At 49.1% G+C, this 104,256-nt stretch overlaps 3 protein-coding genes across 20 annotated transcripts; 2 read left to right on the top strand and 1 right to left on the bottom strand.

Moving 5' to 3' along the window:
- Positions 1-4,302: 4,302 nt before the first annotated feature.
- YBEY (ybeY metalloendoribonuclease) lies at positions 4,303-11,875 on the bottom strand. 11 transcript variants are annotated; one of them, XR_010321084.1, is made up of 7 exons: positions 11,321-11,614; positions 10,607-10,858; positions 9,084-9,212; positions 8,715-8,783; positions 7,556-7,704; positions 5,198-5,363; positions 4,303-5,086 (listed from the first exon to the last, which is right to left on the bottom strand). XR_010321084.1 is itself a non-coding variant. In XM_010601292.3 (6 exons), exons 2-5 carry the CDS (start codon positions 10,814-10,816, stop codon positions 8,242-8,244), a joined length of 486 nt encoding a protein of 161 aa, XP_010599594.1. In that variant the 5' UTR covers positions 10,817-10,858; positions 11,321-11,615; the 3' UTR covers positions 6,573-7,704; positions 8,198-8,241. The 11 variants fall into 11 exon arrangements, 8 of the variants coding, with proteins under 8 accessions (XP_064135671.1, XP_064135673.1, XP_010599594.1 ...); XR_010321083.1 differs by lacking the exon at positions 4,303-5,086 and having other exon boundaries at positions 5,152-5,366; XR_010321082.1 differs by lacking the exon at positions 4,303-5,086 and having other exon boundaries at positions 5,152-5,363.
- A 70-nt stretch (positions 11,876-11,945) lies between these two features.
- Positions 11,946-52,843, top strand: MCM3AP (minichromosome maintenance complex component 3 associated protein). Of its 4 annotated transcripts, XM_064279594.1 has the most exons (29): positions 11,948-12,084; positions 12,670-13,976; positions 14,189-14,412; positions 17,244-17,322; positions 17,579-17,726; positions 19,247-19,437; positions 21,502-21,641; positions 22,480-22,677; positions 23,403-23,671; positions 25,472-25,634; positions 26,323-26,483; positions 26,836-27,077; positions 27,340-27,536; positions 28,640-28,740; positions 30,375-30,506; positions 30,720-30,833; positions 32,181-32,333; positions 32,678-32,875; positions 33,571-33,639; positions 33,721-33,855; positions 40,926-41,079; positions 41,992-42,250; positions 42,564-42,661; positions 43,287-43,677; positions 44,499-44,756; positions 45,182-45,311; positions 47,927-48,133; positions 51,348-51,492; positions 52,553-52,843. In XM_064279594.1, exons 2-29 carry the CDS (start codon positions 12,752-12,754, stop codon positions 52,709-52,711), a joined length of 5,940 nt encoding a protein of 1,979 aa, XP_064135664.1. In that variant the 5' UTR covers positions 11,948-12,084; positions 12,670-12,751; the 3' UTR covers positions 52,712-52,843. The 4 variants fall into 4 exon arrangements, 3 of the variants coding, with proteins under 3 accessions (XP_064135665.1, XP_064135664.1, XP_064135666.1); XR_010321081.1 differs by lacking the exon at positions 52,553-52,843 and having other exon boundaries at positions 11,947-12,084; positions 47,927-48,194; XM_064279596.1 differs by lacking the exon at positions 12,670-13,976 and having other exon boundaries at positions 11,952-12,084.
- A 3,150-nt stretch (positions 52,844-55,993) lies between these two features.
- Positions 55,994-94,280, top strand: LSS (lanosterol synthase). 5 transcript variants are annotated; one of them, XM_003421941.4, is made up of 22 exons: positions 55,994-56,072; positions 58,036-58,204; positions 63,190-63,328; positions 65,841-65,949; positions 67,181-67,302; positions 67,641-67,737; positions 69,449-69,587; positions 69,983-70,091; positions 70,880-70,998; positions 72,217-72,314; positions 72,571-72,598; positions 73,105-73,161; positions 73,872-73,943; positions 74,297-74,347; positions 74,682-74,831; positions 75,517-75,613; positions 76,337-76,442; positions 88,580-88,645; positions 89,093-89,173; positions 89,813-89,983; positions 91,838-91,916; positions 92,492-94,280. In XM_003421941.4, the coding sequence occupies exons 1-22, from the start codon at positions 56,059-56,061 to the stop codon at positions 92,621-92,623; spliced, it is 2,205 nt and encodes a 734-aa protein (XP_003421989.1). In that variant the 5' UTR covers positions 55,994-56,058; the 3' UTR covers positions 92,624-94,280. The 5 variants fall into 5 exon arrangements, with proteins under 5 accessions (XP_003421989.1, XP_023396781.1, XP_010599595.1 ...); XM_023541013.2 differs by having other exon boundaries at positions 69,410-69,587; XM_010601293.3 differs by lacking the exon at positions 74,682-74,831.
- Positions 94,281-104,256: the final 9,976 nt, after the last annotated feature.

Genomic DNA, 104,256 nt, shown 5'->3' with positions numbered 1-104,256 from the left:
TATTAGTTAACATAGGTCATACTGGAGTAAGGTTGGTCCTAAAACAATATGACTGGTGTTCTTATAAAAAGAGAAGAGAGGCAGAGACACACGGCGAGAAAATTACCATGTGAAGGTGGAGGCAGAGATTGGAGTGATGCATCTACATACCAGACAACATCAAAGATTGCCAGAAACCACCAGAAGAGGCGAGGAAGGATCCCCCCCATGGAGCCATCACGGAGAACATGGCCCTGCTAACACCTTGATTTTGGGCTTCTAGCATCCTGAACTGTGAGAAATTAATTTATGTTGTTTAAAGCTACCTAGTTTGTGGTACTTAGTTACAGCAGCTCCGGAAAACTAATATGGGATGGGGATGATCCCCTTTGTCCCTAGCAGTTAGGGGTATAACCAGAGGAGAGCAAAAGCAGGGGAGAAGGTGCAGACTCCTCTTGCTGGGGCCTATTTGCACTGTGCAAATGGACAATGGCTGTGAGCAAGTTTCATTATTTTACTTTGCCTGAGGTCAGGCCCAGTCTAACTGGTTGAAAAAATCAGAGGACTGAATTTGGTGTCACCACAGCTGCTTCAAAGTGAAGGAGGTAAAAATCCAAGAAAGAACTGCAGAGAGGGAGTCCTGAATGATGCATATAAACTGTTCACATCTCTGGCTGACCCCTGAACTACATATAAACAGTTTTAGAATGAGCAGGGCAGACTCCAACTAGCCCAACTAAGGTTAAAATGGTGAAAAATGATTTCAGCTTCTGTCCTTCTAAGGGGAGACGAAGTCTGGATTTGGTTTTAGTCAAGTTAACAGCCTGCTAAAATGAAAAATCAATACTCTTGAGAGTCTCTAAAGTGTATCACCACAAGATCCAGGATACAATCCCAAGTTACTACACAAATGAAGTAAAAGGAAGCTGTGAACCATGCTTGAGAAAAAAGTGCAATCAATGCTTATAAACTGTGCAGATGTTGGAATAGCAGGCAAAAATGTTAAAGCAGTCATGATAACCATGCTTAAGAATATAAAGGAAAATATGATCATAATGAGTGAAAAAATAGTAAATATCAACAAATAAATAGAAACCATAAAAAAAAAAAATCCCGATCCAAAAAATGCATTTTTTGAAATAAAAATTTCACTGGACGGGCTTCAGAGCAGATTACAGAAGACAGAAAAAGGAGTCAGTGAAGTTGAAGATAGATTAATAGAAATTATCTAATCTGAAAGAGAAAAAAACATTGAAGCAAATGACCAGAGCACTAAGGATTCATGGGACAATATGAAAAGCTCTAACATGTACAATTGGAGTCTCAGAAGGAGAGGAGAGAAACTAGGGCAGATGAAATATTAAGGAGATAATGACTGAGATTTTTCAGAATTTGATGGATACAAAATACAAAGAAGACTACAACTATGTGCATTATAGTAAAAAATACTGAAAACCAAAGGTAAAGAGAAAATCTTGAAAGCAGTCAGAGACAAGTGACACAATACATAAAGGGGGACAACAATATGAATGACCACTGACTTCTCATCAGAAACAATGGAGATCAGAGGACTGGAAAAGCATCTCTGAAGTGGTGAGAGATACAAATCTGTCAACCCATAATTCTATACCCAGCTAAAATATTCTTCAAGAATAAAGATGAAGTAAAGACATTTTTAAATAAATAAAACCTAAAACAATTAATTGTCAGAAGTCTAGTGCTACAAGAAATACTAATGAAAGTTTTTCAGGCCAAAGGGAAATGATACTATTTGGAAAACTGTATTTTTAGAAAAGAATGAAGAGTTTTAAAAAATGGTAAATGTGTGAATGCATATATTAAAAGACAACCCTTTTCTTATCCTAATTAAAAAAAATACATATGATAACTTAAAGACTATAACACTGTATTGTAGAGTTTATAGCATACGCACATGAAATACACATGAGAACCACAGAATCAAAGCTGGGAGGTAAACGATTTGGTTGCAGGGTTCTTGTACTTTATGTGAAATTAAAACTTAAGAGGGCTGTTAAAAGCTAAGAATGTATATTATAATCCCCAGACCAACACTAAAAAAGGTATGTTAACCCAGGAGAGAAATTAAAAGACATTTCTAAAAATTATATTCAAATAAACCAAAGGAAGGCAGGAAAAGAGACATAGAAGAAGAGCAACACCACAATGTTGGGAAAAACAGAAACCAAATAACAAAGTGGTCAACCTAAATTCAACCAAAACAATAACTAAATTAAGTGTAAATGGACTAAATAGTGCAATTAAAAGGCAGAGATTATCTGAATAGATTAAAAAATAGCAAAACCCAGCAATAAAAAAAAAAAAAAAAACAATATGCTGTGTATAAATGAAGCACCTTATTAAATATAAAGACACAGATAGGTCAAAATTAAATGGTTAAGTGTATTACATCCAAAATGTAACATGTATACAATAAGCATAAGAAAGCTGGAGTGGTTATATTAATACCAAAATAGACTGGGAGAAAATATATGCAAAACATATCTGATAAAAGTCTTTATACATTATTCAATATATAAAGAACTCATCTGACTCAATAATAAAAACAACCCAACTTTAAAACTGGGCAAAAAAATTTGTATAGATACTTCATAAAGCAAGATACACAAGTGGCCACTAAGCTAATGAAAAAGTGCTCAGCATGATTAGTCATCAGGAAAGTGTAAAATTAAAGCAACAATGAAATATCTCTTCACACTCACCAGAAAAACTATAAATATAAAGACTGACAGTACTAAATTTTGATGAGGATGTAGAGTAATGCAACTCTCATACCTTGTTGATGGGAGTGTAGAATGGTACAGCCATTTTGAGGAAAGTTCTAGCAGTTTCTTTTAAAATTTAGAATTATCTTATTATCCAACTCTTCCTCTGGTCATTATTTACTGAGGATAAATGAACTCATACCTACAAAAGGACATACGAGAATGTTCATAATAGTCCCAAATCAGAAACAGACCAGATGTCTATCAGCAAGGAGAATGAATGAACTGTGATATGTCCAGACAATAAAAGAGTTCTCAACAAAAACAATAACAACAGGAACAAACACACTGTGGTATAAAAAACAAAACAAAACTAGGTTTTGGCTTTTGTCTCTGGTTTCTGAAAACAGCCTGAGCAATCAAGGGGTTTTATATTTTATAAAATAGACAGGCAACACTCAGATGTACACAAATGTACACAAATGCATTCAAAGCATCCAACTCATCACTTTGGCAACAGGTCTCAGGAAGGGAGGGGGCATGACCCCCCACCCCTATGTTTGTCCCTGTAGCATGTCACGTGGGCTTTGGGGTATAAAAATCAATGAGTGTAGTGTCTGGGGTTTTAGAAGCCTGTGAGCAGCCATTTAAGATACTCCACTGGTCTCACCCCATCTGGAGCAAGGGAGAATGAAGAAAACCAAAAACAAAAGGGAAAGATTAGCCAAAAGGACTAATGGCCACAATTACCACGGCCTCCACTAGACTGAGTCAGTACAACTAGATGGTGCCCAGCTACCACCAGCGACTGCTCTAAAAGGGATCACATTAGAGGGTCTCAGAGCTGGAGAAAAATGTAGAACAAAATTCTAACTCACATACACAAAGACCAGACGTACGGTTCTGACAGAGACTGGCGAAACCCCAAGAGAATGGCCCCTGGACACTGTTTTAGCTCAATAATGAAGTCACTCCTGAGATTCACCCTTCAGCCAAATATTAAATGGGTCCATAAAACAAAACGAGACTAAATGGGCACACCAGCCCAGGGGCAAGGACAAGGACGAGAACGTGGGAGGGGACAGGAAAGCTGGTAATAGAGAACCCAACATTGAGAAGGGGAGAGTGTTGACACGTCGTGGGGTTGGCAACCAGTGTTACAAAACAATATGTCTACTGTTTAATGAGAAACTAGTTTGCTCTGTAAACCTTTGTCTGAAGTACAATTAAGAAAAAAAAAAAGTTGGGCAAGAGACCTCGGTGTCCCCTCAGCCACAGTGCTAGTAGACAGCATGTGTAGCAGAAGCTTTCAGCTGACCTAACTAAGCCTACCTGGCCTGCAGTGGATCAGTGGATCAGCGGGAAGTAGGCCCTCTTTTGTTCCCTCACCTTCGATGCCATGCAGAGGGAGGCATGCGTGGATGAGTTCTCTATCACCACTGGGACAGCTTCCAGAAGTCAGAGGGGACCAACTTCTTAAGGAACTGTCCCTTTGAGTCATCTACGGTGCACAGTAGGGCACGTGCAGAAGTTTCCCATCTCTGCCCAGACACCTTTGGAGCCAGGAGGGACTGTTCGACTGCTGTGTGCTGTCTGCTTCTTTATGGAATCAGGCTGCCACATCTTTTTCCCACAGAGCAGCTGGTAGGTTCAAATCACCAACCTTTTGCTTAGCAGCTGAGCTTTTAAACAGTGCACCACCAGCGCTCCTCAATAAAAGTCACTTTCCATGTGTAACACTGTGGGGTGTCTTGTGTGTTCAGGCTGTATGGGAAGGATATGATACTCATAGCGGAATCACTGCAGTGACTGGTTCACTTTCTCTAATGGCCTTCTGGCTATTTAGAAATTGGGGACAACCTGCAAGTGTCTGGCAAATGCAAAGGCATGGACGAATCCCCTTGGGGAGGTAGTCTGCCTGCATGGTCAGACTGAAAAGCCCAATAATCCCCTGATGCTGAGCCATTTCTGTAGTAGGTCACAGAGTCAACCAAGTGGGTCAGTGCGATGGACTGAATTGTATCACTCAAAAAGATATGCCCAGCTTCTGTCTGGAGGGGAGATGAGAGGGCAGGGGGGTCAGAAGCTGGCCAAATGGACATAAAAATAAAGAGTGGAGTGAAGGAGTGTGCTGTCTCATTGTGGGGAGAGCAACTGGTAGTATACAGCAAGGTGTATACATATTTTTGTATGAGACTGACTTGATTTGTAAACCTTCACTTAAAAAGAACAATAAAAATAATAATAAAAAAAGGTATGCCCCATTTCTAAGCCCTGGTACCTGTGATGTGACCCTGTTTGGAGCAGGGTGCTTGAAGATGTTACCAGTTAGGTTAATGAGTTCACACTGGAGTAGTGGTGTCCTTATAGAAGAGGAGAGACACAGAGAAAGAGACAGAGGAAGCTTGGTTATCCAGCGCTGCTATAACATAAATACAAGTGAGTGGCTTTAACAAACAAATTTATTTTCTCACAGTTTAGGAGGCTAGATTCAAGGCTCTAGCTCTAGGGGAAGGCTTTCTGTCTCTGTTGGCTCTGGAGGAAGGTCCTTATCTCTTTTCAGCTTCTGTTCCTTGGCTCCTTAGTGATCTTCATGTGGCTTGGCATCTATCTTCCCCCATCTCTGCTTGATTGTTTATTCTGCTTTTATATGTCAAAAGAGATTGTTTTAACTTACACCCTATACTGACACTGTCTCATTAACATAACAAAGAAAATCCACTTCCAAATGGGATTATAACCATAGGTATAGGGGTTAGGACTTACAACACATATTTTTAATAATTTTTATTGAGCTTTAAGTGAACGTTTACGAATCAAGTCAGTCTGTCACATATACGCTTATATACACCTTACTCCATACTCCCACTTACTCTCCCCCTAATGAGTCAGCCCGCTCCCTCCTTCCAGTCTCTCCTTTCATGACAATTTTGCCAGTTTCTAACCCTCTCTACCCTCCTATCTCCCCTCCAGACAGGAGATGCCAACACAGTCTCAAGTGTCCACCTGATACCAGTAGCTCACTCTCCATCAGTATCTCTCTCCTACCCATTGTCCAGTCCCTTCCACGTCTGATGAGTTGTCTTCGGGAATGGTTCCTGTCCTGGGCCAAGAGAAGGTTTGGGGACCATGACCGCCGGGATTCCTCTAGTCTCGGTCAGACCATTAAGTCTGGTCTTTTTATGAGAACTTGGGGTCTGCATCCCACTGATCTCCTGCTCCCTCAGGGGTTCTCTGTTGTGCTCCCTGTCAGGGCAGTCATCGGTTGTGGCTGGGCACCAACTAGTTCTTCTGGTCTCAGGATGATTTAAGTCACTGGTTCATGTGGCCCTTTCTGTCTCTTGGGCTCACAGTTATCGTGTGACCTTGGTTTACAACACATATTTTGAGGGGACACAATTCAATCCATAACAGATGGCCATGTGACACTGCAAGCTAAGGCATGCCTGGAGCTCCCAGAAGCTGGGAGAGTGGCATGGAACAGATTCTCCCTCAGAGGCTCAGAAGGAGTCAACACGGCCGACACTCTGATCTCAGACTCTCAACCTCCAGAACTGAGGCAAGAAATTTCTGTTCTTATAACCACCCAATTTGTGGTATCTTGTTACAGCAGCCCAGGACACTGACACAGTCAAGGTGACCATCATGTGGCCACCATGTGGCTGCCCACTCTCTGGGGAGGGATGGGTTGGTTTGCTGCTTGCTACAAGAAGTGCTGAGCCCTTGGCTGCCATACAATCTGCCATGTGCACAGCCACCATCTGGGTCCACCTCGACACCCTGTGGCTTGCAGCCAGGTAACCTTCACCACCGTGAGACACTCCCACATTTGCTGGGCTGAGTGACAAACTGTCTTGCTCAGATCCACTGTTTATTTTGGCATCATGAGGCTGGGGTTCTTTCCTGACAAAGATTAGCCCAGCAATCCAAAGGCTGAGAAAGACAAAGGCTTTTGGGAAAAGGCCAGGATCCCAGGGGCCACAAGGACCTGAGGAAAACCCCTGGGAGCTGTTAACAAATGCCCTGCCCAAGTGGGTGAGGGAGGATGAGTGGCCCTCCCTTGTTCTACCTGTTAATGACAAAGTCCACAGAGAGGCTTCCCGGGGAGAGGTAGGACTGAAACACCCCCTGGGGTGGCTCCCTGCGGGACAGGGGAGCAGGAGCTGCTTAGCCCTCTGGATGGGCTCATACCCTCGCTGTGCACAGCTGTCTTCAGGCAACAAGTGGGTGAGTCTCACCTGGCTCAGCCACCTGATGCACCTGTGACCCAGTTCAGCCCCAGTGGGGCATCCACACTCATGGGGCCTCAGGGCCTGTCCACTGATCGGGGCTGCCTTCTGACCCCAGTTGCTGCATCATTGGCATTGACCTCACCCCTGGGCCATGCCCCTTGTTGGGACCCGGGCAGAGGGCTGTCCTGAGGGGGACAGACAGACTCTCTTGCTCCAGGACAACTGTCAGGACCCTGTCCATCAGGGTGGGGAGGGAACAGCCTGGATTGGTAGGTCCCCAGTGTCTGTGAGTCGTGACTGATAATAAGGGCCTGAGGCCATCAGGCTGAGCAGGGAGGGCTGCCTACAAGGTGGGAGGGGGAGCTCCTCAGTACCAGACACAGGGCCCAGAGAAGAGGGCGGGGTTTATATGCTCCATGTCCCAGTTCTAAGGGGTTTAGGAATGACTTTATGACAGTGACATTAAATAACCCTCGCATACTTTAATAGTCAGGCTCCACTCGTGCAATTTAGCCCCCACTTGGGCTGGTACCATTGTGGTCCCAGAGGACAGCAGAAGCCCAAAGAGTCCCCTGGTGGACCCAAGAGGGAAGGGCCCACCTCCACCTCGCTGTCCTGCTGGAGCCCCTGGGTCTTAGCCGCCCCTCCTTGCAAGGCCAAGGTCAGAAGAGGCCCCTGCTGAGCGGCTGCAGCCTGGTCCCCATGCGGCAGTTCAGCTCCTTCAGGACCTGCTTCTCCTTCTGGAACATCTGCAAGTGGAACAGGGGCCCTCTGCAGCGGCTTCCGAAGGGGACCCCCTACCGTGTCCTGTGCCCGCCTCCCCCAGGTACCATCCCCTGGGGGGGATCTTGCTCTCTCCCTTCACCTGGCATCCTTGGCTTGGTCCCTGTTATGGACTGATGGTGTTTCCCTCAAAATATTTATGGAACATATATGCCTTTGCACCTGTGGATGTGATCCTGTTTGGGATTAGGATTTTTCTTTTACGATGCTAATGAGGTCATAGCAGAGTGTAGTAGATCTAAACCTAATTCCTTTTGAGTTATAAAAAGACCAGAATAGACAAAAACACACACAGAGGAAGAGGAAGACAGATGGTGGAGACAGTGCATCTATGAGCCTAAGAAGGCCAAGGGTTGTGGGAGCTGCTAGAAGCTGGAATAGACAAGGGAAGACCACCCCCTAAAGCCACGCTGTGAATCTGGACTTCTGGCCTCCTAAATTGTGAGAAAATAAACTTACGTTTTTTAAAGACATCCCCTTGGGGTATTTCTGTTACGGCGGTGCTAGGCGACCAAAGCACCCCTTTCTTGGGAAGCCTGTCCCTGCTGAGTTTCACGGCCACCTGTGCACAGCAGGCAGATCTACCGGCAGGAGAGGGGCATGGGGAGGAGACATGGGGGGAGGCTGGCCTGCCTGGGGTGGGAGAAGGAGTTTCCAGAGGTGGGACCGGATGGGCAGTGCCGTGGAGGCTGATCAGTGGAAAAGGCTGGGTGCCTCTTGAGAAAGGATGTGCTGGCCTAGCCCAGGGCTCAGGGAGTGGGGCAAGATGGGAAATACAGGGCACACTGGGGTCTCAGAGGGCCCGGCCTTGCTGGAGGCAAATTTCTGAGCCTGGTCTTTGGCAGGTGGTTTTCCTGAGATGATCCAGCTGCCTGGTCTGTAGGCGTGGGAGACTGGGGGCATGGGCGATGTGGGGACTGAGAGGGCGGTCAGGGAGGTGACAACAAGGGCCAGGAGGAAGGGGCCCAGTTTGTACCTTCTGCCACTCGGCCTCCGTGTCATGTGTGAAGCCCAGCAGGTGGCACAGCCCGTGGGTGGCTGTCACCTGTCAAAGTAATTTTTCAAAAAGCTTCAGGAAACAGTCTGACGAGAAGACAGCCCTTGAGGAATGACCTCCAGTTGCAAGCAGACCCCACGCCTGGCTTGGTCCCTCCCCTCTATTCATGCGCAACAGGAGCTGGGTGCTGCCTGATTCATCCACCCACTGCTGTGTGTTCTCCCCCACAGCCCTCGCTTTGCACCTAGATCACACGGGTGCACACGGATCCTGGTGTGGTGGCCACGGTGCATGTGGACACATGTTCACCTCACTAACCAGGACAGGCCATGTCAGCATCCCACTTACAGCCAGGATGTCATAGTAGTCTTCGTTTTCTTTATACTCCTGGACGATATACTCCACTCCCAGGATGATGTCTCCCAGGTTATAGTCCTCTGGAAAGTCAGGCTGGGGAATCTCACCTGCTTTCAGATTCTGAATATGAGGAAATACAGACTTGGAGCATACCACATCAATGACATCAGAAACCTGCCCACAGGCTGACAGATTTCATTTTGGAAAACTTCATCTCCTTGGAAGATGACCACAGACAAGCTCTCCTCAGGGCGGATAAGACCTTGCTCCCTGACTGGGCTGAGCTGTGTCCCCACATACTGTCCTCAAAGCAGGGCGTGACAGTGGGGGGTCATGGGGGATAGAATGGCACCCAGACACTGCACGTGACACAAGGCAGCTTAAGATGTTTCCATCTCATCATATGAATCACTTTCCATTTGGTTATCCTTCCCAACGTGGAATCGCGTGGATTCACAACTTCTGCAGAGCTAAAGCAACACATCGACTCAATCAAATATCTGTGTTCTCTCTGCTTGGTATTCTGCCCCCAACAACAGTCTTCATAAAGATAATCCCATTCTGTTGGGAAGACACACTAAGCCAGCCACCCATGGTTGGGTACTTACAGTGTTTGCATTTTTTCTTTCTATTACAGAAAACAACAAGTGAACGTATTCATACATTTATCTTTTTTCAGTTTTTTTGGTGTGATGTTAGTGGCCTAAATAGCATATATAGTAAAACCCACGAAAGCCAGAACCTGTATAAGGTGGAAACCTGTCAGAGTAGAAAAGCTCAAGTATTTTCCACTAATAGAGAGTAATAGAAAAGTGATAAAACTGCGTCCTGTCAGAGACAGAAAACTTGCTAGACCCGGAGAAACAAGGCAGTCCTGTCAAACTCTGTCTCTCACAAGTTTCACTGTATATGTTTTACATGTTCTGGAAACATACTGCCAAACCGCTTTCCAAAAAGGTTGCTTCAACTTACGTGAACAAGAACAACGTGTGAGGCCTTGGCCGAGTCATTTACATAAAGTAGATGGTAACCCGAAAGGGTCATTGTGAGCTGGAATCAAACTTGACAGGCACACAATAACAACAAACTGATAGCTATCACATTTTGTTTGTTGAAAATATTTATCCCAGCCTGTTCTTTATTGTCAGTGTTACTCTGATTTTTCAACCCATACAGAGTTGTTATTTAGTTACCCTTAAAATTGCTGAAACACTTTATCTTTCTTCTCATCTCTTTTTAAGTTTACTGGTAATGCTAAACAACAAACAGGTGGAATCTAATCACCTTTCCTCTTCCTGTCCCCATGGGCTGAACTGTTACCTCTGGGTGTCGGGCATTGATCAATGGGAGTTGATCTCTTCTGTGTATATTTGAAAAATTTCAAAATAAAAAAATCACATCTTTGATACTAAAATTTCCCTGAGTTAAAAAATTTTAAATCAAACTATCATTTTGGCTTAGAAATTTACTCTGGAAGGTAGGCTAGACAAGAAGAGGAGGAAAACATTTTGTACCTCATGATATGGAAAAGAAAGTACATCCGTTGGGACATTTTTCTCTCGGTAGATCCTGTTAAGGTGCTGAATATGCTTGTTGTCCACACAGATGACTCCCAGGTCAAACTTCTGCACACCTAAGACGCCCCTCACCACCTCAATCCTCTTCCGCAGTGGGACCCTCCTAATGGGCACAACTCGCTGCAGGTTTCTAAGTACCAAGCTCATCTCAACAACAACCAGGACCTTGAAAATCCTTCAGAAAGGGACCTGTGGTCAAAATTTAAAAGACCAAATGAATACTTGAAAGTGGTAATAGACTCCGTATAAACACACAGGCACACACCCAAAACCGAACCCACTGCCCTAGAGTGGATTCCGACTCATACAGACCCTAGAGGACACAGTAGAACTGCCCCATAGAGTTTTAAGCTTTAGGGAAGCAGACTGCCACATCTTTCTCCCACAGCTTTGGCTGGTCGGCTGGTAGGTTCGAACCGCCGACCCATCGGTTAGCAGCCGAGCGCTTTAACCACTGCGCCACCAGGGCCCCTGCTATGCACACACACAGATCGCTTGGTAAAATTCATTGGGATTTTAGTAGAATTTGCATTTCACCACAAAAAACAAAACCAAACCCGTTGCCATCGATTCCGACTCACAGCGACCCTCTAGGACAGAGAACTGCCCCCAGGGTTTCTAAGGAGCGCGCGGTGGATTCGAACTGCCGACCTTTCGGGTAGCAGACGTAGCTCTGAACCACTACGCCACCAGGGTCTCCATGTCGCCGTCTCACCGTCAGGAAGATATATAGAAAGATATATAACGGCGTAGGATGGCTGGGGGTGGCTTTGAGGAGAGGCGGAGGAGATGGGGTGGATGCGGGGTGAGCAGGGGTACCAGGAAGGGAGGCGGAGTGCAGGGGGTTCTGCTGCCGGCCGGGACTTCCCGAGGGACGGCTCGGCGCGGGCACCGTGCGAGGCGCGGCGCGTGTTCCGTCCGCATTCTCGGGACAGGGAACCCCGCGCGCTCCTACCGGCGTCTGAAGGCGGCGAGGCGCAGGCCTAACCCCGGCCGCCGGCGCGAGAGAGGGCCGGTCCCCTCCACCGGAAGCCACGGCCGCCGCCCCGGAGAGCGGAACCCGAGCACCGAGGGTCCGGAGCGGAACGGACCGGAACTCACCGGAAGTCCGCCCGCTGCGTTTTCGGTCTGCCGAGCGGACGGAAGCGCTGGCTCCCGAGGCCGCGCTCCCGTCCGCGCCCGCACCCGGTGCCGAGGGTGCTTCGGGCAGCGGCGGCGGGCCTAGGCGCCCCTGCGGCCTGCCGTGAGCGAGGCGCCGGAGGGTCGGGCGGCTCGGAGCCCGGCTTCCGCCCCGCCCTGGTGGCTAACGAGCGGGCTCAGGCGGGAGCGAGCGTTCGCAGCAGACCGCGCAGGTCGGGGCAGCCCGGGTCGGCGCGCGCGGTCTCGGCCTTCGGCGACTTTTCGGGTCGTGTTGGGTGAGATTTCCCGTCCCTCCCCGAGGGCTCCCCACCCAGGGGCCCTTCTCCGTGAGCGCGCTCCGGTCCTTAGATCCGGGGGTAGTCTCCCGGCTAGCAAAACCAAACCAAGCCCCGAATATCTCCGTTCCTGGGAAAAGGATTGAGCGCTCTGATCATTCGGAGAAAAATTAGGAGGAAACACTGAAACACTCCTGTTCTAACGGTGTTACATTGTAATTCTTTGGCTACGGGCGATTGGAAGAAGTCCGGAGAAACTCTGTCTTTAAGTTGAAAAGTGTAATGGCCGTCATGTTGTTATTATCAATGGAGGTTTTTTGTAAATTTACCAAAGCAGTAAAATTTGAATTTTTTTTTTAATCTTAAAGGGTCACGTATTAACCATCCATAACAAAGTTCTTTGTACCCCTCTTCTGCTGTTCAATGAAAGAACCCTCTGCCTCTCGAAAGAAGAATACTTAGCCTTTTCCTTTGTCCTCCTTCTAAATAATGATTCTTAGGGTATGACGTGTGGTTTCTTTTTATTCAACTTAGTCTTCTAGCAGGGCACAGCTGTGGTGGATCATAGGCATTTTTGTCTTTCAGCTTCTTGTGAAGATGAAGTTGAGCTAAGACGACGGATTTAGCACACGGAGGACCTGTTACCTTTCAATACTTGGGTCAGAAGATGAATCCTCCTAACCCTTTCAGTGGGCAGCAGCCTGGTGTGTTTTCATCGCCTTCCAGTAGTACCTTAGGAGCGTTTCACGCGAAGCCGCCATTCCGATTTGGTCAGCCTTCTCTTTTTGGACAAAACAATACATTATCTGGGCCAAGCTCAGGATTTCCACAGGTATCTAACTTTCCAGCATCTTCTGGAGTTAGTCATTCCTCTTCAGTGCAAACATTAGGATTTTCCCAAGCTTCCAATGTTGGACTCTTTTCTGGACTTGAGCACACTTCCACCTTTGTGGCTACCTCTGGGCCATCAAGTTCATCTGTGCCTGGAAATCCGGGATTTAGTTTTAAATCACCCACCAACCTTGGGGTTTTCCCCAGTACTTCTCACTTTGGACCAGAAGCTGGAGAAAGAGCAAGCTCTGGTTTTGGGAAAACAGAATTCAGCTTTAAACCCCTGGAAAATGCAGTGTTCAGACCAATACTGGGGGCTGAATCTGAGCCAGAGAAAACCCAGAGCCAAATTCCTTCTGGATTTTTCACATTTTCACACCCAATTAGTAGTGGACCTGGGGGACTGGCCCCTTTTTCTTTTCCTCAGGTGACAAGTAGCTCATCTACCAATTCAAACTTCACCTTTTCGAAGCCAGTTAATAGTAATAACTCGTCATCTGCCTTTTCCCCTGCTTTGTCAAACCAAAATGTAGAGGAAGAGAAGAAAGCCCCTAAATCACCGTTTGGAAGTTCTAATAGTAGCTTCACTAGCTTCCCTGTATCATCTGCAGGGTGTTTGGGTGACCCCTTCGCAGGAGGCAAAACAGGTGCCAGACAAGGCTGTGAAGAAGCTGTTTCACAGGTGGACCCACTTCCCAGCCTCATGAAAGGACTGAAAAGGAAGGAGGATCAGGACCGCTCCCCAAGGAGACACGACCGGGACACAGTGGAAGACTCGGACCCCCTGTCCCGGGGCGACCACCCTCCGGATAAGCGGCCCGTCCGCCTGAACCGACCCCGGGGAGGCACACTGTTTGATCGGACCTTACAGGATGTCTTGAAGAGCAATAAAGAAATAGGTCGCCTGGGCAACAAAGAACCTAAAAAGGACATCAGCTGTGTCAAGTCTGAGGAAAATGACCACATGGCCGTGCCAGGCGGGACTCAGTCTGTCTTGGCACTTTCCAGGCTTCCTAGTGTGAATAAAGAGGAAGAAATTGAAGGTAGAGATAAAAAAGAAGGTGAGCTCTAAAAACAAAACAGAGTAAACCTTGCTACAGGTTCTCAGTTTCCCTGGGCATTGGCTTGATCTTCCCTGTAAACATTAGGGATCCTGACCTGTCATAGGGATTCTAGTAGGTCTTAAACTCACGAAGCTTCCTTTGCTTTTGCACAGTTGTTGCCCCTGCTTGTTGGCAGCGTTGTGCCTGATGCTGGTCTTCTGATCCCCCAGATTCTCTGAGAGGAACGCCTGTGCGTCAGAGCAAAAGAAGCGAGAGCACAGACAGCCTTGGGGGCTCGTCTCCTGCTGAATTCACGGCCATCCAGTGCAAGAACATCCCTGATTGTCTCAACGACAGAACCATCCTAGAAAACCACTTCAACAAAATCGCCGCGGTGCAGCGCGTGTCTACCAGGCGCAGCAAAAAGCTCGCTGTGGTGTATTTTTCCGATCATGTGAGTACCTTCAACTTGCCACTTGTTACCCTAGATTTGAATTTTGTCATGTTAAAACTTTCTTTTTTCCCCTCCCATCTATCAGTTATTTAAGGAGCCCTGGTGGCGTGGTGCTTAAGTGAGTTGGCTACTAACTAAAAGGTCGGGGTTCAAGCCCACCAGCCACTCCAAGGGAGAAAGATGTGACAGTCTGCCTCTAATAGAGACAACAGCCTTGGAAATTCTATGGGGCAGTTCTGCCTCTGCCCTGTAGGGGCGCTATGAGTCAGAGTCGAGTCGATGGCAGCAGGTTGACAGGGTATCAGTTATTTGCTTGCCAGAACATGGAGAAAGTACCTGAATATCTAACCTTGGAAATCCTGGGATAACTCGCTGCTGTCAAGCTGATTCCAATTCATAGCAACCCTAAAGGACAGAACAGAACTGTGCCACAGGGTTTCCAAGGGGCCCCTGGTAGATTCAAACAGCCAGCCCTTTGGTTAGCAGCCGTGGCTCTTAACCACTACGCCACCAAGGTTTCCTGGGGTAGTACTGTTTATTTAATAATTTGGAGTCATTTGTGAAAAGCTTGGGATCCCTACCATAACTCAGTGTTCTGGAACTGGTGGACAGGCAAATTCATCCAAACCCATTGCCATCGAGTCAGTATGTACCTTTATATCTGTTCTGCTCTCTGAATACTCTCGTGGGAGAACATGAGTTCTGTAGGAGTCTGTAAAGTAGAAAGCATGTTTTTATAACTTTTTTTTATGACGGAAGTATTGCTTGTCAGTGCAGGATAAAACCCAGGAAAGTCCCATGATGGGGGATGGAAGGCACAAAAAGCACCCACTGTTTTACTCTCCAAGGTATTGACTACAAATATTTTAGGTAGTGTCTTTCCACAGATGTGTTGATATTGTGTTTACGTAAATGGGATCATACTGTATAAGCTGAGGTAGCATCTTCAGGTAGCAATAACTCTTTAGTTTTTTCTAAAATTGATAAACAGTCTAGACTAGAATGTGGTTGTTCAATGCACTGTGGTGTTCCATCTTGTTTACTTACTTGCTTGGCCAATTTCCCATTCTGGGACATTTTTGTGCATGTATTTCTGAATACTTCAATCTCCTTTGTTTAAATCCCCAAGAGTGGAATTCTTTTGCCATATTATATGCAGTTTTTGTGCTTTTGGTATTTATTCTTTCCTATTGATTTTTACGTTTCTTTAAAAAAAAAATTAGGGATATTACCCTTTTATCTATTATCAGTTAGAATTTTTTTTTTTTAATTTGATAATTGCCTTTTACTTTTGATCATGGCCTTTTTAAAAATCTTATAGAAGTGGTTTATTTCCTGTTTTTTAAATTTACCAATATTGAAAAATATTTGTGTTTTAGACTGAGAAAATCATTTCCTTCCGAAGTATTCTTAAGATAGTCTTACCATTTTTATGTCCCCCCATACATACACTTAATGTATATGGGATTTATTTTATTGTATGGCCAGAGATAAGAATCCCACTTCACTTCGTCCCACTTACGTTATTCAGAGATCTCAGCATCACTTAGAGAACGGTCCGTCCCTACGTATACCAAGTACACACACGCACACGGCTCAGTTTCTGGAATTTCGTTTGTCATTCTGTGTATTCTAATGTTTGTTCGTGTTATGGGGCGTTCTAGTATTTCGTAATGAATGTAATCCCTCATCTCTTAAAAGGTTTTTTTGGCTGTTGTAATGTTCTTATCCTTCCAGGTGGAACTTAAAACGGTTTTTTTGTTGTTGTTGTTAGACTACTAATGTATGACTACATCATCACTATAAAGAACTCACTGATACAGATAGAGATTATGTTCCCCAGTCGCTCTTTTGTCTCCTGACTCACCGTGGTTACCTAGTATAGGTATACTCGCATGTAGTTGGTTGTATGTGTGTGTGTTTTGTGATAGACGAGATCCTACGTGCATCATTCTGCAGCTTCCTTTTTTGCCTAAGTGTGACTTGGAGATCCTTCCAGCTCTGTGTGTGTAATCAAATGGGAATCATCTCATCAAATGCCAGTGAGGCCGAGTTTATGGAATTTATAACAGTAAGGTAGCTAGGTTCCAAAAAGAAGAGCAAAGACATGCTTGGAGGCAGGTGAGGGAGTGGCGGCCGTACGTGTCCACTGGAGGAAAGGATGGGGCCTTGCTCTGGTAGGAAGGGCAGTATCTTATTCACCATTCTACCAACAAGCTCAGATCAGTCATTTCATTCTTGAATGCTGTCTTAGTCATCTGGTGCTGCTATAACAGAAATACCACAAGTGGATGGCTTTAACAAAGAGAAGTTTATTCTCTTACAGTCTAGTAAGGTAGAAGTCCAAATTCCGGGCGCCAGCTCCGGGGGAAGGCTTTCTCTGTCAGCTCTGGAGGAAGGTCCATGTTGTCAATCTTCCTGTGTTTTGGGAGCTTCTCCGCGCAGGAACCTCAGGTCCAAAGGATGTGCTCTGCTCTCGGCACTGCTTTCTTGGTGGTATGAGGTCCCCCTGTCTCTCTGCTCACTTTTCTCTTTGATATGTCAGAAGAGATTGGCTTAAGATACTGTCTAATCTTGTAGATCTCTTCAATATAACTACCGCTAATTCATCTTATTCCATCATAGTGCTAGGATTTACAACACGCAGGGAAATCAAATCAGATGACAAAATGATGGATACAATACTGGGAATCATGACCTAGTTGACGGGTATTTTTAGGGGACACTGGTCAGTCCATAACAAATGGTCTGTCTGCTCACTTCCTGTGCGTTTTTGTTCATTTCCTTTGGTATTCTAATGTTCTCATTCGTGGTGTGGGGCTATTTTCCAGGCATCTGCAGCCATGGCGAGGAAGAAGGGGAAAGGTCTGCATAAAGACATGGCTATCTTCTGGCATAAGAAGAAAATAAGTGAGTTTTCAGTTGTTCTTCCCACACTGAAGTGCTATGTGTGCAGGCCCTGGGGCCTCTAAACAGCACGCCTCTCCCTACCCCAGGCCACAGGCGAGGTGGCTCCAAGGCCGAACCTTGTTTCTCCGAGTGGCTTCTTTGAGCTCTTTGTGCCCTGCGCAATCACAGGGGTATTACCTTCTCAAAAAAAATTAAAAATCCAGTTAATAAGGTGACCTGTGATATTGTGCACTCTGTCTGACTTCTTTGTCCTCAGGCCCCAATAAGAAGCCCTTTGCCCTCAAGGAGAAGCAGCTAGGTGACAGTGAAGTGAATCCCAGCCCAGAAGATGCATCTTCCCAGCATTCTCCATTGCGCAAGCCCGTGGGCAGGATGGCAACTGGTGGTGGCCTGCTGAGTAAAAGGTGAGGCCCAGCCCTCCCAGTGGTCAAGGGTGTTGTGCTCTGCATGGGATTAGGATCCTTGACTTCCAGTGCCAGTGAATGGGGGGATTCCTGACCGCCAGCATATCCGCAGCCTGGGTAGGACATTGAGCAATGTGCTGACCCGTCGGGGGCTGAGGACCACATGGGCAGAAGCTGAGAATGTGGATTGCTGGTGGAGTGGGTGATATAGAGGGGGTGCAGAAACCACTGCTGTTTGATGCCACTGAGCTGTCCTTTCCGCTGATACCAGGGGTGTGGAGCAGTGGGAGGAGAAGGGACAGCACCTGCCCCACAGCCTGCACGAGAACTGTGATGAGGCTGTGGGACCAGGGCTGATGGGGCTGGTGGTCTCCGAGCCAGAGCATTTGCACAAGTGAGTTTTCTGGCCCTGGACCCTGCTGGCCGCAGAGATGATGGAGAAGCACCGATGTCTGTCTTATTCCATGTTCGTTTCCCGAGGCCCTGGTTACTGAAGGGCCCTCATTAGGGCTGGCCTTTTTTCCCCAGCCTGGTCCTCTCCACAGACTGCACCCTAGGGGCTGCTTCCTCCTTAAAGCTCTCTGCACAAGGGGTACCAGCCGGGTATATGGGGTTATGTGAAGCCTCTGTGCATCTCGCATTGGTGTCATGCAGTTCCGCTTGGGATACAAGTGCGTCAGCAGTGACCAATCATGCTGTAGTAACTGTTTGTCCTAACAACCACACTGGGCAGGCGTTCATCCAGCAGAGCCTGGAATGTTGGTGAGGCCCATGCTCACACACTGACTGGGGGCTGCAGGCACGGCTCTCGGGCCTGGCTGGCTCTGCTGTGGGCTCGCCAAGCTGGCCTCTCCTCAGTATCCCTGTCTGTGGACACTGTCCACAGGGCCCCGCCTGGCCCCTGGGCTTTCTGGCCTGGAGCTGCCTGTTCACAGAGGGCACGACAGGCCTGCTGTTGAATCGTTCTTCATTCCTTTGGCCAGTTTACAGTTTTTCCAACTGTGCATTTTGAGATGAGCAGTTTAGTTCCTGGTTTTCTTTTTCGTTTCGCACTCAGCCAGTCTTCTATCATCCTTGACACTCGGGCCCATGGAATGTGGAAAGCCAGCTGGGAAAGGGGGAAGCTGAGACAGAATGCCCAGTTGTGTCTAGTACATCCTTCTACCCAAGTGAAGCTGTGTGTGGAAACATGTGGGCACAGATGGGGCTAAAGTGCATTTTTCAGGCTGAATTTCATTTCTTTGAGATAAAAATCTATGGTCGTTTTAGTTGGTTAAATGGGTTCATCTCATCTTTGGGAATTATGACACGTTTCAGAATTATAAAACTCACAGTGAACAATATAACTAATATGTTCATACTCACCCCAGCTTTGTCCAAGCTCATCTCATATGGAAGCTTGTGGGTTCTCAGCTCCAGAGGAGAACAGGTGGTGGGAAAGGAGAGCGCGCGGGGAAGTGGTGGGAGGTAAATAACCTGATGGACAGACGTGAGGGCCTTACCGCGCTGTTTCTTTACAGCTCTCCCGTGAAGAAGCCAGGTATCCTAAAGACCCTGCAGTTTGAGGGAGACCCCTTTGATTCTGGCTCCGAGGCCTCCGAGGGCCTTGGGCCCTGTGTGTCCTCCCTCAGTGCTCTGGTGGGCACCGTGGCCGAGACTTCAGAGGAGAAGTACCGCCTACTGGACCAGAGGGACAGGGTCATGCGACAAGGTAACAGCGTCACTGTACCGCCTGCTTAGGACCAGATGTACCTTTGTGCTGTCTCTGATGTCAATGCCCCCCTAGTGAAGTAGTCCCCTGGGGAGCTGTGGGAGCCAGTGGCCTCGTCTCCACAGGGCAGTTCTGTCATCAGGCCGCAGGGCTATGATGTGACAATTGCCTCTCTCTGCCCACTAGTCTTCCTTGGGTGAGTGTAAGCAGGGATACGGTACATGGTACTTCAAATTTCATCTTATTTTTGAAACACAGCCCACACACCAGTTATCTATGGTAAATTATAATTTAAAGGGCATTTTTTTGACATTCAGAAAGCACATGTGAAAAAAATAAAAATTTTCTGTTAAAAGAAATTACCACAAATTCAGAAAGAAATGTCAAGTCATGGGGGAAACTCTGTAACTCCTGTCACAGAGAAAGAGCTGATTTCCCTGGTATGGAAAGAACTCCTGAGAGCCAGCCAGGAAGGACCAAAGCCCAGTAGAAGAATGGGCAATAGATGACTAACCAATAGCAGAATGGGCAGGGTCACTGAGAGGCTGCAGAGAAGGAAGTGTCAGGAACATGTGGGAAAGACGCCTCCCCGACCCCTCCTGGTGAGAAAAGCAGATGTCTCACCTGTGGGGATTCAGAGACCAAGAGGTCAGTAGTGCACTGGGGGGGTGCTGCGGGGAAGCAGCATACAGCCCACAGCTTCCTCACAGGAGAGCAAGGGGCAGATGCACAAACTCAGGAAACTTAGAAAAGCCCAGGCTTTCCACGGCCTTTCACCTCTAAGGATTTGTCCCACAGACACACCTGCACGTGCAAAGCGATTCCTGTACGAGGTTGTTCATGATGGGAAACTATTGGAAACTCCAGGATGTCATTCTGGAGACTGGTTAAGTTGTGCTTATAGCCACACACTGGGATCCTAACTGGCCTTAAATAGAGGATGGGATTTCTTTGTGGGAAAATTATTAAGATTTGCTGTGACGTGAAAAAATCATGGTGCTGAGAGTATGTAGCGATCTGCCATTTGTACAAAAAGGAGAAGAGTGTGCGTGTGTGCGTGCACGTGCACAAGTGTATTACATAAATACGTTTGCTGACGTGGAGGCATCACCATAGGGAGCAGAGCATGGGTGAGGGGTTGCTCCATTCTGGACATTTTCATACCTTTGGAATGTCAAATTCTGCGAATGTATCACCTATTCAAAAAGTAAAAGTGTAGCATCAAAATAAAAAAATACATGCGGTGACTAAAAATAAAAGGAAAAGGGACATGTGTTCTTCTTTGCAAAGTTGTTTTCTCCTTAAATTTCAGCTATAGCATTTTTTTTTTTTTTTAAAACGCTGTAAACATTGGAATAATCCCATTGCTTCCTTGACACCGTAATAAAAGCTGTCCTTATATGTTATATCATTGATGGGACAGTTTTTATATTCCAAATAAAATTATTACTAGGCATTGGAGTTTTTAAAATTAAAAATATTTATATTTCAAGTTGTGAAGTTGCATTGCATTGCATTTAAAAAATACTTTTGTAGCTCTTTAGCTTTTTAAAGTTATACTTCGCGTGTATGTCTTCAATTTGGGGCCCAGTTAACTTGCAGTTGTGTGACGCCTATTACCTTAAAAGAACGATCCAATACAGAGTTTTAGAAATACTGGAGTATTCTGAATATTTGCATTTAACTAATTAGCCCTTTCAGCATGGTGTACTACAGTATCATTGGGATCATTGTAGAGTTTATAAAACACTCTGCTGCTCCCAGCTGTAAGTGGGGGCACCCCCTCCCCATCTGGAGTCTGCTGTGAAGGCCTGGGGCTGTTGGAGAGCCACGTGTGGGGAGGCAGGAGCCTCTGGGGTCTCTGGGAGCCTGATGCCCATCACTCACCATGATGGTTTCTGTTACTCCAAGGCCAGTGTTTTAGGAACATTTCTTTCTTGTCCTTTGTGCTTTGTGTGAGTGACACTGGTTTCTATTTTTGCTTTTCCTTTTATCATATGAAAATGCACTTGGCTGGGTTCTAGTGACTGTGGTAGTCCCTACTCTCTCCTTGACTCCGTCTAGCTCGGGTGAAGAGGACCGACCTGGACAAAGCGAGGACCTTTGTAGGAACATGCCCCGACATGTGTCCTGAGAAGGAGCGATACATGCGGGAGACCAGGAGCCAGCTGAGCGTGTTTGAAGTGATCCCCGGGACAGACCAGGTGGGGCTCCATGGCTACCCAGTCTCCTCCAGGCTGCTGTCTGGGATGTGCACACCAGAGCTGGGGCATGGTGTGCGGGGGCAGGGCTTATTCTCTGCAGGGGCTGTCCACCTTCGCACCTGAGGTGGGTGTTTACCTGTGTCAGAGGGCCGTCTATCTTCATCCTCTTTGTGCAGGGGCAGATGTAGCCCCCGAGTCTCTTTTGGGCGACGGGTCTGGCCCCTCCAGGCTCCTGGTGCTATCATACCTGTGAATCCTCACTGCTGTCTCCATCACGTTTCTGGCCTGGGTGACGTACTCTGGGATTGGAGCATGGCTGAGACCTTCTAGAGCATTCAGAGTCCTTTATCCGTCACCCTGTGCACTTTGGGGCCATGCAGGTGACCTCACTGCACTCCTCTGCCATCTTGATTGCCTTTCATCTGAACTCCTTATCCTGTTAGCCAACAGCGTTTTCTCAGTTTATTTTGTCTCTGAATTTTGAAATGCAGGAATATGTTTCAAAATACCTTCTCGAGTATTGGTCGTTTGTTATGCTCAGGCTCTTGTGAAGCCCTGTCCCTATTTGCTGCCCCCTCTAGCATACCTGCCTCCAGTTCACACACGGACAGCTCTGGCAGGCGTGTGGTGCAGTGTGTGGTTTGTGTACCATCAGCACACATCAATTGAAGGAGCTGTAGCATGTGTTGATGAAGTTGTCGATGGTTGTCTATGATGTGTTATGCCTGGTGTAGGCTGCGGTGGCTAGGAAAAGCATTTTAAGCAAGTGACAGGTGGCTGTGCTGGATGTTGGCCGGGACCATCCCGCGAACTGCCGTCCTCTGCCCTGATCCCCCAGGTTGACCACGCGGCGGCCGTGAAGGAGTACAGCCGGTCCTCGGCCGATCAGGAAGAGCCCCTACCACACGAGCTGCGGCCCTCGGCAGTGCTCAGCAGGACCATGGACTACCTGGTGACCCAGATCATGGACCAGAAGGAGGGCAGCCTGCGCGACTGGTACGACTTCGTGTGGAACCGGACACGGGGCATTCGGAAGGTCAGGAGACACTGGGACGTGTTCAGATTCCAAACTAAAGTTGATGGTTCTTTTCGTTTTACCTGGTGATGTTTCATCTGAGGAGTCCCTGGGTGGCACGAACAGCTAAGCGCTCGATGACTAGCCAAAAGCTTGGAGGTTTGAACCCACCCAGAGGCACCTTGGGAAGCAAGGCTGGCTATCTGCTTCCAAAAAATCAGCCGTTGAAAACCCTATGGAGCAGTTCTACCCTGATACATATGGGGTCACCATGAGTCAGCATCGAGTTGATGGCAACAGTATGTTTCATCTGTAATAAAAAATCCTGTGATTTAAAATCATTATCAAGTCCTGTTAAAATGTGCTTAATGGGTTTTGTTTAAATTGAAATGTGAGAAATTCAGGTATGATTTTTTTAGTAGTTAACTCTCTGCATGGACCATGTGCATGAGTGTACAAGATGTGGGTGTTTATGTGTACAAGGTGCGTGTGCATAGGAGATTCATGTGCGTGTGAGGTGTACCTGTAAATAAGGTGCACGTGTGTGCGTGAATGAGGGGCATGTACGTGTGTACAGAGTGTGCCTGTGTGCATCTGTATGAGGTATGTGTATGAGATGCTTGTGTGTATTGCATATGAGGTTGTGTACACACACAAGGTGCGTGTGCATGAGGTGTGTATGTGTTTGAGCTGCTTGTGTGTGAGGTGTGTGCGCATATGTCACCTTCCCCCTTGCTGGTGGCCAGGACATCACACAGCAGCACCTGTGTGACCCCATGACGGTGTCCCTGATTGAGAAATGCACACGCTTCCACATCCATTGTGCCCACTTCATGTGTGAGGAGCCCATGTCCTCCTTCGATGCCAAGATCAACAATGAGAACATGACCAAGTGCCTCCAGAGTCTGAAGGAGATGTACCAGGACCTGAGGAACAAGGGCGTCTCCTGTGCCAGTGAGGCAGAGTTCCAGGGTTACAACGTGCTGCTCAACCTCAACAAGGGGGACATCCTGAGGTGAGTCTTTCAGGGAAGGCCTGACCTGGAGGTTGAAAGGCGAGGCGTACACAGCAAAATGCTTTCTGAGGTCAGTGTAGCTGAAGGAGCTGAGTTCTCTCCGGTAGCGAATGTCAGATAACAGTAAAGGGTCCCCATGTGGGCCATGGAGGTTGAGGGGGGCTAGATCCCCATGTGGGCCATGGAGATTGGGTCGGGGGAGCCCTGGTTTTTGCTGTGTCAATGAGAGAAGATGGGAAATGGGTTTTTCCCCATGAGCAGAGGAGGTGCATGGCCAAGATGGGCCCAAGCTGTGTCAGTGCTGCTGGGGGCTTGCTGTTCCAGGTGGTTGTGTCACAGGGCTGCGTAACGGGAGGGGAGATTGAGATGCTGAGGACTGGGTGTTTAGACAGGGTGGAGGGCGAGCCCTGGCCTGGCGAGTCAGCTATGAGAAAGATGCGCAGAGCTGGGCCAGTGTGTTGTTGTCATGAGGGACTGGACTTGGCGATGCCAGTGTCTCTTCTCACCCAAGAGACTCTTGTGTTTCATCTTTTTCATTAAATATTTTAAATTAAGAGGGAGCCAGAAACTTCTCTTAGCTTAGTCTCCACCCCTCCAAGAACCTTGTCTCAGAATATCGATGTGTGAACTGATTTTAAGTTTTAAAAGTTAAGCTTGGGGATAAGGTAGTTATCGAAAGTGTATTCCTTTTGTATATGTCCTCCATTCTGAATAAATGAAAGTCAAATCAGGGTTTATTTCTAAAGAAAACAACAAAAGAAAATGACCTGGAATTTCTAAGTTTCCTAGCCTTTGTCTTTATATACAACTGTCTTGAAAAGCAGTCGCGTGGCATTAAAGTCACTGATAACCGATTCCTAATTTGTTTACTTGATTCATCATCTTTTTAAAGAAAACCTTTGTGTATCAGTCTAGCCCGAGAGCGGTGGCTTTGAAGTTAGTAAACTGTAAATACAGCGAGCGGCACAGTTTGCCAGTAAGACTCTTCTTCTCAATATGATGGAAGCCAGATTTTTAAAAATTAGATACATATATATATATATACGTATATATTTTTAACGGTGGTAAAAACGCACGTAACCAAACATTTTCTATTTTGAATATTTTTACATGGACTATTCAGTGGCATTAATTACATCCATCATGCTGTACAACCATCACCACTGCCATTTCCAGATTTTTCCATCACCTTGAACAGAAGCTCAGCGCCCCTAACCAGTAACTCCCCACTCCCCGCTTCCTCTGGGCCCTGGTAACCGCTAACCCACTTTTGCCTCTATGTGTTTGCCTGTTCTAGCTATCTCATGTAAGTGGGGTCGTACAGTATTTGTCCTTGTGTGTCTGATTTTTGCTCAGTGGGATGCTTTTAAGATTCATCCATGTTATTGTACACATCAGGACTTCATTTCTCTTTGTGGCTCAGTAGTACTCCGTCGTATGTACCGCATTTTGTTTACCCATTCGTCTGTCGATGGACGTTTAAGCTATTTCCAACTTGTGGCTGTTGTAAATAGTGCCGTAGTGAGCATTGGTGTACCAGGTGTCTGTTTGAATTTCTGCTTTTGGTTTCTTTGGATATGTACCTGGGATTGGGATTGCCAGGTTATATGGTAATTCCACATTGACCTTTTTGAGGACCCACTGAACTGTTTTCCACAGCAGCTGCACCATTTTGCATTTCCACCAGCAGTGGACGAGGGCACCAGTTTCTCCCAATCCTCAGTGCCTGTTGTTTTCTGTTTTTCTGGTCATGGCCATCCTAGTGCTACTTCAACCCCCTTTTATCTCTTTAATTAACAGAGAAGTGCAGCAGTTCCCCCCTGCTGTTAGGAACTCCTCCGAGGTGAAGTTTGCCGTCCAGGCCTTTGCTGCGCTGAACAGTAATAACTTTGTGAGATTTTTCAAACTGGTCCAGTCTGCATCTTACCTGAGTGCTTGTCTTCTACATTGTTATTTTAACCAGGTGAGTGACGCAGATGTGCATGCAGAATTGGAAGAGAGTAGGCTGTCACCTGACGTGTCGTTAGGTGCTTCTCTGTCCTGGGAACATTGCTGGGTGGACCGGGGCTCCCTCGTGTCACCCTGTAGCCACCCTGCCAGGAGTCACTGACCACTACCAGAAACGGCGGTGTGGAAAGTGCTGTCTTTGTGGTTCAGATAAGGGAAGTCTCCTTAGGAACTTGAGTTCAGCACTGTTGTCTTCCATGAAAACAAAATCCCTACCCTCGACAGTCATGGTGATGTTGAGCAGAATGTTTGGGGTGAGGCTGCTGATGCTGTGTCTGCCTCAGTGAGCATCTCAGCGCCCGCTCTGTGCCCCGGCTTACCTCTGGCTGAGGTTTGCACCTCGTAAACCCTTGTGGGCTTAGCATCCCCGGGGCCGATCTGCAGCTCCCGCCCCCGGCCCTTGTGATCCTAGAGCAGCCCTGCCCATGTGTCACCCCACGTCCCAGAGCACCCTGTCTCCTCGATCCTCCTGGTGCTGCCCCCACAGCTGGGGAGTTAGGACCACCTGGCCTCCTTGCAGGAAGCCCTTGGGGCCCCGGGGGGTGCTTGTGATCGGGAAGAGGCCACCCCCACTGCACATGTCGTTGCTGAGGCAGAGAGCAAGGTGGGATGTGTGCATGGGTCAAATTTGCTTCTCCCTCCAGATCCGCAAAGACGCACTCAGGGCGCTCAACGTGGCCTACACGGTGAGCACACAGCGGTCCACTGCCTTCCCCCTGGACAGCGTGGTGCGCATGCTGCTCTTCCAGGATGGCGACGAGGCGGCCGACTTCCTCAGCTACCACGGCCTGGCAGCTTCTGACGGGTCAGTGCCAGCGGCCCGGGCTCCTCGCTCTCATTCTTCCCTGGGGTGCACCAGCTGCAGGCTCAGCTGGGCAGCATGGACTCTCACTCTCCTGTATTGGGGTTTCTCCAAACCACACAGCCCTCAGGGACCTGCCCCCCGCCTGCTGTCACTGCAGCATACGCAGTGGGTCTGGTGCCCTAGGACCCGAGGCCTCTGCTGCTAGAGCAGCCTAGGCTGCATCCCCATTCCCCCAGCGTGGGTGACAGAGTAATAGGGGCTTCTCCTGGCACTGCTGACGGGCTTGTGTTGAAGATGAGGTATATTCTCATGTGTGTGTGACATGAGTGTGGTTTCCTTGGGACTTGGGCAGCTGTGTCGAGCTGAACCGGTCGATGTTCCTGGAGCCAGAGGGCTTATCCAAGGCCAAGAAGTCGGTGTTCATCAGCCAGAAGCTGACGGTGTCGGTTGGGGAGATTGTGAATGGGGGGCTGCTGCCCCCTGCCCCCTGCCACATACCCGTGTGCAGCTTCAACTCCCAGAACAAGTATGTCGGGGAGAGTCTGGCTATGGAGGCGGCTGCTGGCCCCCAGAGACCCAGCACGGAGGCCACCGGTGAGTGGGGTGTGGGTGGGCGGGGGGCTCGTCGTGAGTCCCCTGGGGCCTCTTGGTCGTTTCAGCATCGGGGGTGGTGAACGTGGCTCAGTGATTGCCCATCCTGCTGAGACTGGGTGTGCTGGCTGGCTCTGAAGGCCCTCCCGCATCCCCCGACACAGTGGATTCCCTCAGAGGGAGGTAGCTTGTGTGGTGGCCTGATGGTTCCGCTGGCTGGGGTTTATCCCTGTGTGCCAGCCCTGCATTTCCGTGTCTCCTCTAGGTGGTGGGAGAGGAGAGGTATGCAACACAGAGCCGGCCGTGTCCCTGCCTGGGCTGCTCCTGCAGCCACTGGCCGCCGCCCCTGTGTCTCTGCCTCAAGTCCCAGCCCCACCCATGGCTGCGGCCCCCAGCCTCTTCCAGCCATCCGTGCAGCCAGAGCTCCTCCCGCCGAGGCTGGCACCCGTCTACTCTGACGCGGTAGGAACCTTCCAGATTCACACTTGCTTACACTGTGGCACCGATGTGCACTGTCTGGTTTGGTTGGAGATTTCTGTGATGGACCTGCGCGTGGTCTCGGGTCTTATCGCATGAGGCGCCCCTCTGATGAGGCTCTAGGAGAGGGGACCTGTGTGAGGTTTTCTAGCTGTTCCCTGTGTCTCTGTTAGTTATTGTCTTCTGGACTCTGGAGTGAGTTGAGGGATTTTAAGGATGTAGCAGCTGATGCCCTTGTTAGGGGTCGATGTTAGCCTGCACTAGCCTCCTTGCCAAGCACTCTTCAGGCGTGTGTTCCCCTCTCCCCAAATGAGGCGAGGCTGCACCAGGACTTACGGAGAGGGAGCGAGGAGGGACCAGGGGTAACCTGCCTGCAGGCTGTCAGCCCATGTCTCACCCTGGAGCCCCCTCCACGTCTGCAGCAGTCACAGCCACGCTCGGGAGGCCCTCGTCTGCGTCCTGAGCCCTCATGGGTCTGATATGACCATTACCTTTGCCGCACCTGGCTGTGTGGAAGAGCCAGTGATCAAGTCGGATGGGTGCATGGGGGCAGGCATGCTGTGGGCGAGATCCCTGGTGTCCGTGTGGCCGCAGGGCTCGACCATGTCTTGTTGGCTGCTCGGCAGGTGCCTCCAGGGTCAGGGTCCCCAGATTGAAGGATGGCCACAGAAGGGGGTGTCAGGTGAGAAGAGTAGATGGGTGGGGCACTGTGGAGCTGAGTGGGGGTCATGGTGAAACCCTACCCCTCAGAGGCAGCCTGGAGGCCAACAGGGGCCTCCTAGCAGCAGCGTGGCCCCTGTGTGGGACTGCATTCTCTGTCCTAGGAGCCCACAGTCAGTGCTCGGTGACCCCTAAGCAGAGTCCGGCGAGGGGACATTTCATTGGAGGGACCCACTTCTCCCTTTGCGCAGCTCTGAAGGCCTTAGTCCTCTAGGTTGTGGGCAGATTGCCTGGTTGTCTGTGGCTCGTGGTTCAGAGATTCTTTGCCAGCCGGAGTTTGGTGTCGCTGGCGGTCCAGTCTGTGTGGAAGGCTAGTCCACATGCCACAGCGCCTGCTTGTGACCCCATGTCTGTCCGCCTGTCTGTAGGACATTGGGCAGGTGGTGGATGAGATCATCCAGGAGGTTCTCCAACGGGACTGTGAAGAGATCGGCGCTATCGGGATGGCGTACACGGTCATGGCCCTGGGGTGAGTGCCGGCCGGGGGAGCCCTCTGTGCCCTCCTGCTCTAAGACTGCCTGCGCCCCTCCCCCATGTCTTCTCTTGTCCAGTGTTCTCTGTCCTCGGGCCACGTGGCCTGCTCCTACAGGGGCCTGGCGGTGCCCTCCCCCCACCGTCTTCTCTAGTCAGGTGTTCCCCATCCTCAGGGGCCAGGGGCCACGTGGCCTGCTCCTACAGGGGCCTGGCGGTGCCCTCCCCGCCACCGTCTTCTCTTGTCAGGTATTCTCCATCCTCAGAGGCCACGTGGTCTGCTCCTACAGGGGCCTGGCGGTGCCTGTGCCCTCCGCTCCCCCATGACTTCTCTTGTCAGGTGTTTTCCATCCTGGGCCATGTGGTCTGCTCCTACAGGGCCTGGCCGTGCCCTCCCCTTCCCCAAGTCCTGTGTGCGGCCTCTTCTCTGGGTGGTGTCGCCTCTGGTGTTCCTTAACCCTCGCTTTCCATTGGCGTGTAGTTTCCGTGTGTGTTTTTTGAGCAGCAGGCAGTGGATTAAAGTTACAAACTTAAAATCGATTTTCTTTAAACTTTAAACAGAACTTAAAAATCTAGTAACGTATAAAAGTGGATCATTCTGTATGAAAATTAAAAGCAGTCGTTTTTATTTGATCTCTGTTTAAGGTTTGGTTGGTTTATAATTTGGTAGATTATATGTTGTGTACCTACTGCATTTTACATGATGATTGAAATTCCTTAGACGCTGCAAATGTGTTTACAAGTTTAATGTGCCTGTTTCTGTTGCGTGCTTCAGACATCTAGCCTTAATAGATTTGATCATCAAAATCTTTCTGAGCTCTCAAGCAACTTTCATAAAGCTAATAAACCTGGTAAATTTAGTATGTCAGGTTTTCCTAAGGGTTCCACATGTCTTGTAAAATTCCCAGTGCACCTAGTGGCACACTGAGATGGGGGTGCTGTTGGACCTGCGTGAATGTGGTCTCAAAGGATCACCTCCTCCAAGGGCAGGAGTCTGTGTGTCCCGAGTTAGATGTGGACTTTCTCTTTTTTTAATAGTTTGTGTAATTTTTTTTGTACGTTAGATGAAGGTTTACAGATCAAACTAGTTTCTCATTAAACAGTAGACACGTTGTTTTATGATGTTGGTTGCCAACCCCACAACATGTCAACACTCCCACCTTCTCGACCTTGGGTTCCCTATTACCAGCTTTCCTGTCCCCTCCTGCCTTCTTATCCTTGCCACAGGGCTGGTGTGCCCATTTAGTTTTGTTTTGTTTCATGGACCTGTTTAATATGTGGCTGAAGGGTGAACCTCAGGAGTGACTTCATTGCTGATCTATAAGAGGGTCTCGGGGCCATCCTCTCAGAGTTTCTCCAGTCTCTATCAGACCAGTAAGTCTGATTTTTTTTTTTGGTGAGTGAGAATTTTGTTCTACATTTTTCTTGAGCTCTGTCTGGGACCGTCTGTTGTGATCCCTGTCAGAGCACAGACACGGACTTTTCTGATGGAATAAAAATGAACATGACCCATGTGCTCACTTTCTGTGCCTAAAAGCTGGCAGTGCCCTCCTCTGCCACACCGGGCTTCATTGTCTGGCTGCTCAGGGCCTCTTCCCACTGGCTGCTGAGTGGCACTTCTTCTCTGTGCAGCGTGTCCAGTGAGGCTGCAGAGGAGCTGCTGGTAGCCGCCACCGAGGGTATGATGAGGGCTATAGCAGCCGAGGGCGTAAGCGAGGTGCGGGCACGGGCAGAGGAGGAACAGCGGCGGGCAGAGCAGGAGAGGTGAGTACAGGGCAGAGGGAGGTGGGTGGGGACTGAGACGACTGACCCCCCCCACCCATGCCCTCTTGGAGGCCTGTGCCCAGTGGAGCAGGAGGGGTGGGCCTACTGGCTTGGTCACACAGCCCACGCCCCCACTGATGACGTCACCAAGTGTGACGACCTTACTCTTATTCTCAGATGTTACCCTTATGCTTTTCGTCTTTAAACTTCCAGGTTGAAACAGGAGCGAGAGCTGATTTTAACTCAGCTGAGCCAGGGCCTGGCTGCGGAGCTGACGGAGCTAGTGGTGACAGACTGTGTCAGCGAGACTGCAACCCAGGAGCTGAAGTGAGTGACGTGTGGGGTGACTTGTGGGGCCCCATGTGCAGAGCCAGGCTGGCGAGGTGGGGTCACCGAGACGGGGGCTCAGGCTGGCCCCTTCTCCACCGGCCTGGGTGCAGTTCATGGTAGCTGGGCTTTAGCTACACTCAACAAGCAGCATATCTTTTGGATAGCCTGATGGTAAACTGTCACCCGTGTGTATGTGTATGTACGTGTGCATGTGTGTGCAACCCTAAGGAATGGAGGCGGGGGCCACACTCTACCCCCAGCCCTCCATCCCCATCTGACCCTGCAGCAGGTGAAAGAGCCCAGGTGGTGTCCTCCCCACGTCTGGCCACTTACCCTTACTGCTTTCGAGTAGGGAAGGCCCTTTCCCTTTTCACATATTGAAAGTTCTTGGCACCATCTTACTGAAGAACTTGATTTAGTGACATGGACTCTGGTTGCCCTGCCAAGCTTCAGGGGGAAGGAGGCACCAATTGATCAGAACCCCTCCCCATACTTGAGCCCCCCGGTGGGCCTTGAACTGAAGGGCAGGGTGGGGTCCATGCTGGCCAGCATCTCAGCTCTGTGCCAGTGGGTCCCAGAACAGTCTGGAACCGCTGGGTCGGTTAATCAGTGCCACTTCCTGCCCTGTTGGTTGGGAGCCCGCTTCCCTCCCACTGTAGGGAGGAGGCCTTGAGCACAGAGGATGCATCTGTGTCCTCATCCTGGGAAAGGCCATCAGGGGACAGCACAGCCAGAGCTCCTGATGTGCACAGAGTCCTGTCTTCTGCAGGCTGGGAGCTGGGCCTGTGCAGCCCTGTGCAGCCCCAGCCCTCCGCCTTGGCTGTTGGGAGCCCACCCTGCCTGCTGAAGCCACTGGCTTATGGCTCAGCATCCTTGACATCCATTGTCTTCTGGGCTCCCTTGGCTGTCGAGATTTTGTTATAAACCTTCTCCCCGAGGCACTGATTTACCCCAGGGCCCCCACAGGATGACCATAGGCAGCCAGCTCGGGCCTGGCGGGACTTGAGACACTTCAAATTTCAAGTGTCTCATATTGCTAAAGAGAAGGTGGCTCAGTGGTCATTTAAGTATTAAGTTGTCTAACTATTTTATTAAGACAAAGGTGTATTTCTTGACTGTTTTCAGGGCTGTCTTGGGCCTATAATGTAGTACTCTGAACCATTTTGTTCTTTTTTCTCTGTTGTTCCAGTTCTCTAAAATTTAAGTAAAGATGACAATCTGGGAGCTTCCCTTGAAGGGAAGACTCATGTAGTTGCACTTAGATATTAAGATGTGGGCAGCTGTGAGTCCATAAGCTCTTGGTGTCTGGTGTGGTCTTCCTGCACTGACTGCCCTCTTTTCCAGGTGTGCGGTGGAGGCTGACCAGAGGGCCCGGCTGGACCGCTGCTGTGAGGATGTCTGTGCCCACTTGGTGGACTTGTTCTTGGAGGAGGAAATTTTTCAGACAGCAAAGGAGACCCTTCAGGAGCTTCAGTGCTTCTGCAAGTATTTACAGCGGTGAGTCCAGTGTCTCCAGATAAAACCCATGTATTTTTTTTATAGCGGGCAGGTCTTCTACCACATTTAGAGTTCATCAGCCAGCACTTCCTTCAGTCAGCGATGAGGGTAAGACAGCGTTTTACAGTGAATACCTAAAACAGTTGATCATGGACACACATACATACAGGTGCATACACCACACACATGCACACATACCCATGTGTACATACATCACACACACGTGCACGTGTATACACATACATACAGAATTAAACACTTTGCCAGGAAAGCCCATCCTCCCTGTGTTTGCACTTGGCCTGAGCTGACTTCAGGGCACGTGATGTGGGTTGGTGTGTCCCCAGGTGGAGGGATGCTGTTGCAGCCCGGAAGAAGCTAAGGCGCCAGATGCGGGCCTTCCCTGCAGCCCCCTGTGGTGTGGACGCAGCCGACCGGCTGAGGGCACTGGCCCCAAGTGCTGAGTGCCCCATCACTGCAGAGAACCTGGCCCGTGGCCTCCTGAATTTGGGCCATGCGGGCAAGCTGGGTGTCTCCTGTACCAGGTCAGGCCCTCACCTGTGGGCGTCCTGGGTCTCGTGCCCGCAGGTCAGCCCCTCCCAATCCCTTAAGGCTCTCCAGGCTTCCTGCTCCCACTTGGCTTTATGTGAGCATAGGTGACCATGTGTGTTGGGGCCTCCGCAAGCTGTGTGTTTGGGTTGGCCTTCCCTGTGGTCTGGGGACTAGTGCAGATCATTAGGAGCCTGGTTCCTGGCTCAGATGTCACATGCCTTTTTCCCTGGAGCACTCCAGCCCTATCGATAGACATTCGTTTGTGAACCCCCTGTATTTCTCTCAAGCTTCCCTCCTTGTTAGTGAAGCCAGAGGCCTCAGCTGGCCCCCGCCTCACCTCATGTTCTGCTCATCTGGGGTCCCTGCTGGTCCTCTAGAGTCCCTGCTGCTCCTCCAAGGTCCCTGCCGCTCTTCTGGAGTCCCTGTTGCACCCCTGCGGCCCCCGCTGCTCCTCTGGAACCCCCTTCAGAGCCCCCGCCACTCCTCCGGGGCTCCTGCCGCTCCTCTAGGGCCCCTGCCTCTCCTCCGGGGCCCCTGCTGCTGCCTGCGCACCTTATACCCTCTGCTCCCTCAGTGCATCTCATAGGCCCACTGGGCGGCTCTCTGGCTGCTCCCACCCATCCTCGTCTCCCTAACCATCTATGGCCCCTGGGGCAGGCATGACATCACTTTCTCTTGCTCTCTGCAGACTGAGGCAGCTCAGGGACATGGCTGCTCACCGCATGAAAGTCCAGCATTTCCACCAGCAGCTGCTGAGGTGGGTCCCAGCACTCCACTCCGGGGGCAGCTGTCCTCCCTGAGGCTGTGGCCGACTCACTGTGGTGTTCTGTTCCCTCAGGGATGCAGTGTGGGCACCTCTGGACCTGCCGACCCTTGTGGCCGAGCACCTTCCTGGGTGGCGGGAGCACATGTTCTGGAAGCTGGTGCTGGTGCTGCCCGACGGAGAGGAGCTGTCCCCAGGGAGTCCCAGCAGGTCAGGCAGCCGCCAGCAGGTGGGAGTAAGCTGAAGGGTCGGTGGTTCCTTCTCCTGTTTGTGTCCCAGGGCACCTCTGAAGTGTGGTTGTCTGTCTTTAGACTCTATCTAGTTCGTTCATGATTTAAAGTTGATGTTTTAGATTATTTCAGTTTTTATTCTGAACTCAGCGGTAGTCTTTGTCCAAAAGCATTGAAGGGTTGGTGGTCATTTAGGGTTGTGCTCAGATGTATGGACCAGAGGCACCTTCGTTTTTTAGACTCTTGGTTAAGACAGTTTATAGCTTGTCTGTCACAGTTCCGCTTCTTATTCCTATAGGAGAAAGCTTTTGGGATTCTTAAAAAGTAATCCATTTTGGTGTGTTATGTTTTCACCACAATTAAAAAAAAAAAGGTAACCTAGAATATTCACGTGGTATCATTTTCCTGCAACCGGAGAGCTTCCATACTTTTAAAGCAATTAGAGCATAAGTTACTTCTTTAGTTTAGAACAGCATTGCTGACACAGAATTCATACACCGTATGATTCACCTTTTGAAAGTATCTAATTCAGGGATTTGTAGTGCATTCCCAGGGTTGTACAACCCACGCCATAAGCTAATTTTGGAACATTTTCATCCCCCAAAAAGAAACTCCTATCAGGCAGTCCTTTTCCGTTACTCTCTCCCCGGCCCCGAGAAACGCAGTCTACTTTTTCACTCCCTAGTTTTGCCTATCATGGACATTTTATATCAGTGGGATCATGCAGTATTTGTCCTTTTGTGACTGACTTCTTTCACTTAGCATAATGTTTTCAGGGTTTGTCCATGTTGCAGTATGTGTCAGAACTTCATTCTTTTTTATGGCTAGATGACATTCCATTGTATGGATAGACTGGATTTTATTTACCTGTTCGTCAGTTGTGTGGGCATTTGGTTTGTTTTCACTTTTCGGCTATGGTGAGTAACGCTAACTATGTTTTTTATGAACATACAAGTTTTTAAAAAAAATTTTATTGCTCTTTAATTGAAAGTTTACAAATTAAGTCAGCCTCTCACACAAAAACTTACATTCACCTTGCTACATACTCCCAATTGCTCTCCCCCTAATGAGACAGCCCACTCTCTCCTTCCACTCTCTCTTTTCGTGTCCAGTTCGCCAGCTTCTATCCCCCTCCACCCTCTCATCTCCCCTCCAGGCAGGAGATGCCAACATAGTCTAAAGTGACCACCTGATCCAAGAAGCTCGCTCCTCACCTGCATCCCCCTCAAACCCATTTTCCAGTCCAATCCATGTCTGAAGAGTTGGCTTTAGGAATGGTTCCTGTCCTGGGCCAACAGGTCCCTCCAGTCTCAGTCAGACCATCAAGTCTGGTCTTTTTACGAGAATTTGGGGTCTGCATCCCACTGCTCTCCTCCCTCAGGGGTTCTCTGTTGTGTTCCCTTTCAGGACAGTCATCAGTTGTAGCCGGGCACCGTCTAGTTCTTCTGTTCTCAGGATGATGTACTCTGGTTTATGTGGCCCTTTCTGTCTCTTGGAAACCCTGGTGGTGTAGTGGTTAAGTGCTACGGCTGCTAACCAAAGGGTTGGTAGTTCAAATCCACCAGGCGCTCCTTAGAAACTCTTTGGGGCAGTTCTACTCTGTCCTCTAGGGTCGCCATGAGTTGGGATTGACTCGACGGCACTGGGTTTGGCATTTTTTGGTTTTCTGTCTCTTGGGCTTGTAATTACATTGTGTCCTTGGTGTTCTTCATTCTGCTTTGCTCCAGGTGGGTTGAGACCAATTGATGCATCTTAGATGGCCGCTTACTAGCGTTTAAGACCCCAGGCGCCACTCTTCAAAGTGGGATAAAGAATGTGTTCTTAATAGATTTTATTATGCCAGTTGACTTAGGTGTCCCCTGAAACCATGTTCCCCAGACCCCCGCCCCTGCTATCGTGGCCTTCGCAGCATTCAGTTTATTCAGGAAACTTCTTTGCTTTTGGTTTAGTCCAGTTGTGCTGACCTCCCGTGTATTGTGTGTTGTCTTTCCAGTTACCTAAAGTAGTTCTTGTCTACTATCTATTTAGTGAATGCCCCTCTCCCACCCTCCCTCACTCCCTCCTCTCGTAACCACAAAAGAATATTTTCTTCTCAGTTTAAACTATTTCTCAAGTTCTTATAATAGTGGTCTTATACATTTGTCCTTCTGCAACTGACTAATTTCACTCAGCATAATGCCTTCCAGGTTCCTCCATGTTATGAAATGTTTCACAGATTCATCACTGTTCTTTATCGATGCGTAGTATTCCATTGTGTGAACATACCATTATTTACCCATTCATCCGTTGTTGGTCACCTTGATTGCTTCCATCTTTTTGCTGTTGTGAACAGTGCTGCAGTGAACATGGGTGTGCATATACCTGTTCATGTAAAGGCTCTTATTTCTCTAGGATGTATTCCAATGAGTGGGATTACTGGATTGTGTGGTAATTCTGGAAACCCTGGTGGTGTAGCGGTTAAATGCTACGGCTGCTGACCAAAAGGTCAGCAGTTCGAATCTGCCAGGTGCTCCTTGGAAACTCTACGGGGCAGTTCTACTCTGTCCAATAGGGTCACTATGAGTTGGAATCGACTCGACGGCAGTGGGTTTGGTTTGGGTTTTTGGTACGGCAATTCTATTTCTTGCTTTTTAAGGAAGCGCCAAATCGATTTCCAAAGTGGTTGTACCATTTTACATTCCCACCAGCAGTGTAAAAGTGTTCCAGTCTCTCCACAGCCTCTCCAACATTTATTATTTTGTGTTTTTTGGATTAATGCCAGCCTTGTTGGAGTGAGGTGAAATCTCATTATAGTTTTGATTTGTGTTTCCCTAATGGCTGATGATTGTGAGCATTTCCACATGTATCTGTTAGCTGCCTGAATGTCTTCTTTAATGAAGTGTCTATTCATATCTTTTGCGCATTTTTTAATTCGGTTATTTGTCTTTTTGTAGTTGAGTTTTTGCAGTATTATGTGGATTTTAGAGATCAAGCACTGATCAGAAATGTCACAGCTAAAAACTTTTTCCCATTCTGTAGGTAGTCTTTTTACTCTTTTGGCGAAGTCTTTGGATGAGCATAGGTGTTTGATTTTTAGGAGCTCCCAGTTATCTAGTTTTTCTTCTGCATTGTTAGTAATGTTTTATATACCGTTTATGCTATGTATTAGGGCTCCTAACGTTGTCCCTATTTTTTCTTCCATGATCTTTATTGTTTTAGATTTTACAATTAGGTCTTTGATCCATTTTGAGCTCTTTTTGTGTACAGAGTGAGGTATGGGTCTTGTTTCATTTTTTTGTAGATGGATATCCAGTTATGCCAGCACCATTTGTTAAAAAGACTGTCTTTTCCCCATTTAACTATTTTGGGGCCTTTGTCAAATATCAACTGCTCATATGTGGATGGATTTATGTCTGGATTCTCAATTCTGTTCCCTTGTCCATGTATCTGTTGTTGTACCAGTACCAGGCTGTTTTGACTACTGTGGTGGTATAATAGGTTCTAAAGTCAGGTAAAGTAAGGCCTCCCACTTTGTTCTTCTTTTTCAGTAATGCTTTACTTATCCAGGGCTTCTTTCCCTTCCATATGACATTGGTGATTTCTTTCTCCATCTCATTAGAAATGTCTTCAGAATTTGGATTGGAGTTGCGTTAAATCTATAGATCGTTTTTGGTAGAATAGATGAGCACGGTATGTTTTTCCACTTATGTGGGTCTCTCTTGGTTTCTTGCAGAAGTTTATTGTAGTATTTTTTTTTTGTATAAGTCTTTTACATCTCTGGTAAGATTTATTCTTAAGTATTTTATCTTCTTGGGGGCTACTGTAAATGGTATTGATTTGGTGATTTCTTTTTTGATGTTCTTTTTGTTGGTGTAGAGGAATCTGACTGATTTTTGTATGTTTATCTTGTATCCGATACCGTGCTGAACTCTTCTGTTAGTTTCAGTAGTTTCTGGAGGATTCCTTAGGGTTTTCTGTGTATAAGATCATGTCATCTGCAAACAGAGGTACTTTTTACTTCTTTCTTGCCAGTCTGGATTCGTTTTATTTCTGTATCTAGCCTAATTGCTCTGTTTAGGACCTCCAACACAATGTTGAATAAGAGCGGTGATAAAGGGCATCCTTGTCTGGTTCCCGTTCTCAGGAGGAATGCTTTCAGACTTTCTGCACTTAGTATGACGTTGGCTGCTGTCTTTGCATAAATGCCCTTTATTATGTTGAAAAATTTCCTTCCTGTTCTTATTTTGCTGAGAGTTTTTATCATGAATGAGTGTTGAACTTTGTCAAATGCCTTTTCTGTGCCAGTTCATAAGATCATGTGGTTCTTGTCTTTTGTTTTATTTATATGGTGGATTACATTAATGGTTTTTCTAATGCTGAACCATCCCTGGAGATACCCAGTATGAATCCCACTTGGCCATGGTGCATTATATTTTTGATATGTTGTTGAATTCTGTTGGCTAGAATTGTGTTGAGGATTTTTGCGTCTAAATTCATGAGGGCCATAGGTCTGTAATTTTCTGTTTTTGTTGTGTCTTTACCTGGTTTTGATATCAGGGACATGGAAGTTTTTGTGCAGATGTATGTTTTCAGTTCTCTTGGGTATATACCTAGGGGTGGGATTGCTGGCTCATATTGTAACTTTGTGTTTAACTGTTTGAGGAACTTCTGGACTGTTTTCCCCAGTGGCTGCACTACCTTACATTCCCACCAGCCGTGTATGAAGGCTCCAGCTTCTCAGAACACATTACTTTTTTTTTTTAATTAATTTTTATTGAGCTTCAAGTGAACATTTACAAATCAAGTCAGACTGTCACATATAAGTTTATATACACCTTACTCCGTACGCCCACTTGCTCTCCCCGTAATGAGTCAGCCCTTCCAGTCTCTTCTTTTTTTTTTTTTCTATAACTTTTATTAAGCTTCAAGTGAACGTTTACAAATCCAATCAGTCTGTCACATATAAGTTTACATACATCTCACTCCCTACTCCCACTTGCTCTCCCCCTCTCGAGTCAGCCTTTTCAGTCTCTCCTTTCTTGACAATTTTGCCGGCTTCCCTCTCTCTCTACCCTCCCATCCCCCCTCCAGACAAGAGTTGCCAACACAATCTCAAGTGTCCACCTGATATAATTAGCTCATTCTTCATCAGTGTCTCTCTCCTACCCGCTGACCAGTCCCTTTCATTTCTGATGAGTTGTCTTCGGGGATGGCTCCTGTCCTGTGTCAACTGAAGGTCTGGGGAGCATGGCCTCCAGGATTCCTCCAGTCTCAGTCAGACCATTAAGTTTGGTCTTTTTATGAGAATTTGGGGTCTGTATCCCACTGATCTCCTGCTCCCTCAGGGGTCCTCTGCTGTGCTCCCTGTCAGGGCAGTCATCGATTGTGGCCGGACACCAACTAGTTCTTCTGGTCTCAGGATGATGTAGGTCTCTGGTTCATGTGGCCCTTTCTGTCTCTTGGGCTCTTAGTTGTCGTGTGGCCTTGGTGTTCTTCATTTTCCTTTGCTCCAGGTGGGTTGAGACCAATTGATGCATCTTAGATGGCCGCTTGTTAGCATTTAAGACCCCAGATGCCGCATTTCAAAGTGGGATGCAGAATGTTTTCATAATAGAATTATTTTGCCAATTGACTTAGAAGTCCCCTTAAACCATCGTCCCCAAACCCCCGCCCGTGCTCCGCTAACCTTTGAAGCATTCAGTTTATCCTGGAAAATTCTTTGCTTTTGGTCCAGTCCAGTTGAGCTGACCTTCCATATATTGAGTATTGTCCTTCCCTTCACCTAAAGCAGTTCTTATCTACTAATTAATCAGTAAAAAACCCTCTCCCACCCTCCCTCCCTCCCCGCCTTGTAACCACAAAAGTATGTGTTCTTCTCAGTTTATACTATTTCTCAAGATCTTATAATAGTGGTCTTATACAATATTTGTCCTTTTGCCTCTGACTAATTTCACTCAGCATAATGGCTTCCAGGTTCCTCCATGTTATGAAATGTTTCAGAGATTCGTCACTGTTCTTTATCGATGCATAGTATTCCACTGTGTGAATATACCACAATTTATTTAACCATTCATCTGTTGACGGACACCTTGGTTGCTTCCAGCTTTTTGCTATTGTAAACAGAGCTGCAATAAACATGGGTGTGCATATATCTGTTTGTGTGAAGGCTCTTATTTCTCTAGGGTATATTCCGAGGAGTGGGATTTCTGGGTTGTATGGTAGTTCTATTTTTAACTGTTTAAGAAAACGCCAGATAGATTTCCAAAGTGGTTGTACCATTTTACATTCCCACCAGCAGTGTATAAGCGTTCAGAACACATTACTTTTTAAGCGCTCAGCACTGAACCGCGTGCAGGCTAGGGAAATAGGAAGAAAAAGGCAAAGCTCATCTCAGAAGACAGCTGAGCAAGGAGGAGAGTGTGGCACTCTTAAGAGTATTTAAATGATGATTCATTTCTTAAAACAGTTGGCTTCTGATTTGCTAATGAGTTCGTTATGAAATTGAGAACTTTGAGTCTATAAAACGTGTAAGGACCTTTTCCATCCTCAAGATCTTTTCTAAGATTCAGAATCTTGAATTGCATTAGAACAAGCCTGTTCCCAAGTGTCCCTTCTGCCAGCCCCACTGAAGCCCCATGGTTTCCCTGGCTCCACTTTAAAGCCACAGCCCAGGTTGTCCAGTCAACGTCACAGTGCACCATGGTATATCAGCGCGCTGTTATATATCAGTGCACTGTGGTGTATCAGTGCCCCGTGGTATATCAGTGCACTGTGGTGTATCAGTGCCCTGTGGTATATCAGTGCACTGTGGTGTATCAGTGCCCCGTGGTATGTCAGTGCACTGTGGTGTATCAGTGCCCCGTGGTATATCAGTGCACTGTGGTGTATCAGTGCCCCGTGGTATATCAGTGCACTGTGGTGTATCAGTGCCCCGTGGTATGTCAGTGCACTGTGGTATATGAGCCTAGGTCTGTGTGACACCGTCCTTCTTCTCGCTTCTGAAAATCCTCGCAGTTCAGATTTAAAATTGGCTTCCTCTTCAAGTGAAGTGTTATTTTCATTTATTCACAGAACTCTGGCAGATTGGCTAAAGGTTAAGTTCATGGGAGACGGAGGCCCGGCGGATGGTGCAGGTGGTGATGCAGGCGGGATCCAGACACTTGCTCTGGCAAGCACTCTCAGCAGCAGAGGGAGCCAGCCCATGTATGTCAGCGTGTGTGTGAAGGTGAGGGGCCCGTCAGGGTGTGCATGAAGGTGAGGGGCCCATCAGGGAGTGTGGGAAGGTGAGGGGCCCGTTGGCACGTGCCCGAAGGCGAGGGGCACGTTGGCATGTGCTTGAAGGTGAGGGGCCCGTTGGCGTGTGCCTAAAGGTGAGGGGCCTGTTGGTGTGTGCCTGAATGTGAGGGGCTGACCACTGTCATCTACCTGTGTTCTCTCACTCCCAGCATCATGGGAATTGTACAGATGCTGTTATTCTCCCAAGTGGTTTTCTCAGGAATGCAGGGGATGGGGCAGGGGGTGGTGTTCTTGGATAGCAGATGACCTGGGTGTCCGCCTCAGGCTGCTCGGTGTCTCCAGAGGAGACCCTCCAGTCTTCTCCTGGGGTTGCTGCTTGGAAGGAACCTGTCCCTCAGCCTGTACCCTCCACTGGGCCTGACGAAGTCTGGCATCTGAAGAGGCTGCTCACCAGGGTCAGGGTGGCTGCCCAACGTGCAGCTGCCTCTCACGGCTGAGCCTTGCCTTGGCGGCAGTGCCGGCACCGCCTGCCGTCCCAGCCGACTGCACCCACCCAGGGGGCCTTCCTCCACGTCCCAGGCCAGCAACGGCCCGTCTCCTCCCTGCCCTTGAAAGTGTCGGAACCCCTGTCCGCAGCTGGCTTGTCTCTCCTTTTCTGCCGTGGTGGGCTACCCATCTCTGTGCTTGTTGAAATTGTTGAGGTTAAACGAGTACAGTCAAACCCTGTCTTTGCTGGACGCCATGTGATCTGTGGTGCACTGTTTCTTGGGTTGCTTGTGGACTCGGGGCTCGGCCTACTTCAGTCCTTTTCGGCCAGCCTGGATGCCACTGCGGTGCTCTGCCTGCGCTCAGTCTGCTGATGGCACCTGTGATTTGTCCCGATGGTCTTCGTGCTGTCCAGGTGGCTTGTGGCACCCTCAGCGACCGTGCCCTCGATGCCGTGGAGACGCAGAAGGACCTCCTGGGTGCCAGTGGGCTGCTGCTGCTGCTGCCCCCCCGAGTGCAGAGCGAGGACCTGGCTGAGGAAGACGTGTACTGGCTGTCGGCCCTGCTGCAGCTCAAGCAGCTCCTGCAGGCCAAGCCCTTCCAGCCCGCGGTCCCACTGGCCGTGCTTGCACCCAGCCCAGCCGAGGACACTGTTGAGAGCGACGTGGAGGACGGTGTGTGGATGCAGCCTTGCTTATGAGCTGGCGGTAGTAAGTGAGCGGGTGGCGGGGGGGTCTGCTTCCAGGAGGCACCGACAGTCCCTGCAGGCATCATTGCCTTGCGAGCCGGGCACAGGTTGCTGGTGAATGTGGTGCTAATGCTGTGTCCTGGGCTAGTGTCTGCATTTGTACATGCACATGCTTATGCATGTGGTGTGTGTGTGCACACCTGTGTGCGTTATGTGTGGCCATGTGCGCGTGTGTGCACGTGTGCTTGCGTGTGTGCAAACTGCAGGAGGGAGACAGTGAAGCTCATCTGCTTTTCCAGGCCTGATGCTGCAGGATTTGGTGTCGGCCAAGCTGATCTCAGATTACACTGTTATCGAGATTCCAGATTCCATCCGTGACTTACGAGGCACCACTAAGGTACGCCCCCGACTTTCACAGGCACAGCAGATACTCTCAGTTTTTCTCCTTTGCTCTGTCTTGAGTTTAGTATCCGTTACTGTTTGGAGTTTTAGCTTTATGTCTTATCCAGGTAACGTTCAAAAAACAAGCACAGATCAGAATAAAACATAGTTTGTCCATAGTCTTGCCACCTGTAACGAATTGTTTGTGAAATGTCTTTAGTATTTTTGTTTCTATGAATTTAAGATGTGTTTGGCCATATTTCCTATCTGAAGGTCACATCTGTGAACTTTCTAGAGTGACTGTCATTGGGATATGGGCAGATACAGTGTTACCTGAGATTTCTGTTTAAACAAATATGTCTGTGCTGATAATTTCATTGGGAGAGACGTGCATGGGACTTGAGATTAAAGTAACCACAGGGGAGGAGGTGACACTGGGTGGGAGCGTCGGGGGGATGATCACAGGGGCAGGAGGTGACTCTGGGTGGGGGTATCGGGGGGATGACCATGGAGTGGGGGGCTGTGGGTGCTGTGGGTCCCGTGAGCGATGCAAGGTGGGTGCTGGGTGGGTGCTGGCCTGCTGGGAACTTCCTCTGAAAGCTGCCCTGCTGTAAGGCCTGCCCATCCATTCCCCTGCTCAGGTCTCGCAGGCTGTGCAGTGGCTGGTATCTCGCTGCCCCAGTGCCCTGGACCTCTGCTGTCAGCCGCTCACCCAGTACATTGAGGACGGAGTGGCCCGGGAGTTCGGTGGCCGGTTCTTCCATGACCGGCGGGAGCGGCGGCTGGCCGGGCTGGCCTCACAGGAGCCAGGAGCTGTCATTGAGCTCTTCAATAGTGTGCTTTACTTCCTGGCCACCGTGGCCTCCTTCCAGCAGCTCTGTGATCTGTCCTGGCCCATCACGGAGTTTGCTGAGGTGGGAGGCAGCCGGCTGCTGCCCCACCTACACTGGAACAGCCCAGAGCACCTGGCTTGGCTGAAGCAGGCAGTGCTTGCCTTTCAGATCCCTCAGATGGACCTCCCGCCGCCTGGGGGTGTGTGCCTTGGCCAAAGGGAGCCCTGGGAGGGCTGGGGAGAGGGGAGGCTGGCTTGCAGAAACAGTGTTGGCATGTCTCACGCTCTGGTGCGCAGTTTGTGTGTCCATTGCCACGTGGGCCCGGGGGGGTGCCTGCTAGCCCCCACTACCCCCTCTACGCCCACTGCATTGCCCCCTCCCCCTGCTGCACTCTCCATCCCCAGTGCCCAACTGTTGGCGCAGGCAGTCAGGATGAGCCCAGCTGGAGGGTGGGCACTGGTTGGCCCCTCACTACTGACATGCTTAGCTCTAGAGGGGAGGTGGAGGGTTCCGGGAGGGGTGCCAGGCTCATGGGGTATCTGAAACCATAGCTGGTCACTGGGACCAGACAGGCAGACAAGGGAGGCAGGAGCACGGCCGCCAGTTCTGTGTGGCCCGGCCCTCAGTGCTGACTCGGCGTCCATGTCCCCTCTCTTCACAAGGAGCCCTGCTCAGGCCAGGCTATGCCACTTTGCTGTCATGCGGTCTCTGCGCCAAGTTTGGACTCAGACTACACGGGTCATCTGGCCTGGTGTGAGCCCGGAGCAGCTCGGAGGCTGCCCCTTCCTTGGCTAATGCACGCACTGTGTGCTGTTGAGGGATGTGCCCACCAGTGGTCAAGTCATGTGGCCAGGACAACCCCATCAGCCTTGTGGGAGGGGGCACCCCTTGCTGTAGCCCTGAGGCAGAGTGCTGCTACAGCATCAGAGCGGGAACTTTCCCACATGGCTCCTTCTCAGAGCAGCGTGAAGCATGTTCTGGGCAGACGGCCCCTGCGGCTGATATGTGCTCTCTCCCCAGCACCCTGGGCCCCCGTCTGCACCATGGTCCTCCAGTACGCATCGCAGATCTCTAACTCACGCCAGGCGCAGCCTGTTCTGCAGTCCCAGGTGGAGAGCCTGCTCAGCAGGACCTACAGCAGGTGGAGGAGCCGGAACCCTACACCGGGCCAGGCAGCAGGGCCCTCGGTCGCCGAGATCCCATGGGACGACTTCCTTGCCCTGTGCATTGACCACAAGCTGCAAGACTGGGCGCCCCCCCGGCTCCCCATTGCCTCAGGTGGGCAGCTTGCTCCAGGTCATCATCCTTGTTATTGCATGTGCTGTGCCTCCCTCTCATGTCCCCCTACCTGTCCTGATGGTCCTTCTTCAAGCCAGAGATGCACCACTGGTGGGTAAACACTGGGAAGGGCTGACAAGGTCCTGATAGGGTCTTTACTCACTGGGGTCCCGTGCTGATGCAGGGCCGTCCATCCCACGTTGCATAGCCTCCCTAAAGTAGCCCAGCTTGTGGCTTCTTCGGTAGGCAGGACTGTGGGCCATGGGCACTTAAATTTGGCGTGGGCCTGGGAGTCAGGAACTGTGGGGCTCAGGTTAACCAGAGAGCTGGTCTGAGAGGTCGGTGGGTTTAGGCACAGGTCAAGAGATCACCCCTTGCTCTTCTGATGTTTTCCTCTCCTGTTTCCTTTTGTGTTGTTTCTTTAGAAGCACTGAGCGAAGATGGTCAGATATGTGTGTACTTTTTTAAAAACCATTTGAAAAAATACGAAGTCCCTTTGTCATGGGAACGAGCCAGAATCCAGACGCAGAAGGAGATACAGCAGAGCCGGGTTCGGTGAGATCTGTGTGTGCGTGTGTCTGCTGGGACCCAGAGCCAGGGACAGCGAGGTCTGTGTTGTTTGTGTGTGTGTTTGTTGGTCCCCGCAGCTGGGGATAGTGAGATCTGTGTTGCGTGTGCGTGTGTCTGCTGGGCCCAGCAGCCAGGAGACAAACTGTAGTGTCTCCACCATAGCCCATAGAGGAGAGCCCCTACACCTTCACGCTTATTTGTGTCGGTTGCAGCGAGTGTAGCCCACGTGGGCAGGCCCTGCAGGCCCTCAGAAGAGCCTGTCCCTGCGCAGCGGGAGCTGCCCTGGAGCCACTCGTGTCTTCTGTGATGCGATACGACGCCATGCCTGACAGGAGAGCCGGGAGAGAAAGTGACCCATAACCCCGGCTGAGAAATGCTGAGCGGGTGCAGCAGGGCCGCCACAGTGTGCTGAGCTCGCAGGGAGCACGTGCTGGCTGGAGTGCATTTCTTAAAATCCAGGCCCACTCCTCATCTCTGTCGAGCTTGGGGGAGAAAGTCCTTATCTTGAAAAGGCTATCCACTGTAAAACTATCCCAAAACTATGCTTCTTGATAAGACGTTAGAAATACGGCACTCGACCCAGAGCGATACCACCATCAACGCTGCCATCCTCATTGTCCTGTAGACCCTGACTGAGTAGAGCAGGGAGGGTGCGTTGTCGGAGGAGAGCAGAAATCTTGTTTCTGGATAGCACGTTGTTGGTCCGAGATGATCAGCAGTCAGACTGTCAACATTTCACGGTCCAGCAGGCTGATCAGAGAGATCGGCCTGCGGTATAGCAAGTTCCCATCCATGGCCACAGCAAGCCGACCACACAGGGGCATGGAAGACGGGAGGCTGAACCCCTAGTATGTGAGGCCAGGTCTGCATTGAGGGGAGGATACGGAGCTGTAACAACGCCACTCCCAAATGGTGAAGTCAGCTCATTTCCAGCCAGGAAAGCACCCTTCTGGCTTCCCCTGGAACCAAATAAGTTAATTCTAAAATTTTTCAGGATGAGAAGCTGTATGATCACAGAAAAAAAAAATTTTTTTAATAATTGTGCTTTAAGTGAAAGTTTACAAATCAAGTCAGCTTCTCACACAAAAACTCATATACACCTTGCTACACACTCCCAATTACTCTCCCCCTAATGAGGCACCCTACTCTCTCCCTCCACTCTCTTTTCGTGTCCGTTTTGCCAGCTTCTAACCCCCTCCACCCTCTCATCTCCCCTCCAGGCAGGAGATACCAACATAGTCTCAAGTGTCCACCTGATCCAAGACGCTCACTCCTCACCAGCGTCCCTCTCCCACAACCCATTGTCCAGTCCAATCCATGTCTGAAGAGTTGGCTTTGAGAATGGTTCCTGTCCTGGGCCAACAGAAGGTCTGGGGGCCGTGACCACTGGGGTCCTTCCAGTCTCAGACCATTAAGTCTGGTCTTTTTATGAGAATTTGGTGTGTGCATCCCCTGCTCTCCTGCTCCCTCAGGGGTTCTCTGTTGCGTTCCCTGTCAGGGCAGTCATCGGTTGTAGCCTGGCACCATCTAGTTCTTCTGGTCTCGGGATGATGTAGTCTCTGGTTCATGTGGCCCTTTCTGTCCCTTGGGCTTGTAATCGCCTTGTGCCCTTGGTGTTCTTCATTCTCCTTTGATCCAGGTGGGTTGAGACCAAGTGATGCATCTTAGATGGCTGCTTGCTAGCATTTAAGACCCCAGATGCCACTCTTCAAAGTGGGATGTAGAATGTTTTCTTAATAGATTTTATTATGCCAGTTGACTTCGATGTCCCCTGAAATCATGGTCCCCAGACCCCTGCTCCTGCTACGCTGGCCTTCAAAGCATTCAGTTTATTCAGGAAACTTCTTTGCTTTTGGTTTAGTCCAATTGTGCTGACCTCCCCTGTATTGTGTGCTGTCTTTCCCTTCACCTAAAGTAGTTCTTATCTACTATCTAATTAGCGAATGCCCTTGTACCACCCTCCCTCCCCACTCTTGTAACCACAAAAGAATGTTTTCTTCTCAGTTTAAACTATTTCTCAAGTTCCTATAGTAGTTATCACGGAAAACTTTGAGAAGAAAGGAACAAGGACAGTTGGTGCAACCTGGTTTCAAAACATGTAGTAAAGCTATGGGATTTAAAACTGTGTGGCAGTGCAGAAATAGACCACTGGACCAGAATGGAACTGTGTGCGACAGGGTCCATGTCAAGTGGGAAATGAGTGGGAAGGATGGGCTCTTCGTCACTGTGGTGGGTTAATGCATCTGTTAGGAAAAACATCAGATTTCCTCTTCCTGCATTTGCAAACATGACTCCTGGCAGATTTAAGAACAACACTTAAAAGCTGAGCCTTGCCCATGTTTAGAAGCAATGGAGGATCTATTTGTCACTCTGGGTGGGACGGAAGGTTCAGAGTGGACATGCCCTCACGGCAGTGGAAACTTCTGGCAGCGCAGGCATGAAGGCAGGATGTGGTGCCGCGTGGGCGAGGGTCTGCATAGTGCAGGCAGGGGTGGAAGCAGCATCTGAGGCTCTGTGTCGGCAGTGTTGGCACCCACAGATGGTGAGGTAGGGTCCTACTTTACTCTCCTGACTGTAACTCTGAGAACATGCTTTTCCAGCTCGGGGGTCAAGTCTCTCCACCCTCCTGCTAGCCGTTTCCCTGCTCCATTACTCCACATGCACCTGCAGCAGGAAAGGAACACGGCGGCCGGCCGGGAAGGGGGCACCCCCAGTGCGGGGGACTTGATCTGTGGTGCTTCGGCTGGGGAGCACCTGTCCCAGCGCCTGTGCAGCAGCCTGCTCCTGGAGAAGGAGGAGAGCAGGAGGTGAGAGCTGCTCCCTGCAGGGCATGTGCTCTATCTGGTCCATTTCATGCTCCGAGAGACGGTAACTGCTCCAGGGGTCCGGTGACTGCTCCAGGGGTTGGGACAGTCAGGCGGGGAGGGCAGTTGTGCCAGCGAGGGTGGGAGGACAGCCAGGTGGGGAGGGTGGGGCGACGGGGAGGTCGGGGTGACAGGGAGAATGGGGAGGATGGGGTGATGAGGATGAGTTGACAGGGTGATGGGTAGGACAGGGCGATGGGGTGATGGGGCGATGGGGTGATGGGGAGGTCGGGGTGATGGGGTAACGGGGAGGATGGGGCAATGGGGAGGACAGGGAGGTCAGGGCAATGGGGTGATGGGGAGGACAATGAGGTTGGGGTGACGGGGAGGGCAGGTGGGCCAGCGATGGTAATGGTGATGAGATTTTATTTAAAAATGAAGGTGAGTCAGACCCACTTAAAGTAGAAGCTCCCTGAGGACAGAGGTTGTGCCCTGGAGAGCGTGTTTTTGAATGTCTTATTTAAAATCAGTTTAATTTGTGTATGGTCCAAAGTGAGTTTTGTATGTTCTGTGGATCACGCATGTGGTAGGCTCTGCCTCCCTGCCCTGGGCGAGCATGGGGGTTGCTGGTGGAGCACCCACTCTGGGAGCAATGTATCTCCCACCTCCCGCCCTCTGCGTGCACTCCCCCCACCCCTCCGGGCCAGCACCTCCGTCCCTTGTGCTCTCCTCTGGCAGCCTACTCTGTGCTTTACCAGCAAGTGGGGCATCCACAGAGCTCACCCCTGCTACACCTGACAGCCTCCTCCGTGCTTTACCAGCAAGGGGCGGGGGTGGCGTCCACAGAGCTCACCCCTGCCACACCTGACAGCCTTCTCTGTGCTTTACCAGTAAGGGGAAGTATCCACAGAGCTCTCCCCTGCCATACCTGGCAGCCTTGTCTGTGCTTTACCAGCAAGAGAGGTGTCCACAGAGCTTACCCTGCCACACCTGACAGCCTCCTCTGTGCTTTACCAGCAAGCAGGGGGGTGTCCACAGAGCTCACCCCGCCACACCTGGCAGCCTCCTCCATGCTTTACCAGCAAGAGGGGCGTCCACAGAGCTCACCCCTGCCACACCTGACAGCCTTCTTTGTGCTTTACCAGCGGGGGGTGGGGAGTGGGATGTCCACAGAGCTCACCCCTGCCACACCTGACAGCCTTCTCTGTGCTTTACCAGCAAGGTGGGGGGCATCCACAGAGCTCACCCCTGCCAAATATGACAGCCTCCTCTGTGCTTTTCCAGCAAGGGGGGGTGTCCACAGAGCTCACCCCTGCCATATCTGACAGCCTCCTCTGTGCTTTACCAGCAGGGGGTGGAGGGGGTGTCTACAGAGCTCACCCCTGCCACACCTGGCAGCCTTCTCTATGCTTTTCCAGCAAGAGGGGCATCCACAGAGCTCACCCCTGCCACACCTGACAGCCTCTTGGCCCTGAGCTGGGCAGCTGCCATGTGGGTCCAGGTCTCGTCCGCCCCATCCTGGATCCTCTTGGTGCCCAATGTGAGGCCTTGCTCCTTTCCAGCCCCGTGCGCTCTCTGGCTACCACAATGGTTCTGCTCCCCTAACAGTGAGACCCCCGGCCCTGCTGTCGGTGTTCACGTGGAAGTCGTCTCTCTCGCAGCCTCCCAGGTGCCGCCTTCTCCCCATGTCCATTCTCGCAGCCCAACCCCGGAAACCATCAAGTGAACAAGTACCAGACCCTGCTGCGTCCCACATCTGCTCACCTCCTTCTTGTTCCCGACTCCCTGGCTGCCCACTGCCTTCTCCCGGGACCCCTCTGCTGCCTCTTCCCACCCTGACAGCCCGGCTGCCTCCCAGACCACCTCTCTTCTCCATCGGCACCTGCTGCCTGTGATTTTGCCCAGTCTCATGGAGTTTAAATGGTGTCAGTGTCTGATAGTTACAAGCATACGTCTCAGGCCCAGAGTTCCTGAACTCCTGATGAGACTGTCCTGCTGCCTCCGTGAATCTCCACTGGGATGTCTAACAGTCCTCTCAGATTTAACGTGTTCTGGATGAGATCCCTGTTTTCCCCGGCCAGCCCCTCCTGCCCTGAGCTTCTCAGTGACAGCAGTCCTTCCCGCTGCCCAAGCCACGTGCCCCTCCCCCCCAATCCAGTCTTCTGCAGGTCAGGTGAACTCTTTTCAGAGCACACTCAGCCTCGGGCCACTGGTCATGACTCCATGACAGCCAGCCTACTCAGGCCACCGTCTCCTTCCTTCCGACTGCTACCACAGATGTGGCCCTTTTCCTGGCAGAGCCAGTGGGATCCTCTCAGACATGAAGCATCCTCTCTCACCTGGGATCAAAGGCCTGCTCCTTACAAGCTAGCAGGGGCCCCAGACAATCCGTCTCTGTTCCTATCTGACCCCCTGCCACCACATTTCAGCTGCTGCTTCTCTGAATGCACCAGGCCCGTGTGTGGCCAGGCCTCCTCTGCCCTCACGTGGACCTCTGCCCGTGTCCCCGTGCGTGGCCAGGTCTTTTCTGCCCTCACCTGGACCCCTGCCCCATGTCCCTGAGGGTCACCTCACGTCCCTTTCAGGTCTCTGCCCAGCATCCACTGCCCGTGTGGCCTTCCCATCTCCGTCTGTCCTGTTTGTACTGTGTCCCTCAGCACCTCACACTCAGTGGGGTCACAAGAGACAGTGTTGGAGGAATAAATGATGTGTCATGGTTTTTTAAGGTGGATTTTCCTAGGTCTGTAGCATTTAAGTGGTTTGGATCAGATTCCTCGGAAAGATGAGTTCACAGAGGTGGACAGCTTTGAAGTCTGTTAGATAGCAGTGGGTGTTATTTTGAGTTAGTTCTAAACTATAAGCAACAATCCATACATTTGGGTAATCCATAAAGAGATAAGAATTAATCAACGATGCATAGAACCAAAGGAAGCTGAATAGAGAAAACATGAATTATGAGTAATCCCAAGTAACATAAAAGCAGAAGTTTTTTGATCAATGCCACCTTTCTCATTAAATTGGGTTTATAAACTAAAAGGAAGTTATTAAATTTTCTAAAGTACGCTTCCTCTCAGGTAATGTAAGTAACACAGTCCTATCCTCAAGAAGATCAAAGGCTTTGAAAAATTTAAAGTATATACGGGAGAAAAGTGAGTGATAGTTAACGTTTTGCTCTCTGGTGCTTGGGTGGTTCTGAATTTACCATCCTGTGTTTCAGGTTTAAAGATCAACTTCAGCAGTGGTTGTCTGAAGACTTGGAGGCATTTACAGATTCAACTTCCCTTCCCCTCTACCTTCCTCAGACTCTGGTGTCTCTGCCTCAGGCTATCCAAGCAGTGAAAACTACAGCTACAAGCCCACAGGTCAGGAGAGAGCATGCTTAGCATTTGTGTTAGCATTAGAGACGGAGAGAATGGCTGGGGGAAAGAGGAACATCTTGGTTCATTGTATGACATTATGGTGATCACAGGTTATTAGCTTAGACTTTCTCGAGCTTATTCTGTCAGTGCTGTAGAGAGTGAACTAATTCTGAGTTTCTGCTTGTGAAATGAATGAAGCATCAAAGTGAAACATGCTCGAGGGCTGAACAGAATCCTAACCCTGTGCTGAGCGCAGTGAAGGCATTGTTTGTGGAGTGCAGGCTGTCCATCCTCTGGGCCTCCCTTTGGGGACTGACCTTTCCCGTGTGTGATGCCAGGAGGGTCAGCTCAGAGTCAAGGGCCTCACCAAGGCTGTCTGGCTGGGCAGCGCAGGGCTGCTTTTCAGAGCCAGCCCAATTGACGCCATAGCCCAAGGCCTTTCCACCTCCTCATCCTCCCTTCAGGGGTGAAAGGAGCAAAAGCAGTTTTCGTTACAGATCTGTGCTGCTGGACAGGCACAAAGTCAGTCCTGGACTGGCTGTGGGAAGCCCCTCCATCCCTGGGGAGAAAAGCAAACCATAGTGACATACCGTTTCTACTTTTCAAATACTTTAAACATGTTCATACCCTTTGACTCACCAATTCTGCCCCAAAGAAACCAGATATTAACAGAAATGAACAAAATTACAAAATTAATGAAAGTATTCAACATAGCATTAATTATACTGCATAAAAGCAAAAACAAACTAAATATCCAAAAAACTGGGGTCCAATTAAATAATTACAATAGATTCATATGGTAGAAGAGTGTGCAGCTGTGGGGAATCATATCTTATAAGAATGATTGACAGTGGAACTTGTTCATGATGGCTCTGAAGAGAAGTGCCCCATGTGCGGATGCTGCTGGTTCTTGCATGTGCTGGGGCGGCTGGAAGGTACATCGTGGATGCCAAGACGGGTGGGCCCAGTGGTTTGTAATGTGAGCCAGGTCTAGCATCTGCACAGAAAATAGGTCTTGGTTTATTGCTTTCCCAAAACTACTTTTTCTTTTTAACTCAAATAGAACAAAAGGACAGGAGAACAGCTGCAGCCATCTGAGGCGATGGGTGTGTCTCTGACCGAGCGGCTGAAGCACCTGGAAAGGCTTATTCAGAGCTCAAGGGAGGAAGAGGCCGCCTCTGAGCTGCATCTCTCTGTGCTGCTGGACATGGTGGACATCTGAGCACCTGACCTGAGACAGAGGGCCTCTCCAGAGGGGATCCTGCTCGTACCCAAAATAATGTTCCTCTCATATGCTTGATGCCCTGCTGAAATGTGACTCTTAATCATGCAAATAAACCATTTTGATGCTCAGTGAGGTGGCTTGCAATTCTCAGCATGATACGCAATTTCCTCTCTGGAGACATCGTCGCTATTCTGTTTTCGTGATCTCAGACAGTCACCCACCAGCAGGTTGTCATTCATTTCTCTCAGCAAAGCCGCAGTCTCTGAGGTGCCACACGTCAGTGACGCAGAGATGGAGAAGGTGCGGGGACCCCCACCATGCCCGCCTGGTTCACACTGGGAGGGCAACAGAAACCCTGAGCCAACAGTATATGAAGATAGCTGTCGAAGGGTATGCACGGGGTGCGTGCCTGGGTCGGGAGATCTGGCGGAGGAGCCAGCAGGATTTCTGGAGGAGGGAATGCAGGGGTGCAGCCAGGGAGAGTGTGCCCAAGAGGGTGAGAGGGTGTAACCCAGGGTTTCCTAGCACCTGCTGTGTAGAGATGGAGATAACTTTGAGTTATATACAGAGATTTTAATAGGACTTGGTGATGCTGAATATGACCATCAATCTTCATTTGTCACTTGATATCTCCCGCCTGTAATCTCTCCAAGAAAACTATTTCCTATCTTCTCATTCTCTCCAAAGCTCCAATATGCCTAGATTCTTGCTTATCTCCCAGAGAAAACATAAGCACCAAGATGGAAACTTCCTCATCCCACCACCACCACATCCACCAGCCACCCCCTGCTTCCCAGAAACAAACACTACTCTTTTAGGAATTTAGGGACCACCAGTGAATAATTTCATACTTATCAATCAAGGCTTAAATAATGCTATTTTTAATTATAGTTTTAAACATTATTCACTGATTTGCCATAATAGAGGACGATGAGTTAGCTCTCATATACTAGCCTCCCTGCAGCACATAACACCTGCATGTATGTTTCCTCTCCTCCTAGGCTCCTCAACAGCTTACATAATGATGGCTTAAACCCTCATCCTGAGTTTGGTATGACTATAGGAATACAGTTTGTTGCTGAGCCCTCTAATGGTCTATGATATTTCCTTTAGGTATAACTTGATATTTCCTGGAGTTAATAATTGACCTTTTTATTTGCTTAGTTTTCTGTGTTTCTATCACTAACTCTTCCAAAACTCTGTGCTGTAAGTGTAAAGCTCCTTCCACCTTGGTCATGTGCATTAGGTAATGTGTTAGCTCCAGTTTCTCTTGGAGACAACTATCCGAACTCTGTCTTCCTGCCTCAGTCTGGATGTGCTCTTCTCTGGGCCTGCGGCTCTGCTGTCATCCTGGGGATCCCCTTCATCATTACATTATCCATCCTAGGAATCCTTTGGTGTGATGGTTAAGGTTGTATGTCAACTTGGCTGGGCCATGATTCTCAGTGGTTTGGCAGTTATTAATGATGTAGTTTAGCAGTTATGTAATGATGTAATCGTCCTCCATGATGTGATCTGTTGTGACCAGCCAATCAGTTTTAAGGGGAGTTTCCTTGGAGGTGTGGCCTGCATCCAATATATACATGGACTTTCTGGCACAGCTTGCTTTCTTGTTCTGGATTCTGCATCTAATCATCATTTGACCTTAACCTTTCCCCTGAACTCCAACCTCAATTTCAAATGTCTAATGTGCATCTCTGTCCCCAATCTAAATTCAGATTTCTCCCATAAACCTTCCCTGTTTCAGTAAACAGCACCACCATATGCCCAATTGCTAAGGCCAAAAACCCTGGTGTCTTCTCTATCTGGTTCATTGAATAAATTGGACTTGGTAGGGTACAAGCAGAGAGTAACTTTTTTTTTCTCATGACTTCCTGTATAATCATCTGTGGAAATTCTCAGATGGGTTTAATAGTCTTTCCCCTTCTTTTTTAGATACTAAAAAATTTATTTTACACATAAGTTCAATCTAAAACTCAAGCTCTTCTGCAATTGAAGCCTCTCTCCTACCCTAGCTTGGCCACACTCAGAGTCTGAGCCCTTATTCTTACTCCTCATGTTTTCACATGGATGGACTTCTCTGGAGAAAAAACTTCCTGCTCCCAAAAAAGTGGAGGGACTTATCTGGTTGGTGAATTTGGGAGAAAGGATAGGGTAAATGTGCTTGAGCCCCTCTGGGTACCCTTTCTGGGGTCTGTGGGCTGACAGGAGGGTCTTCTCATTGGCATTTGGCCACATGGTACCTTGTAGGGCAGCTCTGTGGCCGGAGGCTGCAGTTGTCCCTCTGGGTCAGGCCTGATTTGGGTGTGGAGCAGTAGCTAGCCCTCTTGCTTGCAGATCTAAGCCGTCTCCTCCATTTGTCTAATGGCTGTGTCTTCACTGGCTTCTGAATTGGGATAGGAAGAGCCATGGGGGTAGGATATGGGTGGGTGCAGAAATGCTCACTTGAGGAGGCAGTTGTAACCAGGTATCAGGACTTATGTGGGGCAGAGGTAGGAACACCGGGGCTTTCTGTGGGTTCTCGGAGAACCGCCTTCTAGCTATAGTCCCTTCCACGTCCGCAACCTTTCCTCCAGTCAGATGCTGTCAGCTCTCTCCTCAGCCCCAAGTTTCCGGGGGTCACCCTGGGGGCTTCTGAGCCCACCTCGGCCACCACCCTCTCACCGGTCAGCTTCCTCTCCTGCCCTCTCTTATTCCCACCGGGGCTTCTCACCTCATAGCCTGGCCTTCCACTCCCTCGCTCACCTCACTCACCCACCCACCTCCAGGACCCGCGCCGCCCGCCCCTCGCCGGACTCTCAAGTGCACTGAGCCCTTCCCTCCACCTGCGCCTCTCTACCCAGAATCTCTCATCCCTCAGACCCTCTTTACAGGGCCCTCCGCGGGGCCCGGGGGATAGCCCTCCAGGCTCATCCAGGGCTCTGGGTGAACTGTAGGCTCGGCTGGTGCAGTTGGGACCCCGCGGAGGGGGCGGATTGGCCCGTGGCAGGTGGGGGCGGGAGCCGGCCCCAAGCGACTAGGCCCCGCCCTCCTCGGCCCCGCCCCTCTGCGGGCCCCCCAGGCCCCGCCCCTCCGCTGCGCTGGGGCGTCAGGCGCTCGATCAGTACGGTGGACCGGCGCGCCCCGGGCCCACCCTCACGGCGTTTTGATTGGCTGCGTGGGCCTCGGCCCATCTCGCTCTACGGCTCGGATGAGGCAGGCGCACTGGCAGAGCGCGCGGGGGGCGGGGCCGGCGCGGCGGGGCGGGGCCGGCGCGGCGGGGCGGGGCCGGCGCGGCGGGGCGGGGCGCGGCGGGCTTGGGGTGTAGTCCGCAAGCGCGGCGGCGGCGATAGCTCTGAGGCATCATGACGGAGGGCACGTGAGTTCCCGCGCCGCACCCGGGACCTTCGGACCCTTGGGACCCCAGGGCCCCGGGTCCCTCGGACCCCCAGACCGCCGGTCCCTGGTCCCAGACTCCGCGGCCCGGCGGCTCCGAGCGCACCGCGCGGAGCCCCGGGCGTCTCTCCTGTGGGCGGGGCCCCTCCGGCCGAGGCGGGGTCCTCGAAAGCGAGGACCCCGGAGTCGCGGGGAGTCTGTCGGCCTCTCACTGCCTGGCGGCGGCCGGCGTGTGCACACAAGGGTGCCCGCGTCTTGCATCTGTACAGGGGCGTCCAGGCGGCTGGGCCAGAGAGGGGCGCTCCCAGCCGGGGGGGGGGTGGGGCGGGGAGGCCGGGGTCCAGGAGGACGTCTTGTACCCCCCGTGAGCTGGGCTGGGACGTGACCCGTTTAGGTCACACCGGCGTCACTGCTGTTGCGAGGGACCAGTTAGAGGCCACCGCAGAGGCTGCAGTGACCAGAGCCCTGGTGTCCGGCGGGGGGCGGGAGAGTGGAGGTGGCGAGGGGGGACAGTCTGTGTGCTCCGAAGTAGGATCGAGGGTGTTCTGAGAGCTGGATATGGGGGCGATGACGAGAGCCCAGCGGGAGTGGGAAGGGAGGAGATGGATACAGAGGTGTCCCCAAGCCGGAAGAGATTTGCTGGGGAGTGAGCCGACAAACGGGCAGTGTCGGACCAGCATTCAAGGTCACCAGCAAAAGATATACTCCACTATGCATAGACTGAGGTTTTATTCACGCAGATATGAGACAGAGCAAGATAGCTTCACCAGTGGGCACTGGTCTCCCCTGGCCAGCAGGATCCCCCAGCATAAGGCCGGTGCACGGCAGATGCGTCCACCACTCTTGTGCCCCAAGACTGGAGAGGCCCGTTTCCTCCCTGCATGGAACACATTGAGGGCACTGGGAGGGAACAGATATAGAAGTAGGGTCGGCCAGGTGCCCTATGGTACCCATGCATAGACAAGAGACAGAAAGTTACTGTGTGCCCAGAACAGAAGGAAAGTTTCTCCAATAAGAAGAAGGAACTGGGGGGGAGGGGGCTGGGAGAGACAATGACCCAATTCCCAGCCTCCTCAGAGAATGCGCTGGGCCCAAGGTCTTTACTTTGGCAGCCTGTACAGGCAAACCTTTCCCCTACCAGGCAGTAGCTAGAGGCAGAAGTGGCTTAGTGAGGGTTTTTGCTTCTAAGATGAAAGAAATAACCATGTACTTGTAAGCTGTCAGGAGTAAAACAGTAAGTAGACAAAGATGGTGATTAAGGGGACCCAGGGGAGCATTCCTGGGGCATGTCCCTGAGCGGCAGAGGGCTGCCACCTGTGGCTCCTGGCTTGGAGTGTGATGTCTCTCCATGGTAACAGGGGAGGCTGGCAACAGGTGTATGGGGCTGTGATCCCAGTGAAACAGGCCAGGTGAAGGTGGAGAGGCATGGGACAGGCTTCCTGGTGGTGCTGAGGACCCACTGGGGTTAGTGGTCATGACTTCACATGACAATTGTTGTGATGGTGGGTTTTCTGTAGGTACCATCTGCACTGGTGCAGGGAGAAGGTTGGCCTGCACACCTCAGTGGCCTCTGATAATCACCTGCTGCCTTGGCCTCTCCTCTACCTTCTCTATCAAGGGCAGGTGGGGCCCTCTCAGGCCTGTCTTCAGGACGTGAAGGTGCTCTTGGGGGGCTGAGTAGAACCCACTACTGGCCAGGAGAGGAGGGCTGGAGCGATGGCAGCAGATTCCCTGAGTCTGGCTGCTCCCAGAACCTGTAGAGAAGTCAGGCACACTCCTTGTGCCTCTGCCCAGGCTGCCCACCGGGAAACCCCCTGCCACATGGTGGGCGTGTGAGCAGGAGGGTGGAGGGCCAGGCCCTGTGATGGCATTCATTCCTGCATCTGGGCTCCAATCTAGTGAAGAACAGGCAGGGTGGTTATTTACCTGAGCACTGTTGTTCCCAGGTGTCTGCGCCGAAGAGGGGGGCCCTATAAAACAGAATCTGCCACTGACCTCAGTCGCTGGCGCCTTAGCAATGAGGAGGGAAGGCAGAGATGGAAATATTTCCGAGGAGATGAAGACCCTGGCCGAGCGCAGACTGGACTGGAAGCCCATTTCTTGGGATTGGACACAGTAAGTGGCTCTACCTGCTTATGGCTGCTTCACATCTGGGAAGTGGCCAGGAGGCTGCCTGCACCCCCTCTCCCCAGCTAGGAGTTCCAGGAGCCAGCAGGGAGCTTTGGAAAGTTAGCTGTGATAGTTATTTATTTATTTTTGTTAAAAATACCTTGTGGAGGCCATAAAAGTGGAAATCAATAACAGAAAAATCAGGGAAAAAAAATCAAATACTTGGAAACTGAACAATACCGTGCTCAGAAAAGACTGGGTTATAGAAGACATTAAGGAGGGAATAAAGAAATTCATAGAATGCAATGAGAATGAAAACGCTTCCTATCAAAACCTCCGGGACACAGCAAAAGCAGTGGTCAGAGGTCAGTTTATGTCGATAAATGCACACATACGTAAAGAAGAAAGAGCCAAAATCAGAGAACTGTTCCTATAACTTGGACAAATAGAAAGCAAGCAACAGAAGAATCCATCAGGCACCAGAAGAAAACAAATAATAAAAATTAGAGTTGAACTAAATGAATTAGAGAACAGAAAAACAATTGAAAGAATTAACAAAGCCAAAAGCTGGTTCTTTGAAAAAATCAACAAAATTGATAAGCCATCGGCCAGACTGACAGAAGAAATATAGGAAAGGAAACAAATAACCCGAATAAGAAACGAGAAGGGCCACATCGCAACAGACCCAACTGAAATTAAAAGAATCATATCAGATTATTACGAAAAATTGTACTCTAACAAATTTGCAAACCTAGAAGAAATGGATGAATTCCTAGAAAAACACTACCTACCTAAACTAACACATTCAGAAGTAGAACAACTAAATAGACCCATAACAAAAAAAGAGATTGAAAAGGTAATCAGAAAACTCCCAACAAAAAAAAGCCCTGGCCCGGACGGCTTCACTGCAGAGTTCTACCAAACTTTCGGAGAAGAGTTAACACCACTACTACAAAAGGTATTTCAAAGCATAGAAAATGATGGAATACTACCTCACTCATTCTATGAAGCTAGCATATCCCTGATACCAAAACCAGGCAAAGACACCACAAAAAGAAAATTACAGACCTATATCCCTCATGAACATAGATGCAAAAATTCTCAACAAAATTCCACGCAATAGACTTGAACAACATATGAAAAAAATAATCCATGACCAAGTGGGATTTATACCAGGTATGTAAGGTTGGTTTAATATTAGAAAAAACATTAATGTAATCCACCATATAAATAAAAGAAAAGACAAAAACCACATGATCTTATCAATTGATGCAGAAAAGGCATTTGTCAAAGTCCAACACCCATTCATGATAAAAACTCTCAGCAAAATAGGAATTGAAGGAAAATTCCTCAACATAATAAAGGGCATCATACAAAGCCAACAGGCAACGTCACTCTAAATGGAGAGAGCCTGAAAGCATTTCCCTTGAGAACAGGAACCAGACAAGGATGCCCTTTATCACCGCTCTTATTCAACATTGTACTAGAGGTCGTAGCCAGAGCAATTAGGCTAGACAAAGAAATAAAGGGCATTCGGATTGGCAAGGAAGAAGTAAAATTATCTCTATTTGCAGATGACATGATCGTATGCACAGAAAACCCTAAGGAATCCTCCAGAAAACTACTGAAACTAATAGAAGAATTCTGCAGAGTCTCAGGTTACAAGGTAAACATACAAAAATCACTTGGATTCCTCTACGTCAACAAAAAGAAGAGGAAATCACCAAATCAATACCATTCACAGTAGCCCCCAAGAAGATAAAATACTTAGGAATAAACCTTGTCAGAGATGTAAAAGACTTATAAAAAGAAAACTACAAACTACTAGTGCAAGCAACTATACCTTGCTCATGGATAGGAAGACAATGTGTTTATTCTACCCAAAGCCATCTATACATATAATGCACTTCCGATCCAAATTCCAATGACATTTTTTAATCTGATGGAGAAACAAATGAACAACTTCATATGGAAGGGAAAGAAGCCCCGGATAAGTAAAGCATTAGTGAAAAAGAAGAACAAAGTGGGAGGCCTCACTCTGCCTGATTTTAGAACATATTATACAGTAGTCAAAACAGCCTGGTACTGGTACAACAACTGGCACATAGACCAATGGAACAGAATTGAGAACCCAGATATAGATCCATCCACATACGAACCCCTGATATTTGACAAAGGCCCAGTGTCAGTTAATTGGGGAAAAGATAGTCTTTTTAACATATGGTGTTGGCATAACTGGATATCCCTTTGCAAAAAAATGAAACAGGACCCGTACCTCACATCATGCACAAAAACTAACTCCAAGTGGATCAAAGACCTAAACAGAAAGACTAAAACGATAAAGATCATAGAAGAAAAAATAGAGACAACGTTAGGAGCCCTAATACAAGGCGTAAACAGAATACAAAACATTACTAAAAATGACGAAGAGAAACCAGATAATTGGGAGCTCCTAAAAATCAAACACCTATGCTCATCTAAAGACTTCACCAAAAGAGTAAAAAGACCATCTACAGATTGGGAAAAAATTTTCAGCTATGACATCTCCGACCAGTGCCTGATCTCTAAAATCTATATGATTCTGTTAAAACTCAACCACAAAAAGACAAACAACCCAATCAAAAAGTGGGCAAAGGAGATGAACACGCACTTCAGTAAAGAAGATATTCAGGCAGCTAACAGATACAGGAGAAAATGCTCTCGATCATTAGCCATTAGAGAAATGCAAATTAAAACTACGATGAGATTCCATCTCACTCCAACAAGGCTGGCATTAATCCAAAAAGCACAAAATAATAAATGGTGGAGAGGCTGCAGAGAGACTGGAACTCTTACACACTGCTGGTGGGAATGTAAAATGGTACAACCGCTTTGGAAATCTATCTGGCGTTTTCTTAAAAAGTTAGAAACAGAACTACCATACAACCCAGAAATCCCACTCCTCGGAATATACCCTAGAGAAATAAGAGCCTTCACACAAACAGATACATGCACACCCATGTTTACTGCAGCTCTGTTTACAACAGCAAAAAGCTGGAAGCAACCAAGGTTTGCATCAACGGATGAATGGTTAAATAAATTGTGGTATATTCACACAATGGAATACTACGCATCAATAAAGAACAGTGACGAATCTGTGAAACATTTCAGAACATGGAGGAACCTGGAAGGCATTATGCTGAGTGAAATTAGTCAGATGCAAAAGGACAAATATTGTATAAGACCACTATTATAAGATCTTGAGAAATAGTGTAAACTGAGAAGAACACATTCTTTTGTGGTTATGAGAAGGGGGAGGGAGGGTGGGAGGGAGTTATTTACTGATTAGTTAGTAGATAAGGCAGCACTGGGTTTTTTTTAGTAGATAAGAACTACTTTAGGTGAAGGGAAGGACAATACTCAATACAGGGAAGGTCAGCACAACTGGACTGGACCAAAAGCAAAGAAGTTTCCGGGATAAACTGAATGCTTTGAAGGTCAGCAGAGCAAGGGTGGGGGTTTGGGGACTATGGCTTAAGGGGACTTCTAAGTCAATTGGCAAAATAAATTCTATTATGAAAACATTCTGCATCCCACTTTGAAGTGCTAACAAGTGGCCATCTAAGATGTATCAATTGGTCTCAGCCCACCTGGGTCAAAGGAGAATGAAGAACACCAAGGTCACACGACAACTAAGAGCCCAAGAGACAGAAAGGGCCACATGAACCAGAGACTTACATCATCCTGAGACCAGAAGAACTAGTTGGTGCCCGGTCACAACCGATGGCTGCCCTGACAGGGAGCACAACAGAGAACCCCTGAGGGAGCAGAACAGTGGGATGCAGACCCCAAATTCTCATAAAAAGACCAGACTTAATGGTCTGACTGAGACTAGAGGAATCCCGGCTGTCATGGTCCCCAAACCTTCTGTTGGCCCAGGACAGGAACCATTCCCGAAGACAACTCATCAGACATGAAAGGGACTGGACAGTGGGTAGGAGAGAGATGCTGATGAAGAGTGAGCTACCTGTATCAGGTGGACACTTGGGACTGTGTTGGCGTCTCCTGTCTGGAGGGGGGATGGGAGGGTAGAGAGGGTTAGAAACTGGCAAAATTGTCAGGAAAGGAGAGACTGGAAGGGCTGACTCATTAGGGGGAGAGTAAGTGGGAGTATGGAGTAAGGTGTATATGAACTTATATGTGACAGACTGACTTGTAAACTTTCACTTAAAGCTCAATAAAAATTATTAAAAAAAAAAAATACCTCGTGGGACCACAAGGCGTTGTGGCTTTTGGCGGTCGCCTTGGGTAATCACGGCCACCTCCCCGGGAGTTGTGGCTTTTGGCCGTCGCCTTGGGTAATCACGGCCGCCTCCCCGGGAACTGAGTCAGAGACAAAGCGTGAGTTGGGTGGTCCCCTTGCTTCAGTGCATTCATCACTAAGGCACAGGTGAGAAAATGCTCTAATTTTGTTTTTAACCTTTTATTTTGAAGTGGTTTTAGATTTGTAGGAGAGTTGCAAAAATGCTCCTAATTTTGCTTTCACTTACGAAAAGAAACTCATGATCCTTTTTTTTTTTTTTTTTGAGAAGATTTTACGCTCTCTTGTAAGAGGCGCAGCTGATCGAAGGGTGTTTGGTGTGAATGAATCTCCCTGCCAAGCCCTGGCCCTGATCACACCCCTTCCCAGGGGAGCCCCTTCTGTCCCTTGAGCCTTTCCGAGAGAGGCCTGAGTCTCAGGCTGGGTGGGCGTCGGTGTCCTACCCCAAGCTCTGAGGACACCTGGTTTGTTTCTTAAATACTTCTTGGAGAGGCTGTGAAGAAATTAGCAAATCATTGAATGGAAAGCAAAACCTCGACAGCATGAAAGTGTTCTTTTTGCTTTGCCGAGGTGGTCCTGGTTTCATCAAAGTGGTTCAGACTTTGAACTGAAACACCTGAAACTTTTGAAGTAATTCTGCTTGCTGTTATAATTTGGTCTCTCAGCTCTTGCTTTTTTTCTCCCTTTGCAGAAGAATTTCTTCAAGGACTTGCCCAAAGCCCACACAGCACAGGAGGGGGCTCTGAATGGGATGATGTTCTATGCGGGGCTGCAGGCTGAGGATGGACACTGGGCGGGTGACTATGGTGGCCCACTCTTCCTTCTGCCAGGTAGGATGGGGCCTCTCTGTTCTGCTGTGAGGGCCTGAGGTTGGGGCCACCCTGTGGCCTCCTTGGCTCCAGGCCTGGCGTGGTCCTGGCTCTTCGGGGAAAACTCAGTAACTCACATGGAAAGGGTTTGGGAAGGTTGCCTGCGCTGGTTGGTATCCTGGGCTGCTGAGACTGTGGCCCTGCCCCAGAAGCCCAGCCCAGTATGGGGGTGATGGGTGCTGGGGAGCTGTGTCAGCAGGGAGAGGGCTCTTGAGCTCCAGCACAGACTGGGAAGAGGTCCCCAGGTGAGCCACAGCCTACACTGAGACTTTGGAGGTGGCAGGGGTGGGCAGAGAGTGAGAGGTCCTTGCAGAGCCAGATGTCACCTTGAAGGGAGTGGCTGCAGGACCCCAGCAGGGCAGGTTCAGATGGCAGTTGCACCAGGGTTGTGGCTTGGCCACAGGCTACTGGAGTGGTTTGGCAGGACAAGGGAATTTTGGACCCTGGGAACATGTCTGGTAAGATGGAGATTCTCTCCAAGTGTTTGTGCAGAAGGACCTTTCCCCGAGACTTGTGATCATACTGGTTCTTTGTCCTGAATTCTTATGAAAACAAAGGTTTGCGCCTGTGGTAAGAATTACAACTTTATAGGAGATTTGAAGTCCTAATACCCTTTCGTTGCTTTTCTTTTCCACAACTTCCTTGCCTGGGTCTGCCAGTTTATTCATCCAGATCGCCTTTGTCGAGACCTAGTTGAGTCCCAGAGTAGAGCCTGCTGGGACTTTGTGTGGGGCTGCATGAGGCCTTAAGGTTAACCTGGGAATGTGGCATGTCAGAGATGCTCCCATAGTGCTACCATGTGCCCAGCCCTGATCCAGGCCTGGAACAGCCCCCATCATATAGACAAGAAGACTGAGACACGTGTGCTCCAGCCACACAACCAGTGGGGGGGCAGCGCTGGCGTCTGAGCTGGACTTGGGCCTGCCACCTCCTGTTCTCAACAGCGGCACGTGTCTTCTACAGGGCCATGAGTCTGGCCTTGGGGACAGGCCAGAGAGCTCTTTCTTCCCTTGTCCCCATCCAGGGCTTATTGTGATGGTTCCCAGGAGTCTTCCTGGCCTCATCAGGAGCCTTGGCTGCCCCACCTGTGGGACAGGGTCACCCAGTGCAACAGTGGGTGCGTGGTGAGCACACTACCATTGGGGATGGCCTCATTCTGTGTAGTGACAGCTGCTGCTCGGGTCAGCTCACAGGCCCTCAGCACTTGACTGCCATTGAGGCCTGCCCTTTCTGGACTCTGGACAGCCTGTCTCGTGGACAGGCTCTGGGTGCGTCAGGAACTGCTGTGAAGGCTGCATGCTCCTCTAGTGAGGCCTGACAGCCCCTGCTGGAAAAGCCCCTGTTTCAATTTGGGAGTGTTTGCAGGGTCATGACTCCGTGTGGACAGCCTCCTGTGGGTGTGGGCCGTCAGCAGCGCGCTCTTGAGCGGTGTTGTGCACACTGACCCTCCCCTGTCATGTGAGGGCTCTGACCACCCAGCCCAGCCCCCATGCACCAACTGTGCCTCAGCTTCCTTGCCTACAAAGTGGGGGTGCTTACAGTACCCACCTCCTAGGGATGGTTGGAGTGGGAGGAGCTGCCTGAGTTAACACGTGTCTGTGGCCGTTGTCATGAGTATGTTCTTGGGGCCCACCCGTGGGGCTCAGTGGCCATTGACCCCCAAGACCTACAGGCCAGCAGGTGGTGCTGCTTCTTGCTCATTGGCAAGAATGCTCTTTAAAGAAGAGCGGGGTCCATCTGGGATGGCATTTCCTGTGAGCCTGTGTGGTGTCTCTGGGCCTGGATGTTCATTCCCAGGGGTGTGTCTGCATCAGGAGCATCCGTTAGGCCCCTGACGTCCTGTGCTGCCTGTGCCAGGGGTGCGGGGCTAGTGGCGAGGGCCTCTGTGTCAGGAAGGGCCAGGGTGGGGCATGGAGGGAATGCTCTTTGTGAAGGATGTTCATTGCCCCCTCCCCATTTGAAAAGGTATATGCTTATTATAAAAAATTTACAAAACAGAAAAACAGAGATGAGCAAGTAAGTGTTAACCCTGGCCCAGAGGTGACCCAGGGGGACCACTGGTGACATTTGGCCGTTTCTTCCCTGGCAGGGGTCAGACCAGGGCCCAAGTCGCCCTTTGTGGGCTACCCACCTAAAACTCCCCAGGGTCCTCAGGGGTGGTTCCCTGAGGCGCTGTGTGAGATTTGGTGTCTCTCTGACCCTAGACTGTCCTGGGTTGCGGTGTGGCTGTTGGGGGCTCTGGGGGAGTGTCACAGGTGGTTTTGTTGCTGCTCCAGGACCAGCTATTAGAGTCTCTGCTGGGTCCGGGAGGAAGTGCCTTGGGGTTGTTTCCGTGGCGGGAGATGCTCACTCAGGGACGAGGGAGATGCTCACTTAGGGACAACCCGCGGTGGGACCTCCTCAGAGGAGAGTGGTCTGGGCTTGGCAGGGCTACACGTCTGCTCCAGCGAGGACAGTCCTTTCTGTCTCATAGGCCTCCTGATCACGTGCCACGTGGCCCACATCCCACTGCCGCCAGGATACAGAGGAGAGATTGTGCGGTACCTGCGGTCAGTGCAACTTCCAGACGGTGGCTGGGGCCTGTAAGTGCACCACACTGTGTCAGCGTGTGCGTCTGGGAGCACAGGCATGTGTGCGTGTGTGTGGGAGTGCGTACATGTGTATGTGTCAAGCTGTGTGGAGTGTGCGCACGTGTGTATGTGTCAGGTGCGTGTGGCAGGTACATATTAAGTGCAGGTATTCGTGTACACACGTGTGCCGGTGTGTGGGACAGGTACGTGTTTGGGTGTACACACATGCACATGTACTTACGTGTGTCTGCATGTGCATATGCACCCAGGTGCACTGTATATGGATACTCACATGTGCGCATGCCTATGTACGTGTGTGTGCATGTGTGCACACTTACATGTAGGTATGTGAGGTGTTCACTGTGCACGCATGTTTGTGCATGTGTGCAGCTATGGGTGCACGTGAGTGCAAGTGTGTGTACGTGCCTGTATGCCTGGCTGCTCTGGTGATGAACTGACCTTGGTTGCATAGCTGCCCTTGGGACTAGATCTGGTAACTCACAGTGGAAGTATTCAGCAGATGCAGCTGACCAGGCTCTGCCTGGGTGGCCTTGGGTCTGCTTAATGGTCCTGGGAGGCATATGATCATGGACAGTGGCTACTCTTGTGTTGTCACATTATGTCAGCATAAGACTTTTAATCAGGGCTTCGATCCGGTTTTTCCTAGTTGAGTCATCGCCAAGTCATAAAACCAGAACAGATGCAAATTTTAAAAATTTGGGTGAACCAAAACTATAACCAGAATGGAAAAAATCACAGGTTGAAGCCCTGCTAAAAACTTAAGTCTCCCTGTTAGAAAACAAGGGCAGCATATGCGTTGCATAGCAACCAAGTCCCCTGCCTATGGGATTTTGAGCAGAGTTGGAAACAGCGGTGCCCCATCCAAGATGGCAGTCGACCTTGGTGTTTTGAATGCATGTTGCTCTCCACAGTCCTGCCAATAACTCGGTCTCCCGCATCAGGCTCCTGAAAGGGCTTACTACGGCTTTTCCTAGTCTCCTGTTCCAGGGCTTCGAACTAATTTTTTCCATTCTGGTTATCATTCCAGTTCACCCAAATTTTGAAAAATTCGAGTCTGTTCTGGTTTCGCTTACTTGGCCATGACTGAGCCGGGGAAGAATCGGTTCAAAACTCTGTTTTCAACATTTCTATTTTTTCCGAGGAAATTTCTCTGAGTACTTTGTTTAGTTCCGTAGAACAATACAAAGTTTCATTTTCCCTACCCACCTCTCTGTGTTTGCAGGCACATTGAGGACAAGTCTACTGTGCTTGGGACGGCCCTCAGCTATGTGTCTTTAAGGATTCTAGGTGTGGGGCCTGACGACCCTGACGTGGTGCGAGCGCGGAACATCCTTCACAAGAAAGGTACGTCCGGCTGTACTGTGCTGGGTCATGGTTCATGTCACTTTGGTACAAAGAGTTTTTTGCACAAGAGGAACGGAAGGGCGCCCTCCAGCTGACACAGTGGGAAAGGCGCAGAGAAGGAGGCTGTCATTGCAGACCTGGTGGGAGTTGTTCTACCTCATTAACAGTTTGTGAACAACCTGAACAGGTGAAGTCTCACAAACAGCATGGCTGCTTGTGTGTGTGGGCCCTGGAACCTTCTCTCTTGGGGGTTAGAGGGCTCACAGCCGGCGAGCACATGGTGTCTGCAGGATTGGTTGCTGGTTAGAGCTGGTGACGTGGTCTCCTCTCTGTCCCAGGTGGTGCGACGCTCATCCCATCCTGGGGCAAGTTCTGGCTGGCTGTGCTGAACGTGTACAGCTGGGAAGGCCTCAACAGCCTGTTCCCAGAGATGTGGTACGTGTGACCCCCATGCCGTTGCCCCCTCAGATGGGAGAGTGACGGAGCATGGTCCTCCTGTCCCTGCTTTCAGGCGGCGATCATGTGCTTGCTCCCGCTCAGCTTCCTGATGCTGCCCAGCCTGTGAGGCCACAGGGGATGAGTGGGCCCTGTGGGTGGGGTGGGGTGGGATGGCAGCCCAGGAGGTCCCACAGGCCAACAAGACAGGTGTTGAGAACAGCGCTGTCAGCTGTGTGCAGGTCAGCTGGGGCCCTGGGGCTGATGGCGGGGCCACGGGGTGCTGTCAGGGGACATGCATGGCTGTGCCTCCCAGTTGTGAGGACCTTCGCGGTGGGTGGAGGCAGAAGGGAGTGTCACAGCCCTCGCAGCATCAGTATCTAGGCATCTGCTGCCATTTGCTCTCTGCCCATCTCTTCTGCTGGAGAATTTTAATCCATATGTCCAACATCCACCTCACCCATGGACACTTTGGAATGTTTTTTTGGTAGCTAAGACTTTTTATTGGTTAAAAATAGAACCTCAGTGCTTTTTATACAAGCAGCAAAGTTCGTGATAATTTCTCATTACCTGGCTTCCGTAACCAGTGTCTTTTGATATGTGAATATCTGATGGGCCCCATGGATGTCTCCCCAGGAGACACCATGTGCGTCCAGGTCTTTCAGCCTCGCACCTGCAGGAGACATCCCTGAACCTCGGCGGGGTGGGGTACCCTGGGAGCCATGAGGGCAGGTTGGGGTCTCCCCTGCGAGCCATGAGGGCAGAGGTGGTCCCCTACTGGGAGCTGCCTGGGGCCTGCTCCTGGGTCAATATATGACTTGTGGGTGGTGGCCAGGGTGGAGGGGCTGGTCAGGAGATGAGACTGAGCCTCTGTACCCCATGGTGGTGACGGGGAGGGCACAGGTGCAGATGCTGAGGTGGCAGAGGGGCAGGCAGAGGTGTCCACCTGGAGGGCCATGCAGGGAAGGATGGGGGAGATGTCTGTGGCTGTCCGAGTGAGGGGTGCTGGGTAGGGAGTTAGATGACTGGCAGGAACAGCCGTGGGAGTACCAGAGGTAGGACAGTGGACTTGGCTGAGCTATCTGAGGAGGGCTGGTTTGAGGCCCAGGGTGGGTGTGCCAGGATGGAGGACCAGAGCCCCCATATACCCTGACCCACAATTGACACCCCTTATCAGGGGAGCGGGTGGGCCCTTGGGAAGCTGAGGGAGCAGCCGAGCCCAGATACAGAGGCCGCAGGGAAGCAGGTGCAGGTCCAGCTGAGCGAGGATGCCAGCGTGGCAATGCCACTATCAGATCCTGTGGGGTTTGGGGCAGCATGGCAGCGGCCATAATGTCAGACTCAGGCTGGGAGGAAGGCACAATAGTCCCCTGTTCTGTATGAACTTCTTGTGGAGTACTGTAGTTCTGGGTTGCCAGAAATGCTGCCCAGTGGTGCAGAGACCCGTGGGCCCCAGCCCCGTGCTGACATGTCTTGTCACCAGACCAGGAGACCACAGACAGGTCTGGCTTTAGGGTCTGAGACTCCAACTGAGCAAGGGCTACTGTGCTGCCCTGGGTCGGCCCTCTGCTCTGTGAGGGTGTGGCTATAAGGTTTTGGGTCCATGCTGGCCTGGGGGAGTGGCTGCACCCAGTCCACATGTTAAGGCCCCAGACATTGTGGTCGTGGGCAGGTGGTGGACTGGACTCCGTGACCGGCCCCTGCCCCCTAGGCTGTTTCCTGAGTGGGCCCCCGCGCACCCCTCCACCATCTGGTGCCACTGTCGGCAAGTCTACCTTCCCATGAGCTACTGCTATGCCACGCGGCTGAGCTGTGCTGCTGAGGACCCGCTGGTGCAGAGCCTGCGGCAGGTAAGCCCCCACCACAGCACAGGGACATGCCCCCCCATGGGGTTCCCTGGGGAGAGCAGTAGGGGTCCCCACGTGAGCTGTGCAGGCCCATCTTGGGGAGGGGGTGGGGCAGTGGCAGAGGGAGAAGATGAATGGAAGGGCTGCATTGGGTCTGGAGCTGAGACAGTCCTCAGAGCAGTACTGGCTCAGGCCGAGCTGGCCTTTTGGCCCTGCCATGGCCATCAGAGGGCCATGGCCAGGTGAGGTGACCCAGGGGCTGGCAGCTGGGGCGTGTCCTTCCCCCAGGGCATGGTTGCACTCAGTGTTGGCACACAGGTCTGTCTGTCTGCCTGCTGTGAGTGCCTGGGTGCAGGCTCTGTGTTCCCGCCCATGGTTCAGGCACCGTGTCCCCACAGGAGCTGTACCCTGAGGACTTCGCCAGCATCGACTGGCCAGCACAGAGGAACCACGTGGCACCTGAGGACATATACACACCGCACAGTTGGCTGCTCAATGCCGTGTTCGGTTGGTGTCCCTGGCTGCATGCCTATCCATGTAGGGTGGATACCGGGGAGATGGAGGGGGACGGGGCAGTCCCTCAGCCCTGTAAGGAGGGATGGGAACCTGGTCATTTTCTTACATCCAGCAAACCGGATGCCTGAGCATGACTCCATGTGAGGGTGTGGGTGTACCTCTGAGGAGCACGGTTGTTGTTTCCAAAGGGAGAGGCCAGGAAAGGCTCTGGCCTGGCAGGGTGGGGCTCTCTGGTCGTTCCAGCCCATCTCCTCACAAGGCCACTGAACTACACGGAGGCAGTGTGGCTGCCCTGCCCCCACTACTCCAGCTGACCCACTCTGGCTGGGGTGTGGGTGGAAGCTCCCTCCTGGTTCGCCCGCTCACCCTGTGCTCTGAGCAGCTCCCCTAGCCGGGCTGTGGTGGAGCTGGGGAATGCTGGCTTGCCAGGCTGACGGCACCTGGCCCAGGCTTGGCTCACAGGGCCCTGTCCACTCACACAGGGAGCTGCCTGCCGAGGCTGACAGCAGCTGCCCAGGGCTTGGCTCACGGTGCCCTGTCATCTCACACCGGGAGCTGGGGTGGTGGGGAACGCTCGGAGCAGCAGACCTGAGTGGGGTGGGGGCCACAATGAGCACACCCTGAGTCAGGTGGGAGGGGAAGGGGGAAGGCGGGAGTGCAGGGACAGAGACAAGGTGGACAGAGGAGGAACTGAGGGAGCCCAGTGCTGCCTAGGGCCAGCCTGTCCTCACACAGCACGGGGTGTGGGTCTGCTGACACGCTCTCCCCTCTGGCCCCAGTGCTGCTCAATCTGTATGAGCGCCACCATAGCACCAGCTTGCGGCAGTGCGCCATCCAGAAGCTGTACGAGCACATCGCCGCCGACGACCGTTTCACTAAGAGCATCAGCATCGGCCCGGTCGGTGCCCCAGCCCGGGCCCCTCCTCCACCGATGGGGTGGGGTATCCCGAGCCTCCCAGGGTACTGTGTGGGGCCCCAGCCTAGCACCATCTAGTGCACCTCACAGTGGTGGTGGAGAGGGACCCTGCGGTGCCCCCTGACCCCACGGCTCTGCCCACATGCCCCCCTCCCTTCACCTCAGCTTCGAGAAGCTAGGTCCCGCCCCATCCCCACCACCAAATCTGGTCTTTTGAGGGTGCTCTGGACACTACCCCTCATGACACTTCTGAGCTCGCTCTGGCCAGCTGGGAGGGCTTGCCTTTTCTCCCGTAACTCCCTCCCCACCACTGCCCCACATAGCCTACTATCTGTTCTACTCTTAGGACTTAGACTCAGGGGGCCTGCAGAGGCTCAGAGGACGCTGCCCAGAGCCTCGTGCCCTGACCCGCTTCTGTGTCCCCTTGACAGGGCCTGAATCATAACTGACCCAATGGGCAGTGTCCCTACGTCCCTAAGCTATGACCAGGAGCCTGCGGGCTTCAGTTTAATGCAACATGAGATGCTTCTGGACTAAAGATGAGCTAGAAATGTGGTTTCCATGGGCCTTGACTGCTGAGCTCTCTCAACAGGGGCCCTGAGCAGGAGGCCTGGGCTCTGGGACATTCCACCCGAGAAGGAAAGGGAGCACTGGCTGGTCCCTGCGTCCCCCGCCATGGCCCTCTGGCCTGGACCGATCTCTTTAATGCATGCCCCGAGGGCTGTGTTCCCTACCCAGAGAATGTCACAGCTCTGCAGTGTGGGACTGTGTTCCCTACTCAGAGCATGTCACAGCTCTGCAGTGTGGGACTGTGTTCCCTACCCAGAGCATGTCACAGCTCTGCAGGCTGGGACTGTGTTCCCTACCCAGAGCATGTCACAGCTCTGCAGGGTGGGACTGTGTTCCCTACCCAGAGCATGTCACAGCTCTGCAGGGTGGGACTGTGTTCCCTACTCAGAGCATGTCACAGCTCTGCAGTGTGGGACTTCTGATCCCTGGCCCTGCCCACCGACCCATGGTCTCCTAGCCTGCTGCCCTATGCTTCCTCACCCGCCTGCACAGACCCCGCACCTGCCGCCCCGTGGTCTCCTGCCGGCCAGCCTGTTGGCCACTCTCCCTGGGGTGGATGTCTGTTGGGCAACCAGGCCTGCGGCATGGGGCCCAGGTGGCCTCGTGTCCAAGCTGACTGCGTGTCTGCAGATCTCCAAGACCGTCAACATGCTGGTGCGGTGGCATGTGGACGGCGCGGCCTCCCCTGCCTTCCAGGAGCATGTGGACAGGATCCCTGACTACCTCTGGTGAGTACCCAGCCTGGATGTGCACTTGCAGGCTATTGGCAGGGACACCATGGCAAGGCTACAGGAGGGCCCCTGTGTCCACTCCCAGGACGGGGGCTGCGGTGCTGTGGGGTCTGGGAAGAGTGCTTGTGACCAGGGGTTCCGGGCTATGGAGCCAGTGAGGCTGTCTTTGCATCAGAGATTTGCCGCCAAGAAGGAACTGAATTGTCAGGGGGCCTGTCCTCCAGCTCTCTGATGCGTCTGCTCTTCCTCACAGGCTGGGTCTCGATGGCATGAAGATGCAGGTAGGCCCCGGACCACTGAGCGGGGGTGAGGGTTGGCGGACGGGGAGCAGCCTGCCCTGGCAGCCCTTTCTGCCCTCTTTATGTTGCATTGCGTTGTCTCAGATTCAGATCCTCCTCCTCTAACAGAGCGTATCCACGTGTAATGAGAGACACGTCTCCCTCAGCGCCCTGCTAGAAAGGACCTCTGGTAGTTAGTGAGGTGCAGGCAGTCCCTGGGCGTGGGCACCACACTCACACGAGCCACTTCTGGATGTTAACTCTCTGTCCTCTTCTCCACCGTTAGTGTGGGCTGAGCTGCTGTACCAAGTGATCCCAGAGTGGCGGCCCACTCCACAGTCCTCATTGCCCCACATGGGGGTCAGAGCTGAGAGCCAGATCTGCCATCTGGCTAGGTCCCCTCTTTCCCCAAGCTGCCGCCCTGCCCAGTAGTACCAGACCCTGTCAGGCAGACTTGGGCGGGGGAGAACATGCTGCCGCCCTGTTACAGTGGCCCTGTTTGCACCCAGGGCACCAACGGCTCACAGGTCTGGGACACCTCGTTTGCCATCCAAGCCTTCCTGGAGGTACGTGCTGCTCTCCGTCAGCCCCTGTGCACAGCCCCACGCTCCCTCCCCTTGCACCCCCCAACACACCCTGCCAGTGTGCCCACCCCGCCCCTTGCTACTCAAGTCCTCTACTCACTGGGTCTCCAGGGCTTGGCAGGGGCAGGGTCCTGATCCGTATGGGTCCTGGGCCCCCCTCACTGGCTTCTGCCGACTCCCACACACACCACTACATCACCCAAGCTTGGTGCTGCCCCAGTGGGCCGAGTGTGGGTGTACAGTGGCACTGAGTCCCAGGGACCCTGGGGTCTTTTGCCCGAGTGGGGGATGGGGAGCTGTAGGTTGTGTGTTGGGTTTGAGATGTTCTCAGCTGTCCTGGAGGGCATACCAAGTCACTGTCAGGTCCAGCCAAGTTGGGGAGGTAAGGCCCGGCTGGGACGTGAGTAGGGGTGTTGGATGCAGGCGGAGGAGGCCAGGGTTGGGGGTCAGGGCGCCCGTTGCTCTGAGCTGATGGTGGTGGGCACTTCAAGTGTGTTCCCAAGTGGAGAGGATGCAGTGAGCATCAGGCCCTTCAGCCCCCAGCCACCTGCCGTTTCCCGCCCACCATGAGAGAAGCACACGGATCCGAGTGTCTGGGATTGCCATCCTTGGGCAGGCCAAAGGAGGGTCTAGGCCCTGCAGAAGACCAGGCGGGTAGGCTGTGGGTGTCAGCTGGCCCTGCTCTCCCCCAGGCTGATGCGCACCACAGACCTGAGTTCGAATCCTGCCTACAGCAAGCACACAGGTTCCTCCGTATCTCACAGGTGAGGCCATCAGTTCCACGCAGTCCTTCCCTGGTCTGTCCCCACCCTTGCCCGCCCCAACCTGGCCCCGTGGCAGCAGCCTGTGTGCTGCCGCTCTGCCTCTCCTCTGTCTCCTCCAGTTGCTTCAGGCCCTGTGTCTTCATGAGCAGCACTTGCTGAGGTTCCCAGGGGCCTGTGTCACCTCTAGCCTGGTCCAGCTCACACCTGGACCTGGTGGGGGTGATCCATTGTGGGGCTGAGTGGCAGCGCCCTCCCCCTGCCCTCGGCCCCTCCCCTTAAGCCTCCCCCCAACCCTGCATCCCCCAGATGGTGGTGGTGACACGTCTTTTTTCCTTTCATGTGATGCTGCCTAGATCCCAGACAATCCCCCTGACTACCAGAAATACTACCGCCAGATGAACAAGGTAGATGTCTGCCCGTCCAAGGTGCCAGTGCACCTTTACCTGCATGTGTGGTCACCCTGATACATGTCTCCCTATGCGCCCGTGGTCCTTGAACACACAGGTTCATGTATCTGTACACACCCATGTGTGCTTGTACCTTTTGGGGAGGTGCAAACACTCGGTAACCATGGAGCCGCAAGCTCAACTGGAGTGGGGACACAGGGAGGCAGAGTGTTGGTGGCCCAGCTTCTCAGGACCAGGCCATGGGGGTCCGTGTGGCCGGGGCCCTGGAGGCATTGCCCGGCTGGTGTGGTGGCCTTAGGTGGCACTTGCTCAGCCTGGGCTCTGCTTCCAGGGTGGCTTCCCCTTCAGCACTCGGGACTGTGGTTGGATTGTCGCCGACTGCACGGCGGAGGGACTGAAGTCAGTGCTCCTCCTGCAGGAGAAGTGTCCCTTTATCACCGAGCACGTGCCCCTCGAGAGGCTATACGATGCCGTGGCTGTGGTGAGGGCACGGCCGGGCGGGAGGACTGCACCTCCGCTCCCCAGCAGGCCCCACAGACCAGCAGCTCAGGGGGTGCGGGCGGGAGGACAGTGTCCCCGCTCCCCAGTAGGCCCCACAGACCGGCGGCTCAGGGGGTGCAGGCGGGAGGACAGCACCTCCGCTCTCCAGCAGTCCCCATAGACCGGTGGCTCAGAGGGGTGCGGGCCTTGAGGGATGAGCTTGTCCTCATGCTTCCTTCCATATGGGTACTGGGAGCCTAGCTATGCCATGGAGGCCCGATGTTGCATGTGGCCCTGGGCAGGTGCAGGTAGCCCCCATTTTCCACCCCGTGTGGAGGTCCGGAATGTGGCCACGCCCACACTGTGGCTCCCAGGGTCCTTCAGAAATTAAGGAAAAGAGCACATCTGTTCTTTTTTGTGCAAAATCCTTTCAACATGTCCCCTTCCACACGTATCTCACACTGGACGCTGCGGTATACTAGCTCATGGATGGCCTCTGCGCGTTACCGCTCATTAAGTGCCCGGTGGTGAAGTTTGCAGCCCACTGTTCTGGGCACCAGGCGCCGTTTAACCTGGGGACACTCCCAGCGCCTGTTCCACCCTCCGTGGCCCTTGGCCTGGCACTGCTGGGAAGCGCTGCCACGTCTCCAAAAGACACTGGGTTCTGACAGCCTCTCTTGGGTTAGTTGCTGAACATGAGAAATCCTGACGGAGGGTTTTCCACCTATGAGACCAAGCGTGGGGGGCGCTTGCTGGAGCTGCTGAACCCCTCGGAGGTCTTTGGTGAGTGTGCAGCCAGTGGGGGGGCACAGCCCTGTGGGGCACGGCGCAAGCCCCACAGTCCTCCCCCCGGCCCCTGTGCTCCTCTTCTAGCCCAGGCCAAGGCTCACAGTAGCCCTGAAATGAGGGTGGCCCCATTCCCTGCTTCTCAAACTCCCTGTGCAGGACCTTGTTCTCTAGAGGGGAAAGCTGAGGTCCGACCCATTCTCAGTGAAGGCTGCACATCTCTGGGGGCCCCCTGCCTAGGGCTGGGTGTCTCAGGTACCCTCACTGAGTCCTGGCGCTGTGCAGAGAGGGGTCGGGAGGTTGTCAGGTCCCGAGTCCTGGCTGGTACTCGTGTGTCTGCGGGCATCCACCCTGTGGACTGCTCTGGTCTGGCGAGGCGGGTTCTTCCCTGGCTATGTTGATGCTGTCTTGCACTCTCCTTCTGATCTGTTTTTATCTCCTCCTCCGGGTGAGGCAGGCAGTCCTGGAGGAGATTGTCCCTGGGTGGTGGGGTGGGGTCTAGTGTAGGTCACGACGCAGCTCCCTGCTGAGTCCCCTCATCCTGTACCCTCCCATAGTCAGGCTGGGGACCAAATCACCGTGCTGGTGCAAGACCCCTCTGCCACTGGTGGCCATGGCCCTGGGGAGGTCACTGGTGACTCGTCCATGTGTCCTGGGGGGCCCTGGGCCGGGCATTGCTCACCATGGGCTTGCAGGGGCTCAGGCGCCTCCCTCTCCCAGGGGACATCATGATCGACTACACGTATGTGGAGTGCACCTCAGCAGTGATGCAGGCACTGAAGCATTTCCACGAGCAGTTCCCAGACCACCGGGTGGCTGAGGTCAGGTGAGGGGCCTTTTCCCTGCGCAGTTCCCGGACCACCGGGCAGGCGAGGTCAGGTGAGGGGCCTTTTCCTTGAGTAGTTCCTGGACCACAGGACAGGCGAGGTCAGGTGAGAGGCTTTTTCCCTGAGCAGTTCTCAGACCACAGGGTGGGCGGAGTCAGGTGAGGGCAGGGTCAGGTGAGTTCCTGGACCACAGGGTGGGCGGGGTCAGGGGAGCCAGGAGCCCTGGCCAACCTTTAGCTGCCCCCTCCTTGAAATTGAGAGCAGGTCTCCTCTGACGTAGGTAATGTGGTAGCCTGTCTCAGAGATTCTGTAGATGAGGCTCGTTTATGCACAGAAGAGGTTTGCGGGGGAGGGGTCACTCAATCCAGTTGTTGGCCCTAAAATCTACCAAATGTGTGTACTGGGGCCTGGAATAACAGCAGTAATAATACAAAAATGAGTTATTTTTCACACCTTAATAATGCTTAAAAAGACATTCCTCCAACTTCACCTATGTTCAAATAAATGGGGGTTTTACAGCAAGTCCTTCTTGAAAACAATACCTGTACAAAGTCCCCGAACGCTGAGTGAAGACTTGATGACTTCTGTCACCAGCATCCGGACAGACAGACATCCTCAGCAGCCGTCTGGGCTCCTCCGCCTCCCCCTGCCCCATGCACATACAGGGATCACCCGAGTCTTCCACTCACCACTTCGTCTGTGACATTTAACCAGCAGTCGTGTGTAGCAGAGATTGACTTTTTCACTGCCACAGGTGTTTGGATGAGAAGGCCCCACTTCTTTATCTACTCCTCTGTTGAGGGATACTGGGGTTTGCTTTCAGGTTGGGGTTATTATGAAGCACCCCTCGGCACATACGTGCACGTTTCTGGGAGACGTGTGCGTGGGCAGAACTGCTGTGTTATGGGGCAGGCTGCTGAGCAGTCTCAGCAGAGAATCTCCCTTATTCTGTTCTGATCATACTGCTTGAGGTTTGGATGCCAAGCCCCGTGTGGACTCAGCTTGGTCATGATATACAGTCCTTTTTATACGTTGCTGGATCCTATCTGAAGAATATTCTGTTTAAGATTTTTCCAATGATAGCAATGAGAGACACTGGTCTGTAATTTTGCCCCCTTAAACTGTCCTTGTTGGGAGCTCCTGTCATGGTTGTGCTGGACCCAAAGTGAGTTGGCAAGTACGTTCTTCAGAGAGGGTATGTCAGGTTAGCGTCATTTCCTCCTTCAGTGCTGGGGAAAATTCCCTGGTGAGTCCAGCTGGACTTAGAGCTTTCCTTAAAGAAAGGTTTTAAATCATGTGGTCGGTTTCTTTCGTAGTTAGTTATAGGACTGTACGGGTTTTCTTTCTTTTTGTGTGATTTTTGGGAGTTTTTCCATTTCAACTGAGTTTTATATTGATTGGCAGAAAGTTTTGCTCAGGTTGGTCTCAAATGCTGCAGACCTGGCACTGACAGCCTCATTTTCCTTCTTGAGGCCAGCAGTTGGGACCCATTTTCTTTTTCTTGGTCATTCTTATTAGTAGCTTAACAATTTTATTAATGTTTTCAAGGAAGCTGCGTTTAAGCTTCGATCCTAACTAGTATGTATTTATTTTATTTTTAAAATGCACTTATTTTGGGTTTTAAGGAACCCTGGTGGCACAGTGGTTAAGCAGTCAGCTAGCTGCCAACCAGAAGTTTGGTGGTTTGAACCCGTCAGCTGTTCTGCGGGAGAAAGATGTGGCAATCTGCTTCTGTAAAGATTTACAGCCTTAGAAATCCTATGGGGCAGTTCTGCTCTGTTCTCTAGGGTCACTATGAGTCGGAATTAACTCGACAGCAACAAGTTAGTTTTTTTTTTGTTTTATTTTAGGTATCATCAATTACCTAGCACCCAGTGCCATCAATTATTGCTCTTTATTATTTTGTTTCTACTTGCTCTTTTTAACTTCTTGAGATGGATATTTAGATAAATGATTTTCATCCTTTTTTCCTTTTTTTAAGTAAGCATTTAAGGCTGTAAATAAGTTTTGACATGTCACTTAGTTAAAAAAATATTTTCTAATGTCTTTCGAGTTCTTCTCTGACCCATGGGTTGTTTAGGAGTATATTGGTTCATTTCCAGAAACATGAGGAGTCTCTTGTGTTTTTGCTGGAAGCCCTATAGATGGACCAGTGGTTTATTTTGTTCTGGTAGGCACGTTGGGCCACCAGGGGTGCTGTTCTTCATTTTTTTGTCAGCCAGGCCTGGCACACAGGACCCCCTGGGGGATGATGGCGACACATATCTAGAATTGTCCACGTCCCCAGCCCCTAAGCTGCTTTGTGGTTTGATTTATGGTCCTCTCTGCTGGGCTTGAGTTGTCCTCAGATGTATATCACAGAATTCGCCTTGTGTGTGTGACTATTTTTTAAACATGTCATCTTTTAAAAAATACTAGTGGCACAGTGGTTAAGAGCTCTACTGCTAACCAAAAGGTCAATGGTTCAAATCCACTAGCTGCTCCTTGGAAACCCTATGGGGCAGTTTTACTCTGTCCTATAGGGTCGCTACGAGTTGGCATCAACTTGACGGCAATGGGTTTACAATAAAGTAAAGCATGTTCTTTAAGGATGCTTGGAAATACAGGAAAGTGCAGAGGAGAAAGTAAGTCTTCCCTAACTGTGCTTCTGCAGTGTCTGTTACCACTGTTAGGGCTCCCCCACATCTCATGATCGTCTGTACACATGTGTACACGTGCCTGTATCTTCGGTGTCGCCGCTCAGTTTGTACCCGGCAAGGTTTCTGGAAGCAGGTGGTAACTTCTTGTTTCAGTCGGAGGTCTTCTCCCATATGACTGTGATAGCTGCACAGTGCGCCATTTTACCTCCTCAAGAGTCTCTTGGTCATTTCTGACTTACATGGTTGTTTTCCAACTTACTACCGCTTTAACATTGACCCGTATCCTCTTCAGTCTTTGCTCATGGCCAGTATTATTCCCTAGAGCCGTTGTGGGCTCTGGGGTCCCCTGGCCTGGGTTGACTCCTCACTCTGCCCCTGACTGGCAGTGTGTTCAGGGCCCAGGCATTCTCACCTTTGCTGTTCCTTCTCCTGCCATTCAGGATACAGCACAGCCTCATGGTCCGGGGCTGGAAGCATTTCAAAGGCCTGCAGACCCGGGAGAGTATGTGCCCTCAAGTATATTAACTGTTGTCCTTAGGTGAAAATTGCTGGTTTGGAAAGTGAACGTGGTAGACTTATCGCTGGTTTCATTTACATTTCTTTGGAGACTGTTGAACTAGATTATTTTTTTCCAGGTATTTATAGATCATACCTGTGTCTTTTTGTATGAAATGTTCAGTCACGTTCTTGCGAATTTCTTTGCTATGAAAATTTCTTTGCTTATATATTTAAGCACAATAAGCCTATTTCTGCATCTTATATGTCAGATATTTTTCAGTTTCTTTGCTCTTTTTATCTGTTTAGGGAGTTTGAACATGTTTTTAATTTTTAAACAACTAAATGTATTAGTCTTTTATTTCTTTTATAAAAAATTTTTAATTTATCTGGAAGGGTTTGAGGTATAGTTTGGGGTTACCGGTTACTCTAACACTTCTACATATATGGAATATTCCGTCTTTACTCCTCTGGCTTGAAATCCTCCCTTATAAGGTACAGGAAAGTTAAAAAATAAGAAACAACCTTCCTGCTTACTTGGCACTCAGCTTCTTCAATTGTTAACATTTTACTGTATTTGCTTTATCATATTTCCTCCTGTACCCGCATATATTTTTTCTTCCTGAACCATCTGAGAGTAAGTTGCAACTTGTTGCACCTTTATCCCTAAATGCTTTAGTATATATTTCTCAAGAACAAAGGTAATCTCTTATGTAAATATAGTATAATAAAGTCAGAATACTAACATCAATAATAATCTGCAGACCTTATTTAAATTTTCCTAGTTATCCCTTCATAACAAATTCTTTTCCTCAAGATCTAATCCAGGATGCTTTTAGTTGTCCTGTCCTCATCTCTTTTAACCTGGAATAATTCTTTAGTTTTTCTTTGTCTTTCATGACCTTGGCATTTTTGAAGAATACAGGCAAGTTATTTTGTTGAGTGTCCTCACTTTGTGTCTTTCTGGTGTTCTTAATGATTAGACTCAGGTTTTGAAATCATGCATTTTTGTCGGGAATATTACAAAAGAGGTATCTCTGGGGGCCTCATCTTAGGAAGCTGTTCAGTTGATTCAGGTGATGACTGCTTGGTTTCTCTACTGTAAAGTTACTGATTTTTCTCTTCGTGGGGAGAAAGTTTTAGACTATGTAAATATCCTGTTTCTCATCACACTTGTACCCATTAGTTTTAGCATCTGATGTGATTCTTGCCTGAATCATCATTCAAACGATGGTTGCAAGATTGTCGTTCCTTCCATATGTATTAATTGGTGTTCTACTGAAAGCTTTCATTTGACCTGTTATTTATTTACTTATATGTTATTATCAGCTCATGGGTTCTTACACATTGATTTTTTGATTTGATCCGATAGCTAGACACTTTGCAAAACTTTGTTTAGTCAAATGAATTGTCTCAAATTTTTTTTGAGTTTCCACTGTAAACAGTCACTTGCAAGTGGAATTTTTTTTCTTTCCAATCAGTAGGCCTGTAGTTTGTTTTTCTTGTCTTACTACATGGCTAAGCCTTCCTGTATTCTGCTTAGCAAATGTGGGAATAGTGGCATCTTCGTCATGCTTCCTGATAAAAAGGGGAACACTTCTAACATTTCTTCATTATAAATGGTATTTGCTGTAGGTTTTTCGCAGTTACCTTTTTTTCAAGTTAAGGAATTTCTTTTCCTGGTTTGCTAAGGTGTTTTTCTCCTCTGTTGTGAATGAATGTTTTAATTTTAGCAAATAAATTTTCTGCCTCTCTATTGAGCTGGTTATCTGTTTGTCTTCTGTACCTATAGATGATTATTGTAGGTTTTTCTAATGTTAAAACCTTTTTGCATTTCTGGAATAAACCTAACTTGGTATAGTTGCCCAGTATTTAATTTCGAATTTTGCATCTATGCCCATGAGTGAGAGGGCCTGAAAATTTTGCTTTCTTCTAGCATCTTGTCTGTTTTGTTGAAAAGGCTATGTTGAGTTCCTAGAATGAACTAGGGAGTGTTCCCTCCTTTCTCTAACCTCTGGAAGAGTTCGTATAAGATTCGAGTGATTGTTCTGGATAATTTGGTGAAGTCGCTTAAAAAGCTCCTAGGCCTAGAGTTTTCTTTTTGGGAAAAGTTTATATTTTTGACTCATCTTTAATATATAGGACTATTTAGGGTTTCTATTTCTTCTTGAGGCAGTTTTGATTAGTTAGCTTTGCTAGGAGATTGTCCATTGTTTAAATTTTCAAAGATATTGATTGCATAAAGTTTTCTTAATTTACTAACTTTTTAACATCCGTGATCTCTGTAGTTATATCACTGTTTTTATTGCTAATTTATTTATACTTTACTCTTTATATTATGTGTCTATCCCTGAGGAATAATATTATTACAAACTTAGAAGCTTAAAACAACAAACGTTTGTTATATCTGTCTCTGTGGGTCAGGAACTGGCATAGCTGAGCTGGTCTTCTACTCAGGGCCATACCAACCTGCAGCTGAGATGTTGGCCAGAACTGGAGTGTCGTCTGAGAGTTGGCTGGGGAAGGACCTGCGTTCAAGATCATGGATATTGTCGGCAGGATTCATTTGTTGCAGTTGTCAGTCTGAGAGGCCTTAGTTCCTTGATGTTGGCCAGAGGCCACCCTGGTTTCTTGCCACATGGGTCTCTCAAAATGGTGGCTTACTTCATCGAATCCAGGGAGAGAGTCGAAAGACTCTGCTAGCAAGAGGGAAGCCACAGCCTCATGTAACATAGTTACAGAAATGGTATCCATTGCGTTTGCCATATTCTGTTGGTTTGAAGTGACATCCCATCACCTTTGCCGGATTCTCTTGGTTAGAAAGAAGTCACAGCCTTGCCCATGCTTCAGGGGGCTAACCTGGGGGTGGCTTATGTGGGAGATTCACATGGCGGGGGCTCACATGGGTGTGAGCACCAGCAGTCAGGCCTCGGGGGGCACCTTAGAGTCTGTTTGTCCCTCTGTTCTCGTCTTTTCAGGAACCAAGTTATTCCTCAGTGGTGCCAGCTACACTACTTTTTTTTTTTAATAATTTGTTTTATTTTTATTGTTGTTGAAAACATACACAGAAGAACATGCATCAACAGTTTTTACATGTACAACTCAGTGATATCGATAACATTTTTGAGTTGTACACCATTCTCACCCTCCTTTTCCAAGTTGTTCCTTCTAAGTTTCCTGTCTAATCATAAGTTTCCTATCTAGCCTTTTGAGTTGATGTTGTCAATATCATTCCATATAGATAGATTTTAAAAGAAGACAGTGTTCTAATCAGACATTCTTTACTATTTAAGCTAAACTATTGTTTGGTTTTAAGAAGGCTTTAGGGGATATTTCTGGTTTAAGTTTCAGATTTAAAGAATATCTCAGGGCACTAGTTTCAGGGTTTCGTTCACCCAGCTTCCATGGGTCCAGAAATGCTGGATTCCATGATAATTTGAAATTCTGTTCTGCATTTTCACCCTTTTGATCAGGATTCTTCTGTATCTTAGTCATCCTAGTGGGAGCGAAATGGCATCTCATTGTGGTTTTGATTTGCATCTCTCTGATGGCTAATGATGTTGAGCATCTTTTCATGTGTTTGGTGGCCATTTGAATGTCTTCTTTGGGGAAATTTCTATTCAAGTTCTTTGCCAATTTTATGATTGGGTTATTTGTCTTTTTGTCATTGCATTGCCAAAGTTTTATATACATTTGGTTTATTAGATTCTTATCAGATATACGGTTTCTGAAGGTAATATTCTCCCATTGGTAGCTTGTCTTTCTTTTTTGGCAAAATCCTTTGATTAACAAAAGTTAACATTTATGAAGTTTCATTTATCTTTTTTTTTTTTTTTTTTGCTGTGTTCTTGTTATTAAATAATCTGTTGTTAAAAGCTAGGCCTGACGGTTTGCCCCTGCATTTTCTTCTAAGAATTTTATGGTTTTAGTTTGCACATTTAGGTCATTAATCCATTTTGAATTGGTTTTTCTGTGTGGTGCGAGGTATGGATCCTGTTTCATTTTTCTCCATGTGGAAATCCAATTTCCTCAGCACCATTTATTGAAGAGATTTTTGTTTACCCATTGAGTGGACTCAGCACCCTTGTCAAAAATCAGTTGACCTAATAGAGGAGTTCAGCAGAGTATCGGGATACAAGATAAACATACAAAAATCAGTTGGATTCCTCTACACCAACAAAAAGAACATCGAAGAGGAAATCACCAAATCAATGCCATTTACAGTAACCCCCAAGAAGATTAAAATACTTAGGAATGAATTTTACCAGAAGTGTAAAAGACTTATACAAAGAAAATTACAGTACACTTCTGCAAAAAACCAAAAGAGACTTACATAAGTGGAAAAACATACTTGCTCATGGATAGGAAGACTTAACATAGTAAAAATGTCTGTTCTACCAAAAGCTATCTATACATACAATGCATTTCTGATCCAAATCCCAATGACATTCTTTAGTGAGATGGAGAAACAAATCACCAATTTCATATGGAAGGGAAAGAGGCCCCGGATAAATAAGGCATTGCTGAAAAAGAAGAACAAAGTGGGAGGCCTTACTTTAGCTGATTTTAGAACCTATTATACCACCATAGCAGTCAAAACAGCCTGGTACTGGTACAACAACAGATACATAGATCAATGGAACAGAATTGAGAATCCAGATATAAATCCATCCACATATGAGCAGTTGATATTTGACAAAGGCCCCAAAATAGTTAAACGGGGAAAAGACAGTCTTTTAAACAAATGGTGCTGGCATAACTGGATATCCATCTGCAAAAAAATGAAACAAGACCCATACCTCACTCCATGCACAAAAACTAACTCAAAATGGATCAAAGACCTAAATACAAAATCTAAAACAATAAAGATCATGGAAGAAAAAATAGGGACAATGTTAGGAGCCCTAATACATGGCATAAACAGTATACAAAACATTATTAAGAATGCAGAAGAAAAACTAGATAACTGGGAGCTCCTAAAAATCAAACACCTATGCTCATCCAAAGACTTCACCAAAAGAGTAGAAAGACTTCCTACAGACTGGGAAAAAGTTTTTAGCTGTGACATTTCTGATCAGCGCTTGATCTCTAAAATCTACATGATACTGCAAAAAAACAAATAACCCAATTAAAAAATGTGCAAAAGATATGAATAGACACTTCACTAAAGAAGACATTCAGGTAGCTAACAGATATATGAGGAAATGTTCACGATCATTAGCCATTAGAGAAATGCAGATCAAAACTACAATGAGATTTCATCTCACTCTGACAAGTAAAGCTGGCATTAATCCAAAAAACACAAAATAGTAAATGTTGGAGAGGCTGTGGAGAGACTGGAACACTTATACACTGCTGGTGGGAATGTAAAATGGTGCAACCACTTTGGAAATCGATTTGGCGCTTCCTTAAAGAGCTAGAAATAGAACTACCATACGATCCAGCAATCCCACTCCTTGGAATATATCCTAGAGAAATAAGAGCCTTTACATGAACAGATATATGCACACCCATGTTTATTGCAGCACTGTTTACAATAGCAAAAAGATGGAAGCAACCAAGGTGCCCATCAACGGATGAATGGATAAATAAATTACGGTATATTCACACAATGGAACACTACGCATCGATAAAGAACAGGGAGGAACCTGTGAAACATTTCATAACATGGAGGAACCTGGAAGGCATTATGCTGAGTGAAGTGAGTCAGTTGCAAAAGGACAAATATTGTATAAGACCACTATTACAAGAACTTGAGAAATAGTTTAAACTGAGAAGAAAACATTCTTTTGTGGTTACGAGAGGGGGGAGGGAGGGAGGGTGGGAGAGGGGCATTCACTAATTAGATAGTAGTTAAGAACTACTTTAGGTGAAGGGAAAGACAGCGCACAATACAGGGGAGGTCAGCACAATCGGACTAAACCAAAAGCAAAGAAGTTTCCTGGATAAACTGAATGCTTGGAAGGCCAGTGTAGCAGGGGCAGGGGTCTGAGGACTGTGGTTTCAGGGGACACCTAAGTCAATTGGCATAATAAAATCTATTAAGAAAACATTCTGCATCCCACTTTGAAGAGTGGCATCTGGGGTTTTAAACGCTAGCAAGCAGCCATCTAAGATACATCGATTGGTCTCAACCCACCTGGATCATAGGAGAATGAAGAACACCAAGGACACAAGGCGATTACAAGCCCAAGGGACAGAAAGGGCCACATGAAACAGAGACTACATCATCCTGAGACCAGAAGATCTAGATGGTGCCTGGCTACAACCGATGACTGCCCTGACAGGGAATACAACAGAGAACCCCTGGGGAAGCAGGAGAGCAGAGGGATGCAGACCCCAAATTCTCATAAGACCAGACTTAATGGTCTGACTGAGACTAGAAGGACCCCGATGGTCATGGCCCCCGGACCTTCTGTTGGCTCAGAACAGGGACCATTCCCGAAGCCAACTCTTCAGACATGGATTGGACTGTACAATGGGTTGGAGAGGGATGCTGGTGGGGAGTGAACTTCTTGGATCAGGTGGACACTTGAGACTATGTTGTTATCTCCTGCCTGGAGGGGAGATAAGAGGGTGGAGGGGGATAGAAGCTGGCGAAATGGACACGAAAAGAGAGAGTGGAGGGAGAGAGTGGGCTGTAATTGGGAGTAATTGGGAGTGTGTAGCAAGGTGTATATGGGTTTTTGTGTGAGAGACTGACTTGATCTGTAAACTTTCACTTAAAGCACAATAAAAATTATTAAAAAAAAAAAAAATCAGTTGACCATAGATGTGTGGGTTTATTTCTGGACTCTATTCCGTTGGCCTATGTGTCTGTCGTTATACCAATACCAGACTGTTTTGATTGCTGTAGCTGTATAATATGTTTTAAAAGTGTGAGTCCTCCTACTTTGTTCTCTTTCAATATTTAACTATTCGAAGCCTCTTGCCATTCAATATAAAGTTGAGAATTATTTTTTCCATTTCTATAAAGAAAGCTATTGAAATTTTGATTAGGCTTGTCTTGAATCTTTTGATCACTGTGTAGTATTGAGATTGCCTTAGGCTAGCTTCTCTAGAAAAACAAAACCAGTAAATTATATAAATATATATATATGTATTTCAAGGAGATGACTCTCATGGTTATAGAGGTTGGAACATCCCAAGTCTGTGGGTCAGGCTTGAGGCTTCTTCTGATTTGGGTAGCCACAGGGGCTGGTGAACCCAAGATTGGCAGGTCAAGACAGCAGGGCTCTTGATCACAGGCTGCAAAGACCTGCAGGCAAGACAGCTGGTAAGCTGCTAGCTCAGATTCCAAGAGCTTGAGGTCAGACGAACAGGAGCCAGCTGCAGGATCCAGAGTGAGCAAAAGCCCACACGCCTTGCCAGAAAGTCCACCTATACTGGATACAGGCCACACCCCCAACAAAATTCCCTTTCAGCCGATTGGCTGCTCACAGCAGATCCCATCATGGTGGTGATCACGTTATATCAGATCTCATCATGGAAGTGATTGCATCATCATACAACTGCCAAACTGCATCATAACTGCCAAACCACTGAGAATCATGGCCCAGCCAAGCTGACACAACCTTAACCATCAGACATCTTAACAATATTAAGTCTTCCAACTCGAGGATGTGCAGCATTTTTTCATTTATTTAAATCTTTAATCTCTTTCAGTAGTGTTTTATAATTTTTGTTGTATAAGTTCTTCACATTCTTGCTTAAATGTATTCCTGGGTATTTTATTCTCTTAGATGCTGTTGTAGTGGAATCATTTCCATTTCAGATTTCTCACTGCTGGTGTGTAGAAATCCAACTGATTTTTGTTTGTTGACTCTGTATCCTGTAACTTTGCTCAATTTCTCTATTAGCTTTAGAAGCTTTCTTGCAGACTCTTTGGAATGTTCTATATATAGGATCATGTCATTTATTTTTTCCAATCTTGATACCTTTTGTTTCTTTTTCTTGTCTTACTGCTCTGGCTAGGGCTTCTAATACAATATTAAATGGAAGTCGTGAGAGTGGGCAGTCTTGTAGTCAATTAAGCATCTTTCTCCATTAAGTATAACATTGCCTGTTGGTTTTTTATATATGTCCCGAATCATATTAGAAACTTCCCTTCTGAACCAATCTTCTTGAGAGTTTTCATCAAGAAAGGGTGTTGGGCATTATCAAATGCTTTTTCTGTACCCACAGAAATGATCATGTGGTTCTTTTCCTTTGTTCCAATATAATGTATCATTACACTACATGACACTGAACGATCTTCTAATGTTGAACACCCCTCCATTCCTGGTATAAATCCCACTTGGTCGTGGTGTATGCCTCTTTTAATATGCTGTTTGATTCTGTTTGCTGGTTTTGAAGATTTTTGCATCTATGTTCATAAGGGATATCGGCTTGTTTTCTTGTGGTGTCTTTGTCTTGTTTTGGTATCAGCATTTTGTTTGCTTCATAGAATGTATTAGCGAGTATTCCTTCCTTCCTTATCTTTTGGAAGAGTTTACACAGGATTGGTGTCCGTTCTTCTCTAAATGTTTGGTAGTATTCCCCGGTGAAGCTACCTGGTCCAGGACTTTTTTTGTTGTTGTTCGGAGGTTTTTGATCACTGATTTAGTCTGTCAGCTAGACTTCTGATGAACCTCCTTTGTCTTCCAAATCTGTCACTTTCTCTCTGATGGATTTTTTTTCTTTCCTTATTTAGTTTATTCTGTATGATTGACTCAAGCCTGTGTCACTGGCATTGTTTTCAATATTGATCCTATCTGTAGCTACTTCTAATGTGGGTTCATCTCCAAAGCCTTATTTCTTCTTCTGTTTCTTTCCTAAACTCTGCCAGTTTGCTTCTCACCTCCTGTAATTGTGTCTTCTTTGAACTCTTGTATCTAGTCTGAACTATTTAGTTTTAATGATTTTTAATGGAGGCCACGCTCATTCTTTTGAGATTATGGTCTGGGTGGAATTGGGAGAAGTACATTGCTGGCATGTTCATGGGCAAATCTGCTGTGTTCCAGGGAGACCCTCGAGCAGGGCCTGGAGTTCTGTCGGCGGACGCAGAGGGCTGATGGCTCCTGGGAAGGGTGAGTGAGCCAGGGATCAAGTGGTTCTGCCTCACATACAGCCTTCAGGTAAGGAATGTACCTGGAAGCAGGTGCCAGCCAGTGAATTTCTGGTTGACAGCTCCTGTGTGAACCTGGGCCCTGACTGAAGCTGCTGCACTTATGCAGCTGGAAGTGGCTCTGCTATGTGTGCTGGATGCCCGGGCTGCCCAACACTGCCCCTGTGGCTCTGGGGTTACCACCTCTTTATTTCTTTCACTCCAGCTGTTCTTATTTGTGTCTGGTTGGTGTTTTCACAGATAGAGCTGACCCTGAGGTCTGGGCTGGGTGGTTCCATTTTCCACTCATAACCTGGGGTTATGAGTGAGTGTGGCTTGCCGAAGGCAGTCACCCCCTCTTACACGGAGGGCACACCAACAAGCTGACAGAATCCTGTTGTAGACGCCCCCTTTTCCCTTGTCTGTCTAGCTCCTGGGGGGTCTGCTTCACGTATGGCACCTGGTTTGGGCTGGAAGCGTTTGCCTGCATGGGGCACATATACCAGGACGGGTAAGTGGTTCTCAGGAGCACCACAAGGTCACTGGGTAGGGAACAGGGAACTCACAGCAGGGCAGTCCAGCACAACTGCTTGCTCCTTTGATGTTGGCTTTGGGGGAGTTTTTACATTTTTAAACAGCAAGCTAAGATCCATATTCCAGAAAACATATGAGCTATGAGGCTAAGAACAGGATGTCTTCCTTGTTCAGGGCCGACAGCCCTATCATCTGCGCTAAAGATGCTGAGCCAAGGGCTTGCTCAGAGGAGAACGCTTTTGGCCATGCCCCCTCCCTATGTCTGCCCAGCTCCCCACCCCCAGGGGACAGGGTCAGAGTCTGGGGGACCCCCGTGCTGGGCCCGCATGCTCTGTGGGTGCACGGGTGGGCCAGCATCCTGGGCGTGCCTAGGTCTTCTCTTCAGCTTTGCTTGCTGTCGACTGACTGTACCCTGTCCCATCAATGGGCATTTGAGTCCAGAGAGTATCTCACTTGGTCTCCGCAACAGCCCTGGGGTGTCACCATCCACACTTCACATCAGGGACCACCCTCACGTGGCAGGGGTGGGCCTGGAGAGCAGGCTGTGGGTGGCCCCATTGGGATGGGACCCTGGGCTTCCCCCTGTGATGTGCCTGTGTCCTCCTCGTCCCTGCAGGGCGGCCTGTGTGGAGATCACTCGGGCCTGTGACTTCCTGCTGTCCAGGCAGATGGAGGACGGCGGCTGGGGTGAGGACTTCGAGTCCTGTGAGCAGCGGCGCTATGTGCAAAGCGCTGGGTCCCAGATCCACTGCACGTGCTGGGCCCTGATGGGGCTGATGGCCGTCAGGTGGGCATGGGGCTGGCCTGGGCGGGGGCTGCAGGGCAGAGGTCCTGGGAGCAGGCCTTGCAGTAAGACTCATCTGTTAGATGTGGGGCACGACAGCAGCCAAGCAAGGAAAGTCTGACAGAGAGCGGGATACAAGACTGTGGGCAGAGGGCCACCTGTCGGGCCTGGCAGTGACTGGCAGCATCAAGCCTCCAAGGCACCGTAGCGCTTAGCACAGGCCCTGCAGCCAGTTCTTCCCGTGCATGCAGCTTGGTGCTACATCACACGTGTGCATGCACACATGCCCGCAGACGTGTGCATGCACACACACATACATGCACAGCAGTACACACAGGTGCGTATGCCCAGATGCATGCACACTGCATGCACATACAGATGCCCACAGACGTGCACACACACACAACACGCATAGCGGTACACACAGGTGTGTCTGCCCAGATGCACACATGGATGCCTGTAGACGTGCACACATGCACAGCAGTACACACAGACGCGTATACCCAGATGCACGCACACCACATGCACACACAGCTGCCTGTAGACGTGCACACACAAACGGTACACACGGATATATATACCCAGATGCACACACACTGCATGCACACAGATGCCTACAGATGTGCATACATGCACACACACACAATGGTACACACAGATGCATATACCCAGATGCACACATACCACATGCACACACAGATGCCCGCAGACATGTGCATATACATACACATGCACAGCAGTACGCACAGAAGCACGCACACCACATGCACACACAGATGCCTGTAGACATGTGCATCCACACACGCATAGCACTACACACAGATGCATCTACCAGATGCATACACACCAAATGGCCACACAGATGCCCGCAGACATGTGCATATACACACACACGCACAGCAGTACGCACAGATGAATACACACCACATGCACAGGTGCTCATAGATGCACATGCATGCATGCACACACCAATGCATAGTGGTGCAGACATATACCTGCAGGCACGTATACAGACAAACCTTTGTATGTAGATACACACGTGCACAGTGGTGCAGACATGTACATGCAGACACATACACAGACACACACCTACACCTTCACGTAGATACGTGCACATGTGCACAGTGGTGCAGATGTACATGCAGACACACGCACACCTTCACATGTAGATACATACATGTACAGTGGTACAGACATGTACGTGCAGACACAGACACGCAGCTTCACATGTAGATACATACACACATGCACAGTGGTGCAGACAGACATGTACATGCAGACACACCTTCACATGTAGATATGTACACACGTACACGGTGCAGACATGTACATAGTGGTACACACATGTACATGCAGACACACACCTTCACATGTAGATATGTACACACAGTGGTGCAGACGTACATGCAGACACATACATTCCTTCACATGTAGATATAGATGTGCACACATGCACAGTGGTACACATAGAAGCACAATGTGCAGACGTGTGCAGACGTGCACACACATGCGTACACCCACATGTTGGCTTACTCCATGTCCCTGCCTGTGCTCCTGTATTGGGTTTGGAGCCATTCAGAGGATCCTCCTCAAACCCTGTCCAGCCCAGGCTAGGTCGGTGTGAGCAGCAGTAGCAGCAGCATCTGATGGGGGCTGCAAGGGTGTGGCTCAGGGACAGCACTCAGTCCCTGGCAGGCAGGACTGTGAGGCTCTGACGTCCTTGAGGCCTGCACTCCAGCTTTCCAGGGGGCAGAAGGGCAGCTCCTTGAGGCAGGGGCTGCAGGGTGGGGCTGGAGGCGACAGCAGAAGGCTTAGCTCCCCACAGCTGAGCTGGGGCCCTGACTCTCTCATCCCCAGGCATCCTGATGTCAAGGCCCTGGAGAGGGGAGTTCGGTGTCTGCTTGGAAAACAGCTCCCCAATGGCGACTGGCCCCAGGTACGCCAGGGCGTCCCAGGGGCGAGAGCCTGTCTGTTCCCTGTGCCTGCCCCCCTGTGTGGGTCTGTCCTCCACAAGGTGTAGGGTGGGCTGTCACTCGGGGCACTTGATGAGCCAACCCTGCCGGCTGCAGTCTGGGCTGGAGCAGCATGTGATGGTGGCCGTCATGGTGTGGAGATGGGAAGGTGGGAGAACCTCTCCAGGACAACCCTTAGGCTCTGCCGCAGCCCCTTGCCCTGTCTTCCTCATGTCCCTGTGCCTGGGAGGCACAAGACGCGGCCTCTAGTGAACTGTAATGTGGGGGTCGTGAGGTTGCTGAGGCCGGCTGCCCTTGCTGCCTCCCGTGGAGGGGCCCAGGGCTAGGGAGGCCAGCAGTTGTGAATTACTGGGGTGTAGGAGGGCAGTGGCCCTGAGAGACCGGTGGTCAGGCTGAGGCTTTGCCTGTAGGGGAGGGCCCGCTGATGGCACTGTGCCCGATGCTGGGCGGGGGACTTCTGCTCCTACCTCACCAGCTTACCCAGCTGGTGGACTGCCGACCCTCTGCCCGGGCTCTGCAAACCTTTGTGTCCTTCCAGGAAAACACCTCTGGAGTCTTCAACAAGTCCTGTGCCATCACCTACACATCCTACAGGAATGTCTTCCCCATCTGGACCCTGGGCCGCTTCTGCCGCGTGTACCCCGAGAATGCGCTTGCCAGCTCCCACTGAGTATACCTGCGGGGGACAGGGGACCGCCCTGGCAGAGTCAGCCCCACATTCTACATCTGGGAGGGTGGGACTTGGGGGCAGCACTTGGTTCTCAGCACAAGCTCAGTCCTTGTTGGGGAAAGGAGCAGAGGGAAACCCTGAGTCCTCAGCAGGCCCACCTGTCCCAGCACCGGGCTGGTCGACGTGGTACTGTCCTTGCTGTGGGCACAGGCCTAGAGCATTCTGGGAGAAGGCAGTTGTGCCTGGCGCCTGCCCTGGTGTGGATGCAGGCCGTGGACCGCCCTTTGAGGCTGCTCGTGTCCTGTATCCCTCTTCATGTCCTTGACCCTGTGCCTTCTTTCTAGTGGGGAGAGGGTACCATGGGCCATGTATCTGTTATACGGTCTCCTGCGCCCCTGCTCAGCAGCCCTCTGGGGAGTGGAGGCCCCTGTTGGCTGAGGCCACCTAGGCCCAGCAAGGAAGGGGGCCAAGTGTCACTGAAACTGTGTGCTGCACAGGGGAGCCAGGGCAGTGCTTCTCCCATGATGCAGCCTGGCAGGTTTTCAGGGCCCCCAGCACACCAACCTCTAGGTTGTGCATTGGTTATGTTGAGACAAAAATGCGCCCAGAGACCAGGCCTGACAAGGACAGTGGGGTGGCCATGGTGTGACCACTGTGGGGCGTTGCTGCATTCAGGACAGCTGAGCCCTCCCAGCCCATCCCTCCCCACCCTGGCCCTGCTACGCCGCCCCACCCCATGTGTGCTCCAGGCATTGTCTAGGGTGGGGGGTCTTTGAGTCCCTCTGGCTTCTGCACTTGTCTGGGCTCAGGATGGAAGAGATAGGTCCTGGCTTTGCCCCTGACCTGAGCAGCGTTGTGGCCTCAAACACTAGCACTTCCCCGGGTGGGGCTGTGAGGGGCTACCATCAGACCTGGGCCTGGCTCCACCCACTGCTCACCCATTCGGGTGCCCTCATCTGCTCCCCCAGTCAGTGGGCCGTCTTCTCCTGCCCTCCCCAGTCCGTGCCAGCTCCCCTGCCCCCACAGTATATGTATGTTTTCTCCCTTGGACCCACTGGCTACGCCTCTGCCCCAGTACGGGTTCAGGGCCTTCCCCAGCAGTTTGCCCTCTGGCCTTCCTCACCCCCAGTCTCCCGAGCCTCCCTGATCGCCGCCCCCACTGTCCTGGTACTTGCCTCCCTTGGGGTGTTCGCTCAGGCTGCCTCTCTACAGCCCACTCTTGCTGTTCCTGCCTGTGCTCACTCTTCCTTGGACTTGTGGCTCAGACCGTGTACACAGGTGGCCTGTTGGCTCCACACAGGTGTACACAGGTGGCCTGTCTGCTCCACATAGCGGGTGCCTTGAGTGTGTGTACGCTTCTTGGGCATTGTGAAACCAGGATGGTTTTGGCAGAAGGGGTTATGTCAGGACCTTTGAAGCCTTGGGTTTGCACTTGTACCTCCCCCTGCCCACGCCTCCCCAGCTGGGGCAGCAGGACAGGGAGGGATGGCCTTCGTTTGCCCTCAGCATCAGCAGCTGCCGTGACCACATCACTGTACAAAACACATTTTCCAGGAAAGATCAAATTCACTTTTGTACTGAGACTGCAAATAAAAAAATGTTATCAAAGTCACTGCCAGGACCAGCTACCTTAATAAACAGACACTTGGTTTCCTCATGTGGAAGCATGCTGCGCTTTGACTTATCCTGGGAGACAGTTACAGTGGCGGGTTTTCTGAGACTCTGTGTCACTCCTTGCCTGCTGTGCCTACGCCAATTCCACGACCTCAGTCTCGGGGAGCAGGAGGACAAGCAGGATGTGTCTCCAGTGATTTGAGGGGAGAACATTTGCTCCAGCACAATTAAAAATCAAGTTCTCTACCCTGAGCGAATCATTAAAGATTGTTGAATTAAAATTAATTATTAGCTATCAAGAAAAGATTATGAATAGTATGCTGGAAGTGTTCTTGGGAGCCATCTTAGCTTTCTGTGTTCACCATGAAGCATCCTTCAGAACCTTCTGTTGAATTCTTCAACGGGAAATGCTTGCTTTTCAATAGAAACTTATTTCTAAGACAACAATGCTTTTCTGTTTTGGAACATAACTGGTATTGCTACATAGACTTATTTAGGTAATAACTTTTTTTAATATATTAATGCTTTATGCTATTCTTTCAAATTGTAGGTTAATTGGTTAGCTTGCTTTATTTTCATTTCTTCCATCTGAAATGTACTTTTTTATTTATAACTCACTTGTTTCCAAAAGGGATTAAGGTTGGAAAAATGAGACAGAAATAAGAGTAGGAAAGTCAAATGGGATTGGGAAAGAGGTTAGCATAAAATACATGCCAGAGGGTCTGAATGATGTGCTATTGGTGAGCTGCAAGTCTAGTGCTCAGCTTTCTAGGAGGTGGCTGAAGAGAAAACCTGATTCTGTACGACAGAAACCCTTATGGTTTAGGAAATTCATCTCAGTGTGGAGGGAATAAGGCCAACCCGTCTGCAGGTTTCCCTCAGCTGCAGCTTACAAGGGCAGTTCCTCGTAGTCCTTTACACAGGGCATCTGGTCAAAGCAGAATCCCACAAAAGCAGCCCTTGAAAGTGGCCAGTGAGATGAGGCCCAGGACAGCTCTGAGATTTTACTGAGGACGGGGTAGTGGTTCTGGACTTCTGTCCCTCAGTGATACGTGACCCTTGTGCCTGGCCTTTCCATTAGGAATTTCTGGTGCCGGCTCAAGACTTCCTTTCCTCACTTAGAAGGATGAGGGTGACGTGGATACCTTCAGAGTTTGCTTAGTGAAAATAATTCACCCATCAGGTTCTATATTGATGACTGTTACTGGTAACAGATGATTTCCAGCCCTTGACATGGCCGGCGGTGATGCCCCGCAGGGTGTCTGTGATCCATACTTCAGACAAGTAGAGAAAGGCTAGATTACATGGCTTTTGGTAGCCTTGGACACCTGTCCCACAGCCAGGCCTTTTATGGGTGTGAGCAGCAGCAAGCCTGAGATCCCCAAGCTCCTCGATGCTCCAGCTTCCAGGAAGATAGAGGAGCAGGTCCTGCCCTTGAGCCACCCAGAAAAAGGTGAATGCTGTCAAGGCTTCTGGGCGGCCAGAAGACTAAAAGACTAGATATTGACTTACGAGATATCAGGTGGTCTAACTAACATGTAATTGAAGTCCCAGAAAATGGAGAGAGGCAGAAAAACATTTGAGGTAGGCATGACTGAAAATCTTTCAGATTTCCGAAGGGGCAGGAGAAAAGTGGGATGCAGAACTCAAATTCTAGTAAAAAGACCAGACTTAACAGTTCAACAGACTGGAGGGACCCCAGAGGTCATGGCCCCCAGACAGTCTGTTAGCCCAAAACTAAAACCATTCTCAAAGACAATTCTTCAGACAAAGATTGGACTATAAGACACAAAATCATACTGGTGAGAAGTGCTTCTTGACTCAAGTAGACTCATGAGGCTATGTGGGCAGCTCCTGTCTGGAGGTGAGATGAGAAAGCAGAGGGGAACAGGAGCTGGTTGAATGGACATGGGAAATAACAGGGTGGAGACAAGGAGTGTGCTGTCACTTTGTAGGGAGAGAAACTAGGGTCACATAACAATGGGTGTATAAGTTTTTGTATGAGAAACTGACTTGAATTCTAAACTTTCACTTAAAGCACACACAAAAGTTTTTTTTTTTTTTCCTAATTTGATGAAACGTAAGCCCATAGATCCACAAAGTGAAGCAAACACCTAGCAGAATAAATACACAGAGAAACCACTTCAAGGCACATCATAATCAAATTAATGAAAACCAGTGATGAATAAAAATCTTTAAAACAGAAAAACAGGTGCATTACATGTTAGTTGCTGTTGAGTTGATTCCAACTCATGGTGACCCACTACGTGCAGAGTAGAGCTATGTAGTGTTTTCAAGGCTGTGACCTTTTGGAAGCAGATTGCTAGGCCTGCCTTCCAACGCATCTCTGTGTGGGTTCAGACTACCACCCTTTCTGTTAGTAGTCAAGCACTTAATCATTTGCATCACCCGGGGACTCCCGACACATTACATACAGGTGAACAAAGATAAGGATGGCAACTGTCTTTATCTGAAACAATGCAAGCCAGATGACAATGGAACAACATCATTAAAGTGTTGAAAAATAAAAGAAACTGGTCAACTTAAAATTCTCATCCAGAGAAAATACCCTTTAAAAATGAAGACAAAATAGGCTGTTTTTCAGACAAACAAAAACTGAGAGAATTTTCCAGCAGCCTTGCCCTGTGAAAAACGTTGAGAGGTTTTTCAGGCTGAAGGAAAGTTACAGCAGAGGGAAACTCAGATCTTTACCAAAGGACGAAGAGCACCAGAAATCATACGTGGTGAGCACAGAAGACTTTTCCCTCTTAAAATTTATTGAAAATAGGACTGACTTTTAAATAAAAAATAATGACGTTTTTAACATATGGAAAAGTAAATGCTATAACAACAGTAACACAAAGGATGTTGTGTAAGGATGGAAGCATACACTGCTGTAAAGTTCTTGTATGTGAAGTGGTACAGTATGAGGTAGGATATTATTTAAAGGTAGACTGTGATAAATTAAAGATGTTTTTTTTTTATTGTAAGGCTTAGCCTAACTACGAAGAAAAGTATCACTAATCTGCTAGTAATATCTATCTATCTATCTATCTATCTATCTATCTATCTATCTATCTATCTATCTATCTATCTATCTATCTATCTATCTATCTATCTATCTATCTATCTATCTATCTATATCTATCTATCATCTGTCTATCTATCTATCTGTCTATCTATCTGTCTATCTATCTGTCTATCTGTCTATCTATCTATCTATCTATCATCTATCTATCATCTATCTATCTATCTATCTAATCTATCTATCTAATCTATCTAATCTATCTATCTATCTGTTAGGTGCCATCGAGTTGGTTCCGACTCATAGCAATCCTATGTACAACAGAACGAAACACTACCAGGTCCTGCGCCATCCTCACAATCATTGTTACGCTTAAGCCCATTGTTGAAGCCACCGTGTCAATCCATCTCATTGAGGGCATTCCTCTTTTCTGCTGACCCTGTACTTTACCAAGTATGATGTCCTTCTCCAGGGACTGGTCCCTCCTGGTAACATGTCAAAGTATGTGAGGTGTAGTCTCTCCCTCCTTGCTTCTAAGGAGCATTCTGGCTGTATTTCTCCCAAGACAGATTTGTTCGTTCATTTGGCAGTCCATGGTATATTCGATATTCTTCGCCAACACCATAATTCAAAGGCACCAGTTCTTCAGTCTTCCTTATTCATTGTCCAACTTTCACATGTATAGGAGACGATTGGTTTGGGTCAGGTGCACCTTAGTCTCCAAGGTAACATCTTTGCTTTTTAACACTTTAGAGAGGTCTTTTGCAACAGATTTGCCCAATGCAATGTGTCCTTTGATTTCTTGAGTGCTGCTTCCAGGGGCGTCGATTGTGGATCCAAGTAAAATGAAATCCTCGACAACTTCAATGTTGCTTGTTGGTCCAGTTGTGAGGATTTTTGTTTGCTTTATGTTGAGGTGTAATCCATATTGAAGGGTGTGGTCTTTGATCTTCATTGAGTCCTCTTCACTTTCAGCAAGCAAGGTTGTGTCATCTGCATATCGCAGGCTGATAATGAGTCTTCCTCCAATTCTGATGCCCTGTTCTTCATATAGTCCAACTTCTTGGATTATTTGCTCAGCATACAGATTGAATGGATATGGTGAAAGGATACAACCCCGACACACACCTTTCCTGACTTTAAACCCATCAGTATCCCCTTGTTCTATTTGAACAACTCCCTCTTGATCTATGTACAGCTTCCTTAAGAGGACAATTAGGTGTTCTGGAATTCCCATTCTTTGTAATGTTATCCATAATTTGTTATGATCCACACAGTCGAATGCCTTTGCATAGTCAACAAAACACAGGTAAACATCTTTCTGGTATTCTCTGCTTTCAGCCAGGATCCATCTGACATCAGCAATGATATCTCTGGTTCCATGTCCTCTTCTGAATCTGGCTTGAATTTCTGGCAGCTCCCTGTCGATGTACTGCTGCAGCTGCCTTTGAATGATCTTCAGCAAAATTTTACTTCTGTGTGATATTAATGATATTGCTCAATAATTTCCACATTCAGTGGAATCGTCTTTCTTTCGAATAGGCATAAATATGGATCCCTTCCAGTCAGTTGGGCAGGTAGCTATCTTCCAGATTTCTTGGCATAGAGAAATGCGCGATTCCAGGGCTGCATTTGTTTATTGAAACATCTCAGTTGGTATTGTCAGTTTCTGGAGCCTTGATTTTCACCAATGCCTTCAGTGCAGCTTGGGCCTCTTCCTCGTACCTTCAGTTCCTGATCATATGCTACCTCCTGAAATGGTTGAACATTGACCAATTCTTTTTGGTATAGTGACTCTGTGTATTCCTTTCATCTTCTTTTGATGCATCCTGTTGTTGTTAGGTGCCATCAAGTCGGTTCCAACTCATAGTGACCCTATGTACCACAGGACGAAACACTGCCCAGTCCCACGCCACCCTTACAATTGTTATGCTTGAGCCCATTGTTGCAGCCACTGTGTCAATCCATCTTGTTGAGGGTCTTCCTCTTTTCTGCTGACCCTGTACTTTACCAACCATGATGTCTTTCTCCAGGGACTGATCCCTCCTGACAACATGTCCAGAGTATGTAAGATGCAGTCTCGCTATCCTTGCTTCTAAGGTGCCTTCCTGTGTTGTTTAATATTTTCCCCGTAGAATCTTTCAGTATTGCAACACGGGGCTTGAATTTTTTCTTCAGTTCTTTCAGCTTGAGAAATGTCCAGCATGTTCTTCTGTTTTGGTTTTCTAACTCCAGGTCTTTGTACATTTCATTGTAGTACTTTACTTTGGCTTCTTGAGCCAGCCTTTGAAATCTTCTGTTCAGCTCTTTTACTTCATCATTTCCTCCATTTGCTATAGCTACTTGACATTCAAGAGCAAGTTTCAGAGTCTCTTCTGACATCCCTTTTGGTCTTTTCTTTCTTTCCTGTCTTCTTAATGACCTCTTGATTTCTTCATGTATGATGTCCTTGATGTCATTTCACAACTCCTCTGGTCTTCGGTCACCAGTGTTCAATGAGTCAAATCTATTCTTCAGATGGTCTCTAAATTCAGGTGGGATATACTCAAGGTCGTACTTTGGCTCTCGTGGAGTTCTAATTTTCTTCAGTTTCAACTTGAGCCTGCATATGAGCAATTGATGGTCTGTTCCACAGTCAGCCCCTGGCCTTGTTCTGACTGTTGATATTGAGCTTGTCCATCATCTCTTTCCACAGAAGTAGTTGATTTGATTCCATCTGGTGAGGTCCACATGGATAGTTGCCATTGATGTTGGTGAAAGAATGTATTTGCAATGAAGAAGTCGTTGGTCTTGCAAAATTCTATCATGCAATCTCTGAATCGTATCTATCACCAAGGACACATTTTCCAACTACCTATCCTTCTTGTTTCCAGCTTTCACATCCCAATCACCAGTAATTACCAATGCATCCTGATCGCATGTTCAATCAATTTCAAACTGCAGAAGTTGGTAAAAATCTTCAATTTCTTCATCTTTGGTCTTAGTGGTTGATGCGTGAATTTCAATAATAGTTGTATTAACTTGTCTTCCTTGTAGGTATATGGATATTATCCTATCACTGACAGTGTTGTACTTCAGGATAGATCTTGAAATGTTCTTTTCGATGATGAATGCAATGCCATTCCTCTTCAAGTTGTCATTCCCAGCATAGTAGACCATATGATTGTCTGATTCAAAATGACCAATAGCAGTTCATTTCAGCTCACTAATGCCTAGGATATCGATGTTTACACGTTCCATTTCATTTTTGACAATTTCCAATTTTCCTAGATTCATACTTCATACATTCCACACTCCAGTTTTTAATGAATATTTGCAGCTGTTCTCATTTTGAGTCCTGTCGCATCAGCAAATGAAACTCCCGATAGGTTGACGCCATCCACCTCATTAAGGTCGACTCTACTTTGAGGAGGCAGCTCTTAGTCGTCTTTTGGGTGCCTTCCAACCTGAGGGGCTCATCTTCCAGCGCTATATCAGACAGTGTTCTGCTGCTATTCATAAGATTTTCACTGGCTAATTTTTTTTTTAGTTGTGCTTTAAGTGAAAGTTCACATTTCAAGTTAGTTTCTCATACAAAAATTTATGCACACATCATGTGACCCTAGTAGCTCTCCCTATAATGTGACAGCACACTCCTGCTTTCCACCCTGTATTTCCCATGTCCATTCAACCAGCTTCTGCCCTTCCCTGCCTCCTCATCTCGCCTCTGGACAGGAGCTGCCCATTTAGTCTCGTGTAACTTTAACTATGAGTTGGAATCGACTCGATGGCACGGGTTTTTTTTTTTTTTTTTTTTATCTACTTTAGCTGAGAAGTACACACTTCACAAGTATCATTTTATGTCTTTTACTCCAGTTTAATCTTTGAACAGTTGGCTTCAGCAATGGTTTTAGTTTGGGGTTAACAGAGAGTCCAGGGGCCATGTCTTCTGGGGTCCCTCCAGTCTCAGTCACACCATTAAGTCTGGTCTTCTTTTTTTACTAGAATTTGAGTTCTGCATCCACTTTCCTCCTGGTCTGTCAGGGACTCTCTGTCGTGTTCCCTGTCCAGGTGGTCATTGGTGGTGGCCAGGCACCGTCTAGTTCTTCTGGTCTCAGGCTGATGGAGGCTTTGGTTTATGTGGCCCTTTCTCTCCCTTGGGCTAGTATTTTCCTTGTGTCTTTGGTGTTTTTCATTCTCCTTTGCTCCATGTGGGTTGGGACCAATTGCTGCATCTCAGATGGTTGCTTGCTAGCTTTTAAGACCCCAGTTGCCACTCACCAAATTGGGATGCAGAATATTTTCTTAATAAACTTTGTTATTCCAGTTGACCTAGATGTTCCCTGAAGCCATGGTCCCCAGACTCCTGCCCCTGCTACTCTGTCCCTTGAAGTGTTTAGTTGTATTCAGGAAACTTCTTAGTTTTTGGTTTAGTTTAGTTGTCCTGACTTCCCCTGTATTGTGTGTTGTCCTTCCCTTCACCTAAGATAATTCTTGTCTACTGTCTAGTTAGTGAATACCCCCTCCCTCTCTTCTCACCCTCATAACCATCAAAAAATGTTTTCTTCTGTGTTTAAACCTTTTCTTGAGTTCTTGTAATAGTGGTCTGATACAATATTTGTCCTTCCGTGATTGACTAATTTCATTCAGCATAATGTCTTCCAGATTCATCCATGTTATGAGATATTTTGCAGATTCATTGTTGTTCTTTACCGTTTTGTATTATTCCTTTGTGTGAATATACCATAATTTGTTTATCCATTCATCTGTTGATGGGCACCTAGGTTGTTTTATCTTTTTGCTATTGTGAACATCGGTGAGCATGTATCTATTCGTGGGAAGGCTCTTATTTCTCTAGGATATATTCCAAGGAGTGGGATTGCTGGATCATTTGGTACTTCTATGTCTAGCTTTTTAAGGAAGCGCCGAATCGATTTCCAAAGTGGTTCTGCCGTTTTACATTCCCATCAGCAGTGTATAAGTGTTCCAGTCTCTCCACAACCTTCCCAACATTTATTATTTGTGTTTTTTTGGATTAATGCTAGCCTTGTTGGGGTGAGATGGTATCTCATTGTAGTTTTGATTTGTGTTTCTCTAGTGGCTAATGATCGTGAGCATTTCCTCATGAATCTATTAGCCACCTGAATGTCTTATTTGGTGAAGTGCCTGTTCATATCCTTTACCCATTTTTAAATTGGGTTATTTGTCTTTTTGTTGTTGAGGTTTTGCCATATCTTTTAGATTTTAGAGATTAGGTGTTGATCAGATTTGTCATAGTCAAATTTTTTTTCCCAGTCTGTAGGTTGTCTTTTTCTCTTCTGGTGAAATCTTTGGATGAGCTTAAGTGTTTGATTTTTAGGAGATCCCAGTTATCTAGTTTCTTTTCTGGCATTTGTGCATTGTTAGTAATGTTTTGTATACAGTTTTTGCCATGTATTAGGGCTCCTAACATCCCCGTTTTTCCTTCCATAATCTTTATCGTTTTAGATTTTATATTTAGGTCTTTGATCCATTTTGACTTAGTTTTTGTGCATGGTGTGAGGTATGAGTCTTGTTTCATTTTTTTGCAGGTGGATATCCGGGTATGCCAGCACCATTTGTTAAGAGACTGTCTTTTCCTCAGTTAACAGACTTTGGGCCTTTGTCAAATATCAGCTGCTCATAGGTGGATGAATTTATGTCTGGATTCTCAATTCTGTTCCATTGGTCTATGTATTTGTTTTTGTACCAGTACCAGGCTGTTTTGACTACTGCGATGGTATAATAGTTTCTAAAATCAGATAGTGTGAAGCCTCCCACTTTGTTCTTCTCCTTCAGTAATGCTTTACTTATCTGGGACCCCTTCCGTTTGTCACTGGCTAATTCTTTTCAGAAGTAGACCACCAAGTCCTTCTTCCTAGTCTTAGTCTGGAAGCTCAGCTGAAACCTGTCCACCATGGGTGGCCTTGCTGGTATTTTAATACTTCCAGTATCACAGCAACATGCAAGGCCCCCCTCCAGTATGACAAACTGACAGATGTGTGGGGGGTGCATGTATATATACAGAAAGAGAGAGAGAGATTGATTTATCTCGCAGAAATGGATCACATGGTTGTAGAGGCTAGCAAGTCCCAATTCCATGGGTCAGACATCAGGCTGGAGGCTTCTTCTGACTCACATAGATGGAGGAGCTGATGAACCCAAGATTGGCAGGTCAGGTGGTAGGCTGCTGGCTCAGACTGTGGAGGCTGATGAGTTCAATATGAGCAGGCAATATGGCATGCCACTGGCTCAAGTCCTAAGAACCAGAGGTCAAATGATAACAAGTTGGATGTAGGACCCAGAGTGAGCAAAAGCCAGCAAGCTTTGCCAGAATGCCCATATATACTGGATGCAGGCCACACCCCCAAGGAAACCTCCCTTACAATGGATTGGCTGATGACATTAGATCACATCATGGAGGTGATTGCATTATATCACAAAATGGAGGGTAACTACATTATTACATAACTGCCAAACCACTGAGAATCATGGCCCAGCCAAGTTCACAAAAAACCTTAACCATCACAGTCCACCGCTTGTCAGCTTGGCTCATATCCTTAAGCCATATGCGATCTCTAAATAAAGACAATTACAAAAGTCAGACTTGCACCTAACATGATACAACTAGCATGCATGCATACAACCAAAAATGGAATAACCCTATTCACATCTTATATTTTATAAATGATGGGATAAGAAAACAAAAATTATACACACACACATATAATAAACAAGGAAGAAAAATTCATAACAATTACAATCCTCATTTCTGCAACTGGTCACATGGTCATAACTTGTATCTAGAACTACCTTCTACCACCCATTCTGTTTACCCTCAGCAATCATGATTCTCTGCCTGATGGGGTGACCGCAGCCTTCATTTCTGAAGGGTCTGGGCCATTAGTAGTCATGTTAGAATTGGGTTGCTGTAGTTTTCAATTGACTTTAATCACAGTGCATGATAGTACTAAGAGCTGTCCTAAGGGATCTCCTG

Source organism: Loxodonta africana, chromosome 2, assembly GCF_030014295.1.
Source record: "Loxodonta africana isolate mLoxAfr1 chromosome 2, mLoxAfr1.hap2, whole genome shotgun sequence".
Classification (NCBI taxonomy): Eukaryota; Metazoa; Chordata; class Mammalia; order Proboscidea; family Elephantidae; genus Loxodonta; species Loxodonta africana.
This window is presented reverse-complemented; position numbering and strand designations above follow the sequence as displayed.

Excerpts from the sequence above, each read along its gene's own strand:
- YBEY (XM_064279600.1), bottom strand. The coding sequence starts at position 10,816 with ATGAGCTTGGTACTTAGAAACCTGCAGCGAGTTGTGCCCATTAGGAGG. Across the intron at positions 8,784-9,083 it reads ACTACTATGACATCCTGGCT|GTGACAGCCACCCACGGGCT; the intron begins GTAAGTGGGATG and ends TTACTTTGACAG. Across the intron at positions 7,705-8,714 it reads CGGAGGCCGAGTGGCAGAAG|ATGTTCCAGAAGGAGAAGCA; the intron begins GTACAAACTGGG and ends TTCCACTTGCAG.
- MCM3AP (XM_064279594.1), top strand. The coding sequence starts at position 12,752 with ATGAATCCTCCTAACCCTTTCAGTGGGCAGCAGCCTGGTGTGTTTTCA. Across the intron at positions 13,977-14,188 it reads AGGTAGAGATAAAAAAGAAG|ATTCTCTGAGAGGAACGCCT; the intron begins GTGAGCTCTAAA and ends CTGATCCCCCAG. Across the intron at positions 44,757-45,181 it reads CCGGCTCCCCATTGCCTCAG|AAGCACTGAGCGAAGATGGT; the intron begins GTGGGCAGCTTG and ends TTGTTTCTTTAG.
- LSS (XM_023541013.2), top strand. Across the intron at positions 69,588-69,982 it reads TGGTGCAGAGCCTGCGGCAG|GAGCTGTACCCTGAGGACTT; the intron begins GTAAGCCCCCAC and ends GTGTCCCCACAG. Across the intron at positions 88,646-89,092 it reads GCTGATGGCTCCTGGGAAGG|CTCCTGGGGGGTCTGCTTCA; the intron begins GTGAGTGAGCCA and ends TTGTCTGTCTAG.